General features: G+C 39.2%; 6 protein-coding genes across 13 annotated transcripts; 1 reads left to right on the forward strand and 5 right to left on the reverse strand.

The window, feature by feature from the left end:
* Positions 1-47,736: 47,736 nt before the first annotated feature.
* Positions 47,737-59,317, reverse strand: LOC310859595 (rho GDP-dissociation inhibitor 1-like). The gene is made up of 6 exons (XM_083766220.1): positions 59,232-59,317; positions 54,428-54,616; positions 52,823-52,906; positions 51,623-51,699; positions 50,959-51,022; positions 47,737-49,872 (listed from the first exon to the last, which is right to left on the reverse strand). Exons 2-6 carry the CDS (start codon positions 54,612-54,614, stop codon positions 49,673-49,675), a joined length of 612 nt encoding a protein of 203 aa, XP_083622346.1. The 5' UTR covers positions 54,615-54,616; positions 59,232-59,317; the 3' UTR covers positions 47,737-49,672.
* A 2,124-nt stretch (positions 59,318-61,441) lies between these two features.
* Positions 61,442-66,154, reverse strand: LOC310858782 (aly/REF export factor 2-like). Its single transcript, XM_083765043.1, has 6 exons — positions 65,789-66,154; positions 64,433-64,600; positions 64,010-64,157; positions 63,843-63,915; positions 63,090-63,312; positions 61,442-61,885 (listed from the first exon to the last, which is right to left on the reverse strand). Exons 1-6 carry the CDS (start codon positions 65,999-66,001, stop codon positions 61,871-61,873), a joined length of 840 nt encoding a protein of 279 aa, XP_083621169.1. The 5' UTR covers positions 66,002-66,154; the 3' UTR covers positions 61,442-61,870.
* Positions 66,155-66,671: 517 nt separating this feature from the next.
* anapc11 (APC11 anaphase promoting complex subunit 11 homolog (yeast)) lies at positions 66,672-71,607 on the forward strand. Its single transcript, XM_083765343.1, has 2 exons — positions 66,672-66,823; positions 70,253-71,607. Exons 1-2 carry the CDS (start codon positions 66,715-66,717, stop codon positions 70,396-70,398), a joined length of 255 nt encoding a protein of 84 aa, XP_083621469.1. The 5' UTR covers positions 66,672-66,714; the 3' UTR covers positions 70,399-71,607.
* A 504-nt stretch (positions 71,608-72,111) lies between these two features.
* ppp1r27b (protein phosphatase 1, regulatory subunit 27b) lies at positions 72,112-73,848 on the reverse strand. Its single transcript, XM_083765133.1, has 3 exons — positions 73,419-73,848; positions 73,082-73,232; positions 72,112-72,627 (listed from the first exon to the last, which is right to left on the reverse strand). Exons 1-3 carry the CDS (start codon positions 73,678-73,680, stop codon positions 72,504-72,506), a joined length of 537 nt encoding a protein of 178 aa, XP_083621259.1. The 5' UTR covers positions 73,681-73,848; the 3' UTR covers positions 72,112-72,503.
* Positions 73,849-74,386: 538 nt separating this feature from the next.
* p4hb (prolyl 4-hydroxylase, beta polypeptide) lies at positions 74,387-91,578 on the reverse strand. 2 transcript variants are annotated; one of them, XM_083764928.1, is made up of 12 exons: positions 91,246-91,578; positions 89,416-89,622; positions 87,470-87,603; positions 87,132-87,269; positions 84,819-84,923; positions 84,524-84,649; positions 82,995-83,195; positions 82,635-82,755; positions 81,214-81,395; positions 77,700-77,807; positions 75,853-75,935; positions 74,387-75,657 (listed from the first exon to the last, which is right to left on the reverse strand). In XM_083764928.1, the coding sequence occupies exons 1-11, from the start codon at positions 91,382-91,384 to the stop codon at positions 75,870-75,872; spliced, it is 1,527 nt and encodes a 508-aa protein (XP_083621054.1). In that variant the 5' UTR covers positions 91,385-91,578; the 3' UTR covers positions 74,387-75,657; positions 75,853-75,869. The 2 variants fall into 2 exon arrangements, with proteins under 2 accessions (XP_083621054.1, XP_083621053.1); XM_083764927.1 differs by having other exon boundaries at positions 74,387-75,935.
* Positions 91,579-100,114: 8,536 nt separating this feature from the next.
* pecam1b (platelet and endothelial cell adhesion molecule 1b) lies at positions 100,115-121,605 on the reverse strand. Of its 7 annotated transcripts, XM_083766145.1 has the most exons (16): positions 121,433-121,605; positions 121,287-121,307; positions 119,385-119,678; positions 116,080-116,361; positions 114,004-114,279; positions 113,559-113,834; positions 112,631-112,915; positions 112,062-112,337; positions 110,338-110,439; positions 110,190-110,223; positions 109,082-109,161; positions 105,955-106,005; positions 105,553-105,642; positions 104,710-104,766; positions 103,655-103,677; positions 100,115-101,317 (listed from the first exon to the last, which is right to left on the reverse strand). In XM_083766145.1, exons 1-16 carry the CDS (start codon positions 121,473-121,475, stop codon positions 101,216-101,218), a joined length of 2,292 nt encoding a protein of 763 aa, XP_083622271.1. In that variant the 5' UTR covers positions 121,476-121,605; the 3' UTR covers positions 100,115-101,215. The 7 variants fall into 7 exon arrangements, 6 of the variants coding, with proteins under 6 accessions (XP_083622271.1, XP_083622272.1, XP_083622273.1 ...); XM_083766146.1 differs by lacking the exons at positions 109,082-109,161; positions 110,190-110,223 and having other exon boundaries at positions 100,116-101,317; XM_083766147.1 differs by lacking the exons at positions 105,955-106,005; positions 109,082-109,161; positions 110,190-110,223 and having other exon boundaries at positions 100,116-101,317.
* Between the last annotated feature and the right edge of the window lie 291 nt (positions 121,606-121,896).

The following is a 121,896-nucleotide window of genomic DNA, read 5'->3' on the forward strand; positions in this document are numbered from 1 at the left end:
TACTGTCGATCACATAATCACCACCTGTCTCCTTTTACTGTCGATCACATAATCACCACCTGTCCATTTTTACTGTTACTGTAGAAAACCCCACCACTCTCCGGCTGAGAGTGGGGTGGAACCGGAGCTGATCACCTCATTCCTCCTCTAGTGGTGGGTGGGGCTATACTGAATACTAGTTGGGCACACCTGTGGCTGGCCTATAAAGGCTTTAAACCAAGACAGGCCATTCATACCCATTACCTCATTTACTGCCACAGTGAATGCATAAATGTGGCCAAATTTTCGTGACATATTGGTTGTTCAGTTTGACCCACCAGTTTTAGAGATATGGCTTATAGAGTAATGTCTTGCAGAGTTGAGAAAGCAGGCTTGAAAGGTTCACTTCTGTGTTCTCAAACTTTACAACTAGCTACATGTTTAACACAAAAAATGCTGGAAACGTATGGATACGCTTTATTAATATCGAACGCCGTACGCGCGAAGCGTAGGAATACGTTTTATACGTTTTTTTATTGCTTACTGTACATCAACGTCCTATGCTCCAGGACACCGAAGAAAATAACAGCTTTCGTCTCCAGGAAGCTCCAATATGTGATCCGGGAGTAAAAAGCCCCTCCCTCCTGAAAAGAGGTCTGTCTGTGGCGAAGACGCTCCCTCCTCCAATGCCTCCATTACACGTATGGGTCTGCACGGCAACGGCATAGACCAACGCAGATGTCAGGGCATCTAAAATGGAGTTACCCATACTCTAGTGTCTGTGAATACACTCGATTCCCCCTCCCCTCCTGTTTCTACATGGTTTCTCCCGAGGAAGCTTTGTGGGGGGAGTCTCTTGATCGCTTTGGCAGTTTGAGTTCCCCCCCCCAGGCCCCACTGCGCCTTGCGATCGCCTTGCACCGCCGACACAGCCCTCTCTAATTCTTTCCAACGACAACTCACCGGTCTGCCGCCTCATTCTCGGAAATATAAACCCGTATATAAACCAATAATAATCTCCAACGGTCGATCGCCATTTCACGGACAGGTATACGCGAAACGAATGACGTATTCTCGAAGGACCGCCATAGGAGAAGCAGTATACATCTGACCAACTGTCTTTTTTTCGCCGTCGCGTCAGCCATGTTTGGACAAAGAAGCAGTATACTAGGCTAGCAGATATCACACCGTGGAACCCCCCCCCACACTGCGAGTTGCGATCGATCGTTTTGCAGTTTGCAATGCTACTCTCATTCTCGGAAAAAAGATTATCGGCAGTTGATCACCATAATCGCCATAGCGCCTTCGCCAGCCAATTGCAGTGATAAGGCGTCTGGGACGTAATCGACCCGTTTGTAATGGATAACTAATACAATCCTAAGCTGCGGAAGCCATCGTGTTGTCTGTCATTTTGTCGAAATCACAGCCAGCCTGGCTACGCTTATCGCTCCTGTGGTTCATGGAACCGTGGAACCCCCCCCCCCACTGCGAGTTGAGTCGCTCCTGTGGTTCATGTCCAGACATGTCAACCTCTCAAGTCACTGTTATGCTATCAAACGATCTGTTGATTTTGTTTACTGAGACAATGATCACATATGTGCATAGAATCATCATCATCATGACGTTATCATGACAGGCAGATATAAACATAAATAAAGTATCAACTACACACTGAATGAAAGCCCTAAATGTCTAATTTTAGGAGGAAAACAAATAAAATACACATATCCCATATACTGTTTGTCAATACTAGACTATTGAATCCATTTCATTTATAAAATTCTCTTTTTCAGAGAGAACTTTAGCCCATTCTGACCTGAGATCAGATTCATACGAGGTTTCCACTGGACACACACTGGTCTGATTAGAGAAAGCATGGACCTATAGAACTATTATTCACAAAATAAGGCATATAGCGACATGTACATACTATATACCGTATGAAACAGAAGACTCTCTGCTTTCATAAGAAAAAAACTAATACTGTAATAATAATAAAAATCACACCCATGTGAAGTGAGCAGTGCAATGTTGTGAAGTGAGCAGTGCAACATTGCACTGCTCACTTCACAGGGGTGTGATTTTCATTATTATTACAGTAGAAGTATTTTTCTTATGAAAGCAGAGAGTCTTCTGTTTCATACGGTATATAGTATGTATAGGCCTTATTTTGTGAATATTTAGTTGTCAGTTCCTTGTCTTGTCTAAAATACTCTGAGGATTTCAGAAAATGCATGGACCTGAAGAACCATTATTCACAAAATAAGGCCTATAGCGACATGTACATACTATATACCGTATGAAACAGAAGACTCTCTGCTTTCATAAGAAAAATACTTCTACTGTAATAATAATAAAAATCACACCCATGTGAAGTGAGCAGTGCAATGTTGTGCAACATTGCACTGCTCACTTCACAGGGGTGTGATTTTTATTATTATTACAGTAGAAGTATTTTTCTTATGAAAGCAGAGAGTCTTCTGTTTCATACGGTATATAGTATGTACATTTCGCTATAGGCCTTATTTTGTGAATAATAGTTCTTCTGGTCCATGCATTTTCTGAAATCCTCTCTGGTGGGCGCAAGCTGCATTCAATAGCCAATTACTGACAAACTATACATGGGACCATGTGTATTTGTTTTCCTCCTAAAAGTAGACATTCAGGGCTTTCATTCAGTGTGTAGTATGTATATGATATTATTTGTGTTCATTTTTATATCTGTCTGTCAATGTCTGTCAACTTCAACCTTCCATATCTCTGCTGTTTTTTCAAGCGAGCAGCGTGCCTTCAAAAGCAGGTTTTAGAAAAAGGTCAATATCTCCAGAATGGAAGATGGTAGAATCATAATTTTTTTTTTAAATTGAAGTGGACATGTTTGGCCTACTTTTTATTTATGCGATGTGATTCTAGCTATAAGAGGCCCCTCGCTGTGGGCCCCTAAAAAGTTCAAAAGTCCAATGTTAATCGCTTAGCACCAGCAAGCCTGAGCAAATAGAAAACTCTAGCATACAATGTGTTAAGCATTTATTTTGTATTTATTTACATGTAGATTTCAGCTCTGACACTTATTTCATACATGCTCCAGTTTGTGAAGGGCTTTTTCTCCTCTGGTGAAAAGCTGGAGGTTGTGCGATGGCAGGCTCTCAGTCAAATCTGGTCACAAATAATCCACCCCTTGCCTGTGATGTTTTGTTTTTCCTTTCTTTTCTAGTAGTCACAGAATGTTTGTCTCAATTACGACCGTTTAGATAAACACAGAGGTTTACTCTGTTCCGCGATATGCTGTGAATGCTGGACAACATAACGACATGCGACACATAATGTACAGTACAGTACGGCTCACCTATAACATGTGACACATAATGTACAGTACAGTACGGCTCACCTATAACATGTGACACATAATGTACAGTACAGTACGGCTCACCTATAACAACATGTGACACATAATGTACAGTACAGTACGGCTCACCTATAACGACATGCGACACATAATGTACAGTACAGTACGGTTCACCTATAACATGTGACACATAATGTACAGTACAGTACAGCTCACCTATAACAACATGTGACACATAATGTACAGTACAGTAAGGCTCACCTATAACAACATGTGACACATAATGTACAGTACAGTACGGCTCACCTATAACAACAGCTGACACATAATGTACAGTACAGTACGGTTCACCTTTAACGACATGCGACACATAATGTACAGTACAGTACGGTTCACCTATAACAACAGCTGACACATAATGTACAGTACAGTACGGTTCACCTTTAACGACATGCGACACATAATGTACAGTACAGTACGGTTCACCTTTAACGACATGCGACACATAATGTACAGTACAGTACGGTTCACCTTTAACGACATGCGACACATAATGTACAGTACAGTACGGTTCACCTTTAACGACATGCGACACATAATGTACAGTACAGTACGGTTCACCTTTAACGACATGCGACACATAATGTACAGTACGGTTCACCTTTAACGACATGCGACACATAATGTACAGTGAATACGGCTCACCTATAACGACATGAGACACATAATGTATAGTACAATACGGCTCACCTATAACGACATGCGACACATAATGTACAGTACAGTACGGCTCACCTATAACATGTGACACATAATGTACAGTACAGTACGGCTCACCTATAACATGTGACACATAATGTACAGTACAGTACGGCTCACCTATAACATGTGACACATAATGTACAGTACAGTACGGTTCACCTTTAACGACATGCAACACATAATGTACAGTACAGTACGGTTCACCTTTAACGACATGCGACACATAATGTACAGTACAGTACGGTTCACCTTTAACGACATGCGACACATAATGTACAGTACAGTACGGTTCACCTTTAACGACATGCGACACATAATGTACAGTACAGTACGGTTCACCTTTAACGACATGCGACACATAATGTACAGTACGGTTCACCTTTAACGACATGCGACACATAATGTACAGTGAATACGGCTCACCTATAACGACATGAGACACATAATGTATAGTACAATACGGCTCACCTATAACGACATGCGACACATAATGTACAGTACAGTACGGCTCACCTATAACAACATGTGACACATAATGTACAGTACAGTACGGCTCACCTATAACATGTGACACATAATGTACAGTACAGTACGGCTCACCTATAACGACATGCGACACATAATGTACAGTAAATACGGCTCACCTATAACGACATGCGACACATGATGTATAGTACAGTACGGCTCACCTATAACGACATGCGACACATAATGTATAGTACAGTACGGCTCACCTATAACGACATGCGACACATAATGTACAGTACAGTACGGCTCACCTATAACGACATGCAACACATAATGTACAGTACAGTACGGCTTAAGGTTGGGCGATATGCCAATTTTTTTCAACCGCCAGTCGTCTGACCAATATTCGCCGATTGACGATGTATTCGTGTCATAAAAGTAAAGTGAGAACAGCTCACTGCAGGTCGCAAAAAAGCCAGATCTACAAGCTCTCAAGGCGCCGCGTCCTGCCTGTTTTCGCAGCTCCGTTCGCTAGGCGTTGAGAGCTTGTAGATCAGTCTGTTTCTGCAGACTGCAGCGCAGCCAGGCATCGTAACTAGCTCCCTTCCCTCCCCGCACGTCGGAGGCTCGGAGCGGAGCCCACAAGCTGCTGCGGCCGCCCCGGGCTGATCCACACAGGCTCTCAAGGCATCGCGTCCTGCCTCTTTTTGCAGTGCCGTTCGCTACGCGTTGAGAGCTTGTAGATCTGTCTATTTTTGCAGCGCTGGTGTCGGGGTTTGTTCACGTTGTCAATAAAAATAACTTGGATTACAGGCGGAGATGAAGTTCAATCAGTGGGTTGCACCAGTATTGGCTACACGCTAAGCTAATGCTAAGCTAAGCGCTATTATGATCCCCGAGCCTATACACTAACACTAGTAGAAAGTTTTTTTTATTTCCCCCCCCGCCACTCACGGGTGGCGCATTGGGATTGTGATGAGACACGAGACAGCAGTGTGCATTCTGTTGTGACTGTATATTATTAAACTGCATGGGTCTGGACTCCGGAGCTTAAACAACATGTAGGCTACATCCTCCCAGCTCCCAGCCTTTACTTTGGCTGGCGGCTGCCGTAAGTGCCGTGCCCCGGTGCCCGATGCTGGCTGCTGACAGTGCTGAGTGCGGGGACAGTGGGAGGCTGGGAGCATACCATTATAACGGGGGATTTTCACCCGGCCGCTGTTACTACATGTTGCTCACACTTTACATGTTAATTGGGCTAAATCGTCCCGAGAAATCGCCTAATAAAAATATTCGGCGATTGGATTCGTATATTCGCGATTGACGATGTATTCGTATCGTCACCCAACCCTAGTACGGCTCACCTATAACAACATGCGATACATAATGTACAGTACAGTACGGCTCACCTATAACGACATGCGACACATAATGTACAGTACAGTACGGTTCACCTATAACGACATGCGACACATAATGTACAGTACGGTTCACCTTTAACGACATGCGACACATAATGTACAGTACAGTACGGTTCACCTTTAACGACATGCGACACATAATGTACAGTACAGTACGCTTCACCTTTAACGACATGCGACACATAATGTACAGTACAGTACGGTTCACCTTTAACGACATGCAACACATAATGTACAGTACAGTACGGTTCACCTATAACGACATGCGACACATAATGTACAGTACGGCTCACCTATAACGACATGCGACACATAATGTACAGTACAGTATGGCTCACCTATTACATGTGACACATAATGTACAGTACAGTACGGCTCACCTATAACGACATGCGACACTTAATGTACAGTACAGTACGGCTCACCTATAACGACATGCGACACATAATGTACAGTACACCTATAACGACATGCAACACATAATGTACAGTACGGCTCACCTATAACGACATGCAACACATAATGTACAGTACAGTACGGCTCACCTATAACGAAATGCGACACATAATGTACAGTATGGCTCACCTATAACGACATGCAACACATAATGTACAGTACAGTACGGCTCACCTATAACGACATGCGACACATAATGTACAGTACGGCTCACCTATAACGACATGCAACACATAATGTACAGTACAGTACGGTTCACCTATAACGACATGCGACACATAATGTACAGTACAGTACGGTTCACCTATAACGACATGCGACACATAATGTACAGTACAGTACAGTACGGCTGGGGTGCTGGGGGCCATGGCTGCTGTTGGGGAGCTGGGGGCCATGTCTGCTGGGGGGCTGGGGCCCATGGTCGCTGCTGCGCCGATGGTGGCGCGAGCTGGGGAGGGGGACTCGGGTCCATCTCTGATGGCAGGGTGATCCGTGCTCGAAGGACCATGAAAGAATTGTATACTGTACGAAGGGGTTTGCTCGTTGTAGGCTATATCACTCTTACACCAGTGTGCCTATTAGAGCACCATGCAGGACCATAGTCGGCTTGTGGTTTCACATATATTTATTGAGGGTGACATGGAGTGATTATGGTTGAATTATATTAACGCATCAAGGTGGACAGAATCAGGTTTCTACCTCTTCTCCCATTCAACATTTCTATACCAAATGAGACCAAATGTTTTCTCTGAGGGTTACACCTGGGCCTTTATAGGCCAGCCACAGGTGTGCCCAACTAGTATTCAGTATAGCCCCACCCACCACTAGAGGAGGAATGAGGTGATCAGCTCCGGTTCCACCCCGCTCTCAGCCGGAGAGTGGTGGGGTTTTCTACAGTTACTGTCGATCACATAATCACCACCTGTCTCCTTTTACTGTCGATCACATAATCACCACCTGTCTCCTTTTACTGTCGATCACATAATCACCACCTGTCTCCTTTTACTGTCGATCACATAATCACCACCTGTCTCCTTTTACTGTATCACATAATCACCACCTGTCTCCTTTTACTGTTACTGTCGATCACATGATCACCACCTGTCTCCTTTTACTGTTACTGTTGATCACATAATCACCACCTGTCTCCTTTTACTGTTACTGTCTATCACATAATCACCACCTGTCTCCTTTTACTGTTACTGTCTATCACATAATCACCACCTGTCTCCTTTTACTGTTACTGTCGATCACATAATCACCACCTGTCTCCTTTTACTGTTACTGTCAATCACATAATCACCACCTGTCTCCTTTTACTGTTACTGTCGATCAGTGCTGTTCTGTGCTGTGTTCTGCTACCCCCCCCAATCCCCCCCAACCCCTCCCCCTGTTTGTACAAGCTCCAAGTGTGTTATGAGCTTGCAGATCTTCCATGTTTGGTGCGCGGCGTGCCAGCGCAACTCACCATGTAACACACCGCCACCACAAAGTCCTCAACTCACCATGTGACACACCGCCACCACAAAGTCCTCAACTCACCATGTAACACACCGCCACCACAAAGTCCTCAACTCACCATGTAACACACCGCCACCACAAAGTCCTCAACTCACCATGTAACACACCGCCACCACAAAGTCCTCAACTCACCATGTAACACACCGCCACCACAAAGTCCTCAACTCACCATGTAACACACCGCCACCACAAAGTCCTCAACTCACCATGTAACACACCGCCACCACAAAGTCCTCAACTCACCATGTAACACACCCCCACCACAAAGTCCTCAACTCACCATGTAACACACCGCCACCACAAAGTCCTCAACTCACCATGTAACACACCGCCACCACAAAGTCATCAACTCACCATGTAACACACCGCCACCACAAAGTCCTCAACTCACCATGTAACACAGTTGAGGCATTCAATTGTATTTGGTTACAGATACTTTTTGTGAAAATAGCCCTACACGCTCACAGCGCCTCGTTGCGTTCTTGTGGTCTTGTAGATTTTCACACTTTTTTTGCATCATTCTTTGGTAATATTTTACAATTTGACCCCATGTTGGATTCTTGTTATATTGTTGATTACTTTTGATGCAGTAATGGTTTTATTTGTTTTCATTAGAGGAATTAAAAGTCCTTACATTTTTAACTTTAGTGTCTTCCAATGTAAAACTAGACTGACTTTCCTTAATTAAAATTCGAGTCAAAATAGGACCCTGGCCAGACTGAGTAGGGAACAGTAATCAGTCTGGATTCCAGGCTAGATGTGTATTATGACTAATACTACCACTGTATAGCTATATCAGGGGTGGGCAACTGGTGGCCCGGGGGCCACGTGCGTCCCCCACCTTCACTTAATGTGGCCCGCATGGTAATATCAGAATACTGATATAGTATTGATTTCAGCTGCTGTTACAATTCCAAACCCGCTTTAATTACTTCATGACTAGTTACAATGTTGTTGTCTTTTTGTGTCCAATGTAGTTATATTAACAGTTCATACAGTTAACATAACTATAACTAAATGCATTTGAAATTCAATAAAAAGATTACTTTTCAGGATTCCAATTCAAAAATGGCAAAAACTTATTCAGGTTTTCAATTCAAATATAGCAAAAATTGCTGATCTACTGTGGCCCCTCTGGAGTGAGTGTGGAACTATAGTGGCCCTCTGGAGTGAGTGTGGAACTATAGTGGCCCTTTGGAGTGAGTGTGGAACTATAGTGGCCCTTTGGAGTGAGTGTGGAACTATAGTGGCCCTCTGGAGTGAGTGTGGAAATATAGTGGCCCTCTGGAGTGAGTGTGGAACTATAGTGGCCCTCTGGAGTGAGTGTGGAACTATAGTGGCACTCTGGAGTGAGTGTGGAAATATAGTGGCCCTCTGGAGTGAGTGTGGAAATATAGTGGCCCTCTGGAGTGAGTGTGGAAATATAGTGGCCCTCTGGAGTGAGTGTGGAACTATAGTGGACCTCTGGAGTGAGTGTGGAACTATAGTGGACCTCTGGAGTGAGTGTGGAACTATAGTGCCCCTCTGGAGTGAGTGTCGAAACTATAGTGGCCCTCTGTAGTGAGTGTGGAACTATAGTGGACCTCTGGAGTGAGTGTGGAACTATAGTGGACCTCTGGAGTGAGTGTGGAACTATAGTGCCCCTCTGGAGTGAGTGTGGAACTATAGTGGCCCTCTCCATGGTCCAAGTTTCCCAGTATAGCTGTATGGCTATACTATTCAGTATAGCTATACCAGGGGTGGGCAACTTTGACGATGGAGAGGGCCACTATATTTCCACATTCATTCCAGAGGGCCACATTGCATATTACTGTCGTAGCAAAAATAGCCGATCTACAAGCTCAAATTTGAATTTGAATCTTTTCATTTTTGAATTGGAATCCTGAAATGTAACCTTTTTATTTAATGCATTTAGTTATAGTCATTTAGTTATATTCACTTTACAAACTAAATCCAAACACACAAAAAGACAATAACATTTAAATACTACTAAGCTACTAATATAGACTGAAGTAATTAAAGCATGTTTGGAATTATAGCAGCTGAAATCAATAACATATATCAGTATTACAATATTAACTTGAGGGCCACATTAAAGGACAACTTTAGTTTTTTTCAACCAAGGTTCATGTTTTAGGTTGTTATTAGAGAAAGTAAAAGATGAGTGTCCATTTCTTCTCATTTGCTGCTTTCTTTCGTTTTAGGGATTTTAGCTGTTTTTGACAGGGGGGCAGGGGCATTCGAGCATGGGGCTAAATATGTATTTTTTTACAAAATCTTATGGTGATTTATCTTTGTATTATTTACTATAGTCCTAATAAACTTCAGGAAATTACATCTGGCCACAGAAGATCACAGGATCTACTGAATGTGAAGGTAGCCTACTGGGGGAAGGCTTATACTGTGTGTGTATAGGCTCAATATGTCAGTTTGTCTCATTCAGTAGATCCTGTGATCTTTTGTGGCCAGATGTAATTTCTTGGGGTTTATTAGGACTATAGTAAATAATAAAAAAATAAATCGCCATAATAATTTGTAAAAATAAATACATATTTAGCCCCATGCTCGAATGCCCCCGCCCCCTGTCAAAAACTGCTAAAATCCCAAAAACAAAAGAAAGCAGCAAATGAAAGAAAATTAACACTCACCTTTAAGTTTCTCTAATAACAACCTAAAACATGAACCTTGGTTGAAAAAAAACTAAAGTTGTCCTTTAAGTGAAGGCGGATGCATGTGCCGCATGTGGCCCATGTATGAGCTGCTATACAGTATCGCTCCCAGTTGTCTCACAGCATGGAACATCTCCCACCACTGTATCGCTCCCAGCTTGTGTTGTTTTTGGCAGCACATTTCTATTAGTTTTAGTCAGTCTTTTTGAATAGTTTTCATTTAGTTTTAGTCACATTTTAGTCACCTGGACTGTGTTAGTTACGTTTTCGTTATATTGTCAGTGAGGTGTCTCTGTATCGTTATATTGTCAGGGCGGTGTCTCTGTATCGTTATATTGTCAGGGCGGTGTCTCTGTATCGTTATATTGTCAGGGTGGTGTCTCTGTATCGTTATATTGTCAGGGGCGGTGTCTCTGTATCGTTATATTGTCAGGGAGGTGTCTCTGTATAATTTGCAACAGTCAGTCACTCATATATGATAGTCTGTTTCTAGTGAAAATGTAACTAATTCAGTAGCAGTAACAATAGCGTTTTCTCTCAGTTGATTCTTCATATCCATATGAGTGAAACGGCCGGGATGACATGTTTATTTTTCAAACACAGTTCTTATTAACCTGACTCTGCCAGATGGGGCAGCAGAGAGTACACTGGGTTCCCCCCCCCTCCTGCTCCCATCTGGGAACTCTCAGGCAGACTTGATGCTCCGGCCACCAAACGGCCTGGCCAATCAGCGGCAGCTAGAGGCGGGATCAAGGCAGCACTGTGTATGCTTTGATCCCGCCTCTAGCTGCCGCTGATTGGCCAGGCCTGATAAATAATGGACCTGTAAGTTACAACAAAACAAACTAAGGCACTGGTGTGGTACTCCTGGTTTTCCAGAACGGGGTTCAAGTCCCTGCAGTGCTCTGCTCAATTTGTTGTATTTACATGATTTATTTTTATTTTCTGCTCATTTGTGTTGCCTTTTCATAGATGATAACCCCAAGGTTCTCTACTGTGTTAGTACTCCCTACAGTTAGTTTACAGAGTCTATTTATTACTTGTGATTTCTGTTCACTAGACCCAGGACAAAGTATGAGAACGTCTTATGTTTGTTTAAGAAAGTTCTCACACGTATAATTATTTATTCTGCAAAGATTAGTGATGAAGTGATGTTTTAAGAGCAACACAACACTGACTCATCAAAGTTGGTTTGGAGACTTTATACATTGTGAGATACTTGAATGTGTTCTTATATTATCGCTTTACCCAAATACAGCTCAATGTGTTCTTATATTAGCACCACTTTACCCAAATACAGCTCAATGTGTTCTTATATTATCACCACTTTACCCAAATACAGCTCAATGTGTTCTTATATTATCCCCACTTTACCCAAATACAGCTCAATGTGTTCTCATTATTATCACCACTTCACCCAAATACAGCTATTTTTTTTTTCAATTTACTTTTTATTGAATTTTATCTGCCTCTCTTCTCTATTGATGATCATAAGTACCTCAAACAGGTGCATCTGCTTCTACAGGTTAAACAAATTAATTTAAACAAAATCAGGTCTCATTGTCCCGATTCTGTAAATTAAATTTGTCTTTCAGGTCCAGGAAGCTCATCACATTACCCTGTTTTAAAAGAGTACAATATGCAGAGAGGCCATTCCCAATCCAACCTCTAAACCTCATGTCATGTGTACTAGGTCTGAAGTCTGGATCATATGCAAACCATTTGAGAATTCCAGTTTTGTCCTTATATCTCCTAATTATTTCACTCCACACCTTCAATGAACCCGTTATCATCACATTCTGAGGATCTGACAAGTGTTTGACCAAGGATGGGTCTCCCACCAGCATATTAATAGGTAGCCCCCTTCCCATTGAACCCTCTATATCTTTCCATCTTGATTTATAACTTGTCAAATACAGCTCATTTTCACCTTTTTTCAAATCCTCCGAAATCGTGAAAAACGACATACTATAGTATGCCCTCCGACACCATGGACTATATATAGCCTTTCGCTTTTCCGCGATTTGCACCTTTTTTCAAATCCTCAACAATGATGAAGAATCTCGCACTATAGCGTGCCGCTCAATGACCTTGACCAATATCAATGACCTTGAGCAGTATAAATGACCTTCATAAGACTAGTAAATGAGCTTGATCAGTATAAATGACCTTCATAAGACTAGTAAATGAGCTTGATCAGTATAAATGCCCTTGTCAAGTATAAATGACCTTGACCAGTATAAATGACCTTCATAATTCAATTCAATCTTTATTGCAGACTCAGGGGAATCCATATCACAGTACAGAATAACAATACAATAGATAAGAAGTAAAAATATAGAAAGAAATATACAATAAAAAGAGTTCCACCATGTTCAGTTTCGAACATACAGACACGTTCGCCAATGGTTCCACAGTCTGGAGGAGAACCTGACAGAGCTTCGTATTGGGTTAGTAATGACATCAATAATGTCATTTAATGACTCAGATACTCTACACATAAATCTATACATGAGATTGCGTAGCACAGCAGAGCAGGTAGGGACCCAACACTGACGAACATTTGGCTTGCACTGGAGCTTCTTGGAGCTCTCAGTAGCAGCCTCATGCAGTCATTGTAGGCCACTGTCAAACGTCTGATACTGGCTTGCTTGTATCGACACTACAGGTGGGCAGTATACAGGGGTGTACAAAAGGATTTAAAAAGTGAATTCTTCACCGGTACTGAGCACATGCTAAATTTTCTACACAGCATGTTTCCTTGCGCATACAGCTTCCGACGCTGTCTGTATATGTCCTTGTCATCAGAGAGGTCATTTGAGATGATGTGGCCCAAATATTTTATCTCACTAAGGACAGAGCCAGAGAGGTAAAAGTCAGGAAAGGTTAGATGTCCGTCTTCCCTGCTTCGGACAATCATAATCTTGCTCTGTTTTAATGTCAAAGTCAGCACCGTACCGTGAGCATGCACTCAGCAGCTGTTGAAGGCCAGCACTATATGGATTAAAAATGACCAAATCGTCTGCATACATAAGACTAGTAAATGAGCGTGACCAGTATAAATGACTGTAATGTTTCTGTATCTCAATGAAGAAACTTGGTTCTTGATATGACTCTTTATTTGAACTGATAGAGTTGGGTAGCATACAGGTCATACATCCTATTCTAAGATCTAGAAATGTTTGTAGGTGTGGCCATGATATAGGTGTGGCACAGTCATCATCATTGCCATCTAGTGGCTGTTATACTCACATATCACAACGTCTCCTTTTCTTTAAATGTAAAATCACACAACACATTCTGTGAATTGTTATTCAACTGTTGCTATTCCAAATGCATAACACATATCAATGTCCATCTTTTTTTCTTTTTTTAAATGCGTGCTCAAAAGTAAGTAAGTGTTTGTTTTAATGCAAATAGATTCAGCTCTGGGGCTGTCCTTTAGACTAGAGGACCAGTCTGTCAGGTGGTTTCGACTGGCGTGTTGACCTTCTCAGTACAGGTGTCTGGTCAGTTGAAGTTGTCTGGTCAGCTGGAGGTGACAAGTTTGCCAGCTCAGCCGGTGGTGCTGCTGTGGTACAAACATCATCATCAGCTGACTGTTAATTTTGTTCGAGTGTCTCTGGTGATTTCAACAAGCTCCTTCCATTCCTTCTCAGCACCATCTTCTGTCCTGACAGTGTACGATCTAGGACCCACTTCCTTCAAAACGGTGGCTTTCTTGTTCCAATAGTTAGAATCTTCAACTCTCACTGTGTCATGTTTTGACAGCGGCACTAAACAGTTTGACACTTTGTCATAGTTTGCTTTATGTCTGTTTTGCAGACACTTCTGTCTCATGATGTTATGCTTTTTCCGCTTTTTCCGTGTGAGTTTGAAGTGTGGTTTGTAGTCTGCGTCCCATCAGTAGCTCAGCTGGAGACATTCCATGTTCTAGTGGTGATGTTCGGTAACTAAGTAGAGCTAGATATAATAATAATAATAATAAAACTTTATTTGTATAGCACCTTTCATGACATGAAATGCAGCTCAAAGTGCTTTACAGAACAATGGAGAATAAAAGAAAAGGAAAATCAGAACCACTTTTTTGTGCTGTCTTGAGTAGATTTTTTACTATGTGCACACCTTTTTCTGCTTTGCCATTGGATTGGGCATACAGGGGGCTTGATGTGACATGCTGGAAATCATATTCTTCTGCAAAGTTCTGGAACTCCTTACAGTTGTAACATGGCCCATTGTCTGATTGCAAAGCAAATCCCATGTCTCGCAAAGATAGATTTCTGATGTGTAATCACACAAGTAGCTGTCATGCTGGAAAGCAGTGCAATCTCTGGAAAGTTAGAAAAATAGTCTATGACCAGTAGATAATTCTTTCCATCCAGGTGGAACAAGTCATTTCCCACTTTCTGCCAAGGCACAGTAGGTAGGTCTGTAATTACCATGGGCTCTTTCTGCTGCTTGGCATAAAAAAAAAGTGTGAATGGAGTTTCTAGGTGAAAGTGATTTTTTGACGTGCCAAAATCTGCCATTGAGCCCCATGTTAAAAGTCTCAAATTTGAAAGCGCTATATTTCTAAAACTATGAAACATTTCAAAGATTCCTTTTCAGGCAAACATGTCCACCGTAAGATGAACCTAAGTAGGCTATAGGTGTGCTATAGTATGCCGAACGGTAGGGGCTATAGCCCATGTTCAAAAATGATGAAAAACGAGGTAAATTTTTTTTTTCAAATTTTCAAAAAACGATGGGCTATAACCCATGTTTTTTGAAATTTTGAAATTTTTTCTAATCCTCAAAAATGATGAAAAACGGTGTGCTATAGTATGCCGAACGGTAGGGGCTATAGCCCATGTTCAAAAATGATGAAAAACGAGGTAATTTTTTTTTTTCAAATTTTCAAAAAACGATGGGCTATAACCCATGTTTTTTGAAATTTTGAAATTTTTTCTAATCCTCAAAAATGATGAAAAACGGTGTGCTATAGTATGCCGAACGGTAGGGGCTATAGCCCATGTTAAAAAATGATGAAAAACGAGGTTAATTTTTTTTCTTCAAATTTTCAAAAAACGATGGGCTATAACCCATGTTTTTAGAAATTTAGATTTTTTTTCAAATCCTCAAAAATGATAAAAAACGGCGTGCTATAGTATGCCATACAGTAGGGGCTATAGCCCATGTTCAAAAACGATGAAAAACGAGGTTAAAAAAAAAAATCAAAATTTCAAAAAACGATGGGCTATAACCCATGTTTTTTGAAATTTTGATTTTTTTTCAAATCCTCAAAAATGATGAAAAATGGCGTGCTATAGTATGCCGAACGGTAGGGGCTATAGCCCATGTTCAAAAATGATGAAAAATGAGGTTAAAAAAAATTCAAAACTTCAAAAAACGATGGGCTATAACCCATGTTTTTTGAATTTTTGAATTTTTTTCTAATCCTCAAAAATGATGAAAAACGGCGTGCTATAGTATGCCGAACGGTAGGGGCTATAGCCCATGTTCAAAAATGATGAAAAACGAGGTAAAAATAAAAATACAAATCTCAAAAAACGATGGGCTATAACCCATGTTTTTTTAAATTTTGAATTTTTTTCAAATCCTCAAAAATGATGAAAAACGGCGTGCTATAGTATGCCGTAGGGTAGGGACTATAGCCCATGTTCAAAAATGATGAAAAACGAGGTTAATTTTTTTTCCAAAATTTCAAAAAACGATGGGCTACCCATGTTTTTTGAAATTTTGATTTTTTTTTATATCCTCAAAAATGATGAAAAACGGCGTGCTATAGTATGCCGAACGGTAGGGGCTATAGCCCATGTTCAAAAATGACGAAAAACGAGGCTAATTTTTTTTCAAATTTTCAAAAAACGATGGGCTATAACCCATGTTTTTTAAAATTTTGAATTTTTTTCAAATCCTCAAAAATGATGAAAAACGGCGTGCTATAGTATGCCGAACGGTAGGGGCTATAGCCCATGTTCAAAAATGATGAAAAACGAGGTTAAAAAAAAAATTCAAATTTTCAAAAAACGATGGGCTATAACCCATGTTTTATGAAATTTTGAATTTTTTTCAAATCCTCAAAAATGTTGAAAAATGGCGTGCTATAGTATGCCGTACGGTAGGGGCTATAGCCCATGTTCAAAAATGATGAAAAATTAGGTTAAAAAAAAATTCAAAATTTCAAAAAACGATGGGCTATAACCCATGTTTTTTTAAATTTTGAATTTTTTTCAAATCCTCAAAAATGATGAAAAACGGCGTGCTATAGTATGCCGAACGGTAGGGGCTATAGCCCATGTTCAAAAATGATGAAAAATGAGGTTAAAAAAAATTCAAAATTCCAAAAACGATGGGCTATAACCCATGTTTTTTGAAATTTTGAAATGTTTTCAAATCCTCAAAAATGATGAAAAACTGCGTGCTATAGTATGCCGAACGGTAGGGGCTATAGCCCATGTTCAAAAATGATGAAAAACGAGGTAATTTTTTTTTTCAAAATTTAAAAAAACGATGGGCTATAACCCATGGTTTTTGAAATTTTGAATTTTTTTCAAATCGTCAAAAATGTTGAAAAATGGCGTGCTATAGTATGCCGTACGGTAGGGGCTATAGCCCATGTTCAAAAATGATGAAAAATTAGGTTAAAAAAAAATTCAAAATTTCAAAAAACGATGGGCTATAACCCATGTTTTTTAAAATTTAGATTTTTTTTCAAATCCTCAAAAATGATGAAAAACGGCGTGCTATAGTATGCCGTACGGTAGGGGCTATAGCCCATGTTTAAAAATGATGAAAAACGAGGTTAAAAAAATAATCAAAATTTCAAAAAACGATGGGCTATAACCCATGTTTTTAGAAATTTTGAATTTTTTTCAAATCCTCAAAAATGATGAAAAACGGCGTGCTATAGTATGCCGAACGGTAGGGGCTATAGCCCATGTTCAAAAATGATGAAAAATTAGGTTAATTTTTTTTTCAAAATTTCAAAAAACGATGGGCTATAACCCATGTTTTTTGAAATGTTGAATTTTTTTCAAATCCTCAAAAATGATGAAAAACGGCGTGCTATAGTATGCCGAACGGTAGGGGCTATAGCCCATGTTCAAAAATGATGAAAAATGAGGTTAAAAAAAAAATCAAATTTTCAAAAAACGATGGGCTATAACCCATGTTTTTTGAAATTTTGAATTTTTTTCAAATCCTCAAAAATGATGAAAAACGGCGTGCTATAGTATGCCGAACGGTAGGGGCTATAGCCCATGTTCAAAAATGATGAAAAATGAGGTTAAAATGTTTTTCAAAATTTCAAAAAACGATGGGCTATAACCCATGTTTTTTGAAATTTAGATTTTTTTTCAAATCCTCAAAAATGATGAAAAACGGCGTGCTATAGTATGCCGTACGGTAGGGGCTATAGCCCATGTTCAAAAATGATGAAAAACGAGGTTAATTTTTTTTTCAAAATTTCAAAAAACGATGGGCTATAACCCATGTTTTTTGAAATTTAGAATTTTTTTCAAATCCTCAAAAATGATGAAAAACGGCGTGCTATAGTATGCCGAACGGTAGGGGGCTATAGCCCATGTTCAAAAATGATGAAAAATGAGGTTAAATTTTTTTTCAAAATTTCAAAAAACGATGGGCTATAACCCATGTTTTTTGAAATTTTGCATTTTTTTCAAATCCTCAAAAATGATGAAAAACGGCGTGCTATAGTATGCCAAACGGTAGGGGCTATAGCCCATGTTCAAAAATGATGAAAAATGAGGCTAATTTTTTTTTCAAAATTTCAAAAAACGATGGGCTATAACCCATGTTTTTTGAAATTTTGAAATGTTTTCAAATCCTCAAAAATGATGAAAAACGGCGTGCTATAGTATGCCGAACGGTAGGGGCTATAGCCCATGTTCAAAAATGATGAAAAACGAGGTAATTTTTTTTTTCAAAATTTTAAAAAACGATGGGCTATAACCCATGGTTTTTGAAATTTTGAATTTTTTTCAAATCGTCAAAAATGTTGAAAAATGGCGTGCTATAGTATGCCGTACGGTAGGGGCTATAGCCCATGTTCAAAAATGATGAAAAACGAGGTTAATTTTTTTTTTCAAAATTTCAAAAAACGATGGGCTATAACCCATGTTTTTTGAAATTTTGAATTTTTTTCAAATCCTCAAAAATGATGAAAAACGGCGTGCTATAGTATGCCGAACGGTAGGGGCTATAGCCCATGTTCAAAAATGATGAAAAATGAGGTAAATTTGTTTTTCAAAATTTCAAAAAACGATGGGCTATAACCCATGTTTTTTGAAATGTTGAATTTTTTTCAAATCCTCAAAAATGATGAAAAACGGCGTGCTATAGTATGCCGAACGGTAGGGGCTATAGCCCATGTTCAAAAATGATGAAAAATGAGGTTAAAAAAAAATCAAATTTTCAAAAAACGATGGGCTATAACCCATGTTTTTTGAAATTTTGAATTTTTTTCAAATCCTCAAAAATGATGAAAAACGGCGTGCTATAGTATGCCGAACGGTAGGGGCTATAGCCCATGTTCAAAAATGATGAAAAATGAGGTTAAAATGTTTTTCAAAATTTCAAAAAACGATGGGCTATAACCCATGTTTTTTGAAATTTAGATTTTTTTTCAAATCCTCAAAAATGATGAAAAACGGCGTGCTATAGTATGCCGTACGGTAGGGGCTATAGCCCATGTTCAAAAATGATGAAAAACGAGGTTAATTTTTTTTTCAAAATTTCAAAAAACGATGGGCTATAACCCATGTTTTTTGAAATTTAGAATTTTTTTCAAATCCTCAAAAATGATGAAAAACGGCGTGCTATAGTATGCCGAACGGTAGGGGGCTATAGCCCATGTTCAAAAATGATGAAAAATGAGGTTAATTTTTTTTTCAAAATTTCAAAAAACGATGGGCTATAACCCATGTTTTTTGAAATTTTGAATTTTTTTCAAATCCTCAAAAATGATGAAAAACGGCGTGCTATAGTATGCCGAACGGTAGGGGCTATAGCCCATGTTCAAAAATGATGAAAAATGAGGTTAATTTTTTTTTCAAAATTTCAAAAAACGATGGGCTATAACCCATGTTTTTTGAAATTTTGAAATGTTTTCAAATCCTCAAAAATGATGAAAAACGGCGTGCTATAGTATGCCGAACGGTAGGGGCTATAGCCCATGTTCAAAAATGATGAAAAACGAGGTAATTTTTTTTTTCAAAATTTAAAAAAACGATGGGCTATAACCCATGGTTTTTGAAATTTTGAATTTTTTTCAAATCGTCAAAAATGTTGAAAAATGGCGTGCTATAGTATGCCGTACGGTAGGGGCTATAGCCCATGTTCAAAAATGATGAAAAACGAGGTTAATTTTTTTTTTCAAAATTTCAAAAAACGATGGGCTATAACCCATGTTTTTTGAAATTTAGATTTTTTTTCAAATCCTCAAAAATGATGAAAAACGGCGTGCTATAGTATGCCGTACGGTAGGGGCTATAGCCCATGTTCAAAAATGATGAAAAACGAGGTAAAAAAAAAAAAAAAAAAATCAAAAAACGATGGGCTATAACCCATGTTTTTTGAAATTTTGAATTTTTTTCAAATCCTCAAAAATGATTAAAAACGGCGTGCTATAGTATGCCGAACGGTAGGGGCTATAGCCCATGTTCAAAAATGATGAAAAACGAGGTTAATTTTTTTTTTTTAAATTTTCAAAAAACGATGGGCTATAACCCATGTTTTTTGAAATTTTGAATTTTTTTCAAATCCTCAAAAATGATGAAAAACGGCGTGCTATAGTATGCCGAACGGTAGGGGCTATAGCCCATGTTCAAAAATGATGAAAAATTAGGTTAATTTTTTTTTCAAAATTTCAAAAAACGATGGGCTATAACCCATGTTTTTTGAAATGTTGAATTTTTTTCAAATCCTCAAAAATGATGAAAAACGGTGTGCTATAGTATGCCGAACGGTAGGGGCTATAGCCCATGTTCAAAAATGATGAAAAATGAGGTTAAAAAAAAATTCAAAATTTCAAAAAACGATGGGCTATAACCCATGTTTTTTGAAATTTTGAATTTTTTTCAAATCCTCAAAAATGATGAAAAACGGCGTGCTATAGTATGCCGAACGGTAGGGGCTATAGCCCATGTTCAAAAATGATGAAAAATGAGGTTAATTTTTTTTTCAAAATTTCAAAAAACGATGGGCTATAACCCATGTTTTTTTAAATGTTGAATTTTTTTCAAATCCTCAAAAATGATGAAAAACGGCGTGCTATAGTATGCCGAACGGTAGGGGCTATAGCCCATGTTCAAAAATGATGAAAAATGAGGTTAAAAAAAAATTCAAAATTTCAAAAAACGATGGGCTATAACCCATGTTTTTTGAAATTTTGAATTTTTTTCAAATCCTCAAAAATGATGAAAAACGGCGTGCTATAGTATGCCGAACGGTAGGGGCTATAGCCCATGTTCAAAAATGATGAAAAATGAGGTTACATTTTTTTTCAAAATTTCAAAAAACGATGGGCTATAACCCATGTTTTTTGAAATTTTGAATTTTTTTCAAATCCTCAAAAATGATGAAAAACGGCGTGCTATAGTATGCCGAACGGTAGGGGCTATAGCCCATGTTCAAAAATGATGAAAAACAAGGTTAATTTTTTTTTCAAAATTTCAAAAAAACGATAGGCTATAACCCATGTTTTTTGAAATTTTGAATTTTTTTCAAATCCTCAAAAATGATTAAAAACGGCGTGCTATAGTATGCCGAACGGTAGGGGCTATAGCCCATGTTCAAAAATGATGAAAAACGAGGTAAAAAAAAAATCAAATTTTCAAAAAACGTTGGGCTATAACCCATGTTTTTTGAAATTTTGAATTTTTTTCAAATCCTCAAAAATGATGAAAAACGGCGTGCTATAGTATGCCGAACGGTAGGGGCTATAGCCCATGTTCAAAAATGATGAAAAATGAGGTTAATTTTTTTTTCAAAATTTCAAAAAACGATGGGCTATAACCCATGTTTTTTGAAATTTTGAATTTTTTTCAAATCCTCAAAAATGATGAAAAACGGCGTGCTATAGTATGCCGAACGGTAGGGGCTATAGCCCATGTTCAAAAATGATGAAAAATGAGGTTAATTTTTTTTTCAAAATTTCAAAAAACGATGGGCTATAACCCATGTTTTTTGAAATTTTGAATTTTTTTCAAATCCTCAAAAATGATTAAAAACGGCGTGCTATAGTATGCCGAACGGTAGGGGCTATAGCCCATGTTCAAAAATGATGAAAAACGAGGTTAATTTTTTTTTTTAAATTTCAAAAAACGATGGGCTATAACCCATGTTTTTTGAAATTTTGAATTTTTTTCAAATCCTCAAAAATGATGAAAAACGGCGTGCTATAGTATGCCGAACGGTAGGGGCTATAGCCCATGTTCAAAAATGATGAAAAATTAGGTTAATTTTTTTTTCAAAATTTCAAAAAACGATGGGCTATAACCCATGTTTTTTGAAATGTTGAATTTTTTTCAAATCCTCAAAAATGATGAAAAACGGTGTGCTATAGTATGCCGAACGGTAGGGGCTATAGCCCATGTTCAAAAATGATGAAAAATGAGGTTAAAAAAAATTTCAAAATTTCAAAAAACGATGGGCTATAACCCATGTTTTTTGAAATTTTGAATTTTTTTCAAATCCTCAAAAATGATGAAAAACGGCGTGCTATAGTATGCCGAACGGTAGGGGCTATAGCCCATGTTCAAAAATGATGAAAAATGAGGTTAATTTTTTTTTCAAAATTTCAAAAAACGATGGGCTATAACCCATGTTTTTTGAAATGTTGATTTTTTTTCAAATCCTCAAAAATGATGAAAAACGGCGTGCTATAGTATGCCGAACGGTAGGGGCTATAGCCCATGTTCAAAAATGATGAAAAATGAGGTTAAAAAAAAATTCAAATTTTCAAAAAACGATGGGCTATAACCCATGTTTTTTGAAATTTTGAATTTTTTTCAAATCCTCAAAAATGATGAAAAACGGCGTGCTATAGTATGCCGAACGGTAGGGGCTATAGCCCATGTTCAAAAATGATGAAAAATGAGGTTAATTTTTTTTTCAAAATTTCAAAAAACGATGGGCTATAACCCATGTTTTTTGAAATTTTGAATTTTTTTCAAATCCTCAAAAATGATGAAAAACGGCGTGCTATAGTATGCCGAACGGTAGGGGCTATAGCCCATGTTCAAAAATGATGAAAAACAAGGTTAATTTTTTTTTCAAAATTTCAAAAAAACGATAGGCTATAACCCATGTTTTTTGAAATTTTGAATTTTTTTCAAATCCTCAAAAATGATTAAAAACGGCGTGCTATAGTATGCCGAACGGTAGGGGCTATAGCCCATGTTCAAAAATGATGAAAAACGAGGTAAAAAAAAAATCAAATTTTCAAAAAACGTTGGGCTATAACCCATGTTTTTTGAAATTTTGAATTTTTTTCAAATCCTCAAAAATGATGAAAAACGGCGTGCTATAGTATGCCGAACGGTAGGGGCTATAGCCCATGTTCAAAAATGATGAAAAATGAGGTTAAATTTTTTTTCAAAATTTCAAAAAACGATGGGCTATAACCCATGTTTTTTGAAATTTTGAATTTTTTTCAAATCCTCAAAAATGATGAAAAACGGCGTGCTATAGTATGCCGAACGGTAGGGGCTATAGCCCATGTTCAAAAATGATGAAAAATGAGGTTTAAAAGTTTTTCAAAATTTCAAAAAACTATGGGCTATAACCCATGTTTTTTGAAATTTAGATTTTTTTTCAAATCCTCAAAAATGATGAAAAACGGCGTGCTATAGTATGCCGTACGGTAGGGGCTATAGCCCATGTTCAAAAATGATGAAAAACGAGGTTAAAAAAAAAATCAAAATTTCAAAAAACGATGGGCTATAACCCATGTTTTTTGAAATTTTGAATTTTTTTCAAATCCTCAAAAATGATGAAAAACGGCGTGCTATAGTATGCCGAACGGTAGGGGCTATAGCCCATGTTCAAAAATGATGAAAAATTAGGTAATTTTTTTTTTCAAAATTTCAAAAAACGATGGGCTATAACCCATGTTTTTTTAATTTTTGAATTTTTTTCAAATCCTCAAAAATGATTAAAAACGGCGTGCTATAGTATGCCGAACGGTAGGGGCTATAGCCCATGTTCAAAAATGATGAAAAACGAGGTTAAAAGAAAAAATCAAAATTTCAAAAAACGATGGGCTATAACCCATGTTTTTTGAAATTTTGATTTTTTTTCAAATCCTCAAAAATGATGAAAAACGGCGTGCTATAGTATGCCGAACGGTAGGGGCTATAGCCCATGTTCAAAAATGATGAAAAACGAGGTTAATTTTTTTTCAAAATTTCAAAAAACGATGGGCTATAACCCATGTTTTTTTTTAATTTTGAATTTTTTTCAAATCCTCAAAAATGATGAAAAACGGCGTGCTATAGTATGCCGAACGGTAGGGGCTATAGCCCATGTTCAAAAATGATGAAAAATGAGGTTAAAAAAAAATTTAAATTTAAAAAAAACGATGGGCTATAACCCATGTTTTTTGAAATTTTGAATTTTTTTCAAATCCTCAAAAATGATGAAAAACGGCGTGCTATAGTATGCCGAACGGTAGGGGCTATAGCCCATGTTCAAAAATGATGAAAAATGAGGTTAAAATGTTTTTCAAAATTTCAAAAAACGATGGGCTATAACCCATGTTTTTTGAAATTTAGATTTTTTTTCAAATCCTCAAAAATGATGAAAAACGGCGTGCTATAGTATGCCGTACGGTAGGGGCTATAGCCCATGTTCAAAAATGATGAAAAACGAGGTTAATTTTTTTTTCAAAATTTCAAAAAACGATGGGCTATAACCCATGTTTTTTGAAATTTAGAATTTTTTTCAAATCCTCAAAAATGATGAAAAACGGCGTGCTATAGTATGCCGAACGGTAGGGGGCTATAGCCCATGTTCAAAAATGATGAAAAATGAGGTTAATTTTTTTTTCAAAATTTCAAAAAACGATGGGTTATAACCCATGTTTTTTGAAATTTTGAATTTTTTTCAAATCCTCAAAAATGATGAAAAACGGCGTGCTATAGTATGCCAAACGGTAGGGGCTATAGCCCATGTTCAAAAATGATGAAAAATGAGGCTAATTTTTTTTTCAAAATTTCAAAAAACGATGGGCTATAACCCATGTTTTTTGAAATTTTGAAATGTTTTCAAATCCTCAAAAATGATGAAAAACGGCGTGCTATAGTATGCCGAACGGTAGGGGCTATAGCCCATGTTCAAAAATGATGAAAAACGAGGTAATTTTTTTTTTCAAAATTAAAAAAAACGATGGGCTATAACCCATGGTTTTTGAAATTTTGAAATTTTTTCAAATCGTCAAAAATGTTGAAAAATGGCGTGCTATAGTATGCCGTACGGTAGGGGCTATAGCCCATGTTCAAAAATGATGAAAAACGAGGTTAATTTTTTTTTTCAAAATTTCAAAAAACGATGGGCTATAACCCATGTTTTTTGAAATTTTGAATTTTTTTCAAATCCTCAAAAATGATGAAAAACGGCGTGCTATAGTATGCCGAACGGTAGGGGCTATAGCCCATGTTCAAAAATGATGAAAAATGAGGTAATTTTTTTTTTCAAAATTTCAAAAAACGATGGGCTATAACCCATGTTTTTTTAAATGTTGAATTTTTTTCAAATCCTCAAAAATGATGAAAAACGGCGTGCTATAGTATGCCGAACGGTAGGGGCTATAGCCCATGTTCAAAAATGATGAAAAATGAGGTTAAAAAAAAAATCAAATTTTCAAAAAACGATGGGCTATAACCCATGTTTTTTGAAATTTTGAATTTTTTTCAAATCCTCAAAAATGATGAAAAACGGCGTGCTATAGTATGCCGAACGGTAGGGGCTATAGCCCATGTTCAAAAATGATGAAAAATGAGGTTAAAATGTTTTTCAAAATTTCAAAAAACGATGGGCTATAACCCATGTTTTTTGAAATTTAGATTTTTTTTCAAATCCTCAAAAATGATGAAAAACGGCGTGCTATAGTATGCCGTACGGTAGGGGCTATAGCCCATGTTCAAAAATGATGAAAAACGAGGTTAATTTTTTTTTCAAAATTTCAAAAAACGATGGGCTATAACCCATGTTTTTTGAAATTTAGAATTTTTTTCAAATCCTCAAAAATGATGAAAAACGGCGTGCTATAGTATGCCGAACGGTAGGGGGCTATAGCCCATGTTCAAAAATGATGAAAAATGAGGTTAATTTTTTTTTCAAAATTTCAAAAAACGATGGGCTATAACCCATGTTTTTTGAAATTTTGAATTTTTTTCAAATCCTCAAAAATGATGAAAAACGGCGTGCTATAGTATGCCGAACGGTAGGGGCTATAGCCCATGTTCAAAAATGATGAAAAATGAGGTTAAATTTTTTTTCAAAATTTCAAAAAACGATGGGCTATAACCCATGTTTTTTGAAATTTTGAAATGTTTTCAAATCCTCAAAAATGATGAAAAACGGCGTGCTATAGTATGCCGAACGGTAGGGGCTATAGCCCATGTTCAAAAATGATGAAAAACGAGGTAATTTTTTTTTTCAAAATTTAAAAAAACGATGGGCTATAACCCATGGTTTTTGAAATTTTGAATTTTTTTCAAATCGTCAAAAATGTTGAAAAATGGCGTGCTATAGTATGCCGTACGGTAGGGGCTATAGCCCATGTTCAAAAATGATGAAAAACGAGGTAAAAAAAAAAAAAAAAAAATCAAAAAACGATGGGCTATAACCCATGTTTTTTGAAATTTTGAATTTTTTTCAAATCCTCAAAAATGATTAAAAACGGCGTGCTATAGTATGCCGAACGGTAGGGGCTATAGCCCATGTTCAAAAATGATGAAAAACGAGGTTAATTTTTTTTTTTAAATTTCAAAAAACGATGGGCTATAACCCATGTTTTTTGAAATTTTGAATTTTTTTCAAATCCTCAAAAATGATGAAAAACGGCGTGCTATAGTATGCCGTACGGTAGGGGCTATAGCCCATGTTCAAAAATGATGAAAAACGAGGTAAAAAAAAAAAAAAAAAAATCAAAAAACGATGGGCTATAACCCATGTTTTTTGAAATTTTTAATTTTTTTCAAATCCTCAAAAATGATTAAAAACGGCGTGCTATAGTATGCCGAACGGTAGGGGCTATAGCCCATGTTCAAAAATGATGAAAAACGAGGTTAATTTTTTTTTTTTAATTTCAAAAAACGATGGGCTATAACCCATGTTTTTTGAAATTTTGAATTTTTTTCAAATCCTCAAAAATGATGAAAAACGGCGTGCTATAGTATGCCGAACGGTAGGGGCTATAGCCCATGTTCAAAAATGATGAAAAATTAGGTTAATTTTTTTTTCAAAATTTCAAAAAACGATGGGCTATAACCCATGTTTTTTGAAATGTTGAATTTTTTTCAAATCCTCAAAAATGATGAAAAACGGTGTGCTATAGTATGCCGAACGGTAGGGGCTATAGCCCATGTTCAAAAATGATGAAAAATGAGGTTAAAAAAAAATTCAAAATTTCAAAAAACGATGGGCTATAACCCATGTTTTTTGAAATTTTGAATTTTTTTCAAATCCTCAAAAATGATGAAAAACGGCGTGCTATAGTATGCCGAACGGTAGGGGCTATAGCCCATGTTCAAAAATGATGAAAAATGAGGTTAAATTTTTTTTCAAAATTTCAAAAAACGATGGGCTATAACCCATGTTTTTTGAAATGTTGAATTTTTTTCAAATCCTCAAAAATGATGAAAAACGGCGTGCTATAGTATGCCGAACGGTAGGGGCTATAGCCCATGTTCAAAAACGATGAAAAATGAGGTTAAAAAAAAATTCAAAATTTCAAAAAACGATGGGCTATAACCCATGTTTTTTGAAATTTTGAATTTTTTTCAAATCCTCAAAAATGATGAAAAACGGCGTGCTATAGTATGCCGAACGGTAGGGGCTATAGCCCATGTTCAAAAATGATGAAAAATGAGGTTAAATTTTTTTTCAAAATTTCAAAAAACGATGGGCTATAACCCATGTTTTTTGAAATTTTGAATTTTTTTCAAATCCTCAAAAATGATGAAAAACGGCGTGCTATAGTATGCCGAACGGTAGGGGCTATAGCCCATGTTCAAAAATGATGAAAAACAAGGTTAATTTTTTTTTCAAAATTTCAAAAAAACGATAGGCTATAACCCATGTTTTTTGAAATTTTGAATTTTTTTCAAATCCTCAAAAATGATTAAAAACGGCGTGCTATAGTATGCCGAACGGTAGGGGCTATAGCCCATGTTCAAAAATGATGAAAAACGAGGTAAAAAAAAAAATCAAATTTTCAAAAAACGTTGGGCTATAACCCATGTTTTTTGAAATTTTGAATTTTTTTCAAATCCTCAAAAATGATGAAAAACGGCGTGCTATAGTATGCCGAACGGTAGGGGCTATAGCCCATGTTCAAAAATGATGAAAAATGAGGTTAAATTTTTTTTCAAAATTTCAAAAAACGATGGGCTATAACCCATGTTTTTTGAAATTTTGAATTTTTTTCAAATCCTCAAAAATGATGAAAAACGGCGTGCTATAGTATGCCGAACGGTAGGGGCTATAGCCCATGTTCAAAAATGATGAAAAATGAGGTTTAAAAGTTTTTCAAAATTTCAAAAAACTATGGGCTATAACCCATGTTTTTTGAAATTTAGATTTTTTTTCAAATCCTCAAAAATGATGAAAAACGGCGTGCTATAGTATGCCGTACGGTAGGGGCTATAGCCCATGTTCAAAAATGATGAAAAACGAGGTTAAAAAAAAATCAAAATTTCAAAAAACGATGGGCTATAACCCATGTTTTTTGAAATTTTGAATTTTTTTCAAATCCTCAAAAATGATGAAAAACGGCGTGCTATAGTATGCCGAACGGTAGGGGCTATAGCCCATGTTCAAAAATGATGAAAAATTAGGTAATTTTTTTTTTCAAAATTTCAAAAAACGATGGGCTATAACCCATGTTTTTTGAAATTTTGATTTTTTTTCAAATCCTCAAAAATGATTAAAAACGGCGTGCTATAGTATGCCGAACGGTAGGGGCTATAGCCCATGTTCAAAAATGATGAAAAACGAGGTTAAAAGAAAAAATCAAAATTTCAAAAAACGATGGGCTATAACCCATGTTTTTTGAAATTTTGATTTTTTTTCAAATCCTCAAAAATGATGAAAAACGGCGTGCTATAGTATGCCGAACGGTAGGGGCTATAGCCCATGTTCAAAAATGATGAAAAACGAGGTTAATTTTTTTTCAAAATTTCAAAAAACGATGGGCTATAACCCATGTTTTTTTTTAAGTTTGAATTTTTTTCAAATCCTCAAAAATGATGAAAAACGGCGTGCTATAGTATGCCGAACGGTAGGGGCTATAGCCCATGTTCAAAAATGATGAAAAATGAGGTTTAAAAGTTTTTCAAAATTTCAAAAAACTATGGGCTATAACCCATGTTTTTTGAAATTTAGATTTTTTTTCAAATCCTCAAAAATGATGAAAAACGGCGTGCTATAGTATGCCGTACGGTAGGGGCTATAGCCCATGTTCAAAAATGATGAAAAACGAGGTTAAAAAAAAAATCAAAATTTCAAAAAACGATGGGCTATAACCCATGTTTTTTGAAATTTTGAATTTTTTTCAAATCCTCAAAAATGATGAAAAACGGCGTGCTATAGTATGCCGAACGGTAGGGGCTATAGCCCATGTTCAAAAATGATGAAAAACGAGGTTAAAAGAAAAAATCAAAATTTCAAAAAACGATGGGCTATAACCTATGTTTTTTGAAATTTTGATTTTTTTTCAAATCCTCAAAAATGATGAAAAACGGCGTGCTATAGTATGCCGAACGGTAGGGGCTATAGCCCATGTTCAAAAATGATGAAAAACGAGGTTAATTTTTTTTCAAAATTTCAAAAAACGATGGGCTATAACCCATGTTTTTTTTTAAGTTTGAATTTTTTTCAAATCCTCAAAAATGATGAAAAACGGCGTGCTATAGTATGCCGAACGGTAGGGGCTATAGCCCATGTTCAAAAATGATGAAAAATGAGGTTAAAAAAAAAAAAAAAAAAATTAAAAACGATGGGCTATAACCCATGTTTTTTGAAATTTTGAATTTTTTTCAAATCCTCAAAAATGATGAAAAACGGCGTGCTATAGTATGCCGAACGGTAGGGGCTATAGCCCATGTTCAAAAATGATGAAAAATGAGGTTAAACATTTTTCAAATTTCAAAAAACGATGGGCTATAACCCATGTTTTTTGAAATTTAGATTTTTTTTCAAATCCTCAAAAATGATGAAAAACGGCGTGCTATAGTATGCCGTACGGTAGGGGCTATAGCCCATGTTCAAAAATGATGAAAAACGAGGTTAAAAAAAAATCAAAATTTCAAAAAACGATGGGCTATAACCCATGTTTTTTGAAATTTTGAAATTTTTTCAAATCCTCAAAAATGATGAAAAACGGCGTGCTATAGTATGCCGAACGGTAGGGGCTATAGCCCATGTTCAAAAATGATGAAAAATGAGGTTAAAAAAAAATTCAAAATTTAAAAAAACGATGGGCTATAACCCATGTTTTTTGAAATTTTGAATTTTTTTCAAATCCTCAAAAATGATGAAAAACGGCGTGCTATAGTATGCCGAACGGTAGGGGCTATAGCCCATGTTCAAAAATGATGAAAAATGAGGTTAAAAATTTTTCAAATTTCAAAAAACGATGGGCTATAACCCATGTTTTTTGAAATTTAGATTTTTTTTCAAATCCTCAAAAATGATGAAAAACGGCGTGCTATAGTATGCCGTACGGTAGGGGCTATAGCCCATGTTCAAAAATGATGAAAAACGAGGTTAAAAAAAAATCAAAATTTCAAAAAACGATGGGCTATAACCCATGTTTTTTGAAATTTTGAAATTTTTTCAAATCCTCAAAAATGATGAAAAACGGCGTGCTATAGTATGCCGAACGGTAGGGGCTATAGCCCATGTTCAAAAATGATGAAAAATGAGGTTAAAAAAAAATTCAAAATTTCAAAAAACGATGGGCTATAACCCATGTTTTTTGAAATTTTGAATTTTTTTCAAATCCTCAAAAATGATGAAAAACAGCGTGCTATAGTATGCCGAACGGTAGGGGCTATAGCCCATGTTCAAAAATGATGAAAAATGAGGTTAAAAAAATTTCAAAATTTCAAAAAACGATGGGCTATAACCCATGTTTTTTGAAATTTTGAAATGTTTTCAAATCCTCAAAAATGATGAAAAACTGCGTGCTATAGTATGCCGAACGGTAGGGGCTATAGCCCATGTTCAAAAATGATGAAAAACGAGGTAATTTTCTTTTTCAAAATAAAAAAAAACGATGGGCTATAACCCATGGTTTTTGAAATTTTGATTTTTTTTCAAATCGTCAAAAATGATTAAAAACGGCGTGCTATAGTATGCCGAACGGTAGGGGCTATAGCCCATGTTCAAAAATGATGAAAAATTAGGTAAATTTTTTTTTCAAAATTTCAAAAAACGATGGGCTATAACCCATGTTTTTTGAAATTTTGAATTTTTTTCAAATCCTCAAAAATGATTTAAAACGGCGTGCTATAGTATGCCGAACGGTAGGGGCTATAGCCCATGTTCAAAAATGATGAAAAACGAGGTTAAAAGAAAAAATCAAAATTTCAAAAAACGATGGGCTATAACCCATGTTTTTTGAAATTTTGATTTTTTTTCAAATCCTCAAAAATGATGAAAAACGGCGTGCTATAGTATGCCGAACGGTAGGGGCTATAGCCCATGTTCAAAAATGATGAAAAACGAGGTTAATTTTTTTTCAAAATTTCAAAAAACGATGGGCTATAACCCATGTTTTTTTTTTATTTTGAATTTTTTTCAAATCCTCAAAAATGATGAAAAACGGCGTGCTATAGTATGCCGAACGGTAGGGGCTATAGCCCATGTTCAAAAATGATGAAAAATGAGGTTAAAAAAAAAATTAAATTTAAAAAAAACGATGGGCTATAACCCATGTTTTTTGAAATTTTGAAATTTTTTCAAATCCTCAAAAATGATGAAAAACGGCGTGCTATAGTATGCCGAACGGTAGGGGCTATAGCCCATGTTCAAAAATGATGAAAAATGAGGTTAAAAAATTTTCAAATTTCAAAAAACGATGGGCTATAACCCATGTTTTTTGAAATTTAGATTTTTTTTCAAATCCTCAAAAATGATGAAAAACGGCGTGCTATAGTATGCCGTACGGTAGGGGCTATAGCCCATGTTCAAAAATGATGAAAAACGAGGTTAAAAAAAAATCAAAATTTCAAAAAACGATGGGCTATAACCCATGTTTTTTGAAATTTTGAAATTTTTTCAAATCCTCAAAAATGATGAAAAACGGCGTGCTATAGTATGCCGAACGGTAGGGGCTATAGCCCATGTTCAAAAATGATGAAAAATGAGGTTAAAAAAAAATTCAAAATTTCAAAAAACGATGGGCTATAACCCATGTTTTTTGAAATTTTGAATTTTTTTCAAATCCTCAAAAATGATGAAAAACGGCGTGCTATAGTATGCCGAACGGTAGGGGCTATAGCCCATGTTCAAAAATGATGAAAAATGAGGTTAAAAAAATTTCAAAATTTCAAAAAACGATGGGCTATAACCCATGTTTTTTGAATTTTTGAAATGTTTTCAAATCCTCAAAAATGATGAAAAACTGCGTGCTATAGTATGCCGAACGGTAGGGGCTATAGCCCATGTTCAAAAATGATGAAAAACGAGGTAATTTTCTTTTTCAAAATAAAAAAAAACGATGGGCTATAACCCATGGTTTTTGAAATTTTGAATTTTTTTCAAATCGTCAAAAATGTTGAAAAATGGCGTGCTATAGTATGCCGTACGGTAGGGGCTATAGCCCATGTTCAAAAATGATGAAAAACGAGGTTAATTTCTTTTTTCAATATTTCAAAAAACGATGGGCTATAACCCATGAATTTTGAAATTTAGATTTTTTTTCAAATCCTCAAAAATGATGAAAAACGGCGTGCTATAGTATGCCGAACGGTAGGGGCTATAGCCCATGTTCAAAAATGATGAAAAACGAGGTTAAAAAAAAATCAAAATTTCAAAAAACGATGGGCTATAACCCATGTTTTTTGAAATTTTGAAATTTTTTCAAATCCTCAAAAATGATGAAAAACGGCGTGCTATAGTATGCCGAACGGTAGGGGCTATAGCCCATGTTCAAAAATGATGAAAAATGAGGTTAAAAAAAAATTCAAAATTTCAAAAAACGATGGGCTATAACCCATGTTTTTTGAAATTTTGAATTTTTTTCAAATCCTCAAAAATGATGAAAAACGGCGTGCTATAGTATGCCGAACGGTAGGGGCTATAGCCCATGTTCAAAAATGATGAAAAATGAGGTTAAAAAAAATTCAAAATTTCAAAAAACGATGGGCTATAACCCATGTTTTTTGAAATTTTGAAATGTTTTCAAATCCTCAAAAATGATGAAAAACTGCGTGCTATAGTATGCCGAACGGTAGGGGCTATAGCCCATGTTCAAAAATGATGAAAAACGAGGTAATTTTCTTTTTCAAAATAAAAAAAAACGATGGGCTATAACCCATGGTTTTTGAAATTTTGAATTTTTTTCAAATCGTCAAAAATGTTGAAAAACTGCGTGCTATAGTATGCCGTACGGTAGGGGCTATAGCCCATGTTCAAAAATGATGAAAAACGAGGTTAATTTTTTTTTTCAATATTTCAAAAAACGATGGGCTATAACCCATGTTTTTTGAAATTTAGATTTTTTTTCAAATCCTCAAAAATGATGAAAAACGGCGTGCTATAGTATGCCGAACGGTAGGGGCTATAGCCCATGTTCAAAAATGATGAAAAACGAGGTAATTTCTTTTTTCAAAATTTCAAAAAACGATGGGCTATAACCCATGTTTTTTTTAATTTTGAATTTTTTTCAAATCCTCAAAAATGATGAAAAACGGCGTGCTATAGTATGCCGAACGGTAGGGGCTATAGCCCATGTTCAAAAATGATGAAAAATGAGGTTAATTTTTTTTAAAAAAATTTAAAAAACGATGGGCTATAACCCATGTTTTTTGAAAATTTGAATTTTTTTCAAATCCTCAAAAATGATGAAAAACGGCGTGCTATAGTATGCCGAACGGTAGGGGCTATAGCCCATGTTCAAAAATGATGAAAAACGAGGTAATTTTTTTTTTCAAAATTTCAAAAAACGATGGGCTATAACCCATGTTTTTTTTAATTTTGAATTTTTTTCAAATCCTCAAAAATGATGAAAAACGGCGTGCTATAGTATGCCGAACGGTAGGGGCTATAGCCCATGTTCAAAAATGATGAAAAACGAGGTTAATTTTTTTTCAAAATTTCAAAAAACGATGGGCTATAACCCATGTTTTTTTTTAAGTTTGAATTTTTTTCAAATCCTCAAAAATGATGAAAAACGGCGTGCTATAGTATGCCGAACGGTAGGGGCTATAGCCCATGTTCAAAAATGATGAAAAATGAGGTTAAAAAAAAAAAAAATAAAATAAAAAACGATGGGCTATAACCCATGTTTTTTGAAATTTTGAATTTTTTTCAAATCCTCAAAAATGATGAAAAACGGCGTGCTATAGTATGCCGAACGGTAGGGGCTATAGCCCATGTTCAAAAATGATGAAAAATGAGGTTAAAAATTTTTCAAATTTCAAAAAACGATGGGCTATAACCCATGTTTTTTGAAATTTAGATTTTTTTTCAAATCCTCAAAAATGATGAAAAACGGCGTGCTATAGTATGCCGTACGGTAGGGGCTATAGCCCATGTTCAAAAATGATGAAAAACGAGGTTAAAAAAAAATCAAAATTTCAAAAAACGATGGGCTATAACCCATGTTTTTTGAAATTTTGAAATTTTTTCAAATCCTCAAAAATGATGAAAAACGGCGTGCTATAGTATGCCGAACGGTAGGGGCTATAGCCCATGTTCAAAAATGATGAAAAATGAGGTTAAAAAAAAATTCAAAATTTCAAAAAACGATGGGCTATAACCCATGTTTTTTGAAATTTTGAATTTTTTTCAAATCCTCAAAAATGATGAAAAACGGCGTGCTATAGTATGCCGAACGGTAGGGGCTATAGCCCATGTTCAAAAATGATGAAAAATGAGGTTAAAAAAATTTCAAAATTTCAAAAAACGATGGGCTATAACCCATGTTTTTTGAATTTTTGAAATGTTTTCAAATCCTCAAAAATGATGAAAAACTGCGTGCTATAGTATGCCGAACGGTAGGGGCTATAGCCCATGTTCAAAAATGATGAAAAACGAGGTAATTTTCTTTTTCAAAATAAAAAAAAACGATGGGCTATAACCCATGGTTTTTGAAATTTTGAATTTTTTTCAAATCGTCAAAAATGTTGAAAAATGGCGTGCTATAGTATGCCGTACGGTAGGGGCTATAGCCCATGTTCAAAAATGATGAAAAACGAGGTTAATTTCTTTTTTCAATATTTCAAAAAACGATGGGCTATAACCCATGTTTTTTGAAATTTAGATTTTTTTTCAAATCCTCAAAAATGATGAAAAACGGCGTGCTATAGTATGCCGAACGGTAGGGGCTATAGCCCATGTTCAAAAATGATGAAAAACGAGGTTAAAAAAAAATCAAAATTTCAAAAAACGATGGGCTATAACCCATGTTTTTTGAAATTTTGAAACTTTTTCAAATCCTCAAAAATGATGAAAAACGGCGTGCTATAGTATGCCGAACGGTAGGGGCTATAGCCCATGTTCAAAAATGATGAAAAATGAGGTTAAAAAAAAATTCAAAATTTCAAAAAACGATGGGCTATAACCCATGTTTTTTGAAATTTTGATTTTTTTTCAAATCCTCAAAAATGATGAAAAACGGCGTGCTATAGTATGCCGAACGGTAGGGGCTATAGCCCATGTTCAAAAATGATGAAAAATGAGGTTAAAAAAAATTCAAAATTTCAAAAAACGATGGGCTATAACCCATGTTTTTTGAAATTTTGAAATGTTTTCAAATCCTCAAAAATGATGAAAAACTGCGTGCTATAGTATGCCGAACGGTAGGGGCTATAGCCCATGTTCAAAAATGATGAAAAACGAGGTAATTTTCTTTTTCAAAATAAAAAAAAACGATGGGCTATAACCCATGGTTTTTGAAATTTTGAATTTTTTTCAAATCGTCAAAAATGTTGAAAAACTGCGTGCTATAGTATGCCGTACGGTAGGGGCTATAGCCCATGTTCAAAAATGATGAAAAACGAGGTTAATTTTTTTTTTCAATATTTCAAAAAACGATGGGCTATAACCCATGTTTTTTGAAATTTAGATTTTTTTTCAAATCCTCAAAAATGATGAAAAACGGCGTGCTATAGTATGCCGAACGGTAGGGGCTATAGCCCATGTTCAAAAATGATGAAAAACGAGGTAATTTTTTTTTTCAAAATTTCAAAAAACGATGGGCTATAACCCATGTTTTTTTTAATTTTGAATTTTTTTCAAATCCTCAAAAATGATGAAAAACGGCGTGCTATAGTATGCCGAACGGTAGGGGCTATAGCCCATGTTCAAAAATGATGAAAAATGAGGTTAATTTTTTTTTAAAATTTTTAAAAAACGATGGGCTATAACCCATGTTTTTTGAAAATTTGAATTTTTTTCAAATCCTCAAAAATGATGAAAAACGGCGTGCTATAGTATGCCGAACGGTAGGGGCTATAGCCCATGTTCAAAAATGATGAAAAACGAGGTAATTTTTTTTTTCAAAATTTCAAAAAACGATGGGCTATAACCCATGTTTTTTTTAATTTTGAATTTTTTTCAAATCCTCAAAAATGATGAAAAACGGCGTGCTATAGTATGCCGAACGGTAGGGGCTATAGCCCATGTTCAAAAATGATGAAAAACGAGGTTAATTTTTTTTCAAAATTTCAAAAAACGATGGGCTATAACCCATGTTTTTTTTTAAGTTTGAATTTTTTTCAAATCCTCAAAAATGATGAAAAACGGCGTGCTATAGTATGCCGAACGGTAGGGGCTATAGCCCATGTTCAAAAATGATGAAAAATGAGGTTAAAAAAAAAAAAAAAAAATTAAAAAACGATGGGCTATAACCCATGTTTTTTGAAATTTTGAAATTTTTTCAAATCCTCAAAAATGATGAAAAACGGCGTGCTATAGTATGCCGAACGGTAGGGGCTATAGCCCATGTTCAAAAATGATGAAAAATGAGGTTAAACATTTTTCAAATTTCAAAAAACGATGGGCTATAACCCATGTTTTTTGAAATTTAGATTTTTTTTCAAATCCTCAAAAATGATGAAAAACGGCGTGCTATAGTATGCCGTACGGTAGGGGCTATAGCCCATGTTCAAAAATGATGAAAAACGAGGTTAAAAAAAAATCAAAATTTCAAAAAACGATGGGCTATAACCCATGTTTTTTGAAATTTTGAATTTTTTTCAAATCCTCAAAAATGATGAAAAACGGCGTGCTATAGTATGCCGAACGGTAGGGGCTATAGCCCATGTTCAAAAATGATGAAAAATGAGGTTAAAAAAAAATTCAAAATTTCAAAAAACGATGGGCTATAACCCATGTTTTTTGAAATTTTGAATTTTTTTCAAATCCTCAAAAATGATGAAAAACGGCGTGCTATAGTATGCCGAACGGTAGGGGCTATAGCCCATGTTCAAAAATGATGAAAAATGAGGTTAAAAAAATTTCAAAATTTCAAAAAACGATGGGCTATAACCCATGTTTTTTGAAATTTTGAAATGTTTTCAAATCCTCAAAAATGATGAAAAACTGCGTGCTATAGTATGCCGAACGGTAGGGGCTATAGCCCATGTTCAAAAATGATGAAAAACGAGGTAATTTTCTTTTTCAAAATAAAAAAAACGATGGGCTATAACCCATGGTTTTTGAAATTTTGATTTTTTTTCAAATCGTCAAAAATGTTGAAAAACTGCGTGCTATAGTATGCCGTACGGTAGGGGCTATAGCCCATGTTAAAAAATGATGAAAAATTAGGTAAATTTTTTTTTCAAAATTTCAAAAAACGATGGGCTATAACCCATGTTTTTTGAAATTTTTAATTTTTTTCAAATCCTCAAAAATGATTTAAAACGGCGTGCTATAGTATGCCGAACGGTAGGGGCTATAGCCCATGTTCAAAAATGATGAAAAACGAGGTTAAAAAAGAAATCAAAATTTCAAAAAACGATGGGCTATAACCCATGTTTTTTGAAAATTTGAATTTTTTTCAAATCCTCAAAAATGATGAAAAACGGCGTGCTATAGTATGCCGAACGGTAGGGGCTATAGCCCATGTTCAAAAATGATGAAAAACAAGGTTAATTTTTTTTTCAAAATTTCAAAAAACGATAGGCTATAACCCATGTTTTTTGAAATTTTGAATTTTTTTCAAATCCTCAAAAATGATTAAAAACGGCGTGCTATAGTATGCCGAACGGTAGGGGCTATAGCCCATGTTCAAAAATGATGAAAAACGAGGTAAAAAAAAAAATCAAAATTTCAAAAAACGTTGGGCTATAACCCATGTTTTTAGAAATTTTGAATTTTTTTCAAATCCTCAAAAATGATGAAAAACGGCGTGCTATAGTATGCCGAACGGTAGGGGCTATAGCCCATGTTCAAAAATGATGAAAAATGAGGTTAAATTTTTTTTCAAAATTTCAAAAAACGATGGGCTATAACCCATGTTTTTTGAAATTTTGAATTTTTTTCAAATCCTCAAAAATGATGAAAAACGGCGTGCTATAGTATGCCGAACGGTAGGGGCTATAGCCCATGTTCAAAAATGATGAAAAATGAGGTTTAAAAAAATTTCAAAATTTCAAAAAACGATGGGCTATAACCCATGTTTTTTGAAATTTTGAAATTTTTTCAAATCCTCAAAAATGATGAAAAACGGCGTGCTATAGTATGCCGAACGGTAGGGGCTATAGCCCATGTTCAAAAATGATAAAAAACTAGGTAATTTTTTTTTTCAAAATTTCAAAAAACGATAGGCTATAACCCATGTTTTTTGAATTTTTGAAATTTTTTCAAATCCTCAAAAATGATTAAAAACGGCGTGCTATAGTATGCCGAACGGTAGGGGCTATAGCCCATGTTCAAAAATGATGAAAAACAAGGTTAAAAAAAAATTCAAAATTTCAAAAAACGATGGGCTATAACCCATGCTTTTTGAAATTTTGAATTTTTTTCAAATCGTCAAAAATGTTGAAAAATGGCGTGCTATAGTATGCCGTAGGGTAGGGGCTATAGCCCATGTTCAAAAATGATGAAAAACGAGGTAAATTTTTTTTTTCAAAATTTCAAAAAACGATGGGCTATAACCCATGTTTTTTGAAATTTAGATTTTTTTTCAAATCCTCAAAAATGATGAAAAACGGCGTGCTATAGTATGCCGTACGGTAGGGGCTATAGCCCATGTTCAAAAATGATGAAAAACGAGGTTATTTTTTTTTTCAAAATTTCAAAAAACGATAGGCTATAACCCATGTTTTTTTAAATTTTGAATTTTTTTAAAATCCTCAAAAATGATGAAAAACGGCGTGCTATAGTATGCCGAACGGTAGGGGCTATAGCCCATGTTCAAAAATGATGAAAAACGAGGTTAATTTTTTTTTCAAAATTTCAAAAAACGATAGGCTATAACCCATGTTTTTTGAAATTTTGAATTTTTTTCAAATCCTCAAAAATGATTAAAAACGGCGTGCTATAGTATGCCGAACGGTATGGGCTATAGCCCATGTTCAAAAATGATGAAAAACGAGGTTAAAAAAAAATAAAAAAAATAAAAAAACGATGGGCTATAACCCATGTTTTTTGAAAATTTGAATTTTTTTCGAATCCTCAAAAATGATGAAAAACGGCGTGCTATAGTATGCCATACGGTAGGGGCTATAGCCCATGTTCAAAAATGATGAAAAACGAGGTTAAAAAAAAAAATCTAAATTTCAAAAAACGATGGGCTATAACCCATGTTTTTGAAATTTTGAATTTTTTTCAAATCCTCAAAAATGATGAAAAACGGCGTGCTATAGTATGCCGAACGGTAGGGGCTATTGCCCATGTTCAAAAATGATGAAAAATGAGGTTAATTTTTTTTTCAAAATTTCAAAAAACGATAGGCTATAACCCATGTTTTTTGAAATTTTGAATTTTTTTCAAATCCTCAAAAATGATTAAAAACGGCGTGCTATAGTATGCCGAACGGTAGGGGCTATAGCCCATGTTCAAAAATGATGAAAAACAAGGTTAAAAAAAATTTCAAAATTTCAAAAAACGATGGGCTATAACCCATGCTTTTTGAAATTTTGAATTTTTTTCAAATCGTCAAAAATGTTGAAAAATGGCGTGCTATAGTATGCCGTAGGGTAGGGGCTATAGCCCATGTTCAAAAATGATGAAAAACGAGGTAAATTTTTTTTTTCAAAATTTCAAAAAACGATGGGCTATAACCCATGTTTTTTGAAATTTAGATTTTTTTTCAAATCCTCAAAAATGATGAAAAACGGCGTGCTATAGTATGCCGTACGGTAGGGGCTATAGCCCATGTTCAAAAATGATGAAAAACGAGGTTATTTTTTTTTTCAAAATTTCAAAAAACGATAGGCTATAACCCATGTTTTTTTAAATTTTGAATTTTTTTAAAATCCTCAAAAATGATGAAAAACGGCGTGCTATAGTATGCCGAACGGTAGGGGCTATAGCCCATGTTCAAAAATGATGAAAAACGAGGTTAATTTTTTTTTCAAAATTTCAAAAAACGATAGGCTATAACCCATGTTTTTTGAAATTTTGAATTTTTTTCAAATCCTCAAAAATGATTAAAAACGGCGTGCTATAGTATGCCGAACGGTATGGGCTATAGCCCATGTTCAAAAATGATGAAAAACGAGGTTAAAAAAAAATAAAAAAAATAAAAAAACGATGGGCTATAACCCATGTTTTTTGAAAATTTGAATTTTTTTCGAATCCTCAAAAATGATGAAAAACGGCGTGCTATAGTATGCCATACGGTAGGGGCTATAGCCCATGTTCAAAAATGATGAAAAACGAGGTTAAAAAAAAAAATCTAAATTTCAAAAAACGATGGGCTATAACCCATGTTTTTGAAATTTTGAATTTTTTTCAAATCCTCAAAAATGATGAAAAACGGCGTGCTATAGTATGCCGAACGGTAGGGGCTATTGCCCATGTTCAAAAATGATGAAAAATGAGGTTAATTTTTTTTTCAAAATTTCAAAAAACGATAGGCTATAACCCATGTTTTTTGAAATTTTGAATTTTTTTCAAATCCTCAAAAATGATTAAAAACGGCGTGCTATAGTATGCCGAACGGTAGGGGCTATAGCCCATGTTCAAAAATGATGAAAAACGAGGTTAAAAAAAAATCTAAATTTCAAAAAACGATGGGCTATAACCCATGTTTTTTGAAATTTTGAATTTTTTTCAAATCCTCAAAAATGATGAAAAACGGCGTGCTATAGTATGCCGAACGGTAGGGGCTATAGCCCATGTTCAAAAATGATGAAAAACGAGGTAATTTTTTTTTCTTCAAAATTTTAAAAAACGATGGGCTATAACCCATGGTTTTTGAAATTTTGAAATTTTTTCAAATCGTCAAAAATGTTGAAAAATGGCGTGCTATAGTATGCCGTACGGTAGGGGCTATAGCCCATGTTCAAAAATGATGAAAAACGAGGTTAATTTTTTTTTTCAAAATTTCTAAAAACGATGGGCTATAACCCATGTTTTTTTTAATTTAGATTTTTTTTCAAATCCTCAAAAATGATGAAAAACGGCGTGCTATAGTATGCCGTACGGTAGGGGCTATAGCCCATGTTCAAAAATGATGAAAAACGAGGTTAAAAAAAATCTAAATTTCAAAAAACGATGGGCTATAACCCATGTTTTTTGAAATTTTGAATTTTTTTCAAATCCTCAAAAATGATGAAAAACGGCGTGCTATAGTATGCCGAACGGTAGGGGCTATTGCCCATGTTCAAAAATGATGAAAAATGAGGTTAATTTTTTTTTCAAAATTTCAAAAAACGATAGGCTATAACCCATGTTTTTTGAAATTTTGAATTTTTTTCAAATCCTCAAAAATGATTAAAAACGGCGTGCTATAGTATGCCGAACGGTAGGGGCTATAGCCCATGTTCAAAAATGATGAAAAACGAGGTTAAAAAAAAATCTAAATTTCAAAAAACGATGGGCTATAACCCATGTTTTTTGAAATTTTGAATTTTTTTCAAATCCTCAAAAATGATGAAAAACGGCGTGCTATAGTATGCCGAACGGTAGGGGCTATAGCCCATGTTCAAAAATGATGAAAAACGAGGTAATTTTTTTTTCTTCAAAATTTTAAAAAACGATGGGCTATAACCCATGGTTTTTGAAATTTTGAAATTTTTTCAAATCGTCAAAAATGTTGAAAAATGGCGTGCTATAGTATGCCGTACGGTAGGGGCTATAGCCCATGTTCAAAAATGATGAAAAACGAGGTTAATTTTTTTTTTCAAAATTTCTAAAAACGATGGGCTATAACCCATGTTTTTTTAAATTTAGATTTTTTTTCAAATCCTCAAAAATGATGAAAAACGGCGTGCTATAGTATGCCGTACGGTAGGGGCTATAGCCCATGTTCAAAAATGATGAAAAACGAGGTTAAAAAAAAAATCAAAATTTCAAAAAACGATGGGCTATAACCCATGTTTTTTGAAATTTTGAATTTTTTTCAAATCCTCAAAAATGATGAAAAACGGCGTGCTATAGTATGCCGAACGGTAGGGGCTATAGCCCATGTTCAAAAATGATGAAAAATGAGGTTAATTTTTTTTTTCAAAATTTCAAAAAACGATAGGCTATAACCCATGTTTTTTGAAATTTTGAATTTTTTTCAAATCCTCAAAAATGATTAAAAACGGCGTGCTATAGTATGCCGAACGGTAGGGGCTATAGCCCATGTTCAAAAATGATGAAAAACGAGGTTAAAAAAAAAATCTAAATTTCAAAAAACGATGGGCTATAACCCATGTTTTTTGAAATTTAGATTTTTTTTCTAATCCTCAAAAATGATGAAAAACGGTGTGCTATAGTATGCCGAACGGTAGGGGCTATAGCCCAGGGTTCCCCAATAGGCGGCCCGCGGGCCATTTGCGGCCCACAGAGCGCCCCCTTGTGGCCCATGAAATGAATTTTCAGGGCAAGACCTCGACCTCGCGCGTGCAGACTCGGCCCCCAGCCTGGTACGCTAGTCAAGATATGGCCCTTGAGGAAAATTAATTGGGGAACCCTGCTATAGCCCATGTTCAAAAATGAAATTTTGAATTTAACACATCGATTGCGCAAAACGCTCTAAAGCGCTTTATTAATATCGAACGCCGTCTGCGCATAACGCTCTAAAGCGTTTTATTGGTTTTTTTTATGATTAATGTGCTTCATATTTATACGCGCCCGGACAACATAGAAAGTAACACCGATGTCTCTAGGAAGGTCCGTTATGTGATCCGGGAGTTAAAAGCCCCCCCTCCTGAAAAGAGGTCTGGTCTATGCTGCATGCCGTATCCATTACGACGTACTGGAGGCGGCCTCGCCGGCATGCACGGCATAGACCAACGCAGATGTCAAGGGGATCTAAAATGGAGGTACCCATGCTAGTGTGTGTGTGAATACACTTGATTCCCCTCCCCTCCTGTTTCTACATGGTTTCTCCCGAGGCAGCAATGTAGGCCCCCCCCTCTTCGTTTCGGATCGTCGCATTTCAGTTTCAGTCCCCCCCCCACTCACTTACCCACTGTGGCTGTGCCTCGAACTGCCTTTCACCGCTGCTTCGTCCTCTCATTCTCGGAAAGAAATAGCCCTCTGCCCGACGTTACTAGGAGAGATCACCGCCGTGGAACCCCCCCCAGGCCCGCGTTGTGATCGCTTTGCATCTCTCTCATTCTCGGAAAAAGGATATAACGCCTCCAACTGCAACCGCCGCTTCGTCCTCTCATTCACTCGGAAAAATAGCCCTCTGCCCGACGTTACTAGGAGAGATCACCGCCGTGGAACCCCCCCCAGGCCCGCGTTGCGATCGCTTTCCACCTCGTCCTCTCATTCTCGAAAAAAGAGAGCCCTCTGCCCGTATATAAGAATAATCTGCAACGGTCGCCATGTCATAATGATACGCGAAACGAATGACGTATTATGAGAGAGATGATCAACTGGCCGCTTTATATGTCTTGACCACCCATGTTTGGGCAAATAAGCCCGTATAGCGATTCTCGACTCGACACCGTGGATCACCATTAGCCATAGAGCCTTCGCCAGGCAACACTATCCGTACTCCGTAGTGTGGTTGTAACCGACTTTTTATTCATTATAATTGCAGTGATAAGACCGCAATGAAGGCGTCTGCGACGTAATCGACCCGTTTGTAATGTACAGTATAACGAATACACATTGATTAGAGTCTCTCTCTCTCCTCCTTTCCACCGCTTATCTCTCCTGAGGTTCTTTGCCCCAGAACATGTCCAGACATGTCTGTCAACAATGACTAACGTGTCTCACCGTTACACAATACACTATCGTTCTGAAACGATCGGAAGGTAGACTGCCTGGTACACTGATCAAGACATGTGTTGCCCCCCCTGTTACTGAGACAATTTCAGATATGTCTATAGTATGTACATGTCGCTATATGCCTTGTCTAAAATACTATTTTTCAGAGAGGATTTCAGAGAATGAAGGACCTGAAGAACTATTATTCACAAAATAAGGCCTATAGCGACATGTACATAATATATACCGTATGAAACAGAAGACTCTCTGCTTTCATAAGAAAAAAACTAATACTGTAATAATAATAAAAATCACACCCCTGTGAAGTGAGCAGTGCAATGTTGCACAACATTGCACTGCTCACTTCACAGGGGTGTGATTTTCATTATTATTACAGTAGAAGTATTTTTCTTATGAAAGCAGAGAGTCTTCTGTTTCATACGGTATATAGTATGTACATGTCGCTATATGCCTTATTTTGTGAATATTTAGTTGTCAGTTCCTTGTCTTATACTTCTGTATAAGTATTACTTACTGTAATAATAATAAAAATCACACCCATGTGAAGTGAGCAGTGCAATGTTGTGCAACATTGCACTGCTCACTTCACAGGGGTGTGATTTGTATTATTATTACAGTAGAAGTATTTTTCTTATGAAAGCAGAGAGTCTTCTGTTTCATACGGTATATCATATGTACATGTCGCTATAGGCCTTATTTTGTGAATAATGGTTCTTCAGGTCCATGCATTTTCTGAAATCCTCTCTGGTGGGCGCAAGCTGCATTCAACAGCCAATTACTGACAAACTATACATGGGACCATGTGTATTTGTTTTCCTCCTAAAAGTAGACATTCAGGGCTTTCATTCAGTGTGTAGTATGTATATGATATTATTTGTGTTCATTTTTATATCTGTCTGTCAATGTCTGTCAACTTCAACCTTCCATATCTCTGCTGTTTTTTCAAAAGAGCAGCGTGCAGCGAAAAGCAGGTTTTAGAAAAAGGTCAATATCTCCAGAATGGAAGATGGTAGAATCATTTATTTATTTTTTAATTGAAGTGGACTAGTTTGGCGTTCTTTTGATTTATGCGATGTGCGATGTGCTATAAGAGGCCCCTCGCTGTGGGCCCCTAAAAAGTTAAAAAGTCCAATGTTAATCGTGCAGCACAAGCAATCCTGAGTAGAATTTCAAGCGTTAGCAATCAATGTGTTAATAGCCCATATCGTACGGCATACTGTAGCACGCCGTTTTTCATCATTTTTGAGGATTTGAAAAAAATGAAAAAACAAAACAAAACATGGGTTATAGCCCATCGTTTTTTGCATTTTTGAAAAAATAATTAACCTCGTTTTTCATCATTTTTGAACATGGGCTATAGCCCATACCGTACGGCATACTATAGCACGCCGTTTTTCATCATTTTTGAGGTTTTGAATTAAAAAAAAACAAAAACAAACATGGGTTATAGCCCATCGTTTTTTGAATTTTTGAAAAAAAAATTAACCTCGTTTTTTATCATTTTTGAACATGGGCTATAGCCCATACCACCGTTTTTCATCATTTTTGAGGATTTGAAAAGAATGAAAAAAAATGAAAAACGATGGGTTATAGCCCATCGTTTTTTGAATTTTTGGAAAAAAAATGTATCCTCGTTTTTAATCATTTTGGACCATGGGCTATAGCCCATATCGTACGGCATACTACAGCACGCCGCTTTTCATCATTTTTGAATCCTCGTTTTTCATCATTTTTGACCATCCCACTGAGCAATAGCCGCCTATTAGACGTGCGTCTAAAAATGGGATTAAAAACATCTAAAAATAGACGTCTAAAAAACGTCTAAAAATAGACGTCTAAAACACGTCTATTTTTAGACGTGTTTTAGACGTCTATTTTTAGAGGTTTTTATCCCATTTTAAGACGCTCGTCTAATAGCCCATATCGTACGGCATACTGTAGCACGCCGTTTTTTGAGGATTTGAAAAAAATGGGAAAAAAAACAAACATGGGTTATAGCCCATCGTTTTTTTAATTTTTGAAAAAGAAATTAACCTAGTTTTTCATCATTTTTGAACATGGGCTATAGCCCATACCGTACGGCATACTATAGCACGCCGTTTTTCATCATTTTTGAGGTTTTGAAAAAAACGGGGGAAAAAACGATGGGTTATAGCCCATAGTTTTTTTTAATTTTTTGATTTTTTTTTTATCCTCGTTTTTCATCATTTTGGACCATGGGCTATAGCCCATATCGTACGGCATACTATAGCACGCCGCTTTTCATCATTTTTGAGGAATCCTCGTTTTGCATCATTTTTGACCATCCCACTGAGCAATAGCCGCCTATTAGACGTGCGTCTAAAAATGGGATATATCCCATTTTTAGATGCTCGTCTAATAGCCCATCCCGTACGGCATACTATAGCACGCCATTTTTCATCATTTTTGAGGATTTGAAAAAAAGGAAAAAAAACAAAACTGTGTGTTATAGCCCATCGTTTTTTGAAATGTTGAATTTTTTTTTATCCTCGTTTTTCATAATTTTTGACCATGAGCTATAGCCCATACCGTACGGCATACTATAGCACGCCGTTTTTCATCATTTTTGAGGATTTGAAAAAAATGGGGGGAAAAAACGATAATTTCTTGATTTTTTGAAAAAAAAAATTATCCTCGTTTTTCATCATTTTTGACCATCCCACTGAGCAATAGCCGGCTATTAGACGTGCGTCTAAAAATGGGTTGACAAGGACCCACAAATTATATAATATGAAAAGGTTTGTCAAGAACTGCTGCATCCATTAACAATCTTCAGACACATGCTGTGTCTGCTGGACTGCTGGTGAACACTAGATGGCAGAAAAACGTCGGTTTCCCAGTCTGTCCATGAAAAACGACTTTAAACATGTAGTTAGTGTGGTTGCCTATGCGCAACCATACTATTGATTGTGCCCTTTTATCGTGGACTCGCGAGCACACTATTGTTACTGCCAGTTTATATTTATTTATTCTGCCACTTTTAGCACAAACTTTGGCATACTACTAGTCCTACATACTTACACCTAGCAACTCCATTCTAGCCTACTTAGGTTCATCTTACGGTGGACATGTTTGCCTGAAAAGGAATCTTTGAAATGTTTCATAGTTTTAGAAATAGTTTTCAAATTTGAGAATTTTAACCTTTGCGTGTCCCGAGCTGTACAGTAATTTAACTGTAGTGTAACCAAATGGACCCGCTCATTCACCCAAGAACAAACTGTTTTACAAACTGTTAATAAATCCCAATCAGTCTATCTCGCTCTCACATACACACCAATTTGAGCAAAATCTTTATTGACCAAGAAGAGCAATCACAAATGATCAAATAAAATATACAACCCCACCAGCATGCCAGCATTTTCATACAAACTGTACAATGTAAAGGAATGTATGGAAAAGCATTAGATCATTCTCAGTATTTCATACAAACTGTACAATGTAAAGGAATGTATGGAAAAGCATTAGATCATTCTCAGTATTTCGGGGGAAAAATGTGTTTCAAATCCATACAAGTCGATTTCAATTCTACTTAATCATTTTGATAGAAACCCCTCAATTCAGTACTGAGCACACATTTCCGGTGACTTTATGCAAATATTGTTCATAATTCCACTGACATAACACTAGGTCTCTCTTGGTGTGTCATTAAGTAAAGGCAAACACCTGGCCAGAGGTGACCAATACTAGTTTAATTTCTTCTATGCTACCAACTCGTTCCCCTCAATGATACCATACATACACCGTCAAGGTCTCCAGCAGCAGACGGTGCCCAAGTCAGCAAACTCCTTTGTCACGCTCTAGTCTTCTTATAAACACCTTAGATGTTTTAACAGTAAGGTAGTAGTTGCAACACAATCTGGGGGAATGTTAGTATGAAAGGGAAACTGAAATGGGGAATGATTACATTAAGGCAAAGAAAAATACAAAAGCAAGAGTCTCTATACTGAGCTTTCTTCCCCCCCCCCCACCCCACATGACCATGGTCAGTAATAAGGCGTCATGGCTAGAAGGAACACAAGTGTCGACATTTGTCAATCAATACTGATTTAAGTGGCTTACTGTGCAAGGAAAACAGTTGACATATCTTCTTAGTGGTGTGTCCTAATTAATAACATTCTAGCTGTTTAATTTACAAGAGGGGTTTAGTCGAGGGGAATAAGTGTGTGCACAGAGCAATATGTGAGCAACCTGTAATCAGATTTTGTTGGTCGCAAGAGTAAGCCTAAATACTAACATTATGCAGTAGCAACCGCTGCTTTGTACACACATGTCATGCTAAATTCCCATGAAGTCCTCAATTTGCTTACAGCCAAGTTAGAAAAAGCTACATAGTTTTCATTCAATACATAAGGCATGGAGGATGGTACCCCTGCTTTTGTCTTATTTCTTTTTACTTTACATTGATTTGTCAGTCCTTGTTCACTTTGACCCTAATCCCCCAATGGAAGAGTGGGTAATACATTTAAAGAGGAGACGTCATAGAGCAGCTATGATTAACTTGTCTCAGAAGGCAGGTCTTGGTAAAAATATATATTATAAAATAAAACAAAACAGAGGAAGTAGGCAAGCAACGGAAAGCTATTTAAGTGGGGGCAGGTGGGGCAAAATAGCCATGGTCGGGTCAGAAAAGCCCACAAAAGCTAAAAAAAAAAAGTGAATACAGTCACATTACACAACCATTAATACAATTATATATTAAAAAAAGGCAAACAAAAGTCTATTGGACAGTTGCTTTTCCACATGTACTTCTTAGCGAGAGGAAGACACATTTTATGGAGGTGGAAGGCAAGCTTAATCTCTTCAAAGCAGCAAAAACAATGGAAAAAGGGGGGGGGGGGGGGGGACTGTATCGATGAAATAAAGGGGTCCTACACAGCACAGCTCATTGGGTGGCGGGTGGAAGTGGGTGGGCAGAGGTTGACAGGTTGGTGACCGTGAACAGAACTGGTTCTTGTGCAACCAATGAATGTGGAAGGAGGATGTATTGGACGGACAGGGGAACGATTGCTACTACTGCTGCTGCTACTACTGCTACTGATGCTGACAGAGAGGTGGGGATGTCAAGACACTAAGACAGCGAGGTGGAAACTAAGGCATGAGGATGGAATGCACAAAACAATAAAAACAAAGAAGGCAGAAATGGTAGACACAGGGATTTTCGAGGGGCGGGCAGATTGTGGGGTTGGGGCTGGGTATATTCCCAAAGGCCTCTTTTAGTCTTTCCAGTCTTTCTTGATGTTGAGGTTCCACTCCCAGGAAAGGTGGTCATGCTTGTCATCATCCGTGAACTTGGACTTGATATTGTAGGTGCCACGTGCTAGCATTCCTTTGGGGGCTTCCTCTAGTGGGGTCAGGAAGTCATACTCAGCAGGCCGGGGGCCGTAGCTTCCAACCATGTAGTCAGATTTGTCAACTGTAAACCAATGGAGAAAAGATACACATTGCATGGATTAAAATAAAATCCCACGACTGAACAGATTTGAAATGTCAAGTTCCAATCTGTGATTTGTGATACAGCGTGAATGATGTCTCGCTTAGTAGTGCTCTGTTTACTAAACTATTAGCACAATGTGTCAAATTACGATGTTTATGTATTATGGCCCTCATTTATCAACACAGCGTGCACCAAAATAGCGAACGTTTTTTTTATTTCGACGTTAATGAAGGATCAGCCGTTTGCGATCAATTTATAAATGCTGTGGGGACGAGAGTGTACTACAAAACAGACGCTCGAATTTGGGGCCGATTTTACACTCCATTGATAAATGAGGGCCTGTAGGAGTAAATATATGTTCCCGCTGTTCTACATAGCCAACCAGTTGAATAAGTTAACCCATTTAGATAATAAATTAAAATAAATTTATAATATATAAATATTTTTTTTATGGTTTTTCAAAAATAGCTAAAGTATAACATAATGCTTAGTTAAAACACCAAAAGGGGTTCCCGCCCAGAATGCTTTTAGCTTTGCTTTTATGACATATGAGACCATTAGAGTTTTATGGATGATGCTTCAGAATATTCCATTGCTAGATGTTTGACCAATCTTTCAATATATTTTGTATCCATTATTACTGTAGAGCTTGACTTTATCAGCCATATGCTTTAGGGATTTATACTTTGTTGTGTGTCATGTATTTCACTAATAAGAATAGCCGATCAACAAGCTCACAACAAGCTTGCAAATTGGCTATTTTAAGTGTGCGACAAGGACATGCAAATATAATAATCCTTTAGAGAAAGTCAAGAGAAAGACATGTTTCTGAATCCAAACTAAACGAATGGCTGACCTTAAAAAAAACATAGTAAATAATCTGTAATTGATTAATTGTATTCACAATCAATCACTTAAATGACTCAGGGATGCCGAGAATGTATTGTTTTAACGTCCGGAAATTCTTCTGAAAGAAACAACTGACATTGCACAAAAACATTTGATGTTTGTGCAATGTCATCACAGCTGCACAAAAGTCCAGAACAGTAGAAATTGTCAACTCACTTTTTACTCCTTTCCTGAAGGTGTGCTGGACATACTTCAGACCGGAAACAATCTCTTTGTTAACCTGAAAGAACACAATTGTTTTATTATATTAAATTGACATTCAAATATTTTCAGAATGTAACAAATAATGCAGACACGGTCTCATTAAATTTGGATTTTGAGTTCATGCCAGTTAGAATTCATGATATTAATGCACTCCTAAAAACGAATTTACATGATTCTGTGCAAAACAGCAGAGCATTTTCTTATGGCTTCTGTAGCTGCAAATTTTCATTTAATTGCAATGTATAGCTGCAATTCAAGTTTGCAAGTTAAAATAATTCATAGTTAAAAGCATTGGTAAAAAGGTATGTACACCATTTACAGTGGAAAGCTTTATTCATGGTAAATGCATTGTGTTTGTATTTCATGTCTTTTCAGTTCTACAAAATTAAAATAAGGATTAAATGAAGGAAAGGAAAAGAGAAACAAAGTCAAAACAAAGTCTTTGCCTTCAAATGGAAACAAGTCTCCTCCTGTTCCTTTTTTAATGATGTTAGCCGTCTGCCTAGCTCTGCAACCTTGGTGGCTACACGCAGAGCGAGGGCAGAACACCCTGCCTATGGCAAATTTGTTTCCTTATTTTTTTTAACTGGAAATTAAAGCTTTGAACAACTCTCACCTTAAAGCTGATCTTTATTCTGTACTCCACTCCCTCCTTCAGGATAAAGGCCTGCTTCTTAAAAGCCTCCAAGTCTCCTGTTAAACCACAACATCATACACAAGTCATAATCTCTCTTATACAGATACAAAGGCATACAGAGTTGTACTGTATGTGTCAGATAAGTACTGTTGTTTTTTGCACGTGCGCACACGTAAAATCCCACTTTCAATGGAAGCACATACTGCAATAAATATGGCATGTACAGGTTCGCACACAGCGGGGGGAGCAATTATTTTGTGCTGCTGTTTGGGTTAAAAGTACATGTACTGTATATAACAAGTGCAATAACAAGGAAATGAATCACCTTAATTGTTTTTTTAAACAAGGTGCACAACAAAAATCATCAACCTGTATAAAATGTCACTACTGGTGTGTGGCGTTCCAGACATTTAATTGGTGTGGTGGCAAGGACAACCAATAAAACCCCCGCACCTCGCATGAGTCTTAGAGACGACTGAATTTCTGAAACTAGGGGTGCTCCGATTATTATTCAACTTGCATAACATAAGGTGCATCCTGCTGCTGCTGCTGAAGTTGAAAATCATGAATGGATGTTTTTTAGCACGGTGAAACGCAAACAAAAGGCAAAGAAAAGATGCAAGTTCGAACGTCATCTGTGTGGAGCATGTTTATGGACATTATCAGCGGGGACAGACGATATAAAGTCAGCGAAGATCTTCTGTCTGTCTGCAACATAGAGCACGCTACGTAGCTCATCTGTTAGGGTGGACGAGCAGCCAAGCGATCGGAGAACCACTATCTGAAAATCTGCTGCTGAGCCAATGAAAATGAGAAACGGACCTGGAACAGGAAATGTTCATGCCACCTTCCATTAAAGGGAACCACAGTAATGCGGAGAACCCAATGGCAATGTTTGTGGCTGAAAAGCCAGTAGGCCAGAGATTATATCTTTATCGATGCACTACCTACTGTACTTGATGCTAGGGCTGTCACGATTATGACATTTTATTTGACAATGATCATAATTGTGCCTCTGGCATTGAACATTATAAATCCAATTTTAATTTCCGTTTGGCTTTTAGGCTTCGTAAACAAAAGGCCCAGTTATGACAAATAACTTTCAACCATAGTCAGTGTATATTCCAGTCAGCACTTTAACCGCCTCTCCGCAGTAAACCAGCCCAAACGGAGACTCACCTTGCAGGTCCAGGATGAGGGGATTAGGAGCAGTCTCACACATCAGAGTCAGCCGGGTCACCTGGACATTGGGGGCATTAGGATCTGGAGCAGCATCAGAAGAAAAAGTATAGGTTTATTGGGTAACTTTTTAAAATAAATCAAAGTGTACAACTTCAGGCTCATAACGTTACTTGTAAAGTACTTAGTGGCAGACCTACACAAGATTGCAGATTTTGGATACAGTTGCAGCAGATGAGTCATACCACTCATGACCAGATATGAAAATATCACAGAGAATAAAACTTATTTTAAATTATTAAAATGTTACCATTTTTGGATTGTTGGGTGGGGGCGGGGCATTTTAGATATTAGTGAAACAGAGGAGAGTCAATGGCGACCTCATACATATGTTTTGGAAGTGCACACACTTAAATAGATTTTGGAATAATATCTATAAATATACATCTGAGATATTACAAAAAGAGGTGCCACCAGACGACAGAATTTCAATACTGGGAGATATTGAGATGCTCAAGGAATTTAATAAGGACGAGAGGAAATAGATACTCTTAACAGCAGGGAAAAAAAGTATATTAACCAATTGGAAAGCAATTCAACCGCCCACACTCAAACAATGGTGGAGAGAATTATTATCATACAGCACATCAGAAAAAAATTACAACGTTAAAGGGAAACCAATGGAATTTGACAGAGTATGGGGGAACATTATTAATAATATAAGACATATTGAGGGGAGGCTACCATAACAAACTGACTATGATGAACTGATAAACTCACGCATTAAGAAATTAATAAAATATGATTCTCTTGGTAGAGGGTATCGATTTCTTCTTGTGACCCAGGCCTAAGGCTGGTGTACAGGTGTGAAGGAAAAGGATGTATGAGTATATTCGAAGTCTATTCTGAAGCTGTCTTTTTCTTTATCTCTTTTTGCTATTGTGTATATTTATATATGTACTCGTTATCTTTTGTTGGTGCAGTTATTATTATTCTCTCCTTTCATGTGAGGAAACAGAGTACACAGTGCACAAAGACGTGACAGAGAAAGAGGACAATGATGTATTTGTATTTATGCTGGGGGGGAAGGTGTGGGGAAACAAATGTTAAGAAAATACAAAGAAAATATAATTTAAATTATAGAGGTCATTCAGTGACTGAAATGGAATGAGATACTGATCTCCAGGTCAGTCCGTGCGTCACTACTTCAACCACCATATACCGGTATATACACCGTATACTCTACTCATACGGTATATACCATTTCATTTGTGGAAAAAGAACATTGAATGTCAAATAGTCTAGTCCCGATTATAATACGACCCCGTATTTTAGGATATTTCCATTTGAAAAATCTTATATTTAGGCCAATAGGGGGTGTGTATGCATGTGTTCCTTCTCTGACAAAAAGTAATGCCACTCATATCTTGGTAGCCCAAAATAGTGATGGTTTTATTCCATTTCAGCATGTGACCCATACTCATTCAATAGTGTAATCTTAAACCACAAATCATTCCCAGTGAACTAAATAAAGCGAAAGCTGTTGGTGACACTTTGAAACCCATCAGACACAATAAATGTAAATGTCAAGCTCGGGATATTTACCGACTTCAGCGGGAGCTCCGCCGAGCAGGACCTCCTTGTACTTGCGCAGGCTCTCATCTTCCTTGTCCAGCTCCTGGATCTCCTGTAGTGTCTTCTGGGCTGGAGGTTTGTAATTCACTGTCTCGCCCTCTTCGTTCTCTGCTGCGATGGCCGCTAGCTGCTCTGGAGTTACATCGTCCTCAGCCATGTCTAGAGGAGAACGAGATGGGGTGTGGAAGGGAGGGAGAGAGAGAGAGAATGAGGTGGCTCTATATCGCTCATGATATTTTCATATTATAGTCTGAGTTAATGGAGAAGTATTGATGCTTTCATTTTTCGATGCCAAGAAATTCGACACCCAGCCTTATTTCTAAGCCTGATAATTGTCTCCACTCTCCACCAGACCGAAGGCATGGGGAGAGAGTATGTTTTGCACTCCGTCCGTGTGTCCGTCCGTCCGCTTGTTACCAGCTAATCTCCGGCACCGTTGGCCCGATGCATGCCCATCCGTGCACACACACTCCCACTACCAACAACAAAACTCTGCCCCAAATATTCCACAATTCGGTATACACTATCTCCATAGTCATGTGATCAACACAGATCTACACCATTTCCCATATTCCATCCTGATTGGCTAAGATTGGCTTCCAAAGCTCACATGATTGGTCCACTTCAAACAAAATTCTGCAAATACAGTCTGGAATTTCCATGAAATTACACATTTCCACTAGGCCGAGGACGACATGCCACTTATTTTTTTTTCCTCACGGTGGCGCTATAACAGGGAAATTCCTGTTTTAACCTATAACTGCATCGATATGCATGTGCACTCCCTAGAGGCCATGGAAAAACATTTTCCCTGCATCCCCTCCACATCTACTGGTTATAGCACCACACACACACACACACACACACACACACACACACACACACACACACACACACACACACACACACACACAGAAAGACCTGAAGTGTCAGCTTCCTAGTTGCCATAACACTGTACGACCTACAGGTATTATACACATGTGTACATTACTCATAAGTCACCGACACCAACACATCTCCTCTGGTATGTATCCAGGACCGACTAGATTTGCCTAGTCTTGTTTTTTGAAAGGGTCAGTACACATGCAACATTTTCTGCATTCTTTGCATGCACTTGGGTGGTAAAACAACAACATGACAACCTCACTGAAGACAGCAGGCGCCATAGGCCACGGCTATATTAATCCAGAGTGCTAGAGCCACAGTCAGGTTGTTGCATTCATTTGAGGTGATCTATTCTGTGCAGCTGTGAGGTGGTGTTGATTAAGGATGCAGCTGCGGGTCTTCCTGTAAGGCTGATGACCTAACAGGGATGGCTCAGGCTGCATGATATCATCTCAGAAGACTTCTCTGAAATAGCATCACTACTGCTAGCATCATGAGACCATTGGATGAGGTCATCGCAGCACTTGACATTATAGTTGGCTGAGGATGTGCATGCTCAAAATATGTCTTGAGTAAAGCCTGAGATTGAAAAGCGAGATACGCAATCTCCGGTTTACTTCCCGTATCTGCGTGAAGTGGGCGCACACATGATTAGGTGACTGGAAGAATGTTGGAGTCTATTCATTTGCAATGGGAGAATGAACATAGTTTCTGAACCAATCTTTAGACACATGATCACTGAACTAAATACTGGACCCAACACCCAATCATCACAAGGCACACAATAGATGTTCATCTTATTGGACAAAATGCATCCTAACAAAAGCAGGAAATGTGATGTTTATGCCAAAAAGGCTCAACATTCCCAATAAGGGTATCCCACCCACATCACTACAGATTCCCATCAAATGAGCCTGAATCCCATAGTCAAGACATCTGACTGCATGCTTGAAGCAAGATTCAATGTCTCTTCACTTGATTTGGGGGACCTGTTGAAGCTTCTTTCTTCTATACGTATGCAAACTGCAATTAATAAAAATGTGCCATCTGGCACTCACCCTAACGACCCAAGCAGCATAAAGGGCACGTTTGTGTGAGACAATTTGTCACCAGCCATGGCGAAAAACAGTAAATATGTTAGCCAGCCTAGCAAATTACTGTTTTATACTCTGTGTTGTGTAATTGTTACAAAGATAATCCTCCAGCAAATGCACAAAATTGTGCTTCTTTTTAGGCGATCCGAACTAACTTTTAGAAATTAAACGAAAACCCATATTAATAACAGGGGGAACAAAATACAAATTTCCTTTTACTCCACACGGGGCTAGCTATCGTAGCTAATGAATGATGATCTGGCCTACTTCCTAACTGCGTATTTTGCAAGTCAGAATAGATAACTACCAATCATGTACCAAAGCACCTTCCTTTGGGCAAAGGAATATAGAGGGAACCACTTATGACTTGAGGTAAAGTTTTCTATCTCTAGTCTCTCCCCCTGACTTGCCCAAACTAGCAGCTGTGGAATGCAGGCAAGCCGAGTAGCAGTGCACTCTGCAGAACCACTGACTGGGGAAGGTGGGTCTGACTCTCACACACACACACACACACACACACACACACACACACACACACACACACACACACACACAGGTCTAAGCAGGGCCACAGACCTGCTCAGGCTCATTTTATGACTCCACTGCTAAACACACACTGTCAGATGAAAACACTTTTGGCGCCAGGGTGAATTAATGACAACTGACTTCAGAGAGCTCTACAAGCAAAGAATAGAAATAGAATTGATATGGTAGTACAATGCATTACATTCTTTTGGCATTATTGTATGGCTCTGCAAGAAAGTAAAACAGTTGGTACTAAGATAGGCCCATTTTGCCATTAGAGAACGAGAATGCATGTAGTCCTTATTCAACCTCGCAGGAATATACCAATTATACCAGATGGGTCAGGTGACACTTAAAACACTACAGGAATGGAATCTATCACACCTGGATTCTTTTCATATTCCATTGTTCTAAAATATGCAGCACTGTTTGGCATGATTAGATTTGATGTTCCACAAGAGATTTTATATCAAGGATGTTCAAATCACCACTGCAGAGGAAGTGGGGATTCAGTATTATGTAACTACTGGCATTAAACCCACTGTGTTGCTGTGGCTACACCGAATGGGAGAGAGGTTCTCCTTCCCTACTACTGAAAAAAGCTCTCTTGCACACACAACTTACAAGTGCAGTGAAGATCCCAGACAACTACATATGTTATGTTTGATTTGTTTCCCGTTTGCCATGTTTTCCATTCAAACCAGAAGAACCACCCATGTCAGGTGCCAGTGCTGGTCCCGATTCAGCTACAAATTTGGAAAACCATGACACAGGCTGACTACATTTAGCGATTTAAGTAGTTGTTTCACGGTCACTTGCCGGAAAAAGATCAAACATCTTACATCTATCTGTAGTTGTCTGGGACTACCTTTACTTTTTTTATATGGACGGGTTCTACCTCTACTGGGGTGAGACTCACTCTTTTCCAGAGCTTTCTACCCAAAGGATGTGGTTTTGAGATTATTATTCTGTGAGGTTATAGACTTAGGCATAGTGTTTGTGAGGTTAGAGTTAGGCATAGTGTTTGTGAGGTTTAGGCATAGTGTTTGTGAGGTTAAGCATAGTGTTTGTGAGGTTATAGGGTTAGGTATAGTGTTTGTGAGGTTATAGGGTTATGCATAGTGTTTGTGAGGTTTAGGGTTAGGCATAGTGTTTGTGAGGTTAGGCATAGTGTTTGTGAGGTTTAGGGTTAGGCATAGTGTTTGTGAGGTTAGGGTTAGGCATAGCGTTTGTGAGGTTAATAGGCATAGTGTTTGTGAGGTTATAGGGTTAGGCATAGTGTTTGTGAGGTTATAGGGTTAGGCATATTGTTTGTGAGGTTAGGCATATAACCACGCCCAATCGCCCATCAGGTAGAAATGTCCAGGAAAGAGCTTGTCCCCTGCCGGGATAGCTCCAGACAGAACCTCTTCTCGTCTGAGCTAATAGCAGAGGTTTCCAAACAATGCACGCACACAGCTGATTAAGGATGTTTCAAGAAAACACTGGCCAAAAAATAAATAAAAAATAAAACTTGCATGATCTTGCAGACCAGACCATCATGCTACAGATGCAGTAGTGTTCTGTAAACATGTACAACAATATGACAAGCAACGGATACAAACTGGTTCGAGTAATATTCAGACACTGTAGTTAAGGAAGGTGAGTGGGTCCAATCGACGTCCCCTTAAACAAAATACGACAATAACTTAGGTGGACCGTGGACGTAGTAAGTAGTATGGTATGCATCGCATGACAAATTCCATGAAAGCCAAAAACGTTAAATGATTTGCACACCAGTATCCCAGCAGCAGCAGTGTTAAGTGTTGACTAAAAGACAGATTGATATTTAGTCGAGACTAGACTATTTAGACACCAATTTCAGATGACTAAAATAGGACCAAAAACTAAATTGTGTGCTAATCAAAATTTGCTGTCAAAATTAACACTGCCCAGCAGACACAGCTTCACACACGTATAATAGTCAAGCGTTTTAGACAACAAGCTGTGTGATATATCACACACACAGTCACATGATGACATTCAAGACATAAAGATATATTACACGTTGGACTAAACAAAGCGGCCGCTCGGTTCCCATTCTGCAGCCTACAACAGGGTGGGACGGACGGGACAGTCGGCGTCAAGCTAGCTAACCTCAGCTTGACAAGTTAACATTAACATTATCGGGTCACATAAATGCGAAACTTATATAAAGGGTTTCAATGCACGGCGAGACGAGTACTGGTTCTGTTAGATTAACTGACTCGTCAAAAGGCACCAGGACTTACCTTTACAGTATAGGGTAGTATGTGCTTCCTCTGTTGCTGCTCTGCTCAGCACTGTCTGTCTCTGTGCAACTTGCAAGTATGGCGAACAAGGAGCGGCGCCGCGCCCCGCCCGGCGCCCGCGCAGCACGCTTCCGGGAACTGCTCTGCGCATGCCGCCGCATATACAAGTGGCGTGCGCGGCGCGCGCCCTCAACCCTAGTGCTGTGCACTGTCGACCCCAAAATAAATGTTATGTTATGTACAATGGCAATGCATTATTTATGCCTCGGATGGATGACGGACCATGGTGTTGTTAAAAGCCTGGGGACGCGAGGTTACCAACCATAGATGTATTGGGTTAAAGTGGTTTGATTGATTGAATACTTTAACAGTTTACAAACAGTACAGTGCTGATTATAGAATGGTGCTAAAAGGATAACACAAAGAGGGCTTATTTCCATTGTGATCCTGTGTATTAAATTCAGAGAAATGATGCTCATGGTATTTAACTAGTTTAGCTGGGGAGTGCATGAAGAGCTCTCTGATGATGCCCAATAAAGAGTTGAAAAAACATGACCAGTTGAATACCTGTCTACAGTTCAAAATATTCAAGCCAAGCCATCCAACCAAGGTCAAGATGATGTCAGGTAGAGCTGCCACTTGGCAATCGAAGGTTCTCGGTTCAAGCACTGCTCCCTGGCTCTGGGTTAGTATGGATACACACGTTTGGGCCTTGCGACACACAAATGGTGTTTTCGGACACCAAGAGATTTGAGACATTGAACTGCTGCCGAAGAGCAGGTTGTATAGTTTCTCCTCTCTGGTGTGTCTGTCTGGTAAAGTGATTTGGATACAGGTACCAACTTCAAGCAGAACTGGTCTCAGTCAATGTCAAAGTGCAGGAGTAATCAGAAAGATTTGATCTGCATGGGAGGTCAGGGACAGGAAGGTAAGGGAGAACACTTCTCAAAAGCAGATACAATAGCCTACTTTCTATCCCTTAAAAAATCAATAGGCGTAAGCCGCAAAAAAATATCTTAAAAAAAAAAAAAAAAAACAGCAGATACAATAAATGCAGGCAGGGGTTTTCAACAGGTGGTCCGTGGACCACTGGTGGTCCCTTGAAGTATTGCATGTGGTCCCTGACCATTCACTTAGTAATGTAGGATTTGTTGATTTTTAATAATGTTATTCCTCTAGTTGAGAAACAGTGAACTGAATGACCCGGTGACCTATGATGACCGTCCATGTAGTAATTTTACTGACAAGTTGGAGGTCAAGAAATTCAACAGAAAAAGGTATGAGTATGAATCTCAAGTGCAGTGGATTGTCTTTGAGTCATTAGGAAAATATTAGTAGTCAGTGGACAATTGGTTGAGAAACAGTGGGATGGATATACATGGGATGCATAGCTAGTGTTACAAAATAATTCATCTTAGCCCATATCCCCGCTAAACGCAACAGTGGTCCCCAGGTTGACTCCAAGTCAGGGTGGTGGTCCCTGGTTCACAATCAGTTGAAAACCCCTGCACTAGGGCAATGTGCTCTTATCAGAAGGATCTAAGGTCGTTTTATCTGGTCACAATGCTTCATGTTTGTTTAAAACATTGAACTACCATTGACCAAAACAATTGTTTAGGACGGCCAAGTTGCTTTTAACTCAAATTTGTTGCAAGTCGCACATTTCCTTGTACCCGAATACCTCACAATAAATACCAGAATACTTGGAAATAGGGGGCAATCTGTCAAAGAGATGCAGTTTAATCACAACAAAACATGGAATGTCCAAGTCCAGACCTTAATCCAATAGAAATGTTGGGAGACTTACGTAGGCAGTTGTACATAAGCAACATTACACAACTTTAAAATGTCTCCCTTCTCCTCCCCCCGGGGCGAGGGGAAAGGAACTGATCGGAATAACGTGTTCCTTGCATGCACTACGTCCGACTGGGGAAACTCCCATGTCAGGTGAAAAGCAGCTTGGACTCCTCATGCATAGCAGGAAGCATGAGGCCAGTCTGCTGCCCCCCCCCCCCCAGGCTGAGGTTGGCAGAGGAAGTGTAGCGCTCAGGATTACATTAGTTAATTGACACTGGGTGAAAAAAAGGGTTGCAAAATAGAGTAAAAATTATTCTGACCTAGTGCATCCATCTAAACTTCTAAAGACTTCAAAAGTATTGAACACAAATATGCTCAGCGTATAATGGCAAATAATGTTAAGACTAGACAAGTTACACATTTGTAACAAGTTTAATACAGATATGTACATGTGGTGCATCTCTTCCATTAATACACCACAATTTCCATGGTTCAACTGTACATAATTATTGAAAGAACATAATCACAATTATACATGTGATTCATGTCCAACTGTCTTTAGATATTTTAGTTACAAAATGGACAAATTCAATTGTAAAGCAACGACTTGCACTTAAAAAGAGCATAACGTTTATCCCCCCTCCCAAAAAAAACCCCTAAAACCTTTCCCAAAACATCAGGTAAAAAAGCATTTGTGATATTAAGACCAATTAAAAAAATACCCCATAAAAACAAAACTCAATGTGCAATTAAGAGTCCATCGAGTCCAGAAATCTACAAAAACGTAATATCCAACCACAGAAGGACAACGTGGACTGAAGAAAGATCCTCAATGAGTGCCCTTAGCTGGTGTCCATCTGAAAAGTACAATGAGACAAAAATTATTAACGATCACACCACAGGGGTTAAAGCATAAAAAACAAAAACATGTATTTTGACAAATTGGGGGGGGGGGGGGGGGGAAAGAGAGCGAGAGCGCCCACACACGCTCATCTGCTCTGCATCTGGGCAAACTGGCCGTGGCTCGAAACCATAGACTGTAAAAAAAAATATGGACAAAGCGTTCTCCGGGTCTAACATGAACGTAAAATGAGGCCCGTCAGTCCTTGTATTGTAAGTCGCCATCTTTCTAGATCCGTTTTAGCCCAGCTGGCCATTGGCTGGCCCAGACAACGAGGCGGGACTTCCCCCCTTCTTCTCCGTTGGTTTTTATTTTGACTTGAGTGGGAGGGGAATCCCGACTGTAACGGTAGCCACGCCCCTCAGAACATGTGCAACTTTATGGTAATTTTAATAAATGGGACCATAATTATCCAAAAAGAATATTATGACATTAGAAATGAGACTTTAAACTAGTGACTGGAAGCCGAAAGTATTCATGACCATGTTTATTAAGGTAATACAGTCTAGGTGAAGTTGGGCCCAAATACATGGACTTCTATGGGGCTATGGGTTTTTCTGGGTCCAATGACAGCGCCACAACAGGCCATTATATGAACTTTCAGGAAATCCCGATTTCCTCAGTGGCTTCACAAAATATCTGTCTGACTGCCCCCCTGCTCGAAACGTCATTAATGAAGTATAACTTGGAGCAGATGTGTGGGTTCTGCTCTTTTGAACCCAGAACCTCTACTAAGTGATGTGCGTATTCGATTAGTTTTGGTTTGACAAATTGAAACTCATTTAATTGTGAAATCAAAGCAGCAGTCTTAAGGCTCATTCATAGTCTGGATTTTCGGTGGTGAGGTGAGCACTGCTCCGGTGGTGAGCGGAACAGCGGAGCTGAAATAACGAGTGGTGGTGAGTAAAAACAGAGAAGGGCGGTGGCTTGCTCTTCACCTCGTGACGTCATGTTGTGGTTCGGTGGTCACCTTACCACCGAAAAGCCAGATATGTATAAGCCTTTATGCTATATTAAATTGTCTTAACGCATTCAGGCGAGGAAACCCTGTATGCAACTACACCTTTCAATCGTTTTCTAACCTCAATGTGGTCAGAGGATCAGTCAGCTTTATTTATGGAGACAAGGACTACAGATAGTACATTAATATAATAAATTACCTTGGCATTATAAGCATCCAACTGGGCATCCAGCTCCTCTGCAGATAGCTGGGGTCTGCTGCTCCCACCTCTTCCTCCACCACCTCGACGCCGGCCTCTGAAGCCACCACCACCTCCACCACCACCTCCACCGCCACCTCCACCACCTCCACCTTGCCTTGTGCCTTCTCTCTTTGGAAAATTGGGACGCCCAATCCTATCCCGGTCGAATCCTGTGCTTGCTCTAAAGTGAAGGAAATGCACTTGATTAACCACTTGAACACTACATATTCTGGGCATGTCATAACAGGCAAATATCCTGCAAAATAATTGGCAAACAGCAAGCTCACAATAATGTAACATGTTGTGTGCCGGCCAGATAAACCCAATAATTAGAATTAACACTAATTACAGTTGCACAGTACTTTCATGAGTGAACACATCCGGGACCCATGCTAAATGGGACCCGACCCGGAACGAGACAATATTTAGTACTAGGGGCGCTGTGCTGTGGTCCCCTACTAGTCCCTGACTGACGTGAAGATACAATAATGTAGCAAGCAGCTCTAAACAGCCGTGCAGTAGCGCTGCATTAGCCTACCTACTGACGTCAGTCAAAGCTTAGCATATGTCAAGTCAGACAAACTTAACCCTTGACTTCCGGTTGGTGAATTAAAAAATAATCAGCCTATACACAACGCAAGTTGTGGGATTGAAAGGGGGGAATGGGGATGGCATCAGGACAGCTCTACTGCAGAGTGAACATTCACTCACCTTTGTGGTCTGTCTGACTGTGGTCTCTGTGTCTCAACATCTGAAGTTACTTGTTGGATTTTCATGGGACAACCTAAAAAAGTGGGGAAAAAAGGTAAGGCTATACAAAGGGAAGACAGACTTACAAAGTTAGAGACAGAAACCTTAAGACGAAATAGAGCCCTCACCATCAAGTGGAACGCCATTGTACTGTTTCATTGCCTTTAATGCGTCCGCCTTCTTTTCAAAGTGGACATCTGCCGTTCCCTGACTGCGGCCAGAACGATCATAATGCACAGAGGTCTTCTTTAAAGTTCCAAACTCTGCAAACAGCTCCTGGGGGAGGGGGTATCATGTGGAAACATCAGAAAAGTCACCACCATTGATATTGGCAAACTTGATTAACAGTACAATAAGCCCAATACACAGAGGAACAACATTTGTCCACTTTTATTTCTATTCTTTAATTTAAATGCAGTCCAGCTTGCACACTATGCATGTTTCCCTACATTGATAACTCCAATGTGGATCCCTGGAGGGATCATTTGAGGTATGGATTAACACATGTTGTAATGTGACATTTTAAGGTAGTCTGAAGTTTCTAAAATTACCTTAAGGTCTGCATCAGAGACACCAAAGTCAAGATTGGAAACTAGGAGCTTGCCACCAACTTCAATGCCTCTTCCCACTGTTGGTCCTCCACCGCCCCCGCCTCTAGTGGTCCCACCAAAGCCTCCGTCATACATGTCATGTTGCCATTTATCTGGCAACTCTCTGGGCTGAAAATATTAAACAGAAAAAATATGATTACTTAGATTCCAAAGATAATTTTTAAATACTAAAAGTATTCAGTAGTAAAATGCCTCCATGTTTGTAAATGGGACCCAAAACGAGACAATATTTAGTGCTAGTGGCACTAAAACAGCTCAAGCAGCTCAAAACAAACAGGTACATGTAATAGATACTAAAACGGTAAGTAGGGCATGTGGTTTTCATTGGTTAAAAAGCTCTATATTGTGGTGTAGTACACATTGCTATAGTGTCTGTTCAGTAACAGGAGTCGCAATGTCTCTCCCCATCTTTTTATGTAACAGAAAATGCATTCTCAGCTCAGGATACCATTTATTTTATCCAATCAGGATAGAGAAATCCGTCAGCATACAGATTAAACAAATCTTAAAAATTGTAACATGTAATTTGTGTTTAGAGCTGGAGAGACAGGTAGTACTGTTAAGTTGTTTTAACAAAAAAATATATAATTTACCCTACCTTTACAGATTACCCTACATACTCAATACACTGTTGTATCAAGGAGCTAGAATATATTTTAATTAATGACTTGCCGCCAGGAAGAGGGGACACATTTTCTTGAAATCACTGCAGAAAGGGTATTTGAAATTGTCCAGCACCGTTGGTCAAGCATTTAACTTACCGAGACAGTCTTGAAATCATACTTTATCGACAAAGAATCGCCATTTTGTTTCAGACGAGTTGTGCAATTATCCAAATCGTGATCCGAATATTGGGGGAATTACATTGAAAAAAGAAAAAAAAAAAGAGTAAACCTGGAAAAGTGCCGCGAATCCAGTAGTTTGGAATGGGGGTTGTTGTTACCATTACACACAGAGACACGGCTATTGTTCAACAACAGCTGATCCTCTTCTAGTGTAAATCCAAACACGAGGACATCTTTATCGCGGCATGTTTAATATTTATAAACATGCCATATTGGAACGAACAAATGTACATAAATTGTACCAACGAGCCATCCTTTTAACGAATGCGTGTTAAACATCGAAGCCTTTTAACAGACCTCAGTTGAACCATGTGTGTCAGCATTGAAACATTGGCGTTCGACGCTATACTCCATTGTCCTCTTTAAGCACAACAAAAGTGGTTACCACCGGGTTATATGAACCATGCGACGTTAACTCGACAATTTCCAACACATTCCTTTCATATCATACCCTGCTGTACGGCGTGGGTCTGCTGTTTCTTTCTCGGCTGAAGTTCTGTCGGCCCCGTGCGGGCCCGGATCCACCGCCGGCCGACCGACCTGAACTCCCACTGCGCCTCGATGCTCCTCCGCCGCGGCCTGGGCCTCGGCTTCCGCGACCGCTGCTACCTTTCTTCCCGAGCTTGATGATATCGTCCAAGGACATGCTCATTTTATCGGCCATGTTGGCGGCGGTTGGTTCAATGCTTTCTGTGAAATCGCAGCAAGATAGTAACAGCTATGGCCGGTTTGGCTCGGCCTCGTAGTTTACAAGTTGGGGATGGCGTTGATGAGAGATAAACTTAATAAACCGGCAAGATGCGTGCCTTTAAATACTGTGACGGAAAGAAGTGACGACTTCGACTTTCAGCTACAACTTCCGGTTGAAAGACGCTGGTACTCAACGTCGGGTTCGGGGACCACTCTATGGGACCACCCTTATAACGCCATGGGACCAATTAAACTAACAGTCATGTTATTATTATTATTCATATTAATAATATTTTTGTGTACACTTGTATTTGTTTTTACATGATTTGGTGCCACCTAGCTGATCAGATGGCACCCACTGTATTTTACCACCCTTATCATTCACAAGCAAGAATGAGGGATGAATTGTAGCCCTCGGATCATAGCCTCAGATATATAGTCACGTCAACAAAACAATAATTAATAACAAACAGTCATAAATAATATTGGGAAATAAAATAACCAAACATAAACACGGTAACGCTAGATGGCGCATCATGGCGGACAGACCAGCCACAGTTGTCCCCCGTGTTGTCTTTCTGTCCTCCGACCTGTAGGCGGAGACGTTTTTTGTTCTCATTTGTCTTTTACAGAAGAAGCTTTTTGTGTTGCGGAAGGCAGAGACTTTCTGCTCTAAAGTAGAAAGAAATGAAGGTAAAAATCAAACAATGGAATGGTGTTGCATCCTGGCTGTGGGTTGCCAACGATGAGAATTGTGGAATCTGCAGAATGCCCTTCAATGGCTGCTGCCCTGATTGTAAGTAAATCAGTAATTCAACAATAACTCATATTTGTCGTTTCAAATGAGAATGTACAGTAGTCGCAAAATCCATGGCACGGTGGTAAGTAAGCATGAACCTCTGGCATGAGCGTTCCTAGTCATGTCATCAATTTAGTCTAGTTGTATGAAAATATTATTATCATTAATAATTAGCCTTGGGCTAATGCAACATCAGCCATGCTATGGCTACCCCAAAGTTAATCTATTTACATTGCAAAGCAATGTGTAAAAAAAAAAAACCTATTGAAAACTGGCTTGCTAAACCACGTTAAATTGCTGTAAGAAATAGGTCTGGGTAGCTTGTGTAAACTTAAAGATAGCCACAATCTTTTTGATGTTTGCGTTCACTTGGTATTTGGTATGCCAATAACCATCAAATGTGTTCTAAGGTAGTTGCACCGTTGACTGTTAATACAGGTAGCCAGTAGTACAGGAATGCACTATGCACATTAGCCCCTTTCGGGACCCTACGTAAAACTTTTCTGATAATTTGTTGAGTTTTACGTTGGGTCCCTGCTCACTACTGTATTTTCGTATGGAAATTCCTATATGCGGAAGTGGAGATTCTCTCTAAAATAGGACCCGCGGCATGTGACGCCATTATTTTCCTTGAGTTATTCTGAATTCGGTAACTTTAAGTAGCTATACATCCAGCTGCGAATATCTCCTGTGGCGCGGAAGCCGTTAAGTATTTTTAATCTTTGTTTGACCGATTTGGTCGCTTTATTTCTTCTTGTTTGTTTACCGTTTATTGTACCGCCTCCCGGTGTGCGGTTGGCTTGTGAGGCTACGTCCCTGCCTCTGATCTGCTGTGTCATAGCTATAGCGCCACTAGCTAGCCAGATAGGCGGTACAATGAGGTGTCAATAAACAAGGAAGGAAAAGAAGAATCCAAGCTTCCAAATCGGGCAAACATATATTAAAAATACTTAACGGCTTCCGCGCCACAGGAGATATTCGCAGCGGCATGTATGGGTACTTAAACTTTACATATTCAGAAAGCCTCATACTGAAGAATATCGTCAAAGAGCGCGGGGAGGCGGTAAACATGTAAACATGAGCCAGTAAATGTTTTAATCAGGTGGCATGGACGACGTGGAACAGGACCCAATGCACTGGGTCGAACAAATGTCAGAAACTTCAGTAGCATTTGGGTTCTGTTTGGAGGGCTATATGCACATAATGATTAGTAGTCCTTTTAATACAGCGTCTGGAGCACTGGATAGGCCTGTCTGGTACGGCCCTGTCCTGGTTCTCCTCCTACCTATCAAACAGAAGTTACTTTGTCAATCTAGCCGAGTTTGACTCAGACAAACACGACATCAGTTCTGGTGTTCCACAGGGCTCGATTCTTGGTCCTCTGCTGTTCTCCTTGTACATTCTGCCATTGGGCGAACTCATTACCAATCACGGAGTCAATTTTCATTTCTATGCTGATGATACCCAACTATATCTTTCTGTGGCCCCAGATGATCCCTGTGCTTTAGACCCGCTGTTGACCTGTCTGTCTAGCATCAAATGTTGGATGAGTGAGAACTTTCTCAAGCTAAATGAGGATAAGACAGAAGTTCTCATAATCGGTTCTAGCGAGCAGAAAGAATCAATAATAAGCAGACTTGGCAACCTGACTGTAGAAAGTAACAGTACAGTAAAGAACCTGGGGGTTATTATTGATTCTGAATTGAATTTTAATTCACACATTAATCATGTTACCAAGATTGCCTTTTTTCACCTTAGAAATATTGCACGAATCAGAGCCTATTTGTACTTGCAAAAACGCTAATCCACGCCTTTGTTTTTTCTCGGCTTGACTACTGCAATGCACTCTTTTCAGGACTGCCTAAGAAAACGACTGACAGATTACAACTTGTCCAAAATGCAGCAGCTAGAGTTTTAACTAGAACTAAGATGAGAGAACATATTACTCCAGTTTTGGCATCACTGCACTGGCTTCCGGTTGTTTTTAGGATTGATTTTAAAATGATTTTACTTGTCTATAAAGCTCTCAATGGTCTCGCACCTCCGTACCTCCGTGACTGCCTACCTAGATATGTCCCTAACCGCCCCCTCAGGTCCTCCAATGCGGGCCTACTTGAAGTGCCTAAAAGAATGTGCACAAAAAAATATGGTGAGGCAGCTTTTTGCTTCTACGGCCCAACAGCCTGGAATAAACTTCCATTCGAGCTCAGACACGCACCCTCTGTAGACATTTTTAAATCTCAACTCAAGAGTCACCTCTTCACTCTTGCTTTTAGTTGAGTTTTACTATGCACGTTCCTACCCTGCCCTGCCCTGACTGATTGCTGCATGTGGTGTTTTTATTTATTTTATGTTCTTATATTCAATGTTGTTCTTTGCCATTGTTCTATCATTTTAACTACTTGAGTTTTATTGTATTATATTTTTGTGTCCTGCCATATGTATGAAAGGTGCTATACAAATAAAGTTTATTATTATTATTAAAGGTGGTTGTTCCATTGGACATCCTTCTCCTGTCACAACAGATCTTGCTGCTGTCTGTTTGCTCAATATCAATGCCCTTATTGCGAAGTGAATAGTTGATTACCTGGTATTTCTTACTGTATCTCGATGGTTCTAAAACATTTCCATGTCAAGGATCCCCAAATTGGTATTAGGCTGTCCATTTGATAACTAAAAATACATCACATGGATGCACCTGGGATGTATCCTCAGTGATGTATCCTGAGGTCAACTGGGTTTTGGGTCTACCAACATCACACCCCAAACTCAGGTGACCCAGCCGGGGTTGATCAAATCCAGATTTACGTCCCAGTTAACCTCGCATCACCAGGCTTTCCACCGCCTCGGAGGAAAGCCTGGTCTCTGTTTCAAAAGTCCATATGATCCGGGCTTGAGCAGATGATAATGGTTACGTCATGTTGTAGTATTGTTTTGTAGTCGCCAGACAGGATACCTTGGCGGCGGCGGCCTTTTCCCTCTCAATAAAAGCTACAGGCTACGAAGTTAAGCTAAGAAGGAAGTTGCCGCCGCCAAGGTATCCTGTCTGGCGAGTGGCGACTACAAAACAATACTACAACATGACGTAACCATATCATCCGCTCCCTCTCGGATCATATACCGAAATGAAATGGTGCCCAGGCTACGTCCCAGTAGCTACCCTCGATCAGTCCATCAGGGAATGAGCAAGGCCACACAATCCGTTGCTCCAGAACTACTCTCCCGGGACTGGGAGAACCAGATTCTGGCGCATGGAAGGACTAGGCTCTGTGGGTTGACTCCTGTTCGGGCCCCTCCTACGTCTCACCAGAGAATATGTTGTACAATTTAAGATAATATTTATGTTGTTGGATTAGATTAGTACATAATGCAACTGTTTACAGTCCGTGCATACTTCTGGATCTAATAACATGCTTCTTGTTACAGGTAAGGTTCCAGGGGATGACTGTCCACTTGTCTGGGGCCAGTGCTCCCACTGTTTCCACATGCACTGTATCCTCAAATGGCTAAACTCCCAACAAGTCCAGCAGCAGTGCCCTATGTGTCGACAAGAGTGGAAGTTCAAAGAATAACACTACCTCTGAGGCAGTAACACATTGATCTGCCTGACAAAGACTCAGTATGAAAGTGCCCTGCTGTTTTGTGTTCACATCTGGATGGATCCAGCCGAGACGGGTTTCTGTTTCACACCTGACATTAGCATCCCAAATGCACCTTGATGAACCATTTGGTCACAGTCAGCAATCAGAGGCATGTTCTTGTTTGAATTTTTCTACCAATTATGTAGCTCTTCTTATGTACCGCTTCAGCCAGTGAACAATTTGTTGTGCATTATGCGTTCAGTTGACAGCAGTCATGTAAATAAAACAAATAAAAAAGGTTGTTTTATTTCTAGAGTTTTATGTCTAAACAATATACAGGTGATTGAATGCATCCTTTCATTGTTAATTGCTGAATGAGCTTCAGAGGGTCTACTCATTATGGAAACCAATCACTTTCTACTGGTATTCAAATTCATACAACCCCTTGATAGGATTTACCTACTCTCTCTCTCCCCTACTCATGTACAGCTGTCCTACCCCTTTGCTCAACCCTCTTATCCCTAATCCAAACACAACACAACAAACACAGTACATTCATAATCATATCCCACAAACAAAGCAAGCACAATAACATGTAGCTAACTGCCGTTCCAATTATCACTCATACTCACAAATTGTATATAATAATCACAGCTATGCGAATCACACACTATCCCAAAGGCAACACATTTTGTCTGCCTGACAAAGACCAGGATGTTTTGTGTCTGAAATTATGGATCCAGTTGAGACAGGTTTCTTTTCACACTTCCCAATACAACTCGATGACCACTTTCTACCCGTTCTCAAACTTATTTGTATTTACTATTTACCCCTTCATGTAGTAATGTACAGAGCCTTGTGTAGTAGTAATGTTTACCTATATAGGGGGAGGGCGCAGTGATGCGTTCGTTAGGATTTTGAATAATTTGTGCGCCATCTTCCTGCCTACATGTAGGCTAGTAGGATGCTAGGCTACTTGGCTGCCAGTCTGTAGTTCGTAAGTTTGCTTGTCAGTGACGCTCGTGTGTACACTGTCACTGACAGCAGTACACCATCTTCCATCTCTTTGACTTATCACAACTCTTCTACTCTATGGCTCTGGATTGACGGCGGTGTTATTATTATTCGCCGTTAGAAAATGTTTTCTGATCTCCCCTCACGTAAAAACAGTTCTCAATGTTTACATCTTGACGAGAAGACATGTGGACAGGGGGAGGGGGAAAAACACCACAAGAGTGACGTTATGTTATTTTTACAGCTGACACCCAAATGAAATAAACCATATGATACAGCATGTATTTAATTATTTGATAATTAAGCAGCAGCCTACTACTATAGTTTATTAGCCTACTGGTAGGCATGAAAATGGCAACCAGAATAACCCGTTCTGAGCGTAAATCCAACCTATGCACTGGTGATTTAGTGCATAATGCATTTGATTCCAAATAACTTCTAATGGGGGTATACGAATTGTATTTCTACTGCTATTCAAATTTACATACGGTAACACTTTCATTGATGGGATTACCATTGGTAATTTACCAACACATTGTATTCCCTACAATGATTCAAGAGAATGTCAAGCTTTTGTGGTATCGTTTTCAACCTACTTTGACTATTATGGTTTGGCAGAATGGCTGTGATTTCATTTTCTGCTTTTTCAGTCGTTTTGTGTTCTACAAAATGTGAGACAAAACCAAGCAATTTGTTTCTTAAACAACTTTATAGATACGTATAAAAGTACTTCAATGTAAAAATAAATATATAAATACAATTTACTTGAAACCGAAAAGAATACCGTTTAAACAACAAAACAAACATAATTATTCCCAATGGAAAAATGTAAAACATATAAGGTTGTCGAAACATCCTCCCCTAGTATTCATACACCACAGTATAAAAAGTAGAAAAACTGCTAATTGGGCTAGAAAATGACAGGAAATGTGTGGAGCTTGCCAGGGAGAAACCTATACCACTTGTAAAAGTTCATTATACACTCAGCAGCCAGCTGTCAGTCTTCCTGCTGGCAAGTTATTGACCTCAAACTGAAACTCACAATATGAGTATGGTCAGCTTTGGCCCGTTGCTGCACAGCATCAGGTTGTGTCAGCCTGGGCAAACAGCTCCAACAACTTCTTATTCTCCGGGTCGATTAGATCAACCGGTTTTTCCCCCCGTTCATTCTCAAGTTCATGGTCAGCACCCAGAGAGAGAAGGTACCTGGCAAACAAAAAGTAGCCAAGGTTAGACAAACAGGCATCATGTCCTGCTGCTTGCTTGTGTCAGAATGTGTCGGACAAGTGGACTTCGAGTTTCAGGGAGGTCAAAGAGGTACAAGAATGCTCCAAATATGCCACCTTCTTAAATCTTTCTCTTACCCACGTGACGTAGAATGGTTTAGCCAATGTGTGTGCATCTTTTGATGCAATGCTTCCCAAACTGGTGTCCGGCCCCTGTGAGGGGCCGGACACCAGTGCAGGAGGGGCTTTTGAGGTAGTCAAAACATCTTAAATATGCACAAAATCGAAAATTATTTCCCTGACCATTTATAAATAAGTCCTTGATTCATGATAGTCTCTACCTGCCCCGCTGTGTTATATCAGTCCAACTCAAATGAGTAATGAATTGTCTAGCTTTTTTTATATACATAATATACATAATGAGAGATGCTTACTGGGCAATGTCTGGGAAACCATCACTGCAGGCCATGTGGAGAGGGGTCCATCCTTCCTCGTCTCTCTGGTGGATGTCAGCTCCATACTTGAACAGTGTCTTCACACATTCCAGGTTTCCAGACAGTACAGCCTCATGGATGGCACCCATGCCTGATGGTAATAACAATTAATGCCAATACCATTAGCTCTGTGCAAAAATGCTGTTGAGGAATGTCACTCGTATTTTCTGCTATTCAGTCAGCTGAACTCCCTACCAATACCGATTACATTTAGAAAATAATCAAATATGCTAACAACTAAACTAAATTATCCTGATATTAATTTATGGTGCCTTACCAGAGTGATAGATAGTGTCCAGGCTGACTCTCCTAGATCGCATAAAGCGTCCAATCCTCTCCAGCTCACCCTCTCGTACATAGTCCTGGAAGACAACGTCATTCGTGAAACGCACATTGTTGAATTTCTTTAGCGAGTCAGAGTCCTTGCAGATGGCTGAATCCTTCTCAGGAGTCAAGCTTGATCTTCTTTTGCAGATGGCTGAATCCTTCTCAGGAGTCAAGCTTGATCTTCTTTTGTAAATGTGATTTTCCTCAAACATTCCAAGTCCAATTCACAAGTCCAAGGTTAATTTTAAACCTCTTTCCACTGTATTAGGTTCAAAGCGGCTTGTTTCTATTCTAATTAACACAGTTGAGAGATCAGTTTTTTTAATCAGTGCACTCTCCTTCAGTGTACTGTATATTCAGTTATGTGTATGAAGTATGAACAGCAGTCTTCTGAAGCCAAGGAACTTTATCTAGACCTCTATATACTCTCAGCTGGGCTATTTTAGGACACGTCACCTCACAGATCCAGTAACTCAAATTGGAAGATGAGTGTCCCTATATAGGGCCCTCCTACTAGCTAGCCATAAGTTCCAGACATAACTCAGATCATCTAAATCATGGAAACAGTAACCTCCCTTTCTCACATAGCTAGATGTTGACCATTCTAGATACATTACAACAGCAAGAAGTCAAGGGGCGGGTTAAAGGGGAACGTTGGGAGTTGGGACTAGTTAACTTACCAAGTTTGTGTGGATGGGCAGCAGTGCATCCCAGTCCACCCACTCTAGGCAATCTTAATATAGGATGAACAAGTTTGATGTGAACAACCTATAGAAGTTGTGTTCACAATTATACTGTACAGGCCTACTCCTGACAGTCCTGTCCTACAATTTGATATAACATTGATTGGTAGGTACATATACCATATAGTAATCATACTATCGTTTATTTAAATAAATAAAGTCCATGAAACTCAAGGTTTTTCCAACAGTTGTTTATTTGGCCACCATTGTTCACTTTTCCACAGCAAATTGAATATGATGGAATGCTTTGTCGAGATTCCCCTCACACATGTACAGCTGTCATAGCCCATTACCCAGCTCTGCTCAACCCTCTTCTCCCCAATCACAACACAACAGTCAGTCATACAGTACATTCATAACCTTGTCCCACAAAAACAAAGGTACAATGACATGTAATCAACAGCCATTCTAATGATTGCACGCACACACACGCTCACACATTTTACAATCACAGCTATGTTAACACAAACAATAAACAGTCATTCTGAGGACAGGAGCATTGGGTAGAGCCAGGAGGATGAGGTCGGTACAGTAAAGGTGAGGGTGTGAGGCTGTTCCACTGTTCCCTCCCCCTCCTCAGACATAATGGACACTCTCTCATACAAATCGGCCCCTAAAACACAGTTCCTCCAAGGAACTGCCTGCCTACTTCAGTAACCATGAACAATCTCTTACTGGCGTGAATGCAGTGCAACCAAACAGAACTGTTCTAGTCTCCACAAGATCCCAAGTCCGAGAGTGTGTCCACGGGCCAACTCAGCCCCAGCAACACCAAATGGATTTAGCTGGGCATACTGGTACAAATATAACAATGACAGATCTAAAACAAAAACAACCTTTATAGTGAAAATAAGATAATTAAATAAAGTTAACCAAACGTTTACTTTTTTTTCTCCTTTAAAAAAATAAATCAGTAGCCGTACTGAAATGAGAAACCTCAACTGAAAATGTTTAGTATGGGAATGAAGGCATAATGAAAAAAACAAGTTGAAACACAGTTAGCCCCAAGAAAATTGGTCTCGGCTACCAATGCACAATATTGCATTCAAGGGGCCATTTGTGCTACACAGGACATGCTCAGTTTGATGTTTTTTTCGTGAACTCTACCACAAACAAAAAAAAGCAATGGATGGCCCCAAGTCCCCTGAGAGATTAGTCTTTACAAAACCACCACACAAAACCCTTGTCCTCAGTATGTCTACCAAAGGGATAAGAACACTGGCAGCCCCTCCAACCCATACTGAACAATGGCAGGGATTTTTTTTAAGGGGCAGGGGATATTTTTTACAGCACAATACATGAAAACAAAAAAATGAAACGGGGTATTTCAATGCCATTTTTACATTTGGTTCCAAATATACAAGGCAAACTGCTGATGTGGATCTTGGTAGAGAAGGCATTGAGGTCTTCCATATAGCGATTGAGCACCCTTCCACTGAGTTTCCCCTGGAAGGAAAAGACAAGTCCATCTTAGCTAGAAGGTAGAATGTTGAGGTGGTCGGCCAAAAGGTTTGCCACCCATGCCGTCTGACTTGACTGACTTAAATGTGTAGTATGTTCACAGAAAATGGAAGGTCCACAGGGAAGTGAAGGTGTTATTGGTGTTTGATTCGGGTAAGAGGGGCTGGGGGTGGGGCACACCTCTCCTTTGCCTTCTCTTATAACTCGTCATGTCCTTCCTCGCCATCAGAATCCTCCTCCTGGTCTTCAGCATCGTCCACATCCTGTTGGGCACAAAGGGACGGATAGCATAGATTCAGAGAAAATAGGTGGGTTTGTCGACCCGTAAACAAGGAAGTGAATGGGTGTGCGCAGATGCGAAACGGGTCGAGAGGGGCTGAGCAAGGAGCTGCCTAGCAACAGTTGCTTCCAAAAAATGGATTTTACCGATCCCGTTTTATAAAAGACCCACGCGTCCCAGGCGTGTATATCTATTTTGCTTCTGAGCATAGACACCCCGCCTGCCTCCGATTGGCCTACCTACACTGCCCGTCTTGACCGTCCTCCGAGACGCGAGGTTATGAGAATGACAGCTTGGCACCCGCGACAGAATGCAGTCTTGTAACTAACTTGTATGTTTTATTTTTGTAGAAGAGGCAAACTAATATAGTTCATGCTTTTTGCTTTGATTGAATAATAGTTTGAACACACGTGTATGTTTTACTATGATTTGATTTGGGTGTGTTCTAAATAAAGTGTTAGTTGATTATCGTGTATTAATCAAATTATAGTAAACTAATACTATTATACTAAAAAAAGATAAAGATCAAGGGAAAATAGACCTTAATTACAGTACAATAATGTTTCAAGTTTACACATACAAATAAATTACACAATCAACACGTTAAATGATTCCATCAAAGCCTCTTCTACAAAAATAAAACGTACAGTTCTCTTGTATCATACTGTACTTATTACGTATTCTTTTCCACCACGCCACAGAGTAACCTCGCATCAAACTATCCACCTCAGTGGACAGTCAAGACAGGCAGTGTCGGTAGGCCAATCGGAAGCAGGCCGGGCATTACCATGTCTATGCTCGGACGCAAAATAGATACACGTCGCAGGCGCCTTGCAGTTTTATTTGATAAGACGTGTGGACGTCCTAGGCATCAAATGTATTAAGCGTCTTTGAAACCAGCTCTACTGAGAGGTTGGGAAGCCTTGGGGTCTGGGACAGTTCCATGTTGGTTCTACCTATATGGAGTAGCTTGGGAATCGAAAGGCTCCCGGTTCGATTCCCCTGGCTTCACTTCAAGTGTTCTTGAGCAAGACACTTAAGCCCCAAGCCCCCAACTACACAGTCAGTTTGTGAATGTATATAAAAGAATGTAATGCACGTTGTAAAGCGATGATTCATAATATATAACAAACAAAGCCTAATTCATGCTCCATCGTGCAACGGTGTCACGCCAAGAACAGCCAAAATGGCAGATGTGCAAGCTCACACGGCAAGTTGTGAGCTTGTAGGTCAGCTATTCTCAGCACGTGCACAACTAAGTATGAATCAGGCTCAACGTGCCATATATAAACACTTAAATATCAACATGGTCTAACTGTTGTTAGGCCATGCGACATGGTATGGTAGACTGCTTAGTGGGCCATCTGTGCAAATCAATTCAGCAACTTGTCACAGAATGTGTAACCCATACGGCATCCTAAAGGTATGACCTCATTTGCAAGTCTAGTATTCCCCCATGTCTATCCCAAGAGGTATAGATAGAGAAGCAAACTAAAGTGAGGACATAGAATTGGGGGGGGGGGGGGGGGGAGAGCCATGTAAACAGCACCAGCAGGTATTAGCAGATGACAGTCAGCTGTTCTGCCATTAAACTCGTGGTTGTGGTGATAGACATTTTGTTTTGCCCGAGCAAGTTTTGAAGTAAGGGGCACTAGAATATTTGGGGGCTAGAAGTGAAGGCTTCAATTGCATTTTTCAATGGGACCACTTCAAATTAAAAGGTGTGCAAGTGAAGAGGTTAACTTACATCCAGATCTTCTTCCTCCTCTCCAGCTGGTGCACCACCCTCTGTGCCACCACTCTCCAGGAATTTGGTGAAGCCCTCCAGTGTTCTCTCTCCATTGTAGTCAATGACCTGTTGATCAAAATGGCATTACTATTAAATGTGCAAAGATGTAATTTATGCAGAAACCAATGCAAAGTTATAGTCAATCGAGTCAATATACCAATTTGGCAGATTGAATAGACAAAAACTGCAAATGTTAAAAAGCAGATGACCTTGAAATGGTGCCGATGACAGACAGAGCTCTGCCTGCAAACTCGGTTCTTTAAATCTCAAGTGATCATAACATGCCTGGTGGACAGCTGCTTGGCCAGTTACAGTTCTGTTCCATTCCATGCTTCTGTCAAGTAGGACCTTGAGCTAAACCTTAAGCTTTCAGTCTGTTGCAGGTGCCCAATTAAACCTGCTGAACTGTGCAACTGGGCCGGGTGTGTACTGTATACAGATTATAAAAGTGACATCAGAATTTCAGGATAAAAGGTCCTTTCAAATGGGCAGTGATGAACGCCGACGTTGTAGCCTGGATCAACGACAGGTCTGCTCCAGTTATGCTCAAGAAGGGCGCGACAACGCAAGTGTTTAAAAAAGAAATAAGCAAAAAAAATCTAGGTCTGGCGAGTACAATACGTGCACGACAATTTCAGAGGACCGCTCGCACGTGAATAGAGCGTCGCAGTCCCGCCCCCTTTCATGACGACGCCAGGCCCAGGAAATAATTCCAAAATAAAATTTCCCCATAGACATTTAAAAAAGTATTTATTTAAAGACCTTTTAAGCGTCGTATGAAGCCAACTCGAGTCGTTACAAATCATGACAACAAACAATATTTGGACCAAACAAATAATTACAAAGAAGAAAAACGACAAAAAGTGTTGTAACCTGCCGTTTTTCTCTTCTTTCTAATTATTTGTTCGGCCCAAAACATTATGTTTATTGTCATGATTTGTCACGACAAGAGTTGTCCTCGGTGTAAACGTCTTTAAATAAATACTTTTTGAAAAGTCTATGAGGAAAATGAACAGGGAATTATTTTCCGGGTCTCTCAAGGGGGAGGGACTGCGATGCTCTATAATACGCTTGCATTGTTGCCCCTCGACTTCTCCGCGCGTACAGAAAAAACAAATGCAGATCTCATTGAAAATGAACTATACTACTATAGGCGTGTTAAATCACTGCCCGTTTGAAAGGACCTTAATGAAGGTGGTGCCATTGGGTCTGTTGGGGAGGACTCTTGAGCAGAGGGTCTTAAGTGAGTATTAAAAGTAAGTAATCAAACAGGCCCAAACCAAACAATGGTGAACCAACCAACAAGGCCAGCAGGCTCACGTTTCAGCATGTGACTAGCAGAGTTAAAACCTTAATGACACCAGGGGAAATTTCTATAGATCAAAATATATTAGATAATGCAACAATCTTGCAATGACATTAATACATACTAGTTTATTTGTACAAGTCATGGCAGATGTGAGTCATAATTTAATCATAACTTTAATTTCATACTTTTATTATATTTTGTACTACGGTATATACGTTGGACATTACTTCTTGCACAATCAGTCAGCTTGATGAACATTTGCACTGCTCATGAGAGTATGTAGCATAAGCTTGAATCTAGGGAAATATAATTGCGACCAAAGGTCTCAGATTACTTAGTAGAGGACCAGGCTAAAATATGTATGCACTTCATTTAGGAGAGAATATCTCAACTGTTCTTGGCTAATATGACCGCCACGAACAATTTAGGAATAGGAACTATGGCTAATTCTCTATCCGGGACGAAATACCTGAAAATGACCACACCCCATTTAAAATGACCGCTAGTTGAAACATGGCTCTAACTTCTAAACTAGAAGTTAGAGCTACAGATTTTCTGAGATGCTCAAAATGTTCAGAATACTCATGTTTGAATACTCAATAGACCATATGCACACACACAGCGGTCATCTTTCCACAAGTTAATGGCAGGGTCGAAACAAGCCACAATTTCCAATGACCGCCGATACATCCAAACCGACATAGTCCAATCTAATTGTATTAAATTATGTCAAACTCACCAACATTGCAGCTGTACGAAAAGCTTTAATTATCCTCTTTCTATCTGCAAAGTGTTTGTTAACACATAAAAATCCACGGTAGACATGTTATGAGCTACTTTATGTCAAGAAATTCCTTGCAGGTGAAGTATTGGCGTTTGGAAGCGCTAATTGAATAATCACTCAACGGCCCTGCGTACCACCTGTTTTGAATTTGCACATAATGCAGGAGGCAGCAGGATGTTGTGTTACTGAAAGGGAGCGCTTCCAAACTCTGACACAAAAAATCCCCTGCAAGGAATTTCTTGACATAAAGTGGCTCACAACACTTTGCAGATAGAAAGAGCATCATTCAAGCTTTTTGTACAGCTGCAATGTTGGTGAGTTTGACATAATTTAATACAATTAGATAGGACTTTGTCTGTTTAGATGTATGGGCGGTCAATAGCAAATTGTGGCTAGTTTCCACCCTGCCATTAACTTGTGGAAAGATGACCGCCGTGTGCATATGGTCTATTGAGTATTCAAACATGAGTATTCTGAACATTTTGAGCATTTCAGAAAATCTGTAGCTCCAACGGTTTAGAAGTTAGAGCCATGTTTCAACTAGTGGTCATTTTTAAAAGGGTGTGGTCATTTTCAGGCAATTTGTCCCGGATAGAGAATTAGCCATAGTTCCCAAGTTGTTCGCGGCGGTCATATTAGCCAAGAACAGTTGAGATATTCTCTCCTAAATGAAGTGCATACATATCTTAGCCAGATCCTAGACTAACTGTGAAAACTTGCAAAACCTGTCAGTCGTTCGGTCATGCCTCCATATACAGTATGGTTGCCAGTCCATTACGCCTTGTGACGTCACACCTACAATCCCTGATATGCCCATATATGAAGATCCCTGATGTCATAATAATGTAAAGCCCATATATGGGAACGTCGTGAGATCACGCATCGTGACACTCTCCATATATGGGCATTACATACCATCATGCAGTTCTAGTATATCAAACCATGTATGGCTATCCAGGGTTTGATGAGGTCAGTGTTGTGATCTTCATGTATGGAGCTGGCCAGGAACTCTACATCTGACCTCATCGACACCAGATTAATAGTTTAACTCCCGTTTCTCAACTGTGCCATATCAAGAAGCTCTGTTGTTTCAGCCTTTCGCCCTCAGGGCGTCTTACTGGTATTAGAACAGATAATATTAAGGGTGGTAGAGAAAGAGAGAGATGACTGGATGTAGGAGCAAACCATGAAGGCAGCGGTGTCGATACTGACATACTAGACCAAAGTCAAGTATTAAATCTCACCATCAGGGTTAGAGGTTCAGCACTCAAAAGGAACGAATAGTGAAATGGTCACCCCCCACCACCACACACACACAATGTAAGAAACACAGACACTATGATGGAAGTGTAACCATGAGTAGTGAAGCAGCCACTAACCTTGCGGTCATCTCCTGCAGGGAAGAATTTAAGTGTGGGGAAGCTGTGGACTTTGACCGACTCAATTTCATTGGCTGTAGAGTCCATCTTGGCCACTACGATATTGTCACTGTCTTTATACTTTTCTCCCAGCTTGTCCCAGATGGGGGCCAGCTGCTTGCAGTGTCCACACCAGGGTGCATCTGTAATGCAGAAAAACAATGAAAGAGTAGTTAAGTACATTCTTCAGATACAGCTGCAGGATAAGATACAGTCACCAGAGAGGCGTTGACACTATGCTGCATGTGTAATCTCTTATGATAACAGCCCAGTTTAGAGTTGCACTCCTATCTTCAGATTTATTCCGCCATTAGTGTCGATTTTCGTCTTACAAGTCCAATTATATAGCGCCTTTATTCAAGGCACTGTACATAGTGCGCATTATATTCACCCATTCATACCCGATAGCGGCGGAAACCATGCAAGGAACCAACCAGCACATCAGGAGCAATTAGGGGTTCACTTAGGACACTTCTACACCAACTCTGGGGGAGCCGGGGTTCGAACTGGCAACCTTGTGGTTACCATCAGGCCACCGCCGCCCCTACTGTTTGCGTTACGTCATGATGATGTACGATGATAAGAGCGCCCCTCACTTCACACAGGTGTGATTTTTAAATCATATCACAATTCTGTCAGTCCTTGTGCATCTCAAGCAGAGCCCCGGTGGATCACCTCACTCGTAAAGTAATTAGGCTTAATCCTTGCCGCAGCCCTATTGCCCTTCCCACCTCTCTCCTGCCATTTCCCATCTCTCTCCATTGTCACTATCAAATAAAGGCCCAATAACATTTGCCTTCCAAGTTATATTTAATTTTACACTCTGATGCATACATAAAAATAGAAGCTATAATATGCCTGTAAATTGAGCTAGAAAGCTATAGCTAAGATGTTGACATTTAAAACAGGTGCCCAATCCCATGGCACGTGTACCCACAGCATAACGAGTGTGGGCACCTACCCCCCAGTGAGCGACTAATCATAGGCAATATCAATGTCTAGCAATGGAAATTTCCTTCAGTTGGTAAGAAATCCTCGAGCTACCATTTGGAACGATATTTAACTTGACATTGTCTACCTCCAAGTATTAGATAACACGTTAATTTGTGGAGGGAAGTTTACAGGGCATGAACTTGAACAGTGCATTACCTCTTAGGTATTTGGGGCTTAGTAGGGGAAAACCAATCGGATGGTTGGAGTCTCCAACTTATGAGGTATAGTGAGAGTATAACAGTGTTGGAAAATAATAGGTGAACCTTTTAATACATCCAGCTGAAATAGCTAATAAATGTTAAGGTTTTCAATGTGCTATTCAATCTACTACTAGTACTTATGGTCAAGAGTAAACTAGTGGTATACAAGAGACAGGAAAAGGCTCTTACAGAATTCTACAAAGACGTTCAACTTGGAATCGAAGACAACTTCTTCAAAGTTCTTGCCCACCAGGGTATGGACAGGGGTTTTGTTCCAGTCTTCAGGAATATCCTGACTCATGAGGTGAGGCTGTAAAAGAAGAAAATTGTCAACAAAAAGACTGGTTCCACCAATCAAACTATTTGTTTTCCTTTTTAAAAATCAATTAAACTCATTCTATGTTGTGACACAACAGCAGCCTTTTCCAATTTGGAGAATGTCAATAGATCAGTCATGTAAAGCCACTGAGAGACACTCTCAAAAGACTTACTATTCAGTAATAGAATGAACACCATCTTACAGATGTGTTAGCCTGCTCTTGTTTTTACCTTTAGTTTGCCCTCTGTGAATAGTGTGCAGAATGCAATAATGCTCTCAGCAGTAATGTCCTCATTCTCTGGCCTGTACTTTGTCATCTCATCTTCCAGGGTGATAAGACGGATGGCGGGGCATTCCTCTTTCTTCAGGCCGAAGAACTCCAGGATGCGCTGGTTGTCATCCACGTCACTGTCAATGAAGATGAACAGGATCTGGAACAGACACATTTTACAAGGTTAAGTCAGAGTAGTACCATTAGAAATTTGGATAACTGCCATTTTAAAATGCAACACAGGAAACTTCTTCCCTACCAATGGTAGGCTGATGGTGTACGTGCCCTTGATTCATACAATTCATTTTTAGACTAGATCCACTGCCAAATATTGAGTGACATGCTCCAAATAATGATTTTTCCCCTCCCAGTCAAATTAATTAAGCCTTCATCTAAACTGGTGAACCATAACTCTTCTTATTCTCTGTAATGAATGCACCGAAGACAAAGTTGCCTTTAAAACCTCTATTTGTAATTAACTGAAGGGAGCTAAAGTGTGCAAACATTTGAAGTTCAGCCCCTGCCTTTATATAGTTTAATAATAATAATAAAACTTTATTTGTATAGCACCTTTCATGACATGAAATGCAGCTCAAAGTGCTTTACAGAACAATGGAGAATAAAAGAAAAGCAAGGCAACGACATTAAAAAACAAGCAGTAATGCAGTACAGTGAGGACATAAAAAATAAAAAATAAAAGATCAATTAAAGGCAATGTTGTAGAAGTGGGTCTTGAGCTGAGCTTTAAAAATGTCTACAGAGGCTGCCTGACGAAGGTACAGTGGGAGCTTGTTCCATGCCGACAGCCCGTAGAAGCAAAAAGCTGCTTCCCCGTATTTTTTTGTTGCCATTTTTTTGGGCAAAGCGAGCAGGCCGGCGGTGGAAGACCTTAGGGGGCGGTTTGGGACATATTTAGGCAGGCAGTCATGTAGGTAGGAAGGTGCGAGACCATTGAGAGCTTTATAGACAAGTAAAATAATTTTAAAATCAATCCTAAAAACAACCGGAAGCCAGTGCAGTGATGCCAAAACTGGAGTAATATGTTCTCTCATCTTAGTTCTAGTTAAAACTCTGGCTGCTGCATTTTGGACAAGTTGTAATCTGTCAGTTGTTTTCTTAGGCAGTCCTGAAAAAAGTGCATTGCAGTAATCAAGCCGAGAAAAAACAAAGGCGTGGATTAGCGTTTTTGCATCGTCCAAGGACACATAGGCTCTGATTCGTGCAATATTTCTAAGGTGAAAAAAGGCAATCTTGGTAACATGATTAATGTGTGAATTAAAATTCAATTCGGAATCAATAATAACCCCCAGGTTCTTTACTGTACTGTTACTTTCTACAGTCAGGTTGCCAAGTCTGCTTAATATTGATTCTTTCTGCTCACTAGAACAGAGTCTCATTTGATCCTCCCTATAATGAATGCATGCAACACCTTTATTTGTCACATGACAACCATGTCTAACCAGTCAACATTAATTACAGTACACCCACCTTGCCCTTGAAGCCTTCTGCTGCCTTCTTGAATTGGTCCATTTTGTCCTGGAAGTCAGAAGAACCCTTTGGCACAAACATAAGGATGTGGGATTTGATTTCTCCACCGAAGATTTTAGGGGCAGTCTAGAGGGAGGGGGAAAAACAAAAACAAATTAGTTTCACACGATTTGGAGAGCAATTAAATTGGGAAACGGGAACACATTCTTCTTATTATTTTGTAGTAATGAACACCCGGTGACTGACAGTTTTATGTGTTCCGTTAATGTTGCGTACATGGTTATTAATAACTTACCTGTTCCGTGAACTCAATAACCAGAGGAAGCTGGTTAGATTTAATGAAGGCCAGGAGGTCGGTTTTGGTAAGCTCTCCATCAAAGGTGTTACGGCCCTCATCAAACTGTGGAGGTAAACAACATATTTGGAGATGGAATCAGATATCTGTCAACAAATAGCAACTGAGCAGGTGCAGTTTGCTCTACCTCAGTTGAACTCCCTCCCAACACAGATTTACTCAACAAGCAACTTCAAATCATGGTAATACAGAGTTGAAGAAAGACCCAGAATCCTAATTTAGTGATATTGGGCAATGGGCATTAAGAATAGCGGCGATGGAGGTGTGCCTGGCAGCCCAAGCTGGCACAAAACCAGAAGAAGGGGTGGGTGGGGACCAAGCGGTCAAGTGTCACCCTTTCAGAGATTGAACACAGCTATGGAACTTAAGCCCAAACAGCAACTAAAGTCATAAACAAGTGACTGGACTGTTTACTTTAAATATTGGCATGTAACACACATCATTGCGGTTTGTGTCAGGGTAGGGTTATAAACAAGGCTCTGTTGCCAGGCAATGGCTGTGGTAAGAGTATCAGTATCAGTCCAGGTGCTAAAGAGATCATGTATAGAACTACAGGTATTATAGAGATCATTCTCATTAGAGTTTGGGTCAATCAAATATAATATTAATATCGGATATACTACAGGAAAAATAATGCGGGAAAACATTAATGTCATCTATAGGCCTAAATAGCTTTTAAAAAGCACAAAATCTTGGTGTGCAACGTGCGCGTATCAGTAGTATTTAAATTTTTCATCAGGCCCAATTAGCCGCCTACTACACATTGCCGGCAAAGGGTCCTTCAACGTCAAAAGTAACAAAACAACACAGTGGACTAAATGCATCTATAGTGAGAAACTTAACAAAATAAAAAAGAAGGGGGGAATAAATGTTTGGTGGGAGTGATTTAGTTAAATATGTGGTTGCATACTGGACGCGTTTTTCGGAAAACCGATGGAGAAACGCAGCTAAAAATCCGAAAAACGTGCTCAGTGTGCAGGGACCTTAACTGTTATTTTTGAATTTCAATACCATCTGCTGGTCACTAGTAGTCACTACCGTTATTTTCCAGAATGCCATATGCATTTCACAGGAAGCCCACAATCAAAACAAATCAGTGTGCTTTTTGTTGCCTTATACTGGCTTTTTAAAAGCTTTGTTTTAGGCTTTATTGATAGTATCAAGTGAAGAGAGACAGGAAAGAGGGAGAGAGAGAAGGGGAAAGACATGCAGCAAAGGTCGTCATTAACGGGACTCGAACATATAGGCCAAAGCCTCCATGTGGCATGCACCTGGACCAGCGGGCGCCCCTGGTTTATGTGGCATGGTCCAGGTGCATGGACCATGCACCACGATAGTTATGGGTTGTAAAGGAAACTAGTGCATTTCCGTTTCTGCCCTGTCCACTTTCAATAGAAAATATTTTGAGCTTTTGGGGGTGAAATTAATGTAATGGGGTGTTGTGAAACTTTTGCCAGTCAAAATATATCAAATTGAACCAGTTTTATCAAAAACGTTACAAAGTATTACTAAAGGGTTAGTTGAGATGTTTGGACTTAAAGCTGTAGGAAATACTTGCCATTAATATAATTAGTGGTTGAAAAGATATTTGATTGCCCGAGTCCCGTGGTGGGAGGTGTGGTTTTGGTGAATATTTAGTAGTTCCGGTCATTTGGTGGGGGCCATTAAAAATACATTAATCCGGGGAGCCCGCTGGCCTGCCACATATAGGCTCTGGCCTGACCGAGCGTCACATGTTCGAGTCCCGTTCATGCTGCATCCTTTGCTGCATGTCTCTCCCCTCTTTCCTTCACTGTAACTATCAATAAAGGCACAAAAGCCAAAAACAAATCTTAAAAATCTAACATTTAAGTTAGCTATATGGGTAATTACTTCATGAGCTAAACTTAAATGTGAGCCTATGTCTACAGCCGTGAAAGACCACATAGCCTAGAGAAGTCCAAATGGCAGAAGAGTACTGCTGCAGGGTTAAGGATCACCTTACCTGGCTGATATGTGGCCTCTCAAGTCATCAAGCTGTCATCAAAAATCTCCGTTACATGCTCATAGTCATGTGGGGTCTTGCATGCTTGAGTCTTGCCAATAAGACCACCAAAAACGTGCAGGATAGTCACGTTTTTGGCAAGTAATTTGGTTTACAAATACTTCCATCTGTGCATTTCTGCTTAATCTGGCAAAATGTATCTCCCCCCCCCCCCCCCTGAGGCAATAAAGAGATGGAACTAACTGAGCATTCAGTTCATTCATGGTTACCTTCTTGAAGAGGACAACACTGTCCTTGGACACCTCAAACTTTGTGTACAGTGCATCATCAGAGGTCATCCCAAATGGAATTTCATCAACAGATTCTGCTGCTTTAATGAAGGCCTTCGCATCCTCAGATTCAGGATCCTACAGCAGAGACAAATATATATACAACTCACACTCAGTGGTGGAAAAAGTACCACTAACTCCCCATCATGGGGATCAGCGGACAGCGGACGAATAAATGTTGGGGTCTTTCACATATAAACGTTTGAGCACCACTGATATAGATTTATTTTCTCCAGAAAAAAAAAAAGAAAAAAGACAGGCCAAACTCTATAACTCACCTTGAAGAAACCAATGACTGCCACCTCGTTGTCAGCGATCAGAGACTCCGCCTGCGTGACCTCTGACAGGGTGGCAACAGCTGGGCCTGTGCGCTTCTTAAGCCAGTTGACGATGTCATCAGCCTGCCTGCCAGCTGCAACAAAATAAAAGACATATTTACAGAAGTCGCAGTTACAGGTCACTTATTATTCAAAGCCAATGCAGATCAAGGCTTAACTGGCTTTATTTGAAATCAAATTTACGTGAAAGTGTTCTGAACAACTGCCGCCACAACTATTACATAATCGTCAATTATGAGATAATCACAATTATTTTTGTCTAATCGTCAATCATTTCCATGTTGAAAAAAGCTTACAAGTTGCATTTCCGATATATTGAAGCATATTAAAAGATATTAAATGCGTCAGTGATTTCTTTGAATAATTAAGTTATTTGTCATATCTGCCCTGTGCAAAGTTAAAAAACACAATTAAATTAATTGGAATTATCTGTGCGGCAATTAATCGTGAGCTTAAATTTGTAATCCTCACGGCCCTAATCTTGTGTAATTTTGCAGAGACAATAATTTTAATAATGTTTGGTCTTCATTCATAATTGTTTTGGTGCCATTTACTTTACCATGTTCTGTATGTTATTTAGTATGAGCCTGGATGGCTCATACTTCACCAGTAGAGGTTAAACTAACCACAGTGAAAACAGTGTCTCAGTGAAAACAATGTTTAAGTAAATGTGTACACTGCTTTTACTGTGGTCAGCTTGATTATAGAAATTAAGAGGCACATCCGCGATACATCGTTTAACCCAAAGCTAACATAATGTTAAGCTTTTAGGTAAAAACATTAACAATCATGGTCGTATGCTTTGAAATGATTATGTTTTGTTTGATCTAAAAAATAAAAATTGAATGAGAAAAAAACAACAATCATGGTAAAATTACAAATACAAATCTTATTCTAAATCAATGTTTAAAAAAAATTATGTTATGTCCAGATGACCTTTTTTACATAACCTTTCATGCTGAACTACAGAATTTTTTATTTATTTTGTGGGTTTCTATAATAAGATAGACCTACATAACATTTAAATAATAGATAATTAGACATGCAGACAGCAGGGTAGCAGCATTGCTACTGCGGCCCCTAAAGATAACACCAGCGACAGCTGCCTAAGGGCTTCTGCCTGTGGTTTGTTGAGTGCACTTCTTTTAGCCCCGAGTAGCAGAGCACTAGTGTACTGGCAGGGAGTCAGACTCAGGGCAGTCTCCACTATGTGACTTCCCAAAATTCTGCCTCCGCCTCCTTTTCTAGTCATAAAACAGCAGCCAGACGAAGAGGGAACAGGGGACGTGAGAAACGGCACATCGCACAGCTGGGCTGAGGGAGCCCGCATGGGAGGAACGTGTGAACCCCCTCCATTTCATCACAGTCATGTGAGGCCAAAGTCATGAGCTCATTGGTCCAATTACTAATTATGCTGTTATGGGAGTCACATTACCAGGATAAAGGGAAGCCATTAAGACTGGCTACACCAGTCTGCAGAAAGGTATAATAGATCATATCCACACAATTGACAAAAGAAAGCAATTATCCAAGTTGACATTAACTGCTCAAAACACTCCCATTCTTGGAGGTGTTTCCAGAGGACAAATATTGTTTGATATGGAGATTAAGAGAGGGCTCAAGTTACTGCGAGTTATTATAATAGGGGAAACCAAGATAGAATGAACTGTACAGAGACTTACACAGACATTTCAAAGTCAACTATCAACTGTATCATACTATACAGGGAAAGATTATATTCTTGCAAGACAATTCTTGGCAAGTGTCCAACTGACCAAAATGGAGTACATAAGACAAATAATTATACTCCAATGAACATTGAACGTCATTATTATCTAGGTTGTCCAAAGGAGGCAGATATATGCCAAGACAACGCCAAAGCTCACCAGAGTACTCTTTGGGCGACTCCTTTTCTCCTCCCTTGAAGAACTTGATGGTTGGGTATCCCCGGACCCCGTACTCCTGGGCCAGCTCTGTCTCTTCTGTGGCGTCCACCTTACCCAGGCGGATCCCTGAACCATCTGCCTTCAGCATGCCAGCTGCCTTGGCATACTCCGGGACCAGAGCTTTGCAGTGACCACACCATGGGGCATCTGAGTAGAGAACAGAAGACTGGAATTAACATACTGTAGTACAGTAAGCTTTGAATGACTGCCAGGAGCCCAAATTCATGAATTTGTCGATTTGAACTTGATAAAACTAACCAAGGAACAAGTATAATACATTCATTATGAAGAGCAGTAATAGGACAATGCCCTCTTCTAACAAATATTAAAATATATGCAAACATAAGGTGGGATTTATAGGAAACATTTAATAATAATAATTTGACTGCCAAATTCTAAACAATATTATTTATTTTGTTTATTCTAAATAAACAAAAAACAATAAGCTACCATTCTTGTGTGGGTCAGTTAATGCTTGCAACATTGCATGCAGTAGCTGGGAAAAAATTATTAAGAAGCCATTGTGCACTGTTGGATGGTCAAAGTCTAATAGTAATTTCCCTATCCACTATCCACACAATCAGTCTTCTGGCAATATGTAAATCATTTCCACAGTACAAAACTTCCCATTCGAATCAACAAAGACAGACAGGTGAACTTGCAATCTTGCATAGTACACGTCAACTTAGAACCTCATCCAACCCCAAAAGGTCCCGCCCAGGTAATAAAAGACGTGGTCATTGGTCAAACAAAGGTTTTCACCCTCCCACATTCCACCACATTGGAGGATTCTAATCGTGGGGCAGTCTGACTGGCCCACGTCTTGTCATTCAGCTAATGAATAGGTCAATAGTTTGACACCAGTGCCGCGGGATGGGCCCGTAGCGTACTGAAACGGTCCCATCAAATAAAGTGCCCTCTAGAGGGAAAAACACCAGCCATAACTTAAAGAGAAGAACTGCACACAAAAAAACACACGTAGCCTACACTACACGTCCCCAGTACAAAAAACGCGTATTTAGAAGGTGCACCGAGCAGTGACAAAATAAAAACCAGGAAACCACAATTGCCACATCCAATAATCGAAACCCACACGTCATGTTAAAAGTTAAAACCCACTGGCAGATCATGACACGCCTATCAAATACATGACCACTACTAGCATTAACCATGAATTACCCGACTTACACGCACATTAACCCAACACGACAGTGTTTCATATGACACACAAGCATTCCAGCACAAAGTGAACAGAAATCTTGTGCTTTGCTAGTAGTATGGATGTTCGAAAAATACGTATTTTTACCTCCAAAAGTACAGTTGAAATGGTTGCGATAACTGTAGTTACGTTGACGATTAGCTATAATTCCGAATTTCAGCATGATGCTCAATACACTACTAGGTTAACAGCTTAACAGTGGGTGAGACATTCAAGGTAGCCAACATTAGCCTAGCTGATCTAACTTGAGAGCCATCATCCTGTTCCATACGTTTGAGCCATGCATGATGCTGATACAGCAGCTGCAGTATGTGACTACAATGTTGCTGCTGCAAACACACAATGTGGAAACAATGTAACATTACAACCATTAGCAGCACAGCGGTTGTAACAGTGTAACTTGTCATGAATCGGCATGTCAAAGTTTGCAGCTAGGTGAACTCGGCTAACGCTCAATACTAGCCATCCCAGAAGAATCTCCCAAAGCAGACACCCAAATGCAACGCGAAACTATCCCGTTTTAACGCGTTACGAGTGTTTTTGTGACTTACAGAATTCCACCAGAATGTCGGGGTGAGCCTTCAGCGCCTCGTCGAAGTTACTTTTCTTCAGCACCAGGACATCATCTTCCTCGCCGACATCAGCCCTGCTGGCCACAGCCAGCGTGCAGAGTAGCACAAACTTCAACATAGTTTACCGACCAGAAGCTTCTCTGACTAGACAGACAGTGGATGTGTAGACACAGGCGTCCTCCGTTCGAGCTGAAACACCGTAAAGAATCGGCGTTGTGTCGGTTTTAAAGTGGCAATAGACGCGTCGTTGTGTTGTTGTGTCTACTGCTACTAACGTGGCATTGCGCGCAAGAAGGGGCCGGCGGTAGAGCGCATGCGCCTTTATCAGGTCGAAAGCTGTTCGTGTTGAAATGTGACTGGACGACGAGCGAGCAGACCTGGAAGTGAATGATGCACACAGACACCAACCTCCTTTCACTCTGTGCAACACCAACAACTTCACCGCTGTCTTGTTGGAGAGGTTTTGTAGTGTTTTTACATGCCTAGTATAATGTATAATTGAAATGACAGTACGAATCGTATTCGTACGATTGTTCTTTTCCCCTTCTTTTGGGCCATCAGTTTTCTGAGACAGTGGTTCCCAAAGTGTAGGCTATAAAAATGTGGTTAAACTGAATTTGAAGCTATTCTATATTAACTGATTTAGCTGTTTGTTGATTCCTGGCTGGAACTCTGTCAAAGACCCCTGGGCCTTGGGGCCACAGCCCCAGCTGGACCATTTCGACCACACTTTAAGAAGAACCACCACCAACAGGCAAAGTGTGTCCCTGAGTAAGAGAAAGACACTTACTTAACAACCCCTAACAGCACCAAATCCCCCCCCCCCCCGAGCCCTGATCAACCATCAGCTGGGTGAATCCCACTGCAGGATAGAAATTCTCCCCTACCCTCCCAGTTCTCTGAAACCATGCACCTGACCTGCTTGTACATCCACTGTGCTACAACACACTATGGCTACAGCACAAAAAGGCCTTGCCCTACAACAACTTCAGTTTAGAAATGCAATCAAATCCACAAAAAGGCCAACCACTGTCATTTTCATATTGAAGTCCCCAACGCCCATGTGTGCGTGCATGCATGCGCGCGCACACACACACACACACACACACACACACACACACACACACACACACACACACACACACACACACACACACACACACACACACACACACACACACACACACACACACACACACACACACACACACACACACACACACACACACACACACACACACACACACACACACACACACAGTGTATAATTTGATCCCAGCCTAAATGTTGAAAGTCAGTTGGCAAACGTATCTCAATATTATTGTTTTGTTTGAAAGACACTCAAATTCTCACACATGCTTGTATTTCTTCGCATACATATTTCCATTTGAAAATATAAAATGGGATATAGCAGGTCGGAACTCTTCCCATTTCTAAATTGTGCTAGAATCCCTAGTAGGCTATAGTTTACCAGATAGTTTTATCCCATTAAAGTGCTTGTAGTCAATTCCGTAGACACTCGATGTCGCAAAAAAAAAGTTTTTCTTTAACTAAGGGTGTTGAGTGATCATTCAGTCGAGTAGCGAGCTCAGAGTACACAATGATACCATGCAGAGAATATATAGGTAGCCTATTAGTACTCTTTACATGGCCAGAACTGAAGATATGATATGTAACATATCGGAACAGAGTACGATATGAATTAGTACATTCATAAAACATAATGTCATGATGTTCTACAATGTAGACAAGTTGTAGGCCTACTTCGAGTTGTTGCAACTCATACTGGGCATAGTGTCCTGATAAGGCAGTGACCCTGACTCATGACGTTATAAGCATATCTGTATGCTTAAACAGACGAGAGTGAAGAATCAGTACATGTACTAGTCAAACAGATAAAGGTCAAGCTAGTCTACACAAGCTAGTCTTACTCATGTGACATCGTACAGTAAACATTCTTAATCAATGGCTAATGTAATGTGGAGTAAAAGCACACACGACTCATACAACACACTCATTCAGATTTACAGTGATTGACCAGGTAGGGATTTGGTTATTACAGATATACGCTGCCTCGGTTTATATTTCACAATGTCGGTCAAGCCAATATTTCCCCACTGAACTTCAAAATTGAAGAGCTGGAAGTTTGAACAGTATCAGAGATAAAGTATGCTTAGAATATAATCATAGACTGCTAAAGACCCACCAGTATCTTTGCAAACAAGAGTCGTCAAACTGGTATTTATCTCGTCTCAACAGGAATGTGTCAGAATATTAACGTTCAGTCACTTCCTGATGCAAGATTATTGTATGCAACCTTATTTATTATAGCTTCACAACTTTATAATTAGAAGGATATATGCATTATTTTGTCCATAATAATGATTGCGCATTCATGGAGCTTGACAATTAAGAGGAACAGCATTCTCTTTTCATATATTGCATACAACACATTCACTGTCAAACAAGACAGGAAGAAGCATCAGCAAGAAATTTGCTGATGCTGCTGGCACACATCTATTGGCTGAGGCTATTTGACAGTTTCTCATTCTCACACGTTGGTTTGCCACATCATCACTGACATACGACAAAGAGTTTCAACTTCATGTGTTTCACTCTGTGGAAAACATCACATATGTATTTTCATACCATGGTTTATAGCCGTGATTCTCAAACATTTCCATGACAAAGACCTCCAAATTGGGAAAATGTTTTGTGCCAGTGACCTCCAGTAAAAAAATAACATGTCAAGAGGCACATTGTATGAAACTCTTGTGACGTTATGGATGAATTGTCAGACAGAATTCCCAGAACTTACAGTAAAAGTAAAAAAAAGTATTAGTGTTATTTCCACTCTGGCATACCTGAAGAATATATGTCTCTGACACATGGACCTCCTGTAATCAATCCATGGACAATTAGTGGTCTGTTGAGAAACAGTGCAGTTAATGACCTGGTGTGATATAAAATTAACCTAAGATTAGGCATCAATGTTGTAATTTACTAGGAAGTATAAATTCCACAGAAAATGGTGTTAGAATCTCAAGAAGGGGAAGTATCGTGCAACGAATAATTCACCCCACACCACACCTAAAATCAAATACTATCTTAATTCTTACCCATATTTGATGGACCCATGAAGTATTATTTAAACATATAATACAATTTTGAAACCGGTTCCCACTGACCAATTGCAGACCTAATTATGCCATGGACCACTAGTCTGTGAACCATTGGTTGTTATAAAGCTTTATGAATGAGTTATGAGTTTGTCTAGCATAATAATTATAGGCTAAAGTGTTACTTATAAGCAGATCAGTACGTTTATAATGCATTATGCATTATAGACATGCATAGTCTAGACATGGGATTCATATCAAGTGCTACCAAAAACCTAATCTAAGCCCACAACAGTGGTCCACAGTCATTTCATTTGTAATAAAGAGTTCTAGGTCAGTGGTTCCCAAACCTTTTCGTGTCAAGGACCCCCAAATCAACATTTATTAGGCCACGGACCCCCATTTGAAAACATATGCCAGTGACCCCGATAATGGAGGATTGTTACGGCTCTAGCAGTGATTCCAAAACATAATGTCATGGATCCCCCAGTTTCACACGCATTATGCTACGGAGCCTCGATTTAATGGCATTTCTATCTCTGGGACTCCAATTTATATTGTAAAACCACTGTTAATTTAACTCAGTGTGTACAAATGGACCCATTTGGTTCCATTTGTCCACTCTCTGAGTTTACATATAAGGGTCTATTTGGTTCCTAACTATCTCTAATTGAGCTGGAACTCCCTCAAGTACCCCCATGGGGAACCCATGTTCTAGGTAACTTAAGTCCTTGCTTGACCGAATTACTTCATTTACTTTTGATTTATTGAATAATAATGTTCCCCACCAGAAATACTATACTATATTGAATGCAAGCTGAAACTATTCACAGTATTCTTCAATCATGTTTGCTCTGCATATCACCACACCCCTTGAGTAAACTATGTCTGTTAATACCGCGAGGCAATACCACATTAAGGTTGCACACTGTACATAAGGTGAGGCTATTTATTTGATCAATTGAGTGTTTTTGTTTGTTTGTACACAATATCCAATATATCTTATATATGGTATACTTCTATACCAGTGCTTCTCAACCTTTTTTTCACCAAGCACCACCTCAGAAAATATTTGGCTCTCCGGGTACCACCATTATGACTTAAAGGACAACTTTAGTTTTTTTCAACCAAGGTTCATGTTTTAGGTTGTTATTATAGAGAAAGTAAAAGATGAGTGTTTTTTTTTTTTTCATTTGCTGCTTTCTTTCGTTTTAGGGATTTGAGCATGGGGTAAATATGTATTTTTTTACAACATTTTATAGCGCTTTATTTTTTAATTATTTACTATAGTCCTAAGAAACCCCTGGAAATTTAATCTGGCCACAAAACATCACGAGATCTACTGAATGTGTCAAACTGACATTGAGCCTATGACACACAGTGTGGCTTCCCCCCCAGTAGATCCTGTAATTTATTTGTGGCCAGATGTAATTTCCTGGGGTTTATTAGGGCTATAGTAAATAATAAAAAAATAAATCTCCATAATATGGAAAAAAATACATATTTAGCACCATGCTCGAATGCCCCCGCCCCCCCTGTACAAAACAGCTAAAATCCCTAAAACGAAAGAAAGCAGCAAATGGAAAAGAAATAACACTCATCTTTTACTTTCTCTAATAACAACCTAAAACATGAACCTTGGTTGAAAAAAACTAAAGTTGTCCTTTAAGTTAAAATACAGTATCATACACCTAACCTATCCCATCCTCACACAGGAGGGACATTTATTCTAATTAATATATGAAAATATAAGAATATATATATATGATATTTTTCCACAGTTGTAAGCCCCAAAAAATGATAACAATAAAACTGGCCCTACAGTTCTCACACGACCGACGGACTGACAGACAGAGCAGCATCCACTGAACCTGATGTAGAATACACTGAGGTAGTGCACCCCAACTGATCCTGTTAAAGATGGAGTGCCACAATCTTTGTATTTTTCCAGTTTTTCATGTGTCTATGAGGTGACAGTACTTCATTAGACACCCTGGAGTCGTTTTTATGTGCAATGGTGTATTAACTTTGTATTTAGGGTTTCTTCCTGGAGGCTGAATCCTTGACAGTCAAACGAGCCAATGAAATAAACAGTAATATTGTGAGCCCCTACCCTAACCCCTCCCCCTTTATCATACGACTACAGCTGTGGGTGCGGCTTCAGTTCAAGTGGATCACCACCCATCAGGCAAACCAGGCATACTTAATGAACTGGTGGGCGTGTCCACATAAAAGCATGATTTTAACAAATACTGTAAAATTTCTGGAAAAAGTTCTTCCTCCTTATATTATAATAATACCTGATGATCATGTTTTAGGGTGGAAACAAATCGTGGCACTCCATCTTTAAAGGCGCGCACACACACACACACACACACACGACTGAGACAGAAATAGAGAGAGAGACACGCACGCACTGAATCCTCTAGTCCAGGGATGCCCGAAAGGTATAGATCGTGATCTACCAGTAGATCACAAAGGCTGTGCAGGTAGACCACATGACATGTCACTATAATGTATAGTTTAAAAAAAAGAAAATAAATAACAATAATAATAATAATAATAATAATAAATATATATATACTGTTTTTCCTTGGAGTGGTTGTACCACTCAAAAAGTGTGGGTACCCCTGCTCTATAGTCACTATAGACTCTGGTGCCTAGAGGATTCAGTGTATTGCTCGGAGCCGGAATCGAACCTGGAGTGTTCCGATTCTGAAACAACCACCTGAGCCATTGCATATAATCAACCAATAGCTTTTCCCCCTTTTTTATCTCCAGGGAGCCACAAGAGAAAGTGTTTTTGTTATTACCACATATATATTTTGCATAACTATACAGAGATGGTGAAAGTTTTTATTCACCAGTGAAATAAAATAATGTATTGTAAGACATGTTCAAAACTCACACAGATTAGTTATATGTATTCATTCACATTCATTCAAATAACCAGATACAGCTACACTTCCATTGACGTCACTTCAATTAGTTCAGAATGTGAACTGAATAAAGATGCTGTTTTTGTGAGAGATGACGTACATCCTCCCATCCTCACTTTAAAATGGATGATTCACTGTGCAGTTGCCATGCAACGCCTCTAAAATATCCCTCTTGTCCTTGCATAGTTATTGAAGAGAGGAAATTCAATTAGAAGAAATGTATTGTCATCAGTAAGAATATACTGTATAACATGGCACCTAAATTACTTTGTCCGTTCTGCTCAAAAACAGTGTAGGAGCATAAATATCTGTACTCTCGCGCTCATTCGTCCTCTTATCGCACAATTAAGATTGAATTGCACCTTTCTAAACTATTTTTGTTGTATATTTATGGAACAGACTACTGTGAAGTTCTCAACAGAAAGTTCACCTAACCTTTCTACTACTGGGAAAAGATGCACATGTACAGTATAATGATACTCTTTTTGAGTGGTGCAACCACTCCTACAACCAGGAATGTCCGGGTGTGTGTATCATGTATCCGTCATGAGCACGAGTGGTGTGCGCATGCGTGAAACCAGCAATGGCCAGCAATGTCCGTGTGGGGTAATGCTGCGTGCGTGCATTTATTAATACCAGTAGGGGGTGCCAGAAACAGAGAGAGGGGTAGTGCTGAGAGAGAGAGAGAGAGAGAGAGAGAGAGAGAGAGAGAGAGAGAGAGAGAGAGAGAGAGAGAGAGAGAGGGGAATTGCACCACTCGGTTCACACAGGTGTTATCTTTTTACTCTTCGTTTGCTCTTTTTTGCACTTTGCATTGTCTAAAGGAAGCCAAACAAAAATAAGTTTATCTTAGTCTTATGTACCTGTACACACAAGATGTAACAATAAAGCACAACCTTGAACCAATGGATCAGTGTGATTCTCAAACATTTTCATATTAGGCTATATCATATCATATCATAGGCTGCAGACACCCATCTGAAAGGATTTTGTCTCAGGGAACAAATTTAAATGATTCCAACTTGTTCAGATTTTGAGACTTTTCAAATTGTTTAAAAATAGCAATGTGATGTGTTGAGCTTGTAGATCAGCTATTTTGAGTAGCCAAAGTATAAATAGGGTTAAAGTGGTTAAACTGATTGTAATGCTAACTTAATTTTGTCGGTAACCTCCTCAAGGACCTCTGGGGACAGGACAGGACATATAGTACACATCTATACACATGCACGTAATGCTGTAGAAAACCTGTATCTCCATAAATCTGGGTGTGTATGTGTGAGACTGTGAAATGAATGCCCTATTCGATACTTTCTTGTATGAAAGAAAGTGTCTCACACACACACACACACACACACACACACACACACACACACACACACACACACACACACTCTCTCTCTACAACAGTGTCTGTCTGTCTTACACTGCAAGACTATTCTTGTACCACTGCAACAGTGCTGTGTTGCAATGAGAGCTTTGAGTATTGCTATCTGCAGTACCTGAAATTAAAACACAAGGTTTAGTGACACTGGCAGAATCAATGTAGACCCTATAGTATAGATAGATAGAATAGATGGAGAGAGTGACTAGAGAAGACAAACAGAATAGTTCTCTTCACCAGGTGGGGCGAGATGACCATTTCTGGCTGTATTTGTCTTTCTGTGTGTCTGTCCGAAACTAATCCCACAATCTATCAGCATCATATTTATTGTGCACACTCACTGTTAGCAGGCCATGTACAATTACACTACGAAATATTTTGCAAATAAGTCCAAAGGAAAGCCAAAACCTATCTTATGTGTCTGAACAAAAATACAGAAGAGAAGGAAGGTAAATATTAGTCAATTGCATTCACAATCTCAGATGAACAGTCTATACAGGCTATACACCAGATTAGGATTTATTTCATATTATCCTATAACTGCACAGATCTGTGTAAAATGTTGTATGCACACTCTCTAGAAGTCAAGGAAAAAACTTTGCCCTGTATTTTTCATTTCATATTATAAGGAAGGCACTAACATTTCAAAACTGTTTTGTCACTGCAGTCCCACAAGATGGCACCATGAACAAGCAGAAATATGCAAGGCTGCAGAAAACAGAACTACACTAAAAGAATAATACAATTCTCACATTCCTGGGGCCATGCTGCCATCTTGTGGTAGCTGCTAGAAATAATTCACAGGACAAATAAAACCAAAGACTGGTCCAATATAATTTCAGTCCAATAGTTCTCCATGTGTAATTCATGAAACATGCCAACTAAAGATTATTTTACGTTGTTTTAACTCAGCAACACGACAGCCACATAAGAGACGTAATTTCCAACCTGGCAATTGTTTCCCCTCCTATGGCAAATATACTTCAAGTCAGCAGGACAGGATTTAATGTAACATTATGGATCAGACATTTCACCAGGTTGCTGAGCAACTGGAATGTTTGCCATACAGGATTCCATGGTTCTATTGTGTACATTAGGAGGGGTTGTGGAGAATGTGTGCTCATGTACAAGTGGGCTTGCTAGAGGCCTTGAGATACTGACAGCTCAGACTATCTGTGAAAACAGAAGTGTTTGGCGTGTGATTCCGTCTCGTCATCTCAATCCAGCATTACAGTCAGTCAGTTATGCAGATCAAAAGCGAGACAACGTAGACATCAGCATTCAGTAGCAGAGGGATCTAGGCTAGTAAAGTAAGCAAACTAGTCTAGACCAGCCTCAATAATTACACAGCCGCAGGAAACATAAAACCTAGATAGTGGCTCATGGGCAATCATAAATTGTAGACAGTACAAGATTGTGAGTTACCTTTAATAGGTTAACAAATATTTACAGCTGACATTACGGTCTACTCTACACCCATTGCTGACTGGTACATAACACCTGGGGGGAAAAGTAATTTGCAAATGCCCTACTTCATCATACAAGATGTATTAAAAGTATTAACAAAGAGCTTTTGACTAAACAATAACTACACTGGATTCATTGGATCACATATGGGTTCTTTTTTCAATTTCCTGAAACGTCATTGTTTTGGACATAAGATTTCCACCTGACAGTGACAATATGGATAAGGTGTTGGGAGCAGGAAAGAAAAAGTGTGTTTTAATAGTGCTCATAAAGAAAGAAAATGTAAAGTGGAGAGAACTGAAACAAAATAGTAGGGTGCAGGACAAGGTGTGAAAAGTCATTGTTGAAGGTTCTCTTCACTCATATGCAGAAAACTAGTGTTTCATTGGCCTCTACAACTTTCAACTAGATTGAACTGCCTGCTACACCCCAGTCGTATTGTAGTAGTACCAGTTTAACCACTGACACCTGAGGGGAAAACAGGTAGGCAATAAATCAGGATAACAATTTAGTTGAAAGTATAAACCCGGCTGAAACAAGTGTTGATGCATTAGTGTTTTTTGTCATTCCAAATGACTGTATGACAAGTGTAAAGTAACTTTACATACATTTACTCAAGTATTGTACAATTGTGAGGTATTACTGTAAGTATTTCCAATTTTCAGTACTTTTTACTTCTACTTCACTACATCCCAGAGTCAAATAATGTACTTTTATGCCACAGCCACTACAATTCTTTGAAAACTTTAGTTAATAGTTACTTTGTAGATTTGGAATATTATTGCAAAACATACAGTAACTTCAGCCCTGAAATTTAGATCTGCTATTTTCAAAAGATTTCATGCATTTGAAAAGTTGTGAAATGGGACATTCTGCATAATGAGTACTTTCTACTTTTGGTACTTTAAGTACCAATACTTTTGTACTCAAGTATTGTTTTAAGTCCAGACTTACTTGTAACAGAGTATTTCTACATTGTAGTATTGACACTTTTACGTAAGTAAAAACATGTGAATACTTTTTTTTTCTTCCACCACTGGCTTTTAGTCTACAGGCACAGGGAGGTGTTGGTGGCTGCCGACATCTGGATGAGCATGGAAGTTCACTGGTCGGTCACCGTTGAACTCAGCGTACTCTACTGCACCCTGATGAGACACAGAAAGAAGACCCCAGTCAGCCCACTAGTCAGTCACTTCATGTGTCAACAAAATATAACAGATACGAAATTAGTGAGATCATCAACACACTTGCAAAGCATATGAACTCTCAGTCATAAATCAGAATTAAAAACATTAATTTAGTAGTAAATTAGAAGTAATTTATGTCATCATTCATCCTGGCCACAAAGCATACGCTTAATGCTTTCATCAAGCAGTCCATGCAAAAGCCTATAAAAAATAGGAAAGAAAAAAAGACACTTCCGGAACATCCTGGTGGAATGTCCTGTGTCTACCTGGAGGCACACATTCTTGTGCCTCCTTGTTCTTACAAGCACAAAGGCCAATGTAATATTTCAGAAGGAGAGAGGGCCCACCCTTCAATTATAACAACAAACAGAAGGGTAGACGGAGAGAAAGATGCACCCTACCCCTCGTTGCTCAAGGAATGGGACACCCACCCTATACGTGTGAAGACACACACGTGTGTGCGTGCGGGGAAATTGGGATTTGCCCACTATGCCCAGTAATTACATTGGCTTATTATAGATTTAATCAGATCAAACTCCCAACAATTCTTCCTTCGAGGAGACACAGGGATGACAACATAAACCATGATGTCACATCCTTACAGTAGCTCATTTTCAGTGAAACTGTCTTTTTTTCTTCTCCCAGTTAGAAGTGCCTGCTGCTCATAACACCATGTAGGGTCATGTGGGGTCAGGGTCACACAGTAAGCAGTGTGAGCTCACAACACCATGCCCTGGTGGGCCATCAGGGTATTTCAAGTGGGCCAACAAATAAGATTGTATTGATAATATAACTTACCAGTAAGACGCCCTAAAGGGAGAGGTCGCGCTGAAACAACAGAGCTTCTTAATACGGCACAGTTGAGAAGCAGGAGTTAAACTATTAGGGCTCCATTTTCGTCACCGCTAAACCCCTTATCCCTAAACTTCTTTGTCTTTTTTACTATTCTGAAAAACATTTTTGAATAGTTCAACTAGCCAATCTACTTTGACACATTGTGAGCTTGTAGATGGCCATTTTAACTATTTAAAAATGTTTTGCAAAATAGTAAAAAAAGGCAAAGAAGTTTAGGGATAAGGGGTAGAGTTGCTGGCTGGCTCCATATATGCAGATCTAGTATGTCAAACCATGTCTGGCTATCCAGGGTTCGATGAGGTCAGTGTCGTGATCTTCATATATATGGAGATCCAAGTGATGATAGTCAGCTCCATATATGGAGATCCATGTGTTGTACCAACTTGGTTCATTTGCAAGTGTGACTCGCGTCACAGAATCCACACTGGTTATCAAGCGACTGTCACAATATGGCCATTGACATTCTCATATATTGGTGTTCATAGTAATCTGCGACCTTTGGTCGCAATAAAAAAAGAATGTAAAAACAACATTAACAACAGTATTTCTTCTTTTAAACCTTGAAAAGGTGAGTTTTCATTGTGATAACGAAGAGTAGATACTCCGCATTTCCATGGATCCAAGCAGGAAAATACACGCGACCCACACGACAGCCTTTCTTTCGGCTGCCGTGTTAAAGTGGTCAGATGGGTGGTCCTGAGAAACGCCTCAAGGACAGCGTGTCAGTTTTAAGATGGACCTGGAGGTATAGTTTACTGGTCCACAGCGTTGGTTTGATGGAGCGATATGGAAGGAAGCCCCAGCCCAATTCCCTTTGTTCTTATCTGGAAACTCTGAGGCACATTTTCCTCTCACGCTGCTGGACTATCAGCCCTCCGAGAGGGAGTGTGAGTGTGTGGCCACCAGGCTGGCAGGGAGAGCAATGGAGGGAAATACCACAGCTTCATATCACCATTGTACGTCCAAAACTGTTACTTTTCAGGAATTAGAAAAAAATAACCTGTGTGCCAATGGATCTAACAGTTAATATTTAGTCACAAGCACTTGTTAATTCCTTTCATTTGTTTAACTATTATACTATAACATCCACAAACAGGTTTAACCCATTTTAACATGGCTTACTGTATGTATTTTGGGCATGTCATTTTAGGCGAGAATTAAAAATAAATATATAGCCTTTCTACAAGCTCACAACACAAATGTGACAGGTTTTGAGTTTATAGATTATTTACAGTATAGACAGCACATGCAGTAATTTATTAGATTTTTTGAGACACTGTCATATGACAAAGTATTAAAAATAGGGTTAATATACATAAAATAAAATGAAATACAGAGATGTTAACTACTATCTTTCCATACTTGGTTCTTTCTATACCCCTTTATTTTCTCTAAAAAATGATTGAATATCTATTAAAGTGTTGAGGCAGAATTACTCACATAGTCATGGTGGTCAACAGCATCTGCGGAAACAAGAAAACAAGTTCACTCTAGTGTGTGTGTGTGTGTGTGTGTGTGTGTGTGTGTGTGTGTGTGTGTGTGTGTGTGTGTGCGTGTGCACGTGTGCGTGTGTGTACATGCCCACATGTCCAGTGTCCTGTTCACTCATTTCTGTACATGCTAATTGCATGCCTTATTCTTTGGTCATTTTAGAACGAGGCTGCCCTTGCTGAGTGATGTTGTTTCTTTGCTGCAGAGGCCATTGTTTTAGCCAGAAGGCAGGGAGTGCCAATGAGTTCAGTCACTGCCCTCTGAATCAGCCCTCTGAATCAATCACAGTATTTGAGGTTGAGTGATACAGTACGTGACTCAATAACCAAGGATTATTTTGTTCACTTTGAATACCTCCCACGGGCTGCTCGAAAGACACATGCAGCTTCTGGCTTGCGTTCCAATAACAGGAAGTTCCTGTGAGCTGTAACAGGATATTATCACCTACTGGGGTGGTTTAGGTAATCTGGCAAGAGCATACTGCACTCTTGTACGGACTTCTCCCCTTTGCAAAAGGGTATAATTTCATGAATTTTATTCATTTAAACAGTACATTTAGATTAGGCCGTTGTCATGCTCATGTCACTGTGACTCCATAACCAAGGAGTTCCCAATGCATCTACGCCCAAATATGGAGTGTGTTGTCTAACTTCAACGTGTCGTCATGGCATCAGGGCAGGCGCAAACAAATCAGTCAGCTCCATATAAGGGCATAATAGGACTGATAGAAACAGAGATCTCTATATTAGAATATCGGTTGGATTGGCGGTGCCGCAAGGATGCTGCATAGCCGCTCGAATTTTACAGTAGATGTAAGGGCTGCATAATTCTACAGTAGATGTAAGGGCTTCAGTCGATCAACAAATATTAAGTTAAGTTAACCTTAAGTTAACCTTTTATGACGTGCCCAGAATACGGATGCTAACCATCTTTCATGTAGTGAAAGATGTCTAGGAGTCACAACATTTAGTACGAAATCATAAGAAGTAATATTTGTTGCTCACCATGTGCAGAGGTTTGGAGCTCACTGTACACTGTGTCTGTGCCTTTTTTCAGTGGAACTGTTAGATAAAAAGAAAAAATACACCAGTCAGTAGGTTACTCTATTTGAACATCAAGAGGCAATGAAATCCGCCAATATAGACACATGTTTATTTATTCATCATTAACAGAAACGTCCACGTTTAGTTGGTGATAGCAGTATCGTAAAACATGAGCAGCATTTATGCCGTCTCCAGCCTACAGGGACCTCGACCATACAACCACATCGACTCACCAAGTGCGTTAGTATCAAAACCATCCCGGCAATTAGCTCAACCCTTCCTGTTTATGAACCGATGTTTCCTATCACTACAGTTACAGTGACTCCAAAGACATCTCAATTATGTGCAATTAGGCCCCTCCCAGGATGTGTCTTATCAACAGTCAAGGAATGTCGGCACGGCAAAGTAAAATGGTGGCAAGGCATAATGTGCAGGATATTAAGGGAGCAATAGGATCCTGAAATTGACGACATGTAACCCTAGTATTAGGTCACGGAAAAACATATTGTGCCAGGAACCCCAAAAGTGAAGATTTTGGGTGTTAGCATATAGATAGACAGTTGAAGAATTCTGTACTAACTCTAATTTGTGTGTGTGGAGGTAACAGTGGATAAAGTGAAACGTATGATCTGAGTAGTCAGTTCATATACATTCCCAGGAACCCACTCAATGACCCCTGGGGGTCCCCGGAACACACTTGACTGGTGTAGGTAGAAGAAATAATGGAGATTTAACTAGCGTTTGTGTGTGTGTGTGTGTGTGTGTATGTGTGTGTGTGTGTGTGTGTGTGTGTGTGTGTGTCACCTTTCACAGGATCAGCAGGTTGGGGATGCACCACCTCAGTGTATTCTACATCAGGTTCAGTGGATGCTGCACTGCTCTCTTCCTCATTGGCTATAAGGAGTAGATTAACAAAACAGATAACCCATCAGAGAAGAGCACACACATGCACTCAATTGCCCATCTGCTCTACTCTGTTCTTTATGCTTGAGAATAGATTTTTACAACAGTTGCTTTGTTATGGGTTTCAACATTTAGCAAATTAATGTCACTTGACTTGACAAAAAAATAATAAAGTCCCCCCTCCCACGTTTCCTTCAACAGGAACCTCGTACTAATGGGGTTTCCCACCCGTAAAAAATGCTCTTGTGATACTGTAAGGTGCTTTGGATAAAATGGTTACATTAGGTCATTTCAGCATCTCACCTGCATCCGCCGGCCTCTCACTCCACACACTGGCTGCTCTGTCCACCCTCCCTACAAGACAGACGCAGATTCAAGCTGAGTCATGTACTGCTCCTTGAACCTTGAACCTTGTACTGCTCTGTCCAGCCTCACTACAATACATAGATTCAAGCCGAGTCATGATATGTCTGCTCTGTCCAGCCTCACTACAATACATAGATTCAAGCAGAGTCATGATATGTACTGCTCTGTCCAGCCTCACTACAATACATAGATTCAAGCCGAGTCATGGTATGTAATGCTCTGTCCAGCCTCACTACAATCTGAGAAGTGAGAACCCATCAGCAAATAAAGGAACATCTACAACAGACTACTACAAGACATACAGAATCACGCCAAGTCATGTACTGCACTGTTCACTCACTATAAGACAAAGACTCAGAGTCACACTATGCTGAGGTAGCACGTGCAAGGGCAATTCAGATTGTCATGTTTTCCTAATATAACTGGAATACAAGTCACCAGACATACATAGCATTGTAATAGTTGGCGAATATCACTCAGCTATCCCGTGTGACATCCAAACATTCAAAGAGGGTATGTTTAATATGTTTGTACTACGTTAATTCTTTTTTGTACTGTTTTAATTATTTGAGTGATCGGCCAGTCAATAATTGAAAGCAAGACTAATGCTAATTGACTAAATACAAGACCTGATTTCATGCTGTGTTTTGGAACATAACTGTTCATCATAGCCAATTGAAAAGCCTGTATGTTCCAGAGAAATAATCACAGGGGCAGAGATTTTGAATTTTTGTCGGCCATATTCCACAAATCTTCCGCTGCCTTATGCACAATAGGCCACTGTTTATTCAACAAGGGCTACACAATAAGGACTGGCAAAAACAACTTCCCATTCCTCAATGTAATCTCAAATTGGAGTTCAACAGTGGTCTAAGTTATTAACTTCCCCCACCTGCTGCCTGCATTCAAACTAGTCTGGCATACAACCAAATTATCTCCCCGATTTCCAACATACCCACCCATCCACCCACGACACGACCCAGCCCCTTGAGACAATATTCCTTCCAACACCACCATATAGTACATCTGTTGGAGACTATTGTTAAAAATATTCATAGTAGTCCTTCCTGCACATTCTTTAGTTCACAAGCTGGTTAAAACTGTCTTTATCATGCACTTATGTTGGTAATCACAATACACTGTACATACAAATAGACATCTATATTACATTCTGTACATTCAACAGACATTGCAACAAAACATGGCTAAACATTTGAGTAACTACCTAAAGTAACCGGGGCAAAATGAGGTACTGACACGCTGCTATATAAAACCAACGTCTTTATTCTACACGTGCTTCTTCCAATCAGTCAAGAGATCAAAAATATATACACACATTTCTGCTGATGGATATAAAGTGTATGTACAATTCAAACCTTTATCAAATAAACAAACGTCAAATGCACAACAGATAAATAAGAGGAGCTGCGTCAACAAAGGACATGCAATCAGATGAAGAAACGGGACAAAGAAAGTACTGCAGATTATTGTAACACCATTCAGGCCCATCCAGGCTGCAGGAGGAGGGGAGAGAGATCAATGGGGTCCTAACCTCACCTCACCAGGCTTTCCACCACCTCGGAGGAAAGCCTGGTCTCTGTTTCAAAAGGCCGTATGATCCGGTCGGGAGCGGATGATGTCGTTACGTCATGTTGTAGTATTGTTTTGTAGTCGACAGGCAGGAACAACGGGGCGGCAACTTCCTTTTCCCTCAAACCGATTTTTCTCAATAAAAGCTCTCGTAGCCTGTAGCTTTTATTGAGAAAAATCGGTTTGAGGGAAAAGGAAGTTGCCGCCCCGTTGTTCCTGCCTGTCGACTATCATCTGCTCCAGACAGGATCATATACCTAAATGAAATGGTGCCCAGGCTAATGGGGTCCTGGTTCACATGACATGTACAGTAGTAACACATTCCTCCTGGTCACTGTGGGAGTTTAGACACAGTCCTTTCATGCCCCAAACTTATAATTGAAGAAAATGTCCATATCCACATTTTGGTAATTATTTTCTGCGCTAATTAAGCTTCTATTATCACGGCCATCTGAATTCTCTGTTCCAAATTGAGTTTGCCGAATCTTGAATCTTGAATCTAATCCCAAAGCGGTCTTTCTTTGAAGCCGTTATATTTGTCATTCAAGTCTCTCGCACTCCGAGGTTTGTCAGTCTACACGGTTGCCGGGATACTGTAGCTGCTCCTGTTGCTGATGTCAGCAGGAAGTGATGCCACACTATCTCGCGTCCCATTGGTCACTCCCCCCTCTGCGTGGTCATAGTGTGGCGTTGCGTCTGGAACAAGACGGCGACAATCAGCGCTCTCAGCAGTCACTCACAAGCCTGTGCACTGCTAAACACTCTAAATTCAACTATCAACCTTTTTTTTTACTTCCTGCACAAACACTCTACCTTGAACCTCAGAATGTTTACTTTGGCCATGAGACCCACAGCGTTTTGCCCTCTGGGAACATCCCATTTTTCTTTTCTCGTGTACATATTTAGCAACACATACATGAAAACACCCAAATGCAATCACAGATAGCACACAAGAGACAGAGGAAACTTTCCAACTTTCACACACACACACACACACACACACACACACACACACACACACACACACACACACACACACACACACACACACACACACACACACACACACACACACACACACACACACACACACACACACACACACACACACACACACACACTACAGCACATCATACTTTCATACTGATAACAAGTTGAGGATTAAATAGACAAATGCATTCACAAAACACAAAAGATAGCTGATGGCCTGATGCACATGCATGCACATTAGAATGATGCATCAGTGACATTCCATATGAGTATGGGTTGATGGATGGCTTTTGAAGTAAACATGCTATGCTATGGCTATTACATAAAGAAACTAAACATGCTATGGCTTGTTTCGCTGGCACCGGTGACTTAAGCATAATTTATACTTTGTTCTACGATGAAGTATAAATGGTTTTATGGTTGTTAAAGTATGGCTTATGGCATCAGTGCAGAGGCACACAAGAAGGTAGTAAAATTAGACTACCTGTGGGTGCGTTATAAACCTCTCTGTCGTGGGTTAGACTCACTGTTAAAGAGTCATCTGATTTAGGGCTCGAAGGCTTTCTGAGAAATGGGGAAAATAAAGTCATCTTCGGCGGTTGTAAAGTGGAGAGGAGACCATTAATGGACAAATACTGCTCACTTCAAATTGGGTGCACGCTTGATGCTGTCAGACTAAGTTTATAGCCTACCCCTACACTAGGGCTGGACAATTAAACAAACAAATAAATATATATATATATATAACAAATAACTTAAAAAACCAAAGAATCGAGAAGCACGTTATAAAATTATTATATTTTCAACAAATCGACACAATTTTAATAGATAGTTTATAATCGACTAAATCAATTAGTCTGATTAACCACTGAACCCTGTTATTATTATTATTATAACCCTGGATTACTTTAGACAATGGTGGTGTACAAAAATAGTGAAAGTAGTCAATCCACAAGTACACATCGCGCCGCAGGGAAAAGCATTGTGACATTGTGGATCTGCTATTTTCAATCTTAAAAAAATAAATAATCATTAATTAATCGCAATTGAAGCAAAAGTTTGTGATTGTGATTTCCTAAAGCAGTCCTAACGCCCAACCCTACTGCTGAGCTTAGATACTCACTACATAATAGCATGTTGGTTCTGATGAGAAGCAGATAGCTACTTAAATCCTCCGTCACCTTCTTAAACTAATGGCCTAAGTAATTTAATAAAAGTGATCCAAAACAAAACTATATGATATTTCTTAATCATTTCACCAAAAACGTAGGATAAAATAGGATTAAACCTGACTTAGGCCAATTTACTTTACTGATTTTGTTTTTCACAAAACCATGTGAAAAAGTGAAAAAATGATGGCCTACACTATAAGTCACACTCTTGTCTTGAGATAGGCCATTTTAGTAAAAGGGGCGCGATCACCACGATCCTTTTCATTTAGGACGATTTTACCACAGGTGGGCAGTGACCAAATATATAAAGAAGGTGACGCTATACAAGATTGCCATACATCCAATAACCTTTGAGCAGTTGAGCACCTGCTGAAAACTATCTGTCTATGCTGAGGAAACAAGGTATACAAGGCAACTCACACTGACAGTTCAGCTGCCGCTTCTCGTTTTTTTCCTATGATAGGAGAGAAAAGGTGAGAAGGGGAAAAGAACAGACGGTTTTCAGGCATAATACACAGTTAGACATGAGCAGCCAGTGTTGCTGCCGGAGGGTGGTAGGTCTCTCTACCTCTCTTGGCCCGGAAACGTAGTACACACAGCAGCACCAGAACCGCCACCACCAGCAGACAGGAGGCCACGATCATGCCCTTCTTCCACATCGCCATGAGCACTACAGAGAGGGCATACAGTAGTAGCACAGAAAAGATCACATCTCAAATCACAAGTCAAATCACAATTACATAAAGTCACATTCAGTTATAATGTCAATTACCAAATTACGTGTTGCCTATTCACAGTAGATCTATCTAGATGAGGAGATACGTTTCAGTATCTACCACTGGCTGCTATGTATTAGGGCTGGGTGCAATAACCGCAATATCGCCATACCGCCGGTATGTAACGCATACCGCGGTATCAGGTTCATCATCGCGTTTTTTCATTTTTTTTTAATGAAATGAAAAGTGTATCATAATAAACAACAAGATCAGATTACATAGAGCAGTGATTCCCAAAGTGGGGTTCGGGGTCCGGGGACCCCCAGGGTCCTTGATGCAGTTCCAGGGGGTCCCCAGGGAAATGATGGTTTGGAACCAAATGGACCCTTATGGGTCTGTAACTCTGAGAGTGTACAAATGGAACCAAATGGACCCTAACAGGGTTTATTATCGTGAGAATGATGCCTTCCATTTTCGCATTGCAACTTTTCAGGACAAGAAAGCCTGCAGTTTCTATTAGCTTGGATTCTCCATTGATGTCACTGTTGGGTGGGTTTCTAAACTGCCCACAGCCCTCCTATGTGACACAGACCGAGTAGAAAAAAACGTTTTATCATGATTATTAGTGAGGACCTATTATATGAAGATAGATTGAAAAGATAGGTCCTTACCGCCATACCGGCGGTATGGGGGCCGGCAATAACCGCGGTAATAAAAATCCCATACCGCCCCAGCCCTAAGTATGTATGCATCTGCATTTCACCTCAAGCAGTGCATGTTATTAACTTATTCGTGTGTGACCTTCAACACAGGATTTGAGAATCCCAGTTTCAAATTATCAGTATTACCACCAGCACCGATAATCAAGATAGTAAGAGCCGCAACAGCACTATCTGGACATACAAAGCAACTTCCACTGGAGCAGTGGGAACGCCCCTTCCTGTTCTGCCCCTCTGCTTGGTATCCATGACACATTTGGCCCTCAGGGAAAACTACTTGGGATACCCAAGCTGGATGCTACATAAGTGATTTGATCTTGTACTTTGTATGTCACTGGTGCATACATTGTACATACTGTAAATAAAATACTACTCAAAAGAACAAATTACAAAGTGCATTATCTTTTTATTTTATATCAACTCTTTGCTGTATTGAAATTTAGACTTTTAGACAAAGTATCTAAAAGTATTTAGTATAAGTAAAATAGGGACAGTTCTGGTGGGGTGGGGGAGGGGTGAGTCTATCCCACCCAATCAAAAGTAATATATATATATAAATAATAATATAAAAAGTATAATAAAATATCTGTACCATTTATCATTTCAGTTTGGTTAGCCAGCATTTCCAGAGAAATTTAGACCCACCTGAACACCATTTGCCATCAGTGCTGTTAACCGACAGGGTGCTGATGGAAATTGGGTTACTGTTGGTCAAAGAAGGAGAAGATAGATAGATCCCCAAATGTTTTGTGCGACACGTGCAGGGATGCCCACAATATATTCGGCCTGCCCACCCTCCACTTGCCTACTGTATATTAGGCCTGGTGGACACATGTATGAACACGCATGACTCTCACCTTCTATAGTAACCGTGTCGCTGCGGACTTTATTAGCATTGTTGGAAGCCTCGCAGTAGTAGTTTCCGCTGTGCTGGCTGCCCACCCCGGGCACCTGGTAGTCGTAGATGTTCAGGTTTGTGATGTTACTGAACAACGTCTGCGGGTTGCCATGGCGATACCACTTAAAGGTGATAGGCGGCGTGCCTTTGACGCTGCAAATCAGGTAGAGACGATCCCCCTCTGCGATGTTGGCCAGGTCAGGGACGACGGTGAGCCACGGCTCCGACAACGGCACTGAGGAGACGAGAACAGATCAAACCGGATGAAGTGCACCGCTATTATGTGACATCTCGACTGTTGCGGAAACAATTAAGATAATTTAGTTGTACAAAATAAAAACATCCATCCATCTTGTGTGATTAATTGTGTCATGCTTTGTCACTCTACAATATCCATTTAAATGTGAGAATTCTGAAGAAATAAAAGGCATTGTGTACCATTGCCTGTAGACTTAAGTTATTATCTGACAACTCTATGACCTTAAGCCTAATTTATACTCGTGGTATCTGAAATGAGGCTACATTCACCTATAACAGTGGCTAAGAGTCTTTTGCTGAGAAAGGCTTCCCTCCTTGGGTTGTTTCTTGCATCACACATATATAGGACAATATCCTTAGGTTGGTGGATGGTGACAGTGAACTGGGCAGGTTCACCCGGCTGCTGGACAGTGACGGTCTTGTTCAGCTCATCATAGCCCCGTAATAGGCTGTAGTGTATAGGCAGGCTGCCTCTCTCGGAGTGACAGAGAACCTTGAAGGGCTTCCCCAGGATAACATTCTCCGATACCCATATCTTTGGCATAGAGACAGTAACTGGAGGGAAGACACAGAGAAACAAGAAACAAATCTTTCAGATCTACCAAATATTTCAGTCACAACTATAACCATGTACCAAAGTGTATCAAAGTAGTTTTTGCCACTCAATAGACGTTCCCGTATAACTTACAGGTATGATGATGATCACGCGCATACCCTCTATACAAGGTAGAATTTAAACCCAAGAAAGCCTATGGGATTGTTTTCACTGGGGTCCCTGGAATAAAGCTGTCTAATTTATGTCAGTAAAGCCCTAACCACACCAAAGGGTCACCATGCAACTCCATGGGTCCAAACGGTTGCAAGGAGTTAACGCTAAAACCGTCTCGACCCTTTGGTGTGGTTTGGGCCATTGAATTCCATGCGTTGAATCACACACATCACACCGCAGGGACAACGCTAAAAGTCGAAGTCAAAGACAAAGTCAAAGTCATACGATTTGTCACACACGTTACCACAGTGAAATTTGTTCTCCGCATTTGACCCATCTCTTGGAGAGGTGACACAAACTGTCCTTTTCGTGTGGTTAGGGCTTTAGACTTCATCGACAATACTGTTCCTCAACTCAATTCTAAACAATTCCGTTTTAAGCTCCATAACGTGCAGAAATAAAGAGCATGAGGGCTTTCAGAACTCGTACCTTTTGGTCTAACGGTCAAGGTGTTACTGGACTTCAAAATACCCTTGGCTCTTGCCGTACAGGTATAGTTCAAGCTGTATGGAGGTGCCTTCCCAGTGAACACGCCAACCTCCCTCTGTGCACTCAGTCGACTTTCCAGCGGTTCAATGGAATATGTCACTTCCTCCCTACGCAGTCTCTCAGAGGCGTAGCGTTGACTTTTACACGTTAGATTGATTTTATCCTCATAAAACACCTCAGCGGGAGACATGGTCAGCGTGGGCTCTGAAAACAGTTCTGTGGAGTCATTATAAAAAAATAAATATCAGCTGATTGAATATCACCTGGGAGAGTGAAACAAGGATTTACGTTTTATTTTTAGCAATCAATTGATTAGATAGACACAGACACAGACACAGACACAGACACACACACACACACAGCTATACTTCTCCAATCCACTTACCAGTAACTGACACTGTTTTTGTAGAGACCTTCGCTATGTTGCCCATGTCTAATCTGCACTCAAAGTCTCCAGAATGTTTGGCCAGTACAACCATGGTATGGTTGATCTTGGTCTGTCCATGGCCAAGCAGATTGTTCCCCTGCAGCAGGAAGAGGTTGTCGTTGACAGCGGTCGAGCGGTATTCAGAGCCTATGACGGTGCATGAGATACTCAGCATGTCTCCCTCATAAACGTCGTCTTCAGGGCTGATCTCAAGAACAGTTACAATGCGGAGCTCTGAGAGACAAACAAACACAACCATGGTTTACACTCTTATCCAGAGCAGTTTAACCCATTCTGACCTGAGATCAGATTCTAAAAATGTCTATTACATCCTGACAGTTTCATTATTAACCCATTCTGACCTGAGATCAGATTCTAAAAATGTCTATTACATCCTGACAGTTTCATTATTAAAATATGCTTGGACTACGGTTCAATTCCCAAATAACATTACAAGCAACCAAAACGGCTATACTTCCAAGGGAAACCAGTGGTTTTCAAAGAGTTTTTTTTGCACATGGCTCAAAAACTTAAGGCAAATATATATTCATTCATTACAAGCTCAAAATACGTTGCATTGAAGTTTTCGATTTGCCAACTTGAGAATTTTGTGAAGAACATTTTCAAAAATAATAGTTCTATACTGTATATTGCAATAATAATGTGTGGTTGTCACAAAAATGGCACACCTGGATTAGTCTCTCAGTACAAAAGTATGCCTCGACACTCCATTTGAGAACCACTGGTCCAGACAGTCGTGCATGCTTTTGGTTAGACATACGATTGGTCTGATAACGACAACCTATCTCAAATCCTCACCCTAACCCTAACCTCCCACGGGGCAGCACACCTAAACCTAACCTTAACCCTCTCCCAACCCTTAACGCACCCCTCACCAACCTTAATCCGGTCGTCTTAACACACCCCTCGTCAACCTTAATCCAGTCGGACCAATGCTATGTCTAACCAAATTATGCCTCCCAACTCCCCAGATGTTAATGGGTAATTAATGACAAGCCATGCAGCTGTGAACAACAGAGGCAACCGCCTGTGTCGTGCATTATTTTTCGAAAGGGCAGGAGCCTATCTCCTGTTTCTGTAGCGTACAGAGCCCAGGAGCCTATCTCCTGTTTCTGTAGCGTAGGGCAGGAGCCTATCTCCTGTTTCTGTAGCATAGAGCCCAGGAGCCTATCTCCTGTTTCTGTAGCGTAGGGCAGGAGCCTATCTCCTGTTTCTGTAGCATAGAGCCCAGGAGCCTATCTCCTGTTTCTGTAGCGTAGAGCCCAGGAGCCTATCTCCTGTTTCTGTAGCATAGAGCCCAGGAGCCTATCTCCTGTTTCTGTAGCGTAGAGCCCAGGAGCCTATCTCCTGTTTCTGTAGCGTAGAGACCAGGAGCCTATCTCCTGTTTCTGTAGCGTAGAGCAGGAGCCTATATCCTGTTTCTGTAGCATGAGGGCAGCTTGATATACAAGTACACCCCCTGGACATGATGCTAGTATGTCACAGGGACTTTGTATGACCCGTCTGGGGATCAAACCCCGACCTGCAAATCTCAGGGCAGACATGCACCACAAGGCCACTGAGCTGGTCTCTTGTTAATTCAATTTTCATTGGTTCTAATTCCATACTTATAAAACCTTAACTATTTTTTGAGGGGCGCTAGCCCCTCCTAGATAGAACTTTAATGTTTGTTTTTCAGCAATGCTTGTTTAAGAAAACCCCATAGACAAAGATAAATCTAATGTTTGTTTTGAGGACTAAAACAAACATTAGCACCCGTTGCTTAAACAAACAGTATGTTGTAATTGATGTTGTAAGATGATAAGAGCACCCCTCACTTCACACAGGTGTGAGTTTTCTTTCACTTAATAACATTCAACGATTGCCAAATCTGCAAGCTCCTGATGCATGGGCTAATTCTGTGTGACAGTGACAGACACTGTAACGTAAATATGAAATATGGCGATACAAGGTTAACCCGGACAGCAACGATATGTACCATATGAATACAGTATTCTTATGCAGAACACACACCTCTGACTGAAACAGTGACATTGTTGCTTTCCTTTGATTTGAAAGAGTCAGGTGTGACCAGAACAGCGTAGTCACAGCGCAGTTTGCGGACGCCTGCACTAGTGAAGCGGAGGCTGACCTCCACCATATTGGAGTTGACCCGCGCTTCGCGTATCTCTTCCGCGTCTGCATAGAAGTAGAAGATGATAGATCCGTTCTCCTCTGGGGCAGTGCATGTGGCTGCCACCTCCTCACCCTCTCTTAACACGCCCTTGTTGATATGAAGCACTGGCACGGACAGACCTGGGAAAACACAAAGAGACACAATATGAAGGGCTTGTGTATTTCATATAGTGACGTTATTTGCATTTATCAACTTTGAAGAAAGAACTTTGAGAAACCTGAATTTCATCACTGACGCACAACTTGATTATATGATCTAAACGTTTAATATTAACATATCAATGTACAGTATACCTTCATGCCAGCAAGCATTTGCAATAGGAGTTGTCAGGAATAGGAATTGTGTGCTGTAGTGACTATTAGGCCTACTGTATATGGGATTTGTGGTCATTTAATTTGAAATTAAATTGATGAGCATCTCAGGAAGCACTGTCCATGACTAAGGCTGTGGTGCGTGCGTGTGCACGTGCGTGCGTGCGTGTGTAAACCCTAGTGTCCCTATTCTGTGGTGAACTTTGGTAAAAACTGAAAATCTACAACCTCACAATGCGTTGTGCTGAAACGTGGGCTTGTAGATCTGTTATTTTTTGCCAAAGATAGTTAGTATAGAGGGGCCTAGTATACACCCCTGTGGGACTCTGAGTACCGTATATAGGGTTAGGTCCTTTGTCTATTTCAAAAATGATTCAAAACATCATCTATGTCCCAAACCGTCCCCTAAGGTCTTCCACTGCTGGCCTGCTCGCTTTGCCTAAAAAAATGGCAACTAAAAAATACGGGGAAGCAGCTTTTTGCTTCTACGGGCCGTCGGCATGGAACAAGCTCCCACTGTACCTTCGTCAGGCAGCCTCTGTAGACATTTTTAAAGCTCAAGACCCACTTTTAATTGATCTTTAATTTTTTGTTATTCATGTCCTCACTGTATTGCATTACTGCTTGTTTTTTTTATGTTGCCTTGCTTTTCTTTTCTTTTTTTCTCCATTGCTCTGTAAAGCACTTTGAGCTGCATTTCATGTCATGAAAGGTGCTATACAAATAAAGTTTTATTATTATTATTATTATTATGGGACATCAGGCTGAATACCAACCCACTGTTCTTAGCATGCCAAAAGGATATCGTGTGCTAGGCAGTACTAACGTTTAGTAATACGTACAATGGCATTTCCTCAAAAGTCAACAGTATATAAAATAAATTGTCATCTTTACTGTGGAGGGATCTGCACCCTGACTGAAACAGACCCAGGATCTGGTATTCAGGAGGAATGGTTGCCGTTGTGACAAGAACATTTTCTCTATTTAAATTACCATTCGTTTCTAAAAATAATAATTGGCTAATAGCTACTTTAACATTTATCATCAAGGTTGTGATTTCTCTTTCTTTTTCTCTTTTAGCAAAAGCTGGACAACTCAATGTTTAAAACATGCAGAGACAGTGCAATAATTTATAATAACTTGTATTTGCATTTATGATATGGGAGAGATGGAGGGTTTCATGTGCATTGTTCTCAATCCCGAGTCCCAACAAAGACAATTTATCTAGCAGTTTTTTGGTGAAACACTTCAGAAACTTCTCAAAGATGTCAGATTGTCCGTGGATGTTTCAACATGACATCAGGGTTGAGGACAGAACTTATAGTGCTTAACAATAGTTTAGGTCTGTGGGAATGTTTAGTTTTTTTTAACAACCAAAAATAGCAGATCAATGATGGCTATTTTTGTTGGTGTTACACCATTGCATGACAGGCTTAAGTGGTCACATTTTGGATGTATATATTTGAGTGGAACTAGAGAGTATTAATGTTAAATCATTTCGCATTAGACATACAGTAATTAGGTCAAGAGTATGTAATAGATTATATGGCATACCATGGCATATCCATGTTCTATGGCATAGAACAGGGGTTTTCAACTGAATATGAACCAGGGACCACCACCCTGACTGAGAATCAACCTGGGGACCACCACCCTGACTGAGAATCAACCTGGGGACGAGTCGGACGACCACCCTGACTGAGAATCAACCTGGGGACGAGTCGGACGACCACCCTGACTGAGAATCAACCTGGGGACCATTGTTGTGTTGGGAGGGGGGATATGGTCGTGGTGTGGGGGAAAGAAATTAACCTTCCATATTAAACTCATGTTGCTGTTCATTGTAACTTATTCTATGACTCAGTAAGCAGCCCATAACAGATTAATTATGGGCACATTTCCTTATAATGGTGACTCAACCAGGCAATCCGGTACAGTTTCCCTTGAGATTCTAACTCACTTTTCTGTGGAAGTTCTTGACATCCGTCTTCCCAGTAACTGACAACATCGATGCGTCATCATTTGTCACCAGATTATTTACTGCATTGTTTCTCAACTTGTGGTCAATACAATAAATTCAAATATGAATCTTCACTTTCCTACATTACTAAATGCATGGTCAGGGACCACATGCAACACCTTCACGGACCACCAGTGGTCCACGGACCACCTGTTGAAAACCCATGGCATAGAACATGGGCATAGAACATGGATATCCTTATTTGTATGTTCTAAAAGCGGCCAAAACAATCCAGGCCATGAGATAATTTGCATGAATATTAAAATAAACCAAGATCAACAGACATCGGAAGAATGCATTGAATGCATTGGAAGAATACGAGACAGGAGTCAGAGAATTCTGTCTGGCTTTGTCTGGCTTGGGAGGCGTACTCATTTATATTTATGATATATAGAGGCTGTTACTCGTGTTAATGTTTTCTTCTTCTGACTGAGAATGATTTGTTTCAAAATTGTTTGTTGTCCTAAAATAGAAGAGAATGAGAAGAATGTTGGGAAATGTTCTTTATTATGACTCTGTCTTCCTTGCTTAGGCAGTTTCTCTCAGCCTTGAAAGAAAGATAAGGTAAGGCTGTACAGTGTGTGTAAAACTGGTCTAGTAAAGTTCTTTACACTCTCAGTTAAATGAACACTCATGATTTTGCAGTTGGCTCTAGTTCTGGAACAGCCACCGATTATATTTTGGCATATAGGGGGCCGGCGTGTGTGTGTGTGGGGGGTGGGGGGGGGGGGACATATCTGTATCCAACTATAGTCTTAAGGACTAACACAACCAACCTGGACAACAACAGGAGAACAAAAAAACACCTTACCTGTTACCGTGAGTTTCTTTGGATCACTCGTACTTTTCCGGCCCTCAATGTCAATCTCACACTTGTACTTGCCAGTGTTTGACACCCTGGCCTGGTATAGTGGGTAGACGAGATCCTCAGAGCTGCTCGTGGTCTTGGTGTAGACCAAAATGCCATCCTTGTAGATAGTGTATGACCGACTCAAGGAGTGCTCGCTGCCGGCGATGGATGCTTTGCATCTCACGGTGACGTTGGTGTCCCGTGCCACTTCAGTGTTGGGCTCAATGCTGAGTACAATTTCTCGGATCGTGAATGCTGAGGACGAGACAGAATTAATTATTAGAAAAATCACAGACATCTCTGTGTATGATATTGGATAGCAGGAAACATGAATACATTTAACAACTTCATCTTTGATTGTTTGAATACATTAAGAGTTTGCAAAATATGAACCCTATGAACTTGTAATGTAGAACCTCCATTTCAATAACATAATTCACAGGACTGTTTATTGTACATTTATACTCTGTAGTACACTGATGTCACTAAAATAATTGATATTTTCTAGAAGCGACACCATCATGTGGAGTATAACATTTAAGGTTTTGCCTATATCGTTCCTGCCTCATCACAACATCAACATGCAGAACCTTGCCAAGCACCTAAACACAGTCATCCAGAGTGCTACAATCGTTACAAAATGCTCAAAATTCAGGCCCAGACAAAACAGGTTCAGGATTTCCATGCAGTGCATGGGTGAAAACAAAAATGATTAATTCACCGAGTCACATCCAGGCTAGGAAGCAGATGTTCCATACTGTTTATGTTGTACACAAATCTAGTATCTTGCAAGACTAATCTGGGGGCAGACGGGGAGATTTTCTGAGGGAAGGCCTAGTAGTAAGCACCCCCCCCCCCCACGCCACCAAAAAAAGGAAGGAAAGGCACTTTGTTAAACAAACAGGCATCTCTGGGGACCTCTCGCTATTTCAGAGAAAAATGGTCCGCACCCAGCATCACTCAGCAGAACCTTGCTTTTAATGATGATGGGTCATTTGATAAGTACTGTAGCAGGGCCTTAATGTTTGGGCCATAGAAGTCATGCAGTCACTATTAGGCTGGGACCAAACAAATGACAGATCTAAGTACGGTGCATGATGGGTAATGCACTACACACATCTTTCTTGAATTGGACTAAAATTTACATTCAATAACTATGCTGTCTTTAAATAAACACCACTTTTCTACTAGCCTCGGAAACCCAGACGTTTTTTTCTACTAAACCATAAGCACCGTAAAGGCTTCCACAGTCTGATGGAAATCACAATTAGAAAGATGAGGAAAAAGCGAATAAAACCATGAACTCGCTATAAACTGTGTCACTCAACATAGAGGTTTAACAAAAACAGACCTGCTGCTAATTTGGCCCAGGCTAGGATAAGGCCTCCATCTCCAAACAGAATTGTCCCTGGCGTGGTCTCATTGTACCACAGTGCCAACCAACTCAGTAGAAGAGAGAGGCGTGTGACCACACCAGCAGCCAGGTTCCCAAAAACCACCCAACATAGCTTTTCCACAGTGCCAGAATCTTATGCCCAAAAGCACTGATAACAGCCAGGCCAGTTTCCATTGAATGACGCACAGTAACAATCCTTCGTATCCATTTAACTCTGAGTGAAAATTGATCAAATTCTTACAAACATTTTTGAATATTTCAGTGCTTCAGTTCAACTCCAGCATACCACTGATATACCACTGTACATGATTAAACTATGATGCTTGCTCTCATTGAAGAATAACTATAATGACAATCAATTAGTTACACAACAACAACTTGTTTTCTTTAGAGTTTAGCAAAAACACAAAAGTAATCATAGAACATAAAAACTTTAGCCATTCTGAAAATGAAGACATCTTACTTACATTGAGGCTCTGCCCTTCCACCTGAATGGAAGACATTGGAAGAGAAATAAATCATCAATCACAAAATCAGGTTAAAGACAAGTCCATCAAACCACCAAATCCCCAAAAGTGTTCCTAAGATAAGCTATAACATGAAGGATCCTTACAAGAGAACAGGAGCGTGGAGGTGAGCAGTAGGAGGGGGCCCATCCTTGTCGAGGGCTGCTGGGACTCCCTGCGCCTACGGCTGACCAGGAGATAACTGACTAGTGGCCGAGGGCTGAGCGAGGACAGTCTGGTGGGCGGCAGCGGGCATGAAGGTGGCGCTCCACCTCAGCCATTCAGTGGTCAGGCAGTGGCAACAGTTATCACTTGAAGCAGCCTTTGGTGCCGCTTAATTTGTCAGGAAGTGACTGTTGTTTCCTCAGGATGTGCACGCCGCCTGGCCTTTTTCTGTTGTGGAATGTTCTCCACCAGCTCTGTCTGTGAGGGAGAGAGAGACACACACACACACACACACACACACACACACACACACACACACACACACACACAGAAAGAGAGTAGTCGCTCGCAGAGGATATTTCACTGTGTAGGGTTAGTCAGGATTTGACCCTTGGAGTTGGGGTAT

The sequence above is a fragment of the Protomyctophum parallelum genome (genome assembly GCF_964188405.1).
Source record: "Protomyctophum parallelum genome assembly, chromosome: 5".
NCBI lineage: Eukaryota > Metazoa > Chordata > Actinopteri > Myctophiformes > Myctophidae > Protomyctophum > Protomyctophum parallelum.

Bases quoted from the DNA above. Each gene is read 5' to 3' on its own strand.
- LOC310859595 (XM_083766220.1), bottom strand. From the start codon at position 54,614: ATGGCTGAGGACGATGTAACTCCAGAGCAGCTAGCGGCCATCGCAGCA. The intron at 51,700-52,822 runs GTGAGTCTCCGT...GTGGTTTAACAG, and splicing joins CCTCATCCTGGACCTGCAAG to GAGACTTGGAGGCTTTTAAG. The intron at 51,023-51,622 runs GTGAGAGTTGTT...GTGTTCTTTCAG, and splicing joins GAATAAAGATCAGCTTTAAG to GTTAACAAAGAGATTGTTTC.
- LOC310858782 (XM_083765043.1), bottom strand. From the start codon at position 66,001: ATGGCCGATAAAATGAGCATGTCCTTGGACGATATCATCAAGCTCGGG. The intron at 64,158-64,432 runs GTAATTTTAGAA...CCCCTCCCCCAG, and splicing joins TCTCTGATGCAGACCTTAAG to GAGCTGTTTGCAGAGTTTGG. The intron at 63,313-63,842 runs GTGAGTGAATGT...CCTTCACTTTAG, and splicing joins CAGTCAGACAGACCACAAAG to AGCAAGCACAGGATTCGACC.
- anapc11 (XM_083765343.1), top strand. From the start codon at position 66,715: ATGAAGGTAAAAATCAAACAATGGAATGGTGTTGCATCCTGGCTGTGG. The intron at 66,824-70,252 runs GTAAGTAAATCA...TTCTTGTTACAG, and splicing joins CAATGGCTGCTGCCCTGATT to GTAAGGTTCCAGGGGATGAC.
- ppp1r27b (XM_083765133.1), bottom strand. From the start codon at position 73,680: ATGTTTGAGGAAAATCACATTTACAAAAGAAGATCAAGCTTGACTCCT. The intron at 73,233-73,418 runs GTAAGGCACCAT...TATTACCATCAG, and splicing joins GGACACTATCTATCACTCTG to GCATGGGTGCCATCCATGAG. The intron at 72,628-73,081 runs GTAAGCATCTCT...TTTGTTTGCCAG, and splicing joins GGTTTCCCAGACATTGCCCA to GTACCTTCTCTCTCTGGGTG.
- p4hb (XM_083764928.1), bottom strand. From the start codon at position 91,384: ATGTTGAAGTTTGTGCTACTCTGCACGCTGGCTGTGGCCAGCAGGGCT. The intron at 84,924-87,131 runs GTAACCATGAAT...TTACCTCCACAG, and splicing joins GTGTTGTCCTCTTCAAGAAG to TTTGATGAGGGCCGTAACAC. The intron at 75,936-77,699 runs GTAAGTTAACCT...TGTGCCCAACAG, and splicing joins AGGAGGAAGAAGATCTGGAT to GATGTGGACGATGCTGAAGA.
- pecam1b (XM_083766145.1), bottom strand. From the start codon at position 121,475: ATGGGCCCCCTCCTACTGCTCACCTCCACGCTCCTGTTCTCTT. The intron at 104,767-105,552 runs GTGACACACACA...TTTATCTAACAG, and splicing joins ACCTGCTGATCCTGTGAAAG to TTCCACTGAAAAAAGGCACA. The intron at 101,318-103,654 runs GTGAGTAATTCT...GTGTCTCATCAG, and splicing joins CTGTTGACCACCATGACTAT to GGTGCAGTAGAGTACGCTGA.